Source organism: Electrophorus electricus, chromosome 1, assembly GCF_041902795.1.
Source record: "Electrophorus electricus isolate QZ-2024a chromosome 1, ASM4190279v1, whole genome shotgun sequence".
Classification (NCBI taxonomy): Eukaryota; Metazoa; Chordata; class Actinopteri; order Gymnotiformes; family Gymnotidae; genus Electrophorus; species Electrophorus electricus.
In genome coordinates, this window is record NC_137497.1 from 15,999,094 (window position 1) to 16,107,484 (window position 108,391).

Consider the following 108,391-nt stretch of genomic DNA (forward strand, 5'->3'; position numbering starts at 1 on the left):
GCTGCAGATGAGGGTACAAAGCCGGGAAGAAGCTATTGGAGAACTGGAGGAGAGGACAAAGGCTGAAAAACTGAAATTTGAAAATGAGAATTATAAGACTATGATCTTGGAGTATGAAGAGGAGGTTATTCGAATAAAGAAAGGAATTACCAGCACTAGAGAGGTATGACGTCCTATTAAACTCAGTAGATTAAGACTAATGTGGGTGCAACTTCTGTTGATTTTTTAGATAGCCATGGAACTGTCAAGTAGACTTGAAAACATAACAAGACCCATCCCATAAATCCCACCACAAAACTTGGAAATTTCGAGCCCACATTTAAAACTGAAAATGCAGTAAATTTATTGCCACGGAGTAGGATGGGAAGATGTATTGTACAGTAGAGTCCTGAAGGCATAGAAAATAATCTCAGTATTGTGTACCTCCACTCTCAGTTCCAGTCACATCTCAAAGAAACGATCAACTTTGTGGAGCTGGAGATCCAGGCCAAACTAGCCAATCTGGCCAAGATAAAGGCAATGATCGGCAACAAGCGGAGAGCTCTGGCAGGGGTAATGATAACTAAAGACAAGCTGCGTGCAGACAATCTGCGCCTGTGCCAGCGCTGCAGCCTGCTGAGAAACAAGAAGCTGCTCCAGGATTTTGAGAAGGTGAAGGATGCATGCGAGGACCTGCAGAGCCAACTAGACATTCTCAAGAGGCAGCATGAAAAGCTCTCTGTCAAGTGTAGCACAGTAAAGAGCAAGCTGAAGCAGAGCAGGCCACTGCGGCATTGTGTATAACACAGTTGAACACACACGTGTACACGTATATACACATACATGCTGTATGCTCTTTGTGCAGAACTAAAATAAAAACAGTACACTGTTATATTTGAAAATAGTGCTGTGCCTTTTATATTTGAAAGTTGACAAAATATCTGATATATGTGTGTTTGTGTGTGTCTGTCTGTTTGTGTATATGTTACTTTCCAGGGAATACAATTGTCTGTACATGTTTAAAAAATGTCAATATAAGAAGTCAGTATAACTTTGGGAAGGAAGACTATGTTCCAAACACAAGTCACTCGTTGTCTTCCAATGAATCAAATAAACACATCAGTATAATGGATTGTAATTGACATGGTTTGCCAGAATTGTACGTTTAGTATTCATGTTTGAAGAATTACATAACTTTTGCTCTCTTAGCCTTCATCTTTATTCAAGGCTTTATGACTTATCTTGGGATATGCATCAAACCTTACCAATGTACTGCTAGTCAGATTCTCTCCACCTAGTTCCACAGTTAAATTGTGCCATATTCTGACATCGTTGTGCGATTCAACTTTCATTATTAGGTTTTACATGTGTGATGTTTACAGCGTGTACTGTTTCTGATACACGTTGGCTTGATTTTCGTGTGGTTGAATGAGCAGATAAATTGATTAAAATCTAAAGGAAAAAACCTTGAACCGTGCAAGGTTTAGCAGGTTTAGCAAGTTGATATTTATGTAGAGATGGTACTTGTGGCATAATTATGATGTAATAAAGGGGCTGTGAAGTCACACAAGTTATCAGATTAATCACGCCTTTCACCATTCCCATAGTACTCATTTGCTTCGTTGCTGCTTATTGTAATTGGCTGAGGTCTGTTCCCCAAAAACTAAAAGGCTTATCGATCTTTAGAATTCACATCAAAAGACAAGAGGCGCCAGTAGATATGGAAAAGAGGAAAAGGGGCTGCACAAAGCTGCCACCAATAAGACCAAACCACAGTGCTCAGAAAGCAAACAACGTTCAGGTACGTGTATACACATTTTATTTAAATGCTGAAATGAAGGCGCATGTGTTTTTGAATCTTTAAATTATATGGGATACCTTAAAAATATTTGTACTGCTGCCTCAAGAAAGAAACAAATAGAAATACATTTTTAGTACATTTTAATAAAAAGTTGTTTGGCTATGATGGAAGGTTGTGTATGGTTATGTGTGCTTGTGTGTCAGTATGTAGATTCTTGTGTGAAAAATACCTTGTATACTTTGTTTAGGCTCTTGATGTGGGTGTGCACAGTCCAGAAACTAGAGACAGCACACATTTTGCTCCACTTGTTCTACCTCCAATCAATGGTAGCCATCCACTACCATTTCAGAGAAAAAAAGGTAAAGAACTATAAAGTCTATACATTCTAGAGAAAATTAAATGGCAATTAATTCCTGTTGGTTTTTAACACATGGTTTCATACGAAGAGTCGTAATATATTTTTAAACTGAGCCTTCTCATCTGAACATAGCTCAATTTCAAGATGGCAAAATCAGCTGTTGCCATCTGTTAATTAATAGAACTGGATGATTCTTTAGTATAACTCTGCCCCGTAAATTTAGGTTCATATGAGCAGCTGCAGAAGACTGGTCTGGATGGATGTCATGACAATGAAGCTTCCAAAGAGCAGCTGGAGATGGAGAGATATAATCTTGAAGCTGAGTATAAGGAACACCAAGCGCTTCTGCAGAGCCTCCTGTCAGAAAGGGATGAACTCTGCCAGTTGAACAGCGAGCAGCAGATGATAATAGCTGACTGGTTGGAAAGGGAAAACGTGCCAATGCCTGTGTGTACAAGGCGGAGTCGCCATGGCTACCAGGACCAGCTAAAAATTCTAGAGGACCTAAAGTTGCAGTGGCAGTGCAAATCTCAGCTCTACCAGCAGCAAGTTGAAGAACTCCGGCCCCAGTGCCAGGAGAAGAAGAAGCAGTGGGACTGTGAATATCAAGCCTTCATCATGATGATGCAAGAAGTACTCCTTGCGGCTCTCGCCCGGCGGCTGGGAAAGCGGGCAGCTCTTGTTGAGGTGAAACGGCTCCTTGCAGCTGAGCAGAAGACGGAGAATAAGCTCACTGCTGCAAAAATACGGAACCTTGCGCTGCAGATGAGGGTACAAAGCCGGGAAGAAGCTATTGGAGAACTGGAGGAGAGGACAAAGGCTGAAAAACTGAAATTTGAAAATGAGAATTATAAGACTATGATCTTGGAGTATGAAGAGGAGGTTATTCGAATAAAGAAAGGAATTACCAGCACTAGAGAGGTATGACGTCCTATTAAACTCAGTAGATTAAGACTAATGTGGGTGCAACTTCTGTTGATTTTTTAGATAGCCATGGAACTGTCAAGTAGACTTGAAAACATAACAAGACCCATCCCATAAATCCCACCACAAAACTTGGAAATTTCGAGCCCACATTTAAAACTGAAAATGCAGTAAATTTATTGCCACGGAGTAGGATGGGAAGATGTATTGTACAGTAGAGTCCTGAAGGCATAGAAAATAATCTCAGTATTGTGTACCTCCACTCTCAGTTCCAGTCACATCTCAAAGAAACGATCAACTTTGTGGAGCTGGAGATCCAGGCCAAACTAGCCAATCTGGCCAAGATAAAGGCAATGATCGGCAACAAGCGGAGAGCTCTGGCAGGGGTAATGATAACTAAAGACAAGCTGCGTGCAGACAATCTGCGCCTGTGCCAGCGCTGCAGCCTGCTGAGAAACAAGAAGCTGCTCCAGGATTTTGAGAAGGTGAAGGATGCATGCGAGGACCTGCAGAGCCAACTAGACATTCTCAAGAGGCAGCATGAAAAGCTCTCTGTCAAGTGTAGCACAGTAAAGAGCAAGCTGAAGCAGAGCAGGCCACTGCGGCATTGTGTATAACACAGTTGAACACACACGTGTACACGTATATACACATACATGCTGTATGCTCTTTGTGCAGAACTAAAATAAAAACAGTACACTGTTATATTTGAAAATAGTGCTGTGCCTTTTATATTTGAAAGTTGACAAAATATCTGATATATGTGTGTTTGTGTGTGTCTGTCTGTTTGTGTATATGTTACTTTCCAGGGAATACAATTGTCTGTACATGTTTAAAAAATGTCAATATAAGAAGTCAGTATAACTTTGGGAAGGAAGACTATATTCCAAACACAAGTCACTCGTTGTCTTCCAATGAATCAAATAAACACATCAGTATAATGGATTGTAATTGACATGGTTTGCCAGAATTGTACGTTTAGTATTCATGTTTGAAGAATTACATAACTTTTGCTCTCTTAGCCTTCATCTTTATTCAAGGCTTTATGACTTATCTTGGGATATGCATCAAACCTTACCAATGTACTGCTAGTCAGATTCTCTCCACCTAGTTCCACAGTTAAATTGTGCCATATTCTGACATCGTTGTGCGATTCAACTTTCATTATTAGGTTTTACATGTGTGATGTTTACAGCGTGTACTGTTTCTGATACACGTTGGCTTGATTTTCGTGTGGTTGAATGAGCAGATAAATTGATTAAAATCTAAAGGAAAAAACCTTGAACCGTGCAAGGTTTAGCAGGTTTAGCAAGTTGATATTTATGTAGAGATGGTACTTGTGGCATAATTATGATGTAATAAAGGGGCTGTGAAGTCACACAAGTTATCAGATTAATCACGCCTTTCACCATTCCCATAGTACTCATTTGCTTCGTTGCTGCTTATTGTAATTGGCTGAGGTCTGTTCCCCAAAAACTAAAAGGCTTATCGATCTTTAGAATTCACATCAAAAGACAAGAGGCGCCAGTAGATATGGAAAAGAGGAAAAGGGGCTGCACAAAGCTGCCACCAATAAGACCAAACCACAGTGCTCAGAAAGCAAACAACGTTCAGGTACGTGTATACACATTTTATTTAAATGCTGAAATGAAGGCGCATGTGTTTTTGAATCTTTAAATTATATGGGATACCTTAAAAATATTTGTACTGCTGCCTCAAGAAAGAAACAAATAGAAATACATTTTTAGTACATTTTAATAAAAAGTTGTTTGGCTATGATGGAAGGTTGTGTATGGTTATGTGTGCTTGTGTGTCAGTATGTAGATTCTTGTGTGAAAAATACCTTGTATACTTTGTTTAGGCTCTTGATGTGGGTGTGCACAGTCCAGAAACTAGAGACAGCACACATTTTGCTCCACTTGTTCTACCTCCAATCAATGGTAGCCATCCACTACCATTTCAGAGAAAAAAAGGTAAAGAACTATAAAGTCTATACATTCTAGAGAAAATTACATGGCAATTAATTCCTGTTGGTTTTTAACACATGGTTTCATACGAAGAGTCGTAATATATTTTTAAACTGAGCCTTCTCATCTGAACATAGCTCAATTTCAAGATGGCAAAATCAGCTGTTGCCATCTGTTAATTAATAGAACTGGATGATTCTTTAGTATAACTCTGCCCCGTAAATTTAGGTTCATATGAGCAGCTGCAGAAGACTGGTCTGGATGGATGTCATGACAATGAAGCTTCCAAAGAGCAGCTGGAGATGGAGAGATATAATCTTGAAGCTGAGTATAAGGAACACCAAGCGCTTCTGCAGAGCCTCCTGTCAGAAAGGGATGAACTCTGCCAGTTGAACAGCGAGCAGCAGATGATAATAGCTGACTGGTTGGAAAGGGAAAACGTGCCAATGCCTGTGTGTACAAGGCGGAGTCGCCATGGCTACCAGGACCAGCTAAAAATTCTAGAGGACCTAAAGTTGCAGTGGCAGTGCAAATCTCAGCTCTACCAGCAGCAAGTTGAAGAACTCCGGCCCCAGTGCCAGGAGAAGAAGAAGCAGTGGGACTGTGAATATCAAGCCTTCATCATGATGATGCAAGAAGTACTCCTTGCGGCTCTCGCCCGGCGGCTGGGAAAGCGGGCAGCTCTTGTTGAGGTGAAACGGCTCCTTGCAGCTGAGCAGAAGACGGAGAATAAGCTCACTGCTGCAAAAATACGGAACCTTGCGCTGCAGATGAGGGTACAAAGCCGGGAAGAAGCTATTGGAGAACTGGAGGAGAGGACAAAGGCTGAAAAACTGAAATTTGAAAATGAGAATTATAAGACTATGATCTTGGAGTATGAAGAGGAGGTTATTCGAATAAAGAAAGGAATTACCAGCACTAGAGAGGTATGACGTCCTATTAAACTCAGTAGATTAAGACTAATGTGGGTGCAACTTCTGTTGATTTTTTAGATAGCCATGGAACTGTCAAGTAGACTTGAAAACATAACAAGACCCATCCCATAAATCCCACCACAAAACTTGGAAATTTCGAGCCCACATTTAAAACTGAAAATGCAGTAAATTTATTGCCACGGAGTAGGATGGGAAGATGTATTGTACAGTAGAGTCCTGAAGGCATAGAAAATAATCTCAGTATTGTGTACCTCCACTCTCAGTTCCAGTCACATCTCAAAGAAACGATCAACTTTGTGGAGCTGGAGATCCAGGCCAAACTAGCCAATCTGGCCAAGATAAAGGCAATGATCGGCAACAAGCGGAAAGCTCTGGCAGGGGTAATGATAACTAAAGACAAGCTGCGTGCAGACAATCTGCGCCTGTGCCAGCGCTGCAGCCTGCTGAGAAACAAGAAGCTGCTCCAGGATTTTGAGAAGGTGAAGGATGCATGCGAGGACCTGCAGAGCCAACTAGACATTCTCAAGAGGCAGCATGAAAAGCTCTCTGTCAAGTGTAGCACAGTAAAGAGCAAGCTGAAGCAGAGCAGGCCACTGCGGCATTGTGTATAACACAGTTGAACACACACGTGTACACGTATATACACATACATGCTGTATGCTCTTTGTGCAGAACTAAAATAAAAACAGTACACTGTTATATTTGAAAATAGTGCTGTGCCTTTTATATTTGAAAGTTGACAAAATATCTGATATATGTGTGTTTGTGTGTGTCTGTCTGTTTGTGTATATGTTACTTTCCAGGGAATACAATTGTCTGTACATGTTTAAAAAATGTCAATATAAGAAGTCAGTATAACTTTGGGAAGGAAGACTATGTTCCAAACACAAGTCACTCGTTGTCTTCCAATGAATCAAATAAACACATCAGTATAATGGATTGTAATTGACATGGTTTGCCAGAATTGTACGTTTAGTATTCATGTTTGAAGAATTACATAACTTTTGCTCTCTTAGCCTTCATCTTTATTCAAGGCTTTATGACTTATCTTGGGATATGCATCAAACCTTACCAATGTACTGCTAGTCAGATTCTCTCCACCTAGTTCCACAGTTAAATTGTGCCATATTTTGACATCGTTGTGCGATTCAACTTTCATTATTAGGTTTTACATGTGTGATGTTTACAGCGTGTACTGTTTCTGATACACGTTGGCTTGATTTTCGTGTGGTTGAATGAGCAGATAAATTGATTAAAATCTAAAGGAAAAAACCTTGAACCGTGCAAGGTTTAGCAGGTTAAGCAAGTTGATATTTATGTAGAGATGGTACTTGTGGCATAATTATGATGTAATAAAGGGGCTGTGAAGTCACACAAGTTATCAGATTAATCACGCCTTTCACCATTCCCATAGTACTCATTTGCTTCGTTGCTACTTATTGTAATTGGCTGAGGTCTGTTCCCCAAAAACTAAAAGGCTTATCGATCTTTAGAATTCACATCAAAAGACAAGAGGCGCCAGTAGATATGGAAAAGAGGAAAAGGGGCTGCACAAAGCTGCCACCAATAAGACCAAACCACAGTGCTCAGAAAGCAAACAACGTTCAGGTACGTGTATACACATTTTATTTAAATGCTGAAATGAAGGCGCATGTGTTTTTGAATCTTTAAATTATATGGGATACCTTAAAAATATTTGTACTGCTGCCTCAAGAAAGAAACAAATAGAAATACATTTTTAGTACATTTTAATAAAAAGTTGTTTGGCTATGATGGAAGGTTGTGTATGGTTATGTGTGCTTGTGTGTCAGTATGTAGATTCTTGTGTGAAAAATACCTTGTATACTTTGTTTAGGCTCTTGATGTGGGTGTGCACAGTCCAGAAACTAGAGACAGCACACATTTTGCTCCACTTGTTCTACCTCCAATCAATGGTAGCCATCCACTACCATTTCAGAGAAAAAAAGGTAAAGAACTATAAAGTCTATACATTCTAGAGAAAATTACATGGCAATTAATTCCTGTTGGTTTTTAACACATGGTTTCATACGAAGAGTCGTAATATATTTTTAAACTGAGCCTTCTCATCTGAACATAGCTCAATTTCAAGATGGCAAAATCAGCTGTTGCCATCTGTTAATTAATAGAACTGGATGATTCTTTAGTATAACTCTGCCCCGTAAATTTAGGTTCATATGAGCAGCTGCAGAAGACTGGTCTGGATGGATGTCATGACAATGAAGCTTCCAAAGAGCAGCTGGAGATGGAGAGATATAATCTTGAAGCTGAGTATAAGGAACACCAAGCGCTTCTGCAGAGCCTCCTGTCAGAAAGGGATGAACTCTGCCAGTTGAACAGCGAGCAGCAGATGATAATAGCTGACTGGTTGGAAAGGGAAAACGTGCCAATGCCTGTGTGTACAAGGCGGAGTCGCCATGGCTACCAGGACCAGCTAAAAATTCTAGAGGACCTAAAGTTGCAGTGGCAGTGCAAATCTCAGCTCTACCAGCAGCAAGTTGAAGAACTCCGGCCCCAGTGCCAGGAGAAGAAGAAGCAGTGGGACTGTGAATATCAAGCCTTCATCATGATGATGCAAGAAGTACTCCTTGCGGCTCTCGCCCGGCGGCTGGGAAAGCGGGCAGCTCTTGTTGAGGTGAAACGGCTCCTTGCAGCTGAGCAGAAGACGGAGAATAAGCTCACTGCTGCAAAAATACGGAACCTTGCGCTGCAGATGAGGGTACAAAGCCGGGAAGAAGCTATTGGAGAACTGGAGGAGAGGACAAAGGCTGAAAAACTGAAATTTGAAAATGAGAATTATAAGACTATGATCTTGGAGTATGAAGAGGAGGTTATTCGAATAAAGAAAGGAATTACCAGCACTAGAGAGGTATGACGTCCTATTAAACTCAGTAGATTAAGACTAATGTGGGTGCAACTTCTGTTGATTTTTTAGATAGCCATGGAACTGTCAAGTAGACTTGAAAACATAACAAGACCCATCCCATAAATCCCACCACAAAACTTGGAAATTTCGAGCCCACATTTAAAACTGAAAATGCAGTAAATTTATTGCCACGGAGTAGGATGGGAAGATGTATTGTACAGTAGAGTCCTGAAGGCATAGAAAATAATCTCAGTATTGTGTACCTCCACTCTCAGTTCCAGTCACATCTCAAAGAAACGATCAACTTTGTGGAGCTGGAGATCCAGGCCAAACTAGCCAATCTGGCCAAGATAAAGGCAATGATCGGCAACAAGCGGAAAGCTCTGGCAGGGGTAATGATAACTAAAGACAAGCTGCGTGCAGACAATCTGCGCCTCTGCCAGCGCTGCAGCCTGCTGAGAAACAAGAAGCTGCTCCAGGATTTTGAGAAGGTGAAGGATGCATGCGAGGACCTGCAGAGCCAACTAGACATTCTCAAGAGGCAGCATGAAAAGCTCTCTGTCAAGTGTAGCACAGTAAAGAGCAAGCTGAAGCAGAGCAGGCCACTGCGGCATTGTGTATAACACAGTTGAACACACACGTGTACACGTATATACACATACATGCTGTATGCTCTTTGTGCAGAACTAAAATAAAAACAGTACACTGTTATATTTGAAAATAGTGCTGTGCCTTTTATATTTGAAAGTTGACAAAATATCTGATATATGTGTGTTTGTGTGTGTCTGTCTGTTTGTGTATATGTTACTTTCCAGGGAATACAATTGTCTGTACATGTTTAAAAAATGTCAATATAAGAAGTCAGTATAACTTTGGGAAGGAAGACTATGTTCCAAACACAAGTCACTCGTTGTCTTCCAATGAATCAAATAAACACATCAGTATAATGGATTGTAATTGACATGGTTTGCCAGAATTGTACGTTTAGTATTCATGTTTGAAGAATTACATAACTTTTGCTCTCTTAGCCTTCATCTTTATTCAAGGCTTTATGACTTATCTTGGGATATGCATCAAACCTTACCAATGTACTGCTAGTCAGATTCTCTCCACCTAGTTCCACAGTTAAATTGTGCCATATTCTGACATCGTTGTTCGATTCAACTTTCATTATTAGGTTTTACATGTGTGATGTTTACAGCGTGTACTGTTTCTGATACACGTTGGCTTGATTTTCGTGTGGTTGAATGAGCAGATAAATTGATTAAAATCTAAAGGAAAAAACCTTGAACCGTGCAAGGTTTAGCAGGTTTAGCAAGTTGATATTTATGTAGAGATGGTACTTGTGGCATAATTATGATGTAATAAAGGGGCTGTGAAGTCACACAAGTTATCAGATTAATCACGCCTTTCACCATTCCCATAGTACTCATTTGCTTCGTTGCTGCTTATTGTAATTGGCTGAGGTCTGTTCCCCAAAAACTAAAAGGCTTATCGATCTTTAGAATTCACATCAAAAGACAAGAGGCGCCAGTAGATATGGAAAAGAGGAAAAGGGGCTGCACAAAGCTGCCACCAATAAGACCAAACCACAGTGCTCAGAAAGCAAACAACGTTCAGGTACGTGTATACACATTTTATTTAAATGCTGAAATGAAGGCGCATGTGTTTTTGAATCTTTAAATTATATGGGATACCTTAAAAATATTTGTACTGCTGCCTCAAGAAAGAAACAAATAGAAATACATTTTTAGTACATTTTAATAAAAAGTTGTTTGGCTATGATGGAAGGTTGTGTATGGTTATGTGTGCTTGTGTGTCAGTATGTAGATTCTTGTGTGAAAAATACCTTGTATACTTTGTTTAGGCTCTTGATGTGGGTGTGCACAGTCCAGAAACTAGAGACAGCACACATTTTGCTCCACTTGTTCTACCTCCAATCAATGGTAGCCATCCACTACCATTTCAGAGAAAAAAAGGTAAAGAACTATAAAGTCTATACATTCTAGAGAAAATTACATGGCAATTAATTCCTGTTGGTTTTTAACACATGGTTTCATACGAAGAGTCGTAATATATTTTTAAACTGAGCCTTCTCATCTGAACATAGCTCAATTTCAAGATGGCAAAATCAGCTGTTGCCATCTGTTAATTAATAGAACTGGATGATTCTTTAGTATAACTCTGCCCCGTAAATTTAGGTTCATATGAGCAGCTGCAGAAGACTGGTCTGGATGGATGTCATGACAATGAAGCTTCCAAAGAGCAGCTGGAGATGGAGAGATATAATCTTGAAGCTGAGTATAAGGAACACCAAGCGCTTCTGCAGAGCCTCCTGTCAGAAAGGGATGAACTCTGCCAGTTGAACAGCGAGCAGCAGATGATAATAGCTGACTGGTTGGAAAGGGAAAACGTGCCAATGCCTGTGTGTACAAGGCGGAGTCGCCATGGCTACCAGGACCAGCTAAAAATTCTAGAGGACCTAAAGTTGCAGTGGCAGTGCAAATCTCAGCTCTACCAGCAGCAAGTTGAAGAACTCCGGCCCCAGTGCCAGGAGAAGAAGAAGCAGTGGGACTGTGAATATCAAGCCTTCATCATGATGATGCAAGAAGTACTCCTTGCGGCTCTCGCCCGGCGGCTGGGAAAGCGGGCAGCTCTTGTTGAGGTGAAACGGCTCCTTGCAGCTGAGCAGAAGACGGAGAATAAGCTCACTGCTGCAAAAATACGGAACCTTGCGCTGCAGATGAGGGTACAAAGCCGGGAAGAAGCTATTGGAGAACTGGAGGAGAGGACAAAGGCTGAAAAACTGAAATTTGAAAATGAGAATTATAAGACTATGATCTTGGAGTATGAAGAGGAGGTTATTCGAATAAAGAAAGGAATTACCAGCACTAGAGAGGTATGACGTCCTATTAAACTCAGTAGATTAAGACTAATGTGGGTGCAACTTCTGTTGATTTTTTAGATAGCCATGGAACTGTCAAGTAGACTTGAAAACATAACAAGACCCATCCCATAAATCCCACCACAAAACTTGGAAATTTCGAGCCCACATTTAAAACTGAAAATGCAGTAAATTTATTGCCACGGAGTAGGATGGGAAGATGTATTGTACAGTAGAGTCCTGAAGGCATAGAAAATAATCTCAGTATTGTGTACCTCCACTCTCAGTTCCAGTCACATCTCAAAGAAACGATCAACTTTGTGGAGCTGGAGATCCAGGCCAAACTAGCCAATCTGGCCAAGATAAAGGCAATGATCGGCAACAAGCGGAAAGCTCTGGCAGGGGTAATGATAACTAAAGACAAGCTGCGTGCAGACAATCTGCGCCTGTGCCAGCGCTGCAGCCTGCTGAGAAACAAGAAGCTGCTCCAGGATTTTGAGAAGGTGAAGGATGCATGCGAGGACCTGCAGAGCCAACTAGACATTCTCAAGAGGCAGCATGAAAAGCTCTCTGTCAAGTGTAGCACAGTAAAGAGCAAGCTGAAGCAGAGCAGGCCACTGCGGCATTGTGTATAACACAGTTGAACACACACGTGTACACGTATATACACATACATGCTGTATGCTCTTTGTGCAGAACTAAAATAAAAACAGTACACTGTTATATTTGAAAATAGTGCTGTGCCTTTTATATTTGAAAGTTGACAAAATATCTGATATATGTGTGTTTGTGTGTGTCTGTCTGTTTGTGTATATGTTACTTTCCAGGGAATACAATTGTCTGTACATGTTTAAAAAATGTCAATATAAGAAGTCAGTATAACTTTGGGAAGGAAGACTATGTTCCAAACACAAGTCACTCGTTGTCTTCCAATGAATCAAATAAACACATCAGTATAATGGATTGTAATTGACATGGTTTGCCAGAATTGTACGTTTAGTATTCATGTTTGAAGAATTACATAACTTTTGCTCTCTTAGCCTTCATCTTTATTCAAGGCTTTATGACTTATCTTGGGATATGCATCAAACCTTACCAATGTACTGCTAGTCAGATTCTCTCCACCTAGTTCCACAGTTAAATTGTGCCATATTCTGACATCGTTGTGCGATTCAACTTTCATTATTAGGTTTTACATGTGTGATGTTTACAGCGTGTACTGTTTCTGATACACGTTGGCTTGATTTTCGTGTGGTTGAATGAGCAGATAAATTGATTAAAATCTAAAGGAAAAAACCTTGAACCGTGCAAGGTTTAGCAGGTTTAGCAAGTTGATATTTATGTAGAGATGGTACTTGTGGCATAATTATGATGTAATAAAGGGGCTGTGAAGTCACACAAGTTATCAGATTAATCACGCCTTTCACCATTCCCATAGTACTCATTTGCTTCGTTGCTGCTTATTGTAATTGGCTGAGGTCTGTTCCCCAAAAACTAAAAGGCTTATCGATCTTTAGAATTCACATCAAAAGACAAGAGGCGCCAGTAGATATGGAAAAGAGAAAAAGGGGCTGCACAAAGCTGCCACCAATAAGACCAAACCACAGTGCTCAGAAAGCAAACAACGTTCAGGTACGTGTATACACATTTTATTTAAATGCTGAAATGAAGGCGCATGTGTTTTTGAATCTTTAAATTATATGGGATACCTTAAAAATATTTGTACTGCTGCCTCAAGAAAGAAACAAATAGAAATACATTTTTAGTACATTTTAATAAAAAGTTGTTTGGCTATGATGGAAGGTTGTGTATGGTTATGTGTGCTTGTGTGTCAGTATGTAGATTCTTGTGTGAAAAATACCTTGTATACTTTGTTTAGGCTCTTGATGTGGGTGTGCACAGTCCAGAAACTAGAGACAGCACACATTTTGCTCCACTTGTTCTACCTCCAATCAATGGCAGCCATCCACTACCATTTCAGAGAAAAAAAGGTAAAGAACTATAAAGTCTATACATTCTAGAGAAAATTACATGGCAATTAATTCCTGTTGGTTTTTAACACATGGTGTCATACGAAGAGTCGTAATATATTTTTAAACTGAGCCTTCTCATCTGAACATAGCTCAATTTCAAGATGGCAAAATCAGCTGTTGCCATCTGTTAATTAATAGAACTGGATGATTCTTTAGTATAACTCTGCCCCGTAAATTTAGGTTCATATGAGCAGCTGCAGAAGACTGGTCTGGATGGATGTCATGACAATGAAGCTTCCAAAGAGCAGCTGGAGATGGAGAGATATAATCTTGAAGCTGAGTATAAGGAACACCAAGCGCTTCTGCAGAGCCTCCTGTCAGAAAGGGATGAACTCTGCCAGTTGAACAGCGAGCAGCAGATGATAATAGCTGACTGGTTGGAAAGGGAAAACGTGCCAATGCCTGTGTGTACAAGGCGGAGTCGCCATGGCTACCAGGACCAGCTAAAAATTCTAGAGGACCTAAAGTTGCAGTGGCAGTGCAAATCACAGCTCTACCAGCAGCAAGTTGAAGAACTCCGGCCCCAGTGCCAGGAGAAGAAGAAGCAGTGGGACTGTGAATATCAAGCCTTCATCATGATGATGCAAGAAGTACTCCTTGCGGCTCTCGCCCGGCGGCTGGGAAAGCGGGCAGCTCTTGTTGAGGTGAAACGGCTCCTTGCAGCTGAGCAGAAGACGGAGAATAAGCTCACTGCTGCAAAAATACGGAACCTTGCGCTGCAGATGAGGGTACAAAGCCGGGAAGAAGCTATTGGAGAACTGGAGGAGAGGACAAAGGCTGAAAAACTGAAATTTGAAAATGAGAATTATAAGACTATGATCTTGGAGTATGAAGAGGAGGTTATTCGAATAAAGAAAGGAATTACCAGCACTAGAGAGGTATGACGTCCTATTAAACTCAGTAGATTAAGACTAATGTGGGTGCAACTTCTGTTGATTTTTTAGATAGCCATGGAACTGTCAAGTAGACTTGAAAACATAACAAGACCCATCCCATAAATCCCACCACAAAACTTGGAAATTTCGAGCCCACATTTAAAACTGAAAATGCAGTAAATTTATTGCCACGGAGTAGGATGGGAAGATGTATTGTACAGTAGAGTCCTGAAGGCATAGAAAATAATCTCAGTATTGTGTACCTCCACTCTCAGTTCCAGTCACATCTCAAAGAAACGATCAACTTTGTGGAGCTGGAGATCCAGGCCAAACTAGCCAATCTGGCCAAGATAAAGGCAATGATCGGCAACAAGCGGAAAGCTCTGGCAGGGGTAATGATAACTAAAGACAAGCTGCGTGCAGACAATCTGCGCCTGTGCCAGCGCTGCAGCCTGCTGAGAAACAAGAAGCTGCTCCAGGATTTTGAGAAGGTGAAGGATGCATGCGAGGACCTGCAGAGCCAACTAGACATTCTCAAGAGGCAGCATGAAAAGCTCTCTGTCAAGTGTAGCACAGTAAAGAGCAAGCTGAAGCAGAGCAGGCCACTGCGGCATTGTGTATAACACAGTTGAACACACACGTGTACACGTATATACACATACATGCTGTATGCTCTTTGTGCAGAACTAAAATAAAAACAGTACACTGTTATATTTGAAAATAGTGCTGTGCCTTTTATATTTGAAAGTTGACAAAATATCTGATATATGTGTGTTTGTGTGTGTCTGTCTGTTTGTGTATATGTTACTTTCCAGGGAATACAATTGTCTGTACATGTTTAAAAAATGTCAATATAAGAAGTCAGTATAACTTTGGGAAGGAAGACTATGTTCCAAACACAAGTCACTCGTTGTCTTCCAATGAATCAAATAAACACATCAGTATAATGGATTGTAATTGACATGGTTTGCCAGAATTGTACGTTTAGTATTCATGTTTGAAGAATTACATAACTTTTGCTCTCTTAGCCTTCATCTTTATTCAAGGCTTTATGACTTATCTTGGGATATGCATCAAACCTTACCAATGTACTGCTAGTCAGATTCTCTCCACCTAGTTCCACAGTTAAATTGTGCCATATTCTGACATCGTTGTGCGATTCAACTTTCATTATTAGGTTTTACATGTGTGATGTTTACAGCGTGTACTGTTTCTGATACACGTTGGCTTGATTTTCGTGTGGTTGAATGAGCAGATAAATTGATTAAAATCTAAAGGAAAAAACCTTGAACCGTGCAAGGTTTAGCAGGTTTAGCAAGTTGATATTTATGTAGAGATGGTACTTGTGGCATAATTATGATGTAATAAAGGGGCTGTGAAGTCACACAAGTTATCAGATTAATCACGCCTTTCACCATTCCCATAGTACTCATTTGCTTCGTTGCTGCTTATTGTAATTGGCTGAGGTCTGTTCCCCAAAAACTAAAAGGCTTATCGATCTTTAGAATTCACATCAAAAGACAAGAGGCGCCAGTAGATATGGAAAAGAGGAAAAGGGGCTGCACAAAGCTGCCACCAATAAGACCAAACCACAGTGCTCAGAAAGCAAACAACGTTCAGGTACGTGTATACACATTTTATTTAAATGCTGAAATGAAGGCGCATGTGTTTTTGAATCTTTAAATTATATGGGATACCTTAAAAATATTTGTACTGCTGCCTCAAGAAAGAAACAAATAGAAATACATTTTTAGTACATTTTAATAAAAAGTTGTTTGGCTATGATGGAAGGTTGTGTATGGTTATGTGTGCTTGTGTGTCAGTATGTAGATTCTTGTGTGAAAAATACCTTGTATACTTTGTTTAGGCTCTTGATGTGGGTGTGCACAGTCCAGAAACTAGAGACAGCACACATTTTGCTCCACTTGTTCTACCTCCAATCAATGGCAGCCATCCACTACCATTTCAGAGAAAAAAAGGTAAAGAACTATAAAGTCTATACATTCTAGAGAAAATTACATGGCAATTAATTCCTGTTGGTTTTTAACACATGGTTTCATACGAAGAGTCGTAATATATTTTTAAACTGAGCCTTCTCATCTGAACATAGCTCAATTTCAAGATGGCAAAATCAGCTGTTGCCATCTGTTAATTAATAGAACTGGATGATTCTTTAGTATAACTCTGCCCCGTAAATTTAGGTTCATATGAGCAGCTGCAGAAGACTGGTCTGGATGGATGTCATGACAGTGAAGCTTCCAAAGAGCAGCTGGAGATGGAGAGATATAATCTTGAAGCTGAGTATAAGGAACACCAAGCGCTTCTGCAGAGCCTCCTGTCAGAAAGGGATGAACTCTGCCAGTTGAACAGCGAGCAGCAGATGATAATAGCTGACTGGTTGGAAAGGGAAAACGTGCCAATGCCTGTGTGTACAAGGCGGAGTCGCCATGGCTACCAGGACCAGCTAAAAATTCTAGAGGACCTAAAGTTGCAGTGGCAGTGCAAATCACAGCTCTACCAGCAGCAAGTTGAAGAACTCCGGCCCCAGTGCCAGGAGAAGAAGAAGCAGTGGGACTGTGAATATCAAGCCTTCATCATGATGATGCAAGAAGTACTCCTTGCGGCTCTCGCCCGGCGGCTGGGAAAGCGGGCAGCTCTTGTTGAGGTGAAACGGCTCCTTGCAGCTGAGCAGAAGACGGAGAATAAGCTCACTGCTGCAAAAATACGGAACCTTGCGCTGCAGATGAGGGTACAAAGCCGGGAAGAAGCTATTGGAGAACTGGAGGAGAGGACAAAGGCTGAAAAACTGAAATTTGAAAATGAGAATTATAAGACTATGATCTTGGAGTATGAAGAGGAGGTTATTCGAATAAAGAAAGGAATTACCAGCACTAGAGAGGTATGACGTCCTATTAAACTCAGTAGATTAAGACTAATGTGGGTGCAACTTCTGTTGATTTTTTAGATAGCCATGGAACTGTCAAGTAGACTTGAAAACATAACAAGACCCATCCCATAAATCCCACCACAAAACTTGGAAATTTCGAGCCCACATTTAAAACTGAAAATGCAGTAAATTTATTGCCACGGAGTAGGATGGGAAGATGTATTGTACAGTAGAGTCCTGAAGGCATAGAAAATAATCTCAGTATTGTGTACCTCCACTCTCAGTTCCAGTCACATCTCAAAGAAACGATCAACTTTGTGGAGCTGGAGATCCAGGCCAAACTAGCCAATCTGGCCAAGATAAAGGCAATGATCGGCAACAAGCGGAAAGCTCTGGCAGGGGTAATGATAACTAAAGACAAGCTGCGTGCAGACAATCTGCGCCTGTGCCAGCGCTGCAGCCTGCTGAGAAACAAGAAGCTGCTCCAGGATTTTGAGAAGGTGAAGGATGCATGCGAGGACCTGCAGAGCCAACTAGACATTCTCAAGAGGCAGCATGAAAAGCTCTCTGTCAAGTGTAGCACAGTAAAGAGCAAGCTGAAGCAGAGCAGGCCACTGCGGCATTGTGTATAACACAGTTGAACACACACGTGTACACGTATATACACATACATGCTGTATGCTCTTTGTGCAGAACTAAAATAAAAACAGTACACTGTTATATTTGAAAATAGTGCTGTGCCTTTTATATTTGAAAGTTGACAAAATATCTGATATATGTGTGTTTGTGTGTGTCTGTCTGTTTGTGTATATGTTACTTTCCAGGGAATACAATTGTCTGTACATGTTTAAAAAATGTCAATATAAGAAGTCAGTATAACTTTGGGAAGGAAGACTATGTTCCAAACACAAGTCACTCGTTGTCTTCCAATGAATCAAATAAACACATCAGTATAATGGATTGTAATTGACATGGTTTGCCAGAATTGTACGTTTAGTATTCATGTTTGAAGAATTACATAACTTTTGCTCTCTTAGCCTTCATCTTTATTCAAGGCTTTATGACTTATCTTGGGATATGCATCAAACCTTACCAATGTACTGCTAGTCAGATTCTCTCCACCTAGTTCCACAGTTAAATTGTGCCATATTCTGACATCGTTGTGCGATTCAACTTTCATTATTAGGTTTTACATGTGTGATGTTTACAGCGTGTACTGTTTCTGATACACGTTGGCTTGATTTTCGTGTGGTTGAATGAGCAGATAAATTGATTAAAATCTAAAGGAAAAAACCTTGAACCGTGCAAGGTTTAGCAGGTTTAGCAAGTTGATATTTATGTAGAGATGGTACTTGTGGCATAATTATGATGTAATAAAGGGGCTGTGAAGTCACACAAGTTATCAGATTAATCACGCCTTTCACCATTCCCATAGTACTCATTTGCTTCGTTGCTGCTTATTGTAATTGGCTGAGGTCTGTTCCCCAAAAACTAAAAGGCTTATCGATCTTTAGAATTCACATCAAAAGACAAGAGGCGCCAGTAGATATGGAAAAGAGGAAAAGGGGCTGCACAAAGCTGCCACCAATAAGACCAAACCACAGTGCTCAGAAAGCAAACAACGTTCAGGTACGTGTATACACATTTTATTTAAATGCTGAAATGAAGGCGCATGTGTTTTTGAATCTTTAAATTATATGGGATACCTTAAAAATATTTGTACTGCTGCCTCAAGAAAGAAACAAATAGAAATACATTTTTAGTACATTTTAATAAAAAGTTGTTTGGCTATGATGGAAGGTTGTGTATGGTTATGTGTGCTTGTGTGTCAGTATGTAGATTCTTGTGTGAAAAATACCTTGTATACTTTGTTTAGGCTCTTGATGTGGGTGTGCACAGTCCAGAAACTAGAGACAGCACACATTTTGCTCCACTTGTTCTACCTCCAATCAATGGCAGCCATCCACTACCATTTCAGAGAAAAAAAGGTAAAGAACTATAAAGTCTATACATTCTAGAGAAAATTACATGGCAATTAATTCCTGTTGGTTTTTAACACATGGTTTCATACGAAGAGTCGTAATATATTTTTAAACTGAGCCTTCTCATCTGAACATAGCTCAATTTCAAGATGGCAAAATCAGCTGTTGCCATCTGTTAATTAATAGAACTGGATGATTCTTTAGTATAACTCTGCCCCGTAAATTTAGGTTCATATGAGCAGCTGCAGAAGACTGGTCTGGATGGATGTCATGACAGTGAAGCTTCCAAAGAGCAGCTGGAGATGGAGAGATATAATCTTGAAGCTGAGTATAAGGAACACCAAGCGCTTCTGCAGAGCCTCCTGTCAGAAAGGGATGAACTCTGCCAGTTGAACAGCGAGCAGCAGATGATAATAGCTGACTGGTTGGAAAGGGAAAACGTGCCAATGCCTGTGTGTACAAGGCGGAGTCGCCATGGCTACCAGGACCAGCTAAAAATTCTAGAGGACCTAAAGTTGCAGTGGCAGTGCAAATCACAGCTCTACCAGCAGCAAGTTGAAGAACTCCGGCCCCAGTGCCAGGAGAAGAAGAAGCAGTGGGACTGTGAATATCAAGCCTTCATCATGATGATGCAAGAAGTACTCCTTGCGGCTCTCGCCCGGCGGCTGGGAAAGCGGGCAGCTCTTGTTGAGGTGAAACGGCTCCTTGCAGCTGAGCAGAAGACGGAGAATAAGCTCACTGCTGCAAAAATACGGAACCTTGCGCTGCAGATGAGGGTACAAAGCCGGGAAGAAGCTATTGGAGAACTGGAGGAGAGGACAAAGGCTGAAAAACTGAAATTTGAAAATGAGAATTATAAGACTATGATCTTGGAGTATGAAGAGGAGGTTATTCGAATAAAGAAAGGAATTACCAGCACTAGAGAGGTATGACGTCCTATTAAACTCAGTAGATTAAGACTAATGTGGGTGCAACTTCTGTTGATTTTTTAGATAGCCATGGAACTGTCAAGTAGACTTGAAAACATAACAAGACCCATCCCATAAATCCCACCACAAAACTTGGAAATTTCGAGCCCACATTTAAAACTGAAAATGCAGTAAATTTATTGCCACGGAGTAGGATGGGAAGATGTATTGTACAGTAGAGTCCTGAAGGCATAGAAAATAATCTCAGTATTGTGTACCTCCACTCTCAGTTCCAGTCACATCTCAAAGAAACGATCAACTTTGTGGAGCTGGAGATCCAGGCCAAACTAGCCAATCTGGCCAAGATAAAGGCAATGATCGGCAACAAGCGGAAAGCTCTGGCAGGGGTAATGATAACTAAAGACAAGCTGCGTGCAGACAATCTGCGCCTGTGCCAGCGCTGCAGCCTGCTGAGAAACAAGAAGCTGCTCCAGGATTTTGAGAAGGTGAAGGATGCATGCGAGGACCTGCAGAGCCAACTAGACATTCTCAAGAGGCAGCATGAAAAGCTCTCTGTCAAGTGTAGCACAGTAAAGAGCAAGCTGAAGCAGAGCAGGCCACTGCGGCATTGTGTATAACACAGTTGAACACACACGTGTACACGTATATACACATACATGCTGTATGCTCTTTGTGCAGAACTAAAATAAAAACAGTACACTGTTATATTTGAAAAAAGTGCTGTGCCTTTTATATTTGAAAGTTGACAAAATATCTGATATATGTGTGTTTGTGTGTGTCTGTCTGTTTGTGTATATGTTACTTTCCAGGGAATACAATTGTCTGTACATGTTTAAAAAATGTCAATATAAGAAGTCAGTATAACTTTGGGAAGGAAGACTATGTTCCAAACACAAGTCACTCGTTGTCTTCCAATGAATCAAATAAACACATCAGTATAATGGATTGTAATTGACATGGTTTGCCAGAATTGTACGTTTAGTATTCATGTTTGAAGAATTACATAACTTTTGCTCTCTTAGCCTTCATCTTTATTCAAGGCTTTATGACTTATCTTGGGATATGCATCAAACCTTACCAATGTACTGCTAGTCAGATTCTCTCCACCTAGTTCCACAGTTAAATTGTGCCATATTCTGACATCGTTGTGCGATTCAACTTTCATTATTAGGTTTTACATGTGTGATGTTTACAGCGTGTACTGTTTCTGATACACGTTGGCTTGATTTTCGTGTGGTTGAATGAGCAGATAAATTGATTAAAATCTAAAGGAAAAAACCTTGAACCGTGCAAGGTTTAGCAGGTTTAGCAAGTTGATATTTATGTAGAGATGGTACTTGTGGCATAATTATGATGTAATAAAGGGGCTGTGAAGTCACACAAGTTATCAGATTAATCACGCCTTTCACCATTCCCATAGTACTCATTTGCTTCGTTGCTGCTTATTGTAATTGGCTGAGGTCTGTTCCCCAAAAACTAAAAGGCTTATCGATCTTTAGAATTCACATCAAAAGACAAGAGGCGCCAGTAGATATGGAAAAGAGGAAAAGGGGCTGCACAAAGCTGCCACCAATAAGACCAAACCACAGTGCTCAGAAAGCAAACAACGTTCAGGTACGTGTATACACATTTTATTTAAATGCTGAAATGAAGGCGCATGTGTTTTTGAATCTTTAAATTATATGGGATACCTTAAAAATATTTGTACTGCTGCCTCAAGAAAGAAACAAATAGAAATACATTTTTAGTACATTTTAATAAAAAGTTGTTTGGCTATGATGGAAGGTTGTGTATGGTTATGTGTGCTTGTGTGTCAGTATGTAGATTCTTGTGTGAAAAATACCTTGTATACTTTGTTTAGGCTCTTGATGTGGGTGTGCACAGTCCAGAAACTAGAGACAGCACACATTTTGCTCCACTTGTTCTACCTCCAATCAATGGCAGCCATCCACTACCATTTCAGAGAAAAAAAGGTAAAGAACTATAAAGTCTATACATTCTAGAGAAAATTACATGGCAATTAATTCCTGTTGGTTTTTAACACATGGTTTCATACGAAGAGTCGTAATATATTTTTAAACTGAGCCTTCTCATCTGAACATAGCTCAATTTCAAGATGGCAAAATCAGCTGTTGCCATCTGTTAATTAATAGAACTGGATGATTCTTTAGTATAACTCTGCCCCGTAAATTTAGGTTCATATGAGCAGCTGCAGAAGACTGGTCTGGATGGATGTCATGACAATGAAGCTTCCAAAGAGCAGCTGGAGATGGAGAGATATAATCTTGAAGCTGAGTATAAGGAACACCAAGCGCTTCTGCAGAGCCTCCTGTCAGAAAGGGATGAACTCTGCCAGTTGAACAGCGAGCAGCAGATGATAATAGCTGACTGGTTGGAAAGGGAAAACGTGCCAATGCCTGTGTGTACAAGGCGGAGTCGCCATGGCTACCAGGACCAGCTAAAAATTCTAGAGGACCTAAAGTTGCAGTGGCAGTGCAAATCTCAGCTCTACCAGCAGCAAGTTGAAGAACTCCGGCCCCAGTGCCAGGAGAAGAAGAAGCAGTGGGACTGTGAATATCAAGCCTTCATCATGATGATGCAAGAAGTACTCCTTGCGGCTCTCGCCCGGCGGCTGGGAAAGCGGGCAGCTCTTGTTGAGGTGAAACGGCTCCTTGCAGCTGAGCAGAAGACGGAGAATAAGCTCACTGCTGCAAAAATACGGAACCTTGCGCTGCAGATGAGGGTACAAAGCCGGGAAGAAGCTATTGGAGAACTGGAGGAGAGGACAAAGGCTGAAAAACTGAAATTTGAAAATGAGAATTATAAGACTATGATCTTGGAGTATGAAGAGGAGGTTATTCGAATAAAGAAAGGAATTACCAGCACTAGAGAGGTATGACGTCCTATTAAACTCAGTAGATTAAGACTAATGTGGGTGCAACTTCTGTTGATTTTTTAGATAGCCATGGAACTGTCAAGTAGACTTGAAAACATAACAAGACCCATCCCATAAATCCCACCACAAAACTTGGAAATTTCGAGCCCACATTTAAAACTGAAAATGCAGTAAATTTATTGCCACGGAGTAGGATGGGAAGATGTATTGTACAGTAGAGTCCTGAAGGCATAGAAAATAATCTCAGTATTGTGTACCTCCACTCTCAGTTCCAGTCACATCTCAAAGAAACGATCAACTTTGTGGAGCTGGAGATCCAGGCCAAACTAGCCAATCTGGCCAAGATAAAGGCAATGATCGGCAACAAGCGGAAAGCTCTGGCAGGGGTAATGATAACTAAAGACAAGCTGCGTGCAGACAATCTGCGCCTGTGCCAGCGCTGCAGCCTGCTGAGAAACAAGAAGCTGCTCCAGGATTTTGAGAAGGTGAAGGATGCATGCGAGGACCTGCAGAGCCAACTAGACATTCTCAAGAGGCAGCATGAAAAGCTCTCTGTCAAGTGTAGCACAGTAAAGAGCAAGCTGAAGCAGAGCAGGCCACTGCGGCATTGTGTATAACACAGTTGAACACACACGTGTACACGTATATACACATACATGCTGTATGCTCTTTGTGCAGAACTAAAATAAAAACAGTACACTGTTATATTTGAAAATAGTGCTGTGCCTTTTATATTTGAAAGTTGACAAAATATCTGATATATGTGTGTTTGTGTGTGTCTGTCTGTTTGTGTATATGTTACTTTCCAGGGAATACAATTGTCTGTACATGTTTAAAAAATGTCAATATAAGAAGTCAGTATAACTTTGGGAAGGAAGACTATGTTCCAAACACAAGTCACTCGTTGTCTTCCAATGAATCAAATAAACACATCAGTATAATGGATTGTAATTGACATGGTTTGCCAGAATTGTACGTTTAGTATTCATGTTTGAAGAATTACATAACTTTTGCTCTCTTAGCCTTCATCTTTATTCAAGGCTTTATGACTTATCTTGGGATATGCATCAAACCTTACCAATGTACTGCTAGTCAGATTCTCTCCACCTAGTTCCACAGTTAAATTGTGCCATATTCTGACATCGTTGTGCGATTCAACTTTCATTATTAGGTTTTACATGTGTGATGTTTACAGCGTGTACTGTTTCTGATACACGTTGGCTTGATTTTCGTATGGTTGAATGAGCAGATAAATTGATTAAAATCTAAAGGAAAAAACCTTGAACCGTGCAAGGTTTAGCAGGTTTAGCAAGTTGATATTTATGTAGAGATGGTACTTGTGGCATAATTATGATGTAATAAAGGGGCTGTGAAGTCACACAAGTTATCAGATTAATCACGCCTTTCACCATTCCCATAGTACTCATTTGCTTCGTTGCTGCTTATTGTAATTGGCTGAGGTCTGTTCCCCAAAAACTAAAAGGCTTATCGATCTTTAGAATTCACATCAAAAGACAAGAGGCGCCAGTAGATATGGAAAAGAGGAAAAGGGGCTGCACAAAGCTGCCACCAATAAGACCAAACCACAGTGCTCAGAAAGCAAACAACGTTCAGGTACGTGTATACACATTTTATTTAAATGCTGAAATGAAGGCGCATGTGTTTTTGAATCTTTAAATTATATGGGATACCTTAAAAATATTTGTACTGCTGCCTCAAGAAAGAAACAAATAGAAATACATTTTTAGTACATTTTAATAAAAAGTTGTTTGGCTATGATGGAAGGTTGTGTATGGTTATGTGTGCTTGTGTGTCAGTATGTAGATTCTTGTGTGAAAAATACCTTGTATACTTTGTTTAGGCTCTTGATGTGGGTGTGCACAGTCCAGAAACTAGAGACAGCACACATTTTGCTCCACTTGTTCTACCTCCAATCAATGGCAGCCATCCACTACCATTTCAGAGAAAAAAAGGTAAAGAACTATAAAGTCTATACATTCTAGAGAAAATTACATGGCAATTAATTCCTGTTGGTTTTTAACACATGGTTTCATACGAAGAGTCGTAATATATTTTTAAACTGAGCCTTCTCATCTGAACATAGCTCAATTTCAAGATGGCAAAATCAGCTGTTGCCATCTGTTAATTAATAGAACTGGATGATTCTTTAGTATAACTCTGCCCCGTAAATTTAGGTTCATATGAGCAGCTGCAGAAGACTGGTCTGGATGGATGTCATGACAATGAAGCTTCCAAAGAGCAGCTGGAGATGGAGAGATATAATCTTGAAGCTGAGTATAAGGAACACCAAGCGCTTCTGCAGAGCCTCCTGTCAGAAAGGGATGAACTCTGCCAGTTGAACAGCGAGCAGCAGATGATAATAGCTGACTGGTTGGAAAGGGAAAACGTGCCAATGCCTGTGTGTACAAGGCGGAGTCGCCATGGCTACCAGGACCAGCTAAAAATTCTAGAGGACCTAAAGTTGCAGTGGCAGTGCAAATCACAGCTCTACCAGCAGCAAGTTGAAGAACTCCGGCCCCAGTGCCAGGAGAAGAAGAAGCAGTGGGACTGTGAATATCAAGCCTTCATCATGATGATGCAAGAAGTACTCCTTGCGGCTCTCGCCCGGCGGCTGGGAAAGCGGGCAGCTCTTGTTGAGGTGAAACGGCTCCTTGCAGCTGAGCAGAAGACGGAGAATAAGCTCACTGCTGCAAAAATACGGAACCTTGCGCTGCAGATGAGGGTACAAAGCCGGGAAGAAGCTATTGGAGAACTGGAGGAGAGGACAAAGGCTGAAAAACTGAAATTTGAAAATGAGAATTATAAGACTATGATCTTGGAGTATGAAGAGGAGGTTATTCGAATAAAGAAAGGAATTACCAGCACTAGAGAGGTATGACGTCCTATTAAACTCAGTAGATTAAGACTAATGTGGGTGCAACTTCTGTTGATTTTTTAGATAGCCATGGAACTGTCAAGTAGACTTGAAAACATAACAAGACCCATCCCATAAATCCCACCACAAAACTTGGAAATTTCGAGCCCACATTTAAAACTGAAAATGCAGTAAATTTATTGCCACGGAGTAGGATGGGAAGATGTATTGTACAGTAGAGTCCTGAAGGCATAGAAAATAATCTCAGTATTGTGTACCTCCACTCTCAGTTCCAGTCACATCTCAAAGAAACGATCAACTTTGTGGAGCTGGAGATCCAGGCCAAACTAGCCAATCTGGCCAAGATAAAGGCAATGATCGGCAACAAGCGGAAAGCTCTGGCAGGGGTAATGATAACTAAAGACAAGCTGCGTGCAGACAATCTGCGCCTGTGCCAGCGCTGCAGCCTGCTGAGAAACAAGAAGCTGCTCCAGGATTTTGAGAAGGTGAAGGATGCATGCGAGGACCTGCAGAGCCAACTAGACATTCTCAAGAGGCAGCATGAAAAGCTCTCTGTCAAGTGTAGCACAGTAAAGAGCAAGCTGAAGCAGAGCAGGCCACTGCGGCATTGTGTATAACACAGTTGAACACACACGTGTACACGTATATACACATACATGCTGTATGCTCTTTGTGCAGAACTAAAATAAAAACAGTACACTGTTATATTTGAAAATAGTGCTGTGCCTTTTATATTTGAAAGTTGACAAAATATCTGATATATGTGTGTTTGTGTGTGTCTGTCTGTTTGTGTATATGTTACTTTCCAGGGAATACAATTGTCTGTACATGTTTAAAAAATGTCAATATAAGAAGTCAGTATAACTTTGGGAAGGAAGACTATGTTCCAAACACAAGTCACTCGTTGTCTTCCAATGAATCAAATAAACACATCAGTATAATGGATTGTAATTGACATGGTTTGCCAGAATTGTACGTTTAGTATTCATGTTTGAAGAATTACATAACTTTTGCTCTCTTAGCCTTCATCTTTATTCAAGGCTTTATGACTTATCTTGGGATATGCATCAAACCTTACCAATGTACTGCTAGTCAGATTCTCTCCACCTAGTTCCACAGTTAAATTGTGCCATATTCTGACATCGTTGTGCGATTCAACTTTCATTATTAGGTTTTACATGTGTGATGTTTACAGCGTGTACTGTTTCTGATACACGTTGGCTTGATTTTCGTGTGGTTGAATGAGCAGATAAATTGATTAAAATCTAAAGGAAAAAACCTTGAACCGTGCAAGGTTTAGCAGGTTTAGCAAGTTGATATTTATGTAGAGATGGTACTTGTGGCATAATTATGATGTAATAAAGGGGCTGTGAAGTCACACAAGTTATCAGATTAATCACGCCTTTCACCATTCCCATAGTACTCATTTGCTTCGTTGCTGCTTATTGTAATTGGCTGAGGTCTGTTCCCCAAAAACTAAAAGGCTTATCGATCTTTAGAATTCACATCAAAAGACAAGAGGCGCCAGTAGATATGGAAAAGAGGAAAAGGGGCTGCACAAAGCTGCCACCAATAAGACCAAACCACAGTGCTCAGAAAGCAAACAACGTTCAGGTACGTGTATACACATTTTATTTAAATGCTGAAATGAAGGCGCATGTGTTTTTGAATCTTTAAATTATATGGGATACCTTAAAAATATTTGTACTGCTGCCTCAAGAAAGAAACAAATAGAAATACATTTTTAGTACATTTTAATAAAAAGTTGTTTGGCTATGATGGAAGGTTGTGTATGGTTATGTGTGCTTGTGTGTCACTATGTAGATTCTTGTGTGAAAAATACCTTGTATACTTTGTTTAGGCTCTTGATGTGGGTGTGCACAGTCCAGAAACTAGAGACAGCACACATTTTGCTCCACTTGTTCTACCTCCAATCAATGGCAGCCATCCACTACCATTTCAGAGAAAAAAAGGTAAAGAACTATAAAGTCTATACATTCTAGAGAAAATTACATGGCAATTAATTCCTGTTGGTTTTTAACACATGGTTTCATACGAAGAGTCGTAATATATTTTTAAACTGAGCCTTCTCATCTGAACATAGCTCAATTTCAAGATGGCAAAATCAGCTGTTGCCATCTGTTAATTAATAGAACTGGATGATTCTTTAGTATAACTCTGCCCCGTAAATTTAGGTTCATATGAGCAGCTGCAGAAGACTGGTCTGGATGGATGTCATGACAATGAAGCTTCCAAAGAGCAGCTGGAGATGGAGAGATATAATCTTGAAGCTGAGTATAAGGAACACCAAGCGCTTCTGCAGAGCCTCCTGTCAGAAAGGGATGAACTCTGCCAGTTGAACAGCGAGCAGCAGATGATAATAGCTGACTGGTTGGAAAGGGAAAACGTGCCAATGCCTGTGTGTACAAGGCGGAGTCGCCATGGCTACCAGGACCAGCTAAAAATTCTAGAGGACCTAAAGTTGCAGTGGCAGTGCAAATCACAGCTCTACCAGCAGCAAGTTGAAGAACTCCGGCCCCAGTGCCAGGAGAAGAAGAAGCAGTGGGACTGTGAATATCAAGCCTTCATCATGATGATGCAAGAAGTACTCCTTGCGGCTCTCGCCCGGCGGCTGGGAAAGCGGGCAGCTCTTGTTGAGGTGAAGCGGCTCCTTGCAGCTGAGCAGAAGACGGAGAATAAGCTCACTGCTGCAAAAATACGGAACCTTGCGCTGCAGATGAGGGTACAAAGCCGGGAAGAAGCTATTGGAGAACTGGAGGAGAGGACAAAGGCTGAAAAACTGAAATTTGAAAATGAGAATTATAAGACTATGATCTTGGAGTATGAAGAGGAGGTTATTCGAATAAAGAAAGGAATTACCAGCACTAGAGAGGTATGACGTCCTATTAAACTCAGTAGATTAAGACTAATGTGGGTGCAACTTCTGTTGATTTTTTAGATAGCCATGGAACTGTCAAGTAGACTTGAAAACATAACAAGACCCATCCCATAAATCCCACCACAAAACTTGGACATTTCGAGCCCACATTTAAAACTGAAAATGCAGTAAATTTATTGCCACGGAGTAGGATGGGAAGATGTATTGTACAGTAGAGTCCTGAAGGCATAGAAAATAATCTCAGTATTGTGTACCTCCACTCTCAGTTCCAGTCACATCTCAAAGAAACGATCAACTTTGTGGAGCTGGAGATCCAGGCCAAACTAGCCAATCTGGCCAAGATAAAGGCAATGATCGGCAACAAGCGGAAAGCTCTGGCAGGGGTAATGATAACTAAAGACAAGCTGCGTGCAGACAATCTGCGCCTGTGCCAGCGCTGCAGCCTGCTGAGAAACAAGAAGCTGCTCCAGGATTTTGAGAAGGTGAAGGATGCATGCGAGGACCTGCAGAGCCAACTAGACATTCTCAAGAGGCAGCATGAAAAGCTCTCTGTCAAGTGTAGCACAGTAAAGAGCAAGCTGAAGCAGAGCAGGCCACTGCGGCATTGTGTATAACACAGTTGAACACACACGTGTACACGTATATACACATACATGCTGTATGCTCTTTGTGCAGAGCTAAAATAAAAACAGTACACTGTTAGATTTGAAAATAGTGCTGTGCCTTTTATATTTGAAAGTTGACAAAATATCTGATATATGTGTTTGTGTGTGTGTGTGTGTCTGTCTGTGTGTGTATATGCTACTTTCCAGGGAATAAAATTGTCTGTACATGTTTACAAAATGTCAGTATAAGAAGTCAGTATAACTTTGGGAAGGAAGACTATGTTCCAAACACAAGCCACTCGTTGTCTTCCAGTGAATCAAATAAACACATCAGTATAATTGATTGTAATTGACATGGTTTGCCAGAATTATACATTTAGTATTCATGTTTGAAGAATTACATAACTTTTGCTCTTTAGCCTTCATCTTTATTCAATGCTTTATGACTTATCTTGGGATATGCATCAAACCTTACCAATGTACTGCTAGTCAGATTCTCTCCACCTAGTTCCACAGTTAAATTGTGCCAGATTCTGACATCGTTGTGCGATTCAACACAGCTGGCATGTACACTATTATAGCTGTAATTAAGGGAGCCACGCTAAAGACCACAAATTACTGAAGAAAATATAACTTACATTTAAGGAGAGAGACTCAGAGCTGAGTCCTACTGAGAGAGCAGCTCCGTGACTTCTTCATCCAAAAGTTCAGTAGACAGGCGGATCCCAAAGTTACAATCATCTACGTTATGCTAATTTTTGCTGATATGCCTTCAAAACCATCCCCACTCTAACCAATTTCTTTGGGTTTGCCAGTAACACTAGTTGACCATAGCATAAAAATAATGTTTTGTTCTGTCCTATTTGTTGATATTTCAAACTGAATAGTAAGAAAAGGCAATACACAGTGACCAATAAGCAATAAAAAGTTAATGAAAAGCTACAGACACACTGTTAAATGGGCTGACCCAGATATTTATCACCAGAGACCTAGAGCCCTAAACACTTGCCCAAGTCATTGTTTTGACTTATCTGGGTCCTAATCAGATGATTCATACTATAGCTAAGCAATTTGACCCAGGAGTACATTTCACTGTGCATCATTTTTAAAACCATGACAAAAACAATACAGTTTTCCATCTATGTCACCAGCCCAGCACACAGCCAGTCTCATCGATGGAGCTTTCATAACTTAGAAAGGACCAGCTCAATAACCGCTTGGTGCTAGATGCTATACACACATGGTGCACTGTCTGAACTGGACCTAGAGTAGGAAATGAAAAGTAATTAGCTAGTAATAGTAAAAGCATGGACTGAGAGATTTATTGAGTCCATTCTCTCTCTCGTTCCATCTCTCTCTATCTCTCTCTCTCTGAGGCATTTTCATTATTTATCACCTAGCTAACAAATCTGCAGAAACACCTGAAGGCATCTGAGTTCAGCTTGATAAAGAAAATGTTTTTAACCCAACAAGAACCAAATCTGTTTACTGAAATCTTGAAGCTCATTTTCTTAAAGAGCAGGGTCCAGCACTGATCTGTAGGTTGCAGACCACATCTCTACCAGCTCCATTCCTGAGTCACATGCTGTCAAAAAGATAGCTCCTGCTATCACTGCAATGAGCAGGGTGCTCCAAGTTGAATGTATATAGAGGCAGCATTGTGCTTTTTGAAGAGTACTGGGTCATGCAGCAGTGACATGAGAGCCTCTCTCTCGTTCTCTTTCTGTCTTTTTTCAGTTTGTTGGAGGTCCAATATGGCAGTGTCACTGTCCATGGTGCTCAGTGATGTCAGTGGAAACACTGATTGAAATAGCCTACAAGTTGGTACTATTCTTTATCTGAACATGGTGATTACAATTTATAAAATGTCACCTTCACTTTCAATTGGTTTTTGCAACTACCCTCTCAGCCCTCTGGTGATTCCATCTGTTTCTTTATATCACCTGCAAAGAATTACATGTTGATGTACTAAGAGAACAAGTCATTAGAAACCAGCTCTATGGACAATCACTTCCTAGAAAAATGTAAACCAAACAATTTCCATGTTCAAAAAAGTATGGGGAGTTAGAGTATAGCATGCATCATCCACAAGTTACACAAGTTATGTTTTAAATACTGACCACATTAACAGTAACAAGCAGAGCATATCATGTGCAAGCTCTTATCATGTTCATATAAATGGCCCACCATGCCTTCTACATGCACACTGCCTCCCCCACATAGGCCAAAGGTCTGTAAAAATCTAATAAGAATGATGTATACGATATGCAATATTATAAATATGTATCCTTAAAAATACTTATAGGTAATGCTTGAAAAAATATGTGGCACCGAAGCAGCATATACCTTTTGTACTAAATTATAATACTTTCTAATAGCCATTGTAAGAAATGTTCATTTAAGAACACTGAATAAATTATCTCTAAGTCCTCATAGTGATCACAAATATAGATGCTCTGAGGAAAAAAGTCTCTGTACCTGTCCTGGGCTCTAGGATAAGCAGTTAAAAACTTTGGCTTCATCAGGGTTTTTAGTAACCAATCCAGAAACCTCTCTTCATGCTTCTAAATTATTTTGCATGTCAAAAAATACAAAACAAAACCAGCAGTAAAAAGTTATCCTGACCATGGCATGTCAGTCCCACAAAGAAGCATTTGCAGTGCTAGTTCACATCATATACGACTCATTCTTAAAGAGGGCTTAGTATTAATAAACTATGGCTTCTGATATTGATGCTGTGGACCTCTGAAGAGGGAAGCATACTTCACAGCTTACAGCCCTTCCTTCAGAGGCAGCCATTTTGGTCTTCAGCTTGGCAGCATACTGGTGTGCTGTTGAGCTGCCCTCCTGTGTTGGCTTGATTGTAACACCCTCTTTATTTTTTAGAGCAGAGTGAAGGAAAATAGAAAGTTATCCTGTTTTCTCCCTCAGGAATGCTTTGCTAGCCAGGAGATGACAAAAAGCCCTCCCTTGAGCAATGCTAATGGTTGTCACACTGCTCAGCCGAGATCTGTTCTAGGTTGTCTTGCCGGTAGGGGCCACTAAGTTCCTCTGGACGACGCAGCTTCCCTGGTAGAATAAAACATCAGGTGCTTTTTCTGATGTTATCCTCCAGTTGTTTGCGACTCTTGTTTGGGATTGAATGGTTCACTAAAGCCTTGTGGTGTGTAAATCGGTTTCTGCATCTACTTGGTGCAAACCCAGTGCAGGCCTAACGTTAAATTGAATACTGCTTGCTGCAAGCCAGTGTGAAATTGGTTTTGAAGATTGTGTTCAGACTCTGTTCTGATCGTGGCCATGTTCAGCTCACAAGCATAACATGCTGCACTCGAATGCTCACTTCAGCTTCTGAGTCCTCCTTGAACCCATGAGCCACTCCTCACTGCACTGAGGAGCCTCTGAGTACAAACTTTCTCATCTTCACTTCTGCAGACCTCTAAAATGGCTAGTGACAGGAAAGATTAATGTTATATAAAAGTTATACAAGTGAGTTTTATAATATTTTGCTGGGCAGGAAATTGTTATAGTTTCCAAATTTTGTCTTAACAGTTACTCTTCATGCTTATCTTTATGATCTAGTTGGAATCTTGCTAGTTAACTAGATAGGTTAGCTAGCAAGACATTTGGACAGATTCAAATCCTTGTTTTTCACTGGAAATTCATTAATTCAGCCACAGCACAAACACATCAACCAAAATTAAACATTGTCAATGTGCCACATTTTTGTTGTGGCTTAACACTAATGTGTGTTGTCACTTAATGATGTCTTCTCTAATTTCATAATTTTTGCTTTGCAGTTGCTGTTGTGTTGTGAATCTGGGCAGCTGTTCAAAGAGTAGGATGAGGCTTAGAGGTTTTCAAGATTCTTTATTGTTGTTTTGTTGAATTACAAAATAGCTGAACAATTTCTCTAAAGTTGCTGCTCGTTTCCTTTTACCCCACAACCCATCTGTTGAACAGAAACAACAAAGTCCAGCAACTCACTTGTGGCAAGTCCAGACACTCTGACACAGTTCTCTGGTGGGGCTTTATTTCATCCATTTACTTCTTTCACTTTTTCCCCTGACATCTTGAATGCAGACAGACTTCCTGCTTTATTTAGATACTCATTCCATTGAGCAACCTTCAGGTCTGTGCAAACAATCAGAGGGAAGCAATGTCCAGCAGCAGGATAATCAACATGAGAAAGGTTCAGGAATCTCCAGGACAAATATTCCATCTTATAAAACAGCATGTTACTTTGAGGAAGAGTTAAAATGTTTTTATTTTATACTCTGTAATGCTGAAGCAAAAAAATCTCAAAAATGGAGATCTTCTTTAATTTATAAGATGGAAGGGGGTTGGGCTCATAGATTAATTTATGGGCCAACACAAGCCGAATGTCACAGAATGCTCGCCTGTCACGAGTCAAGTGGTTTGGCCCGCCGCGTGCAGTGGGGGGATCTTGTATGTTTGTTTTGTAGCCACGCTTCCATGGTTGGCACACACCTGCACAGGGTTTACTGTCTACTTAAACCCCTGTCAGTGTGTGCACCGTTGTTGGTCATTGTCTCTAGCTTAGTCTCTTGAGTCTCTTGTGTAAAAAATACCCATTGCAAGTAACGTCTGTGTTTGTTTTCACTGTTTCCGTATTATGTGTAGATCGTTAGTGTTAAATGTTTAATAATGTTCACTGTTATAGTTGTATGTGATTGCCACTTGTGTTTTCTGTGTTTAATGTTAATAAATGTTTCACAAAGTCAAGGGAGTCTGTGTGTCCTGGCCCATGCCTTACGGCGCTCAGGCCAGCAGCAACATTACAGAATGACAAACCACCACAGGACGCTTACTCCCTTGGCAAATGACGGACTTCCTAGCAGGAGGTGTGTGAGTTAATGTCTAAATGTAACATTCATAACCATTTTTGTATACCTTGTGTTAATGTTAAAAATTGTTAGTGCTAAGTGTCTCTATGTTCACTGTTTGTGTTACACGGGAGTGCCACTATAATCTTTACGTTTTATGTAAATAAATGTTTGTCCACGTTGAGAGAGTCTGTGCATCCTGCTCTACGCCCTTCGGCACTCGGGCCAACGCATTACAGAATGACCAACCACCACAGGACGGCAGGTCCTTCGGCTAAAGACAGACTTCCTAGCGGGAGATGCGTAGGCACCCCCGCCCTGCTGCCTGGATCCCAGAAGATTGGGGAAAGGACCGTGACTGGTGTCTGTGTCCACCCCGGAAGTGGAGGGGAACACCCCCAAGAATTTCTTGAGAGGGGGCTAGGGGGGGCCTTGAGCCTGGGCCGAGGAAGACCGAAATGCACCACAACAACCAGAAAGAGGGCGGTTGGGTGGACCCGTCGGGATCTCCAGTGGGCAGAGCTGAAGCCTGTGTCCCTTTCCTTCAGCGGAGTCAGCAGCGAGACTGGAGGGGTCTGCCCAACGCCCCGGAGGCAAACCGCCGCTGGGATGCTCCTAGAGTGGCAGGCGAGTGGAGGACCGTTGGGGGAGGTAGCACGTCTGGAACCGGGGCGGACGTGCACCCCCGCATGTCCATTGAGGCCACGGACACGTACAAGGTGCCTGCGCAGACAGCGGGCACCATGCCACAGCGCCTTATATGTTTGTGTGTGGGCGCTATTGTTTGTTTGTGTTTACAACTTTTGTACACCTACAGGCGTAACGTTGTTGGGGGCGTACCGGACTGCCCTGACAGAGACAGAGCTTGCCTTTCTGCCAGGCAGCTGCTTGTGTGTACATGTACACGGTGTCCTGAGACTCGTGTTCACTGGAAGAATGCGTCAGAAGCCACGCCCCTTGGGAGGGGGTTCTGTAACAGAACGCTCGCCTCTCGCAAGTCACATGGTTTGGCCCGCCACGTGCAGCGAGTGGATCTTTGTTTGTATCCACACCTGCACACACCTGCGCCTTGTTTGTCTTTGTGTATTTAAACCTGCATCAGTGTGTGCAGTGTTGTTGGTCATTGTTGATGTAGCGTGTTGTTCATGAGTTTATGTCTAAATGCAACATTCATAACCATGTTTGTCTAGCTTGTGTTAATGTTAAAAATTGTTAGTGTTAAGTGTCTCTATGTTCACTGTTTGTGTTATATGGGAGTGCCACTATAGTCTTTATGTTTTATGTCCACGTCGAGAGAGTCTGCGCATCCTGCTCCACACCCTTCTGCACTCGGGCCAATGCGTTACACTGAGAAGACACAGAATCTCTATACTACCTTATGTTTTATGTTATTAATATGTCTAATTCAATGCTAAACCTCTTTTTCCTGTAAACACTCTTTTTATTACCGTTTCAACAGTATGAAACAAACTAGTCTTTTTTTCTGTTTTGTTTAGCTTCACTTTTTGTTACTCAGTTGGCTAAAACTCAACAAAGGGAAGGATGATTGTGACCCAGTCTGAAAGATGGTCAGAGATAAAAAAAAAAGGGCTGATATATCAGTCCAAAATTGGGCTTATGTAATGCTTAGACATCCACGGTCAAATTGTTTTCAACTTGATGTTGTATTATGTGTTTGTTTTCTGCTACAGAAGAAGCTGACAGATTTGGCCAGTGCAGTGCAGAGAGAAACTCAAACGGATCCACCTGTCACTACAGAGGACTTTCATATTGTGGTTGGTAGTGTTTCTAGCTATGAGATATGGTTTTGGTTACACTGAAGCATAGTAATATTAAAGCTTGTTAAAGTATATAATATTTCCCATTTCCCATTCTGGCCTTATACTAGTAGCTACTTAAAAATATTAACACACAAGTAGATTATATTTCTCCTATAATTAGATGATGAGTCTTACACATAAAAAGCATGTAAAATGTGTCTTTTATGTATATGGTGTAACATGCATATTTTATATGTAAGATCATTTCAAAAACACTAAGATAGTACAAGAACATGTGGATACTGAGTCAGTGAGTTAGTTCAAGTTCAAGTTCGGTTTATTTGTCACATACATAGTCATACACAGTACAACACGCAGTGAAATGGTGGAGAGTGCTCTGTCCAAACTGAGGAAGAGAACCAGGGGTGCATAGAGAAAAAAATATATATACAGATAAATATATATTCTATGTATGTACAAAAATATATTAACAATGTATGTACAATATATGTATATTATGATTATATACACAATGTACAATGTATATGGTTGAGTATATATGTACACAATCTAGAGAATGTACAGATCCATTGTATAGTACCATATCTACAGTTGTTGTAACAGGTTAATTGAGTATAAATCTAAATCTATATATACAGATGTACAGATATACAGTCATGTTACGTGGTGGTGGTGGTGGTCCCCACAGTTTATCAGTTTCCCTGATTCAGGGCCCGAATGGCCTGTGGGAAGAAGCTCCTCTTCAGTCTCTCTGTTTTGGTCTTCAGGGAGCGGAAGCGCCTCCCTGACCTCAACAGAGAGAAGAGTCTATTGTTGGGATGGGTGGGGTCCTTCACAATTTTCCTGGCCTTGGTTTGGCACCGCTTGTAGTAGGTGGTCTGCAGGTCAGGAAGTTCCGAGTGAGTGATGCGCTCTGCTGAACGCACTACCCTTTGGAGTGCTTGTCTGTCCTGCTTGGTGCCATTTCCAAACCAGACTGTGATGTTCCCCGTGAGGATGCTCTCAATAGTGCAGGTGTAGAAGTTCCGCAGTACCTTGGAGGGCAGTCTGAAGTCCCTTAGGCGTCTGAGGTGGTAAAGACGCTGACGAGCCTTCTTTGCCAAGTAGCTGGTATGGCGGGACCAGGACAGGTCCTGCGAGATGTGAACACCAAGGTACCTGAAACTATCTAATCTCTCCACCGTGGTTCCACTGATCCTCACAGGTTGGTAGTGCCGCTCCTGCTTCTTGCTGCAATCCACAATCAGCTCCTTTGTCTTACTGACGTTTAGGAGGAGATTATTTTCCTGGCACCAGTTTTCCAGGTGTTTAATCTCCTCCAGGTAGGCCCTCTCGTCGTTGTCCAAGATCAGACCCATGACAACGGTGTCATCAGCAAACTTGACAATGGTGTTAGAGCTGGAAGTGGCTGTGCAGTCGTAGGTGTACAGTGAGTAGAGCAGGGGGCTTAGGACACAACCCTGAGGAGCTCCAATGCTGAGGGTAAGGGTGGATGAGGCGCAGTTGCCCACCCGTACTGATTGTGGTCTGTCTGTTAGGAAGTTGGAGATCCAGTCGCACAGGGATGTATGCAGTCCTAGATCTCCCAACTTAGTAGTGAGTAGGGAGGGAATGATAGTGTTAAATGCTGAACTGTAGTCGACAAATAGCATTTTAACATAATTTCCCCTCCCTTCGTCCAGGTGAGTCAGTGTAGTGTGGAGCAGATGTGCAATCGCATCGTCAGTGGAGCGGTTGTGGCGGTATGCAAACTGCAGTGGGTCCGTGGAGGCTGGCAGTGAAGATGTGATGAAGTCTCTAACTAGCTTTTCAAAGCACTTCATCACGACTGATGTGAGGGCGACAGGGCGGTAGGCAATGAGGTCGGAGGGTCGAGGTTTCTTCGGGACGGGGACGATGGTGGACCGCTTGAAGCTGGACGGGACAATACCGAGCGTCAGGGAGAGATTGAAGATGTCGGTGAATACCGGGGCTAGCTGATCTGCGCAGGCTTTGAGGACCCTCCCGCAGATACCGTCTGGTCCCATCGCCTTCCTGGTATTCACCCTTTTAAACACTCTCCTCACGTCACTCTCCGTGATGATGAGAGGGCGCTGTTCTATGGTGGGCCCCGCGCATGTGCCATTGGCTGCGCCGATAGTGCCATTTGCACTAGCGCCGTTAGCATTGGCGCTGTTAGCACTAGCGCCTTTAGCATTGGCGCTGTTAGCACTAGCGCTGCTAGATGTAGCCTCGAAGCGAGCAAAGAATGTATTCAGCTCGTTCGCCAGAGACTCATCCGCACTCATCAGCCCAGAGGGTGGGCTCCTGTAGTCCGTGATCATCCGTAGTCCCTGCCACAGGGATCTAGAGCCACTCTGCTGGAACTGTGTCTCTAGTTTCCTCCCGTAGCGCCGCTTCACCTCCCTCACTGCCCTGCGCACTCCGTATGCTGCAGACTTGTACTCGTCCATGTTCCCGCTGATGAACCCCGCATTGTAGGCAGCAGTTCGAGAGTTCAGAGCCTCGCGGATGGTTCTGTCCACCCAGGGCTTCTGGTTGGAAAACTTCTTGATGGTGATTCTTGGGATCGTGTCGTCCACCAGTTTCCCAATAAATCCTACTACTGCCTCCGTAAACTCGCTGACATCATCAGTGCTGCGCCGGAACATGTCCCAGTCCGTGTCATCCAGAGCGTCCTGCAGAGCGGCCACCGATTGGTCTGTCCAGCGCGCGACCTCCCTCTGAACCGGAGCTTCCCGTTTCAGCCGTTGTTTATATTTTGGTAGGAGGAAGATGGCGGCGTGGTCCGACTTACCAAACGGTGGATGAGCTAGTGCCTTGTAACTGTCCTTGTATGGGGTGTAGCAGTGGTCTAGTGTCCTATTTCCCCTGGTGGGGAAGGTTACGTGCTGGTAAAGGTTGGGCACCGCACGCTTGAGGTTAGCGCTGTTGAAATCCCCAACCACAATAAGTGCAGCGTCCCGGTGCCGTGCCTGAAACTGTGTGAGAGCCTCATAAAGTTCCCACAGTGCAGTGTCCATGTTAGCCTGAGGTGGGATGTACACGGTGTTGATAATGACTGAAGTGAACTCCCGAGGAAGGTAGAAAGGACGAAGTTTGAGGGCGAGCAGCTCCAGGTTGGGTGAGCAGGAGCAGGCGAGAGTAACAACGTTGGCATTGTTGCACCAGCTGTTGTTTACCATCACACACACTCCGCCGCCTCTCGACTTCCCCGAATCTGCCGTCCTGTCCATGCGGTGAACCGAGAAGAACTCGGCCGGCTGGATAGCGTGGTTTGGTACCGCTGGGTTCAGCCACGACTCGGTGAAGCAGAGGAGATTGCAATCCCGAATGTCCCTCTGGAACTTTATTCTGGCCCGGAGGTCGTCTAGCTTGTTATCCAGAGACTGGACGTTGGCTAGCAGGATGCTGGGTAAGGGAGCTCGGTGTGCCTGAGCCCTCAGCCTGTTCCTGACGCCGGCTCGCTTCCCTCGCGGCCTTTTCCTCGCGCCGCGTCTTCTGTTTTCCCTCAGGATCTCCGTCGGCCATCTTGGGTCCGGGGTTACAGACGGCTTGAGGTGAGTGCTATGTAGATTAAGAGAAATAAGGGCGTCTCTGCTGTACGAGATACGGGCTGCGGAGAAGTCAGGGGTAGCGGGAAGAGCGAAAAGAACGAAAAAGATAGCGAAAAGAGCGAAAAAAGTGCCAGGTGTGGACGGAGCAGTCGTGACGGCAGCCGACCTCACCGGCGCCATCTTTCTCACTGTGTATGACTATGTATCTGACGAATAAACCGAACTTGAAACTTGAAACTTGAATATGGTATAAACACAGACAGAGAGGGAGATATAGTATAAACACACACACATGGAGATATTGTATACACACACACACACAGAGGGAGATATGGTATAAACACACACACACAGGGATATTTGATAATTATAACAAGACAAGACTTGTTCTTCTACTCTTGTGATGTAATGGGACTGAAATGTGCTCATACTGGTTTGATTCCTTCTAAAGAGAAAAACGTGCAGCTAGATTATTGTTCAGACAGAAACTGAGAGTGTGTGTACAGGTGGACTCCAGTGAAGAAACAGAGAGTGTGTGTACAGGTGTACAGGTAAAAACTCAGATTGACTGTCTCTTGTTCAGTTAATTAATACAGATGTCACTGATGTTGCAATTATGTTCAAATGTATTATTGAACTACTGAATACATTAGTTCTAAAGTACAGTCTGAAGTTCTGTAGATCACATAAGAGTTAAACACAGCACAGTGCCTCTTGAAACTGTCCCATTCATGGTGATAAAGAGAGGCTTGATCATTTGTGGAGAGAGTCATGGTCAGATGATTCGTAGGGCTGGTGAAGAGAGTCACAGTAACTTTTCTTCATCACAATCCTGCCCATTGTAGCCAACATTCAATAGTTACCACACAGGAATCTGGTTTGTTTCACAGAGTCAACCAGTAGTTGTAGGAACAGCTGATGGGTGTTTTTGGTGCTTGAGAAATGTTATCCAACTTGTTCTGTTTTTACCTCTTAAATGCTCACTGAGTCGAGAATCGAAGGGTGAAGTTTCAATGACCAAATAAGATTTGATTCCACTTATTAGCACAATCAACCATTTACATTTCAGATACATTTCAGTTCAGTTTTGTGCTAATGTTCAAATTATTTCAGGATGTTAAAGGTGTGCACTGTTTAAATGTAATGACGTGTAAACTGCAACAGACAGATAAGTTGAGAGAGAACTCCAGAAAACTTATACACCTTACAGCAGTTTGATTTGATCAGTTTCTCTTGTGTTGTTTTTAGAATACAAGAAACAGACTTGTATCTATTTATTAAGGTCCTTTTCGTGATCATTAAACATTGGGGATGTTTTGTCTTCTTGGGGAATTATTTTCTTTTAAGAGTACAATAGTTGGTGGAACAATTGGTCCTTAATGGGTATCACGGCTGTGAGGATCAGCTCAACCTCGTCAGGTGCAGTATTTAACGTTTTTTTCTAGGGACATGTAGAGTTGCTTTGACATCTTTATCTCACTCCTCACTGTGACGCTGCTAAAACTGAGACTTTAATTTTGAGTTATTTGGATACTTTTCCCCTGATGTGTTCGGTCTTGATTTGCTGTATATTTTATGTTCAGCCATATGTGTGTGGCTGCAATTATTATTAGCAACTCCACATTTAAGCTTATAAAAAAAAAAAAAACAACATCCATGACAACATTTTTCAAAATGTATAAAGGTATAATAAAAGGTGTAATAAAATATGAAGTTTTAGAATTTATTCTCATGAATACATTATACAGACTAACAGTATAGTAGCTGTTAAAGGAGTAAAGCAATGTGTGGTCTGCTGGACAATGATACCAGTAGAATCTTACATGCACTGATAGTCATATATTTTTTAAGAATCTGACTTTGCCCTTAACACTTGAACTAAATGTAGATTCAGTTATTAATATTTAACATGTTCAGGTAAAGTTACTGTATGCAGATTTATTAATGAAAATTTCTGACTTTAAATCACACTTATCTTCCCTCCATTTGATCTGAACGTAAAACCTGAGCAGAACGTTGGTAGAAAGCTGGTCAATACGCAGTTAGATAACTCGCCACAAGATGGCACTAATGTAACATGTGATTACAAGTGTCAAATAAATGTGGGAGTATATGTAGAACACTATATCTAAGAGCTCCAGAAGAAGGGAAATAGTGTCATCAACCAGAAACACTCACACTGCAGTGACATCAGGTTCATTATAATCAGTGTTTCAGTGTCCTACTCCTACTATTGAGGGATGAACCGTTGACAGGGAGCAGAGAGCAGCATCTCCAGTGTCCAGCTGTGTGTGTGTGAAGAAGAACAACTCCATGATGAAGCATTGAAACTCCAGCAGTGGAGGAGGAACCTCTGACCCAAAGTGAGGAGCTTTCCATCAGCACTTAATCTGAGGAAACAGGAAGAGGGAATATTCAGGATAAATGAGATGTAGTAAAGGATGTAATTACTCAACACTTACCGCATCTTCATTAGGGTAAAGACAGCAGAGTCTCCAGCACCCAGCTGTGTGTCTATAAAGAGTGACTGGTCCATGATGAACCCTCCTGAATTCAGCAGTGGACCTGTGCCCTCTGACCCAAAGTGACTGACACATTACAGACTCAGACATTATTGTAGGTTTGGAAGGATGGAGGGGTTCTTTTCTGTCAGTAATGTAAGGTCTACTCCATTTTTACAATTTTAAGATCATTTGTTAGGTGTGTTAATGATGATCAATGAGTTATGATGACAGTCACTGATTCCAGTTATACAACACCTCCTTTTAATGACAACATATATATATATAGTGGGCAAATTAAAAGAGTTAAGTTCTCTGAGAATGAGTTCTCTCATTAAGTGATATGTGTACCTTTCCATAACTAATAGGGAAACAGAACACAGTGAGGTGTTATTAGCCACTCAGCTGGGGTTGTGTAACCTGCCCTCTGCAGTACACACCAGAGGAGGGTGAGGTGCCATATGGTATATGGTGTGTCTGTATTATGTATTATGACCTGTTATGCCTGTGTTGATTAAGATGTTAATAGGAAATATCATAATAATGTCACAGTTACATTCTACTCACCTTTAGCCCCACCCACCTCTAGCTCCACCCCCATCTGCAGTGTGTACCACTCAGCATGCATCTTTCACTTTAACTTTGTATCAGTCTGTTCCTCATTAATGTCCAGTTCTCCATCACTATCCAAGTTCATTTATTCCAGTGCAAATGTCTGTTAATATTTTCATTAGTACTTAAATTTTTCTCCTGATTTTCATTTTGACTTGATGTGAATTATTTTCACTGTTTTTATCATCACCAGCTGCCTGTCTTTGAAGAGTAACAACTCTATGTTTGATGCTCCTGGATTCAGAGGTGGATCAGTTCTGACTGACCCCAGGTGAGACAGTGATGTAGATGTAGTGCTAATAGACTCTGACTAAGTCAATAAATATTCAGTAGGAGAGACATTAACACTGACTGTAAGACAATAAATATGATCTCACTAAGAGCGAAACTGACTGTAAGTCAGTAAATATCATCTCACTAAGAGAGACACTGACTGTAAGTAAATATGATCTCAGTCACAAAGACACATACTGATTGTAAGACAGCAAATATCTCACTAAGAGAGACATTAACACTGACTGTATGACAATAAATATGATCTCACTAAGAGAGACACTGACATTGACTGTAAGGCACCTGAAGGAATAAAATGAAATGCTTTAGTCTTGTAAACACCTACTGTTAATACCTCTATATCACCACTAAATGTCATCTTATACCTACCCAGAGCTTACATGATTCCTACTGTTAATACCTCTATATTGACATTAAATGTCATCTTATACATACCCAGAGCTTACATGTCTCCTCACCTTGAGACCTTGAGGAATCTTCATCTATCTAAGTGGGTGCCAGTGGAGAGGTTTCTGCAGATTCATGTGTCTATGGTGTCTGTATTTTGTCTGGGTCAGAACAGACGTGTTTCTTTGAAATGTGTTTGTGACTTGATAGAATAAAGCACTGTCTTCTCTGGGCTGTTTGTCCCTGAACTACATTCCTAAGAGAGGATAAGAATGATTATATTTTTTGATCATATTCTAATATTAAATAATACACATTATTTGATCAGTCCATAAATATAAAATATATTCTAATTTTTCTAATACTAATTTTCTCATTTTTGATGATTGTGTAGTCTTATTATTAACATCATTACTGTATGAGGTTACTGACTGTTGGTGTATATATGCTCTCAGTCTGACTGTACTACACAGTGTTATGATGTGTGTGTATTTCTCCATCTCTTCCTGTCTCGTATTCTATTATTACTTATCCATGTATGCCTGTATTTTTCCATTACTGATGAATCTCTTCTCTTCCTCTCATCCTCCTTTTCTCCTTTGTCTCTGTTAGCAGGGGGAGGGATGACCTCCTCCAGGTGTCCAGGTGTGGAGTGCATGATGATGATCTCCTCCAGGTGTCCAGGTGTGGAGTGTGTGAGCAGGTTCTGACAGATCCTGTCTCCATCACCTGTGGACACAAGCTCTGTAGACAGTGTATCAGCAGCTTCTGGCACCAGTCTGCTCCATCAGAAGACTTTGCCTGTACCCAGTGCAGAAAGAGATCCAGAACCGGTCCTGTTTTATACCCACACAAAGACATGGAAGAGTCCATACAGCAGGACCCTCAGACACCAGTGGACGATGTCCTGCACATAGTCTTACACACACACAAAACCAGCATGAAGAACAAGTATGAGAGTTTATTTGAGGGACTCAAATCACAAGAGAATAAAACTCTCCTGAACAGGGTTTACACACAACTGTACATCATAGAGGGAGAGAGTGAAGGAGTGAATGAAGAACATGAGGTTTTGCAGATGGAGAAAACACTCAGGAAACAACTGGTACAAGACACTCCAATCCACTGCTCAGACATCTTTAAACCTGTACAAGGTCCTGAAGTAGACGTGGAGGAAGTGAATAACAGAGCTGTGATGGCTGAAGACACACAGAACCAAAAGAAGATAAAGGCCCAGAAGTGCCAAAGCTCAAAATTGTGCTGACTAAAGGCATTGCAAGCATTAGGAAAAGTGTTTCTGTGCAGAAGTTCATTCTGGACTGGGCTGAGGGAAAAGCAAATCAGGATGTAGATTTCATGTTTGTGCTTCCATTCCAGGAACTGAATCTGATTAAATGTGACCAGTACAGCCTGCATAGACTCCTATGTGACTTCCACCCTGAGATAAAAGACCTTGACCCAAAGATACATGATGTGAGCAAAGTTGTGTTCATCTTTGATGGCCTGGATGAAAGCAGAACTCAACTGAACGTTTCCCAGTGTACTAAAGTATCTGACATAAGCATGACATCATCAGTGGGTGTGCTGATGTCAAACCTCATCAAAGGGGAGCTGCTTCCCTCTGCTCTTATCTGGATAACCTCCCGACCAGCAGCAGCCAATCAAATTCCTCCTCAGTACATCAACCGTGGGACAGAAATACAGGGATTCACTGACCCACAGAAGGAGGAGTACTTCAGTAAGAGAATCAGTGACCAAGACCAAGCTGAGAAAATCATCTCACACATAAAGACAGCAAAGAGTCTCCACATCATGTGTCATATGCCAGTCTTCTGTTGGATCTCAGCCACTGTGCTTCAGGAAATATTAAAACAAACTCATACAGAAATCCCCAAAACTCTGACTGAGATGTACATACAATCCCTGCACACACAGATAAACATGAAGAATGAGAAATATGAGGGGGAAAAGGAAAGAGATCAAAAGAAACATCTAGAATCCAACAGATCCATGATTCTGAAACTGGCTAAACTGGTTTTCAACATCTGATGAAGGGGAACATGTTGTTCTATGAAGAGGACCTGAGAGACTGTGGAATTGATGTCACTGAGGCCTCTGTGTACTCTGGGATCTGCACTCAGATCTTTAGGGAGGAAACTGTGCTTTACCAAAGGAAGGTCTACTGCTTTGTACATCTGAGCTTTCAGGAGTTCCTGGCTGCTCTCTATGTGTTTCACTGCTTTATCAGCAATAACATAACAGCACTGCAGGATTTTCAGCTACAGTCCAGTTGCAGATCTGAGAATGTTTCTCTCCATGAGCTGCTGATCATAGTAGTGGATAAAGCCTTAAAGAGTCAGAATGGACACCTGGACCTTTTCCTCCGTTTCTTGCTGGAGTCCAATCAGAGACTTCTACAAAGCCTACTGACACACACACACAGCAGCCCGGAGAGCATCACGGACACAGTCCAGTACATCAAAGATCAAATACAAACAGAGGACCTGCCCCATGAGAGATCCATCAACCTGTTCCTCTGTCTGTCTGAAATGAAAGACCAGTCTCTCGCCAGAGAGTTTCAGGACTATGTACAATCAGAGAAACACTCAGGAGAGACGCTCTGGACAGTGTTCAGCACTAGCCTACATTCTGACCTCAGAGGAGGTGCTGGATGAGTTGGACTTAAAGAAATACAACACATCAGAGGAGGGATACAGGAGACTGATCCCAGCTGCTACAAACTGTGGGAAGGCTCTGTGAGTGTTTAACTATTATTTATTTAATAATTTCTATTAGTAATTGAGTACTGATGGCTAAATCTGTCATTCAGTCTCATGAAAGAAGCCTCATAGCTTTAGAGTTGATACCCTGGATCAGGTGTTCCCAGACCTTTTTTATTTGGTGTCCCTCCATATTGTCCAGTATTCCCTCAACTCTCTCACTCCACAACACACCACAAGGTGGCAAAATAGAACCAGCAAAAGCATTTGATGTATTTTAATATGAAAATATCCCTTAGTTTTTAAATATTTTAAATACATTTTTTTTTTACATTTTTGTCTCTTCCCTCTTTCTGTCAGTGTAGCCCAGAATGTGATTCACTTATATATATATATATATATATATATATATATATATATATATATATATATATATATATATATATATATATATATATTGGGAGGTATGTGGCTGTGAATTAAAACTAGTCTTAATGAATGTTAATGGGAGGTATGTGACTATGCATAAACAGTCAAGGTTCTCACTATTTTCTAGAGATCATTTTCCAGGACTTTTCCAGGACATGATGATCTAGCTGGTATGACAGACAGGGATCTGTTCATACACTAATTTGTTCCTCTCTGTAATGATTGTCAGTCCCATCTGCCTTGGTGCAGGAGAAGGCTTTGACTGGCAGCAGATGTAATTTTTGCAGTCAGCGAGCAGATGGGTTTCCACTTGTGTATGCAGATACACTTTCACTTTCACTTGTATTAAATGCAATCAAGATCCATCTCTGACCACTTCTGACTGTGGTTTGATGATCTGATTACAGTGGGTCTTGGTTGTTTATGCCTTTAATTTCATGTGGTAGAGGGCAGTCCGAATGTGATGTGATCAATACGTTCTGTCACTATATCTTAGTTATCTCATAATTTTAACTGTTACTTTAGTTTTAATTCCTTGTATGCAGTCACATCACTTTTCTAATAATCTATGTGTTGTGTAGTAATACTTTTATAAATTACCCAAGATTTGTTGACTCATTAATTAATATTATAGATCTAATTATTGTGAGGCCCGAGTTTCTCTTTAACAAACTTGCTCCAGGCTCTTTCAGACATTGATTAGTTCTGTCTAGTTCTAGTTCTTTGTAGCTCTTTTTTATTGATTTTATTTATATAACAAAAAGTGAATAATAGGTAATAATACGTATTAGAGATTAATTTAATTAACTGTGTGTTTTTTAATTCAATATCTCTGATACTAGTTTGTTTAGACTGACTTGCTTGTTTTCTTGTTTTCTTTCTCAAGCTGTTCAAACCATTTCTGTGAAATTTGATTTCTCAGACCCTGTTTAAATTTGCTTTTATCTGTGTTTGCAGACTACATAACTGTAATCTCGACACAGATTTGTGTAAAGCTCTATTTTCCACTTTGGCATCATTAAATTCCCCCCTGAGAGAACTGTTTATCAATATCAGCAACCAAAAGATGAAGAAATGAAGCTGCTTTCTGATGGGTTGAAGAGTTCACATTGTAAACTGGAGATACTCAGGTGAGCACAATGTAAACTGGAGATACTCAGGTGAGCACAATGTAAACTAGAAATGCTCAGGTGAGCATAATGTAAACTGGAGATGCTCAGGTAAGACACTGTAAACTGGAGATACTCAGGTGATCACAATGTAAACTGGAGATACTCATGTAAGACACTGTAAACTGGAGATACTCAGGTGAGACACTGTAAAGTGGAGATACTCAGGTAAGCTTTCTGTCAGTTCTTTCCGGAATGTAAAATAATATTTTACAAACAAAAACCTGAAGGAATATTTTATAAAGGTAATTTTAAAAAAATACTGTAGTAAGAGGCCAATTGTTTAACTTAATTTGAACTCAAAATATTGGAACTTAATTAGGCTAAATAATAAAAATTAAGGTGTTGTAACAAGGTTAGAAGCAATTAGCAATTACAAGGCAGTTATCTTTATAGGTTCAATTATACAAATGTAAAATCTAGGCTGGGTGAAGTTAATACATTGGACAAGTGCAATGTTGGTGTTTGAAATTAAACATGAAGAATGTAGAAGCAACATAAACTGGGCTTGAACTGGCAACCTTCTGATCAAGTCAAGTTCCTTAACCATAGAGCATCGAGTTTTTTCATAATTATTTTTTCATTTGTTTTGTCTGCAAATTTTCCTGTCTTTCACTATTTATTTTTTATCACTTGATTGTTTAGTCTACAGAAATTATACATGTATGCAATTCATGTAAAAAAATAGCAATTAATGAATAATTATTGTTAACAGAATGTTGTTTGTTATTTCTATGTGCCTTAATTTCACACAGTTTTAATACTAAACTTATTTTCTCTGTCTTTGCAGTCTTACAGGCTATAATCTCACAGCATACAGCAGCAAAAGTCCCTCCTCTGTTGTGACATCAGCAAAGTCCTTCCTGAGAGATCTGCACCTCAGCAATTGTGACACTCAGGAATCAGGAGTGGAGCAGCTGTCTGCTGCACTGAAGAGTTCACACTGTAAACTGGAGATTCTCAGGTGGAATTTCTGTGAATTTATTACTGAATTCAAAGTTAAGAAAAGATGGAATAGTGATGCATGATGGGATAGTGATGTATGATAGGATAGAGATGCAATATGGGACAGTGATGCGTGTTGAGATAGTGAAGCATGATGGGATAGTGTCATATGATGGGATAGTGATGCATGATGGTACAGTGATGTGTGATGGGATAGTGAAGCATGATGGGATAGTGATGTATGTTGGGATAGTGAAGTCAACTGTGCCCTGGATGAATGTCCGTATTATCTCAATTTCAATAAATGAGTCTTAAAGTACTATAATGAATGAATTAATTTACCATTTTCTTCATTGTTTAAGGGTAGAGTTTTCTGCAGTTCTCCTTTCTTGTGAATAATTATAAAGTAAAATAATGGTCTCTAAATAAATATAACAAACAGCGATGTTGAAAATGAAACATAAAGTCTTAGAGTACAACTGAAGAACAGTTAAACATGAATCACAAAACAGTTTTACATTCCAACTGGAGAACAGTTAAGTTGCCTTCTAAAACATTCTTCCGGTATAGGATAAGTTCAGATTTTGTCATAGAAAATTCAATTACTATCAAAATTGTGTGACATGTTAAGTGTTAGTGAAGTTCTTTAATTGTGTACTCACTTCTTTGTGTAAAAACACGCGTTCAGTTCCTTCGTAAGCAACTCCAAAATATGCAAGCCTTTGGTTAATTCAAAATGCACGTTACTGACACAAAAGTGTTCCTGAATAGAGCATTAGTCCCCCCTTATTGATTTCTATTGGCCATTGCAGTGCCATTGTCTTGGAGTGACAGCAATTCTCACCTATGTGTGAAGGGGGAAGGGGAGGGGGTGGTGACTATCACCAGGTGTTTCCAAGTGTTTCTAGGGTAAGCGGCATGATTGGCAGCTGTTTCATCAAATAAAGGAGGGTTAGAAAACATAGACCCCTCATTTGCCTTATTTAGTCATCCCTTTAAAGCGCAAAACAGTCTTAGATTACAACTGGAGAACAGTTAAACATAAAGCACAAAACAGTCTTAGACTACAACTGGAGAACAGCTAAACATAAAGCACAAAACAGTCTTAGACTACAACTGGAGAACAGCTAAACATAAAGCACAAAACAGTCTTAGACTACAACTGGAGAACAGCTAAACATAAAGAATAAAACAGTCTTACACTTCAACAAGAGATCAGTGGCAGGTCTGCACACTTCTGTTGCTATGGAAACAAAAAGACTACCAATGATTATTACAAATTGTTTAATTACATTGGGAATAATTACATCAAGAAGAATTTTTTAATCATGAAAACGTTAAAAAATATTTAAAATATATATGTATTTAAAAACCTTCCAGACAAAAAAGTTTACAGTTTCATGGTTTTTAATTGCAAACTTTTCTTTACTCTACTGTTTGCTACGTGCAAACACATTTTCCTCTTTCTCCCTCCTTTCTGCAGACTGTCTTACTGTTTGGTCACAGAGGAAGGCTGTTCTTCTCTGGCTTCAGCTCTGAGGTCAAACCCCTCTCAGCTGAAAGAACTGGACCTGACATACAACCACCCAGGAGAGTCAGGAGTGAAGCTGCTCTCTGCTAGACTGGAGGATCCCCACTGAACACTGGACACACTCAGATATGTACAAATCCCCTGTCCTTGATCTGATCTGATAATAAACAGTGTGCTCTCAAATACAACCTGCTCTCAGGTGTGTGTGTGTGTGTGTGTGTGCTGGATGTTCTTATATACTAAAGGCTATAATCATCTGTTGCTCATTTATATGTGGAAGGACTCCCTGTATCATTCTCCTACTGTATGTAGCTTTGTGTGTGTGTGTGTGTGTGTGTGTGGGTGTGGGTGTGTGTGTGTGTGTGTGGTGTTTTTGACCTACTGAATGTATGTGTGATATTACTCCCTGTAATTACACAGATAATACTGGTAAGACATCACATAGAAAATACATGTAACACATGACATGGACAATACGTGTAAAGGTGTAAAAAAAGAAAAAGAAACAGAGAAAAATTTAAAAACAGCAGAAATGGATAAATAATGAAAACTAATACACAGTTCAGTCCACATAAATCACTGTGGTTCAAACTGTGTGAATGGTTTTGAAACAGTGAATCCAGAATTGTTAACGTTAATGTTTGTTAACAACTGTAAAAATCTGTAAAAGCAGTCATATCAAATCGTTACCACGTGTGTTCAGGTTAATGTGTTAATACTGATGTACAGTAGCTGCAGTATAACATAACTTCTGGCCCCAATAAACACCTTCATCCCTTTAATTGCAAATTTTGAAATTAACTTTCAGTCTATGATTTAAATATTTTCTTTACACAGAGTGAGAGAGATATAGTGCTAATATCTTAAAGTATTCAAACTTTTAAAATAGTAATAATAGTAATAATAATAATAATAATAACCTTTATTGAAATCAGAGAGCAGAATTTTCAAGTTAAATTCTTAGATTTGATGTTAAATTCTAAGCAATTATTATTTGTGTGTGTGTGTGTGTGTGTGTGTGTGTGTGAGAGAGAGAGAGAGAGAGAGAGAGAGATACATAGAGAGAGACCATTCTGTATGTGAGAGAGAGAGAGACAGAAGAAAATAAATAACAAGGAAAAAATTAGATAAGTACATAAAGGTGTTCATAAACTGGGCAATATAGTGTGCGTGTGTGTGCGCACGCAGTGTGTGTGTGTGTGTGTGTGTGTGTGTGTGTGTGTGTGTGTGTGAGAGAGAGAGAGAGAGAGAGAGAGAGAGAGGTATCTGTGTGTGTGTGTGTGTGCATAAGAGAGAGAGAAAGAGAGACAAAGAGACAGAACTATTATCTGTGTGTGTCAGTGTGAGACAGAGAGAAATAAATAGATGTTTTAGAATTTAAAACTGCTATCTGTGTGTGTGTGTGTGTGTGTGTGTGTGTGTGTGTGTGTGTGTGTGTGTGTATGTGTGTGTGTGTGCGTGCGCGCGCATGTGTGTGTGTGTGTGTGTGTGTTTAGGGTGGAACATGCAGGGAAGATCAGAATCAAACCAGGACTAAGAAAATGTAAGAAGTAAATGTACACACACACACACACACACACACACACACATACACACACACACACAGACACACACACACACACACACACACACACACACATACACACACACAGTATTTGTGATCTCTCCTCTAATGTCTCTTCTTGTGTGCAGATGTGTGTGATGTCACACTGGACCCAAACACAGCACACACACGTCTCTCTCTGTCTGAGGGGAACAGAAAGGTGACGCGTGTGTGGGAGCAGCAGCAGTCGTATCCTGATCATCCAGAGAGATTTGATGACCGTGTGCAGGTTGTGTGTAGAGAGAGTCTGACTGGACGCTGTTACTGGGAGGTTGAGTGGAGTGGGAGGGCTGTTATATCAGTGACATATAAAGGAATCAGGAGGAAAGGAGGCAGTGATGACTGTGTGTTTGGACGTAATGTAAAGTCCTGGAGTCTGAGCTGCTCTGATAACAGTTACTCTGTCTGGCACAATAATAAGAGAACTGCCATCTCTGCCCCCTCCAGCTCCAACAGAGTAGGAGTGTATCTGGACTAGCCCGCCGGCACTCTGTCCTTCTACAGCGTCTCCTCACACACACACACACTCACACACTTACACACACTCCACTCCACATTCACTGAGCCCCTCTATGCAGGGTTTAGGGCTTATTCTGACTCCTCAATGTGTGTGTGTGAGCTAGAATAGCCTCCTGTGTCCTGGAGGAACATCTGAGTCTGCAGGGAAACACACACTCCTCTACACACAAAACTTGTGGATATCATAATACACACATGCTTGCTGAGTATAAAACACACACACACAAACACACATACACATACACAGACAATGATAAATACTGCAGTCTTTCATTTTTATATCTTTCCTGTCTCTCTCTCTCTCTCTCTCTCTCTCTCTCACACACACACACACACACACACACACACACACACACACACACACACACACACATATATGATAAACAGAATCGTTACACTATGGTCTGTTCTATAGTTCATTAGACTCTCTGAGATCACAATCTCTGTTTTACCTTCACAGTAGTTCAGTTGTTTGTTCTCTCTCACTCTTTAACTCACTTTCCCTGTGTCTCACGCCACTGTGCAAGCGCATGCACACACACTACACAGAACTGTTGTATTATTGAATATTATTTGTATTTTTATGTCTCTCTCTGTCACACTCAAACCACACATACACACACAGACATAGTTTAGAGCATTTAAGAATTCTGAAAATTCATGTTTACCAGTTAAAGTATTTTATTGTGTGTATTTCTATCTGTATTTCTCTGTCTCTGTCTACGTGTCTCTCTGACTCACAAACATACATGTGTGTGTGTGTGTGTGTGTGTGTGTGTGTGTGTGAAAATAAACCGGGTCCACATGCTTTATTTGGGATATGCTTAGATAAACAGACCTCAACTAAGACCAAGACCTCAAACTATGACACTCAGTCCACGCTGTTTACATGATCCTAGCATTCATAGTCAAACTAATACTGAACCACTGATGTGCATGTAAACATAGTTACTGATACTACGCACACCCCCCTCCCCAACATAGTAATTCTAGGCAACATTAAAATCACAGTAACCACACTTACCTTCCACAGTAACTGTGTATGTCTGAATAATCTCTTCATGCTTAGTGTCTCTGATGCTGTAAACTCCACTATCAGATGGTGTGGTTCCTCTCAGCTCCACAGCAGAGATGAGCGACACTCTCCGAGTGTATTCAGGTTTACACTTCAGTGAGTGTCCAGCCACTGTGCAGATCTGTCCACTAGAGGGAGCAGATGCACCTGTGCTGTTATAAATCACCTCCACTGACTCTTATATGAGCAAATCCAGCACTAGTGGTTCAACAGGCTTAATCTGAACTGAAGAATTCCAGGCTGTGGAAAAAAACTTCAGTGTAATATATAACTGATTTGACCATGTAACCTCAGAACTGCAAATCTGATATAAACATTTAAACATTACATACAAGCTCCTTCTGTTCCCCACATATCTGATGTTTGTGAAGTTTTCTATGTTCTACTTTATTTACCACAGATAAATAAAGTTCTGTCTGTCTACATTAATAATGGTTTAGTAACAATAACTATATAATCCATTAAGACACTTACCCTCTATCCGCAGACTTACATCACAGATGTCTTGACCTCTACAGGTGCAGGTGTACCAGGTCCTCTTAGTGTAATCAGCATCAGTGATGGTGAGGAGCTCCCTTTAGGTACTGATCATGGGACATGTGAAATCTCTCCTCTGACTGGCAGGATGTTTGCTTACACTGAGCCAGAATATAATGTAGTATATGATATAAAGTCCATGTGAGCAGACCAGAACACGTCTGAGTGCAGGGGAGAGTAGCAGCATCATGAAGATTCACCTTTACTGTAGGAAAAGAGCCTGAGAGACACATTATGAAAAGAGAGTTTAAAACGTTACAGTGGTGCTTGAAAGTTTAGGAACTCTTTACAAGTTTCTATATTTCGGCATATATTTGAACTAAAACTTCAACAGATTGTCAAACAAGTCCTGAAAGTAAATAAAGAGAAACAAATCAAACTAATTAAACCAAATATTAGACCCAATATCAGTCTATAATAATATTATTTATAGAGGAAAATGACCCAATATTAGTCTATAATAATATTATTTATAGAGAAAAAAGACCCAATATTAGTCTATAATAACATTATTTATAGAGGAAAATGACCCAATGTTAGTCTATAATAATATTATTTATAGAGGAAAATGACCCAATGTTTCATATCAAGGAAATAAATATCAACTTTTAAACAATATTTATTATTTAGAATGTTATGTATTTGATCTGTCATATTCATGCATGATACAGCATATGTATCTATATATAATATATAATATATAATTATACATATATAATACACCCCACACTAAATAATCTCCTACACAACTGAGCGACCAGGTACAATAGTCCGGTTAACACACCAAAATCAAAGATGAAATTCTGATGACCTAAGAGAACCTGTTTTGACCATTTACCTGCTATGACTGTCAGCAGCTGTAACAGCAAAACACAGTGACATCTGCTGCAGGACAGCATGACTGAGGAGACAAAAGAGAACCCAGTCAGTACTGTACAGAGGAGACAAGAGAACCCAGTCAGTACTGTACAGAGGAGACAGGAGAACCCAGTCAGTACTGTACAGAGGAGACAGGAGAACCCAGTCAGTACTTTACAGAGACTGGAGAACCCACTCAGTACTGTACAGAGGAGACAGGAGAACCCAGTCAGTACTGTACAGAAGAGACAGGAGAACCCAGTCAGTACTGTACAGAGGAGACAGGAGAACCCAGTCAGTACTGAACAGAGGGGACAGGAGAACCCAGTCAGTACTATACAGAGGAGACAAAGTCCTGCCTGCCAGTATGTTGTATAGGGTCAATTGTCTAATTTCCAGCATTCATGCTGTATTAGATATTTTTGGGAACAATAAAGTACTAATCAGATGGGATTAATTTTCTAGACGTGTCCGTAAAGTAATTTTACCACGAGACCGCTAATGTTTATGACTGATTCGCACACAGGATCAGAAACCTCAGTATGAATTACACAGTCAGTGGCTACTGGATTTATGTATTACGGTCTCCAAAAACATCCACGTGTGATATGTAGCTTCCGCTGGTCGCAACCACAGAATATTTTTCACCCATCTTCTGTATAGAATGTTTGGATTTAATAAAACCGTTTACAGTAATAATGACTTGGTTTTGAACATTAGAAGGTCACATACATTGTAACTGTGAGCGGTAAGGAGGCGGACTCGTGCGGAGAAGAGCGAGATTTATTAGGGGCAAATCCAGAGTCGTAGTCGTTAGGATAGTCCAGTGTCAGTTTACCAACACGGAGAGCACGGGGAGACATGATCAAACTAACAAAACACACGAAGGCAAACAGGGGAAGCAGGCTATTACAAAGGCTAGGAAACACGAAGGAGTTCAAACTTACATACATGTATTCATACGCAACAAACCTAACAATGAACAGCAAAACCCAGGCCATCAGACAGGGTTTAAACACATGAATTTACCCAGGAAAGAAACGAGGGACAGATGAGGAAAACCAAACGAGGAGCGGAGAAAACGAATCTACGGAATGGAAATAAAACACACAAGACCGGGAAAACACGGATCATGGAAACTGGGAGGGACTAACCATGTCATAAGTGTAGAGGAATTTACTTAAAACTTCCACCATCTGGAAGTCATTTTGCTTCTCGAGCGCTTACGCACCAAAATTCTGATATTTAATCCCTGGCAATTCGCCCAGGATTACAAAAAAACTAAGGTTACTGCCGTAGGAAAAGGGTGCGAGAATATTTAATGACACGGACGTCTGCAATAGGTAAAAATGACTGATATGGCGGGACGAAAATCACTGAGAAATGTCACAAACAATTACATTACTGCACTTCCCCATGTCAAATGAATCCTGTCCGAATAATCTTAACACATATGAAATTCTGAAACCTGGTTTTGGGGACCGACCGCCCTGCACAGTTTCCCACCTGATCCAGCTCAATAAAGACTTGAAACCGTCCACCAGTTGATGCACTGTTACCAGCCTTAAATGTACATGACAAATGTGGTAATAAACCTGAAATAGTTTTTCTTTGCGCTGATAAACTGTTCATGGCAACATGTTGAATCAATCAGTCTGTAACGCATCTATAAAACAGGAGCACCTATAAAAGTAGAAAGTTACCGTTACAGTTACAAAGTGGCAGTTTTCACACCTGGTAGTGCAGTGGGAGGCCAACACACCTGCTGTAGAAGAAAATTACAAAATAAAAGCCACAGCAGGTCTGTGGATTTAAGACCAGTGAAAAAGTGATGGACCAGCGAGGAAGATGGCGGTGAGGAAGAGGAGGTGGACAATGAGGCCATGATGAAGCTGGACAAGCATCTGGTGGCTCTGTTCAGTCAGCAGAAGAGGAAAGGTCAGGACCGTCAGGAGGAGAAGGAGCGTGTGAGGAGGGAGAGGACGCTCGTGAAGGACTTCAGGATTAAAGTGGGTCGCTCCTACACACCAGGACAGAGGCAGACTTGGAGGACTCATCTCTCCTCTGGAGCTAACTGTGTGTGTGTGTGTGTGTGCGTGTGTGTGTGTGTGTGTATGTGTATGTGTGTGTGTGTGTACATGCAAGTGTGTGTGTGTGTGTGTGTGTGTGTGTGTATCTCTCTCTCTCAGTGCTGCACTCTATCTGGTTAAAGTGTTGAGGGTTGTGGTAAAGGAAATGGATGCAGCACACACTCCTGCCACACACACATTCCAACATCCACACACTATGTGTGTGTGTGTGTGTGTGTGTGTGTGTGTGTGTGTGTGTGTGTGTAGGTCCTGAATCTGCTGGAGTTGTTCCTGTCTAAGCTCCAGTGGTCTGGTTATGTGTCTGGTGGAGCCTCTCCTGACCGTAAAAGAGAAGGTCATGAGTTCAGAGGCTGTGCAGCAGGAGCAGGACTTCCTGCCCAGGTACGTCAGACTGTGGGACACACACACACACACACACACACACACACACACACATCTATAGGGATTGTACCAGTCACTAGGACAACATGCTGAGTGTGTGTGTGTGTGTGTGTGTGTGTTTGACAGGGACCAGCAGTGTCGTGGGAAACACTAATGCAGAGAGGTAGAGGGGTGAGAGGCAGAGTTTCATGAGATGCTGGAGCGTCTGATTGGCCGAGCACAGAAGCTACAGGACAAGGTGAGACTTCTTCAGGTGAGACGGGAGCTCACAGGACACAGGTTGGACACACTGTTCTGGGATACACTGCCCACACCAATGATGCTTACCATAAAAACTATTGAAGACTCAAGGAAATAGGAACATGTTTCAGAAATGTGTTTCATATCGTCTTATAAAGTTCCTGGTTTAGTTGAATTATACTTTATGACATTTAGTTAATGCTACTTTGTTATATGTTTGGATGGTTGTGATTCATACTCTCTCTCTCTCTCTCTCTCTCTCTCTCTCTCTCTCTCTCTCTCTCTCTCTCTCTCCCTCTCTCTCTCTCTCATTCTCACTCTCACTCTCGGATGGACCTGTGTAGACCAGTGCACACCAACCCTGCTCCTGGAGATCTGTGTCCCAGCAGAGTTTAGCCCTACCTCCCACTTCTTGAGATCTATTACCATGGACTGTTAGCCCCGCCCCTGCTCCTGGAGTTCTTCCATTGAGATCTCCAGTTGAAGCAGCAGGGTTGATGATCACTGGTGTTATAATGATCCGTCAGGGACTAAGGCCTGGGGTCCAAACCTGGCTCTGTGTAGAGGGCTAAATAAAGTGCAGTTATACGGAATATATGTACCGCCATCACCTCAGCCATTTGAAGTGTGTTTTATCTGAGTAGAAATATACATCATTCGTATAATTAACACCTCTTTGTAAAAACAAAATTTGTCATTAAAGATATTTTATTGTGAAGATAAATGTAACAGTTAATTGTTAGTAAGACACTGATTTGTGAAAACCTTGTTACATATACATGAGACATGTTATAATGTGATTGTACCCAAAACACCTCACAGTACTGAGACACGTTATAATCTGAGTGTACCCAAATCACCAAGAGATGATCAGGACAGAGTTGTGTTGTCAATCCCTTTTTATTAAGTCAGTCAACAGGAGTAGCGCAGATGAAAATATGTGTTTAGTAGTGGTTTGTAAACGTGATATGGTAGTCTATGGAGGAGTAGTGACGTGTTTCTGTACCTGCCACTTTAAGAGTTATTTTTAGATGGAAAAATGTGAATACTTAAGTTGGGCGTGATGAGATGGGTTTTCTTATACAGTAAAATAAATTTCCTCTAGTACAGTGGTGATTTGGGTTTTCAGATCTAGAATCCTAACATAACTCTCTTTTGTATCTAACAACGTCTTATGAGTGTGTTGTGAGACGTGTCTAAACGAAGCTTTATTTTCTTTTCACTCAGTGTACTGAAGTAGCGTATTAGACTAGTAGGCTACGAGTTACAACATCCCAAAAGAAAGAAGATAACCTGCTTATACTGCAGTTGTCAAGACTGTTACTTTATCATTTACTATATCCATCCAGAGAGAGAGAGTGTGAGTGTCAATGGTCATTTTAGATGGATAACGTCCTGGGTCTCTGAGGCTCAGAGTGAGTGTATCTAGCCCGTCGAGGGATAGTGTGTTAAAGATACTACACCATCTCAGATTGAGAGGGATACGCGCGGTTAAAATATTTCACGGTAAGTTCATTCTATTTGTTAAAATGCGATGTCGGTGTAGTTTGAACAGCGTGTTTTGTAAGTACATAATTCTGTGTTTAAATCGTAGGTCCACCCAAATTAAATTGATTAAATGTAAAGATTAAAATCCTGATGAAGTTAACTAAACTAAAATAACGGTCAGTTGGCTAACGCTCAATACGATCGCACAGTTATATTCAAGAAATAATTTAACGGGGTCAGATATACGTTGTCAATTATTGTAAACGTCGTTAAATGGTGTCACTTTAAACTCCTCTTGCCTAAACATAAAGTTGCTGCTCTAACGTCTGTTTTTTATAGTTAATTTTCTGTTCAGTTTCAGCCGTTTTTTAGTGTTGTCCAAATCCTCAGTGGACAGTTCAGATTCCCTGTATAGTTAATTATCTGTATTATTAACTATAGTTTGGGATGGGACGGTCAGTACTGACTTTTCTACGGTTGTTTGGAGTTTCTGAAGCGCATCGTTTTGAAACACTGATCCGAAGTGTGACTCAAAGCGGCCATGTCACGTGACCACGGCTAAACGAAGCTTGTGTTTCTACAGGTGTCATACAGAACCTGCCACTCCTGTCTTTGACTGACAGTGACAAACAAACCTGATCACACATCTGATCATATGTGCTCTCTGTATAGGTTTAGTTTCACTTTCATGTTTTAGTGTATTTCTCCTCTGGTAATACTGTTTCATATCAGCTGTAATCCTTTGTCTTTTAGGGAGGTTAAATCAGTAATTTAAATGTTAGTGAAGGCCACTGCATTCTTTGTTTATCAAGTGATTGTATGCGTTTAGAGATTTGCCGCTAGTACCAATTACAATTTGCCCAAGTACCAGTTATATTGATCGTAGTATAGACATTACAATCGACTGTAAAAGGCTTTTCTGTGTACTTTGCATGTTGTCATTTAAAAACAACATTGACATTTAAAGTAATATCCATATTTGTGCTTGATCTCATAACATTATTAACCTATTCTCTACTTCACAGTTCTGTAACATCAAGTCCATGCCTGTTATTACACCTTTGATCTCAGTATGGCTTTGTGCTCTGGCCAACACACCAGGTTGAACACATTATAAAGCCAACCAGTGCCAGTCATCCCAGTTCCCTACAGTAGTCTACTACAGTTTTGAAAACTCAAAACACAACTGCTTCGAACATCTCAGTGTTTTACAAGCCTCGCTTTTCCCACCACCACCTATAGTGTACTGTAAATGTAGTGAACAACTGATGTACACTGATTAAGGACAAAGATACCACACCTATGGTGTACTGTAAATGTAGTGAACAACTGATGTACACTGATTAAGGACAAAGATACCACACCTATGGTGTACTGTAAATGTAGTGAACAACTGATGTACACTGATTAAGGACAAAGATACCACACCTATGGTGTACTGTAAATGTAGTGAACTACTGATGTACACTGATTAAGGGCATATAACAGACATGTTGTCAGGTTCAATATCACCAGTATTTCAGCAGAACCCAAAAATAACAGTGACAGAATGTTATTGCAACAAGAAACAGAATAAACGAATCTTGTGCGGAAGAAATAAACATTACAGGATTTTCCTCTGTAGTTTTTTATTGATAAAATGGGAACGTGGACATAGCTATAGAGCTGACTATTATTAAAGTTACAACATAACAAACTATAAATCATCACTAAAGTGTCTTACTTATATGTTGTGAATGCATCGCTGGTCTACTTTATGTTGCAGATCATTTCTGTGATGAAAGGTCACAGTCTTATATTTTTAACACAGACTAGTGTTGATAGATTCTGTCTGTTGTCTCACTAACATACCCTATGTAGTGCTCTATATAGACCCGTCTATGTGGTGGAATGTCAGTGAGTGAGTGAATGAGTAGATCATTATAGACACAACCTGGGTTTATATTTGACTCACATTGATTCAGTGTTGATTCACTCTGTGTGTATGAACTGTTGACAGGGAGCAGAGAGCAGCATCTCCAGTGTCCAGCTTATGATGGAGCCTCATAACTCCAGCAGTGGAGGAGGAACCTCTGACCCAAAGTGAGGAGTTTTCCATCAGCACTTAATCTGAGGAAACAGGAAGAGGGAATATTCAGGATAAATAAAATGTAGTGAATGATGTAATTACTCAATACTTTCCTCATCTTCATCAGGGTAAAGAGAGCAGAGTCTCCAGCTCCCAGCTGTGTGTCTATGAAGAGTGAGTCATCTCCAGCACCCAGCTGTGTGTCTATGAAGAGTGACTGCTCCATGGATCCTCCTCCTGTGTTCGGTAGTGGACCTGTGCCCTCAGTCCAACGGTGAGTGACATATTACATACTCAGATTCTTTCATAGGTGGGGTGGATGTGTTCCTCCCAGTGTGTGAGGGAATGAAGTTCACCCAATATTACAATAATAATACTCCAGTTTGTGGTATGTTTGTGTTGCTGAAGGATCGGTGTGGTGTGGTGTGTGTGTGTGTGTGTGTGTGTGTGTGTGTGTATGTGCGCGTGCTTGTACATGTGGTACATTTGTGTTGTGAAGGACAGGTGTGATGTGTGTGGTATGTTTGTATTGCTGAAGGACAGATTTGATATGTGTGGTATATTTGTGTTGCTAAAGGGTAGGTGTGGTGTGTGTGTGTGTGTGTGTGTGTGTGTGTGGTATGTTTGTGTAGTTGCTGAATGACAGGTTGTGTGTGTGTGGTATGTTTGTGTAGTTGCTGAACGGCAGGTTGTGTGTGTGTGTGTGGTGTGTGTTGTGTTTTTGTAGTTGCTGAAGGACAGGTTGTGTGTATGTGTGTGTGTGTGTGTGTGTGCGCATGTGGACCTTAAAGACAGGTGTGGTGTGTGTGTGTGTGTGTTTGTGTGTGTGTGGTATGTTTGTGTGCATGTGTGGTATGTTTGTGTTTCTGAAGGATAGGTGTGTGTGTGTGTATGTGTGTATGTGTGTGTGTGTGTGTGGACCTTAAGGACAGGTGTGGTGTGTGGTGTGTTTTTGTAGTTGCTGAAGGACAGGTCTGTGTGTGTGTGTGTGTGTGTGTGTGTGTGTGTGTGTGTGTGTGCGCGTGCGCATGTGTGGTATGTTTGTGTTGCTAAAGGGCAGGTGTGGTGTGTATGTGTGTGTGTGTGTGTGTGTAGTTGCTGAAGTGCAGGTACCAGGTGGAGTTGATTGGGTAATAATGTTGTGGCTGTAATTGGTTGTTCCCTAATGTGATTTTTTTTCACTATTCAATATCATCAGGAGATGGAGTGAGAGAGCAGCAACTCCAGCACCCAGCTGTGTGTCTGTGAAGAGTGAATCATCTCCAGCACCCAGCTGTGTGTCTATGAAGAGTGACCGGTCCATAGATTATCCTCCCGCATTCAACAGTGGACCTGTGACCTCTGTCCAATGGTGAGTGACACATTACATACTCAGATTCTTTCATAAGTGGGGTGGATTTGTTCCTCCAATATTACAATAATAATACCCCAGTTTGTGGTATGTTTGTGTTGCTGAAGGATCGATGTGTGTGTGTGTGTGGTGGGGGGGTACATTTGAGGACCTGAAGGACAGGTGTTGTGTGTGTGCATATGTTTGTATTGCTGAAGGGAAGGTGTGGTATGTGTGTGTGTGTGGTATGTTTGTGTAGTTGGTGAACGACAGGTGGTGTGTGTGTGTGTGTGTGTGTTATGTTTGTTTAGTGAAGGCCGTGTGTGTGTGTGTGTGTGTGTGTGTGGACCTTAAGGACGTGTGTGGTGTGTTTTTGTTGTTGCTGAAGGACAGGTCTGTGTGTGCGTGTGTGGTACGTTTGTGTTACTGAAGGATAGGTGTGATGTGTGTGTGTGTGTGTGTGTGTGTGTGTGGTGTGTGTTTTTGTAGTTGCTGAAGGACAGGTGTGATGTGTGTTTGTGTGTGGTATGTTTGTGTTACTGAAGGACAGGTGTGATGTGTGTGGTATGTTTGTATTGCTGAAGGACTTGTGTGTGTGGTACATTTGTGTAGTGAAGGACAGATGTGATGTGTGGTACATTTGTGTTTCTGAAGGACGTGTGTGTGTGCGTGTGGTTTGTTTGTTGTTGAAGGAGGTGTGTGTGGTATATTTGTGTACTTGCTGAAGGACAGGTGTGTAGTACGTTTGTGTTGCTGAAGGATGTGTGTGTGTGGTATATTTGTGTAGTTGCTGAAGGACAGGCGTTGGGTCCATCTAGGAGGGCCTGCTTACCTGAACAGGTGGGACAGTCCAGTTCTGTGATAGTGACACTGTAATAAAGTAATAGTGGTGGTTCTGGTGTCATTAGTAATGGTGGGACAGTCCAGTTCTGTGATACTGACACTATAGTAAAGTAATAGTGGTGGTTCTGGTCTCATTCATTTTAGAAACTGTTACATGCAGGTGGATGAGATATCAGGATACAATTGCTGAGGACATTTATTAGGCCTCAGGAATCACTGTCATAACAGGAAGAACCATACAGGACACAGACAGACTGGGGTAACAAATACTCACACAGGACACAGACAGACTGGGGTAATAAAGAACCACACAGGACACAGACAGACTGGAGTAACAAAAAACCATACAGGACACAGACAGACTGGGGTAATAAAGAACCACACAGGACACAGACCGACTGCGGTAGTGAAGAACCACACAGGACACAGACAGATTGGGGTAATAAAGAACCACACAGGACACAGACAGACTGGGGTAATAAAGATTCATACAGGACACAGACAGACTGGGGTAATAAAGAACCATACAGGACACAGACAGACTGGGGTAATAAAGAACCATAGAGGACGCAGACATTGTGTGTGTGGTGTGTTTTTGCAGTTTCTGAAGGACAGGTGTTTCTAATTAATGTCGAGTGAGTGCAGGTACCAGGTGGAGTTGATTGGGTAAAAATGTTGAGGGGGTAATTGGTTATTCCCTAATGTGATTTTTTTTTTTTACTCCCACTCAGCACTTAATGTGAATTAATTTCTCTATTCAATGTCATCAGGAGGTGGAGGCACAGCACAGCAATTCCAGTACCCAGCTGTGTGTCTATGAAGAGTGACCAGTCCATGGAGCCTCCTCCTAACTTCAGTAGTGGGCCTGTGACCTCAGTCCTACGGTGAATGACACATTACAAACTCAGATTCTTTCATAAGTGGGTTGGATTTGTTCTTCTCCAATATTTGAGTGACCTGCCCTTCCCCCACCCCAAATATGACACTAATACCCCAGTAAACAATATCACCATTCTACAGGTCAAACTAATAAGAGGGGTTCACCACAGGTGTGTTTTAGTTTTAGGAGAAAAGGAGAGAGAGATTCAGCATCATCTACCCACACACACATTCTCCAACTCTCTCTTTCTTGTAACGTGAGGCTTGCAATACCAGCAAGCTGCCACCAGAGGGAGGCCATGAGCTGGGAGTTAATCAGTGCTCATTAGTCTGATCTCCCACAAGTGGCCCCACCCCCATATAACTACTTCACTAAGGACTCTATGAAGCCTTGGTGTGTGGGTATTTTTTCAAGTGGAAAGTTCCCAACAAGTCTCCTGTCGTCTTTCTTCATTCATGTCTGTGTTGTCTTGTTTCTTCTGGGGAGAGTCCCTCTCCATCAGTTGTTTATTAGGAGGAGAAATGTCCTGTAGCAGGACGTGTCCCTGTGTGTTTGTTGTCTGGCCCTTCATTGCTGAACTCTTTTGTTTATTCATACTGTTGAAGAGTAAATACACCTGTTATGTCTCCACCAAGCACTCCCATCACTCCCTTTTTCCCAGTAGTGTAGCAGGTAGAGCATTTTGGTCAATTGCAGAGGACATTGACTAGGCCTCAGGATTCACTGTCATAACAGGAAGAACCACACAGTACACAGACAGACTGGTGCAATAAAGAACCACACAGGGCACAGCCAGACTGGGGTAACAGAGACATTGCAGAAAGTGGAATTTTAGCTATTATCCCATATCAGTCAACTCCAGCCAGGTGTGTAACTTTATAGAGGATTCTGTGGTACTGGAGACCCCCAGCCATACCACACAGTGACAGAGGGAAGGAACATTCCTTCACCTTTCTAACCACAAAGATGGTACAGCCTCAGTGACACAATCTGCAAAAATAATTTCACATCTCCTTCTGCTCAAAACCATCACAAAAGTCAAAAAATGTTTTTAGAGAAATGGTTTCTAAAGATCAAATCAAACATCTGTGTCATATATGTGGGCAGTTTTCAGCTTTATAAGAGAAGCTAATTTTGTAAATGCCAAACTGAAAGATTATTGGACACAGTATGGAACAAATCACAAGTGATGAAAGATGAGTTAAATTGGCTTAGAAAAGTTAAAGCTTTAATTGTTACTAAGGAAAGTTGTTAGTGGTTCATGGTCTGAGCAGTGTGCAGTGGTGTGACTGACACCCCTCACCTCCTGACTCTCTCTTTGTCTGATTTGATGTCTGATGTGTGACTGATTGCCAATACAGTGGCACATAGATTCTGCACCAGAGCAACATGGAAATAAACTAAAGGTGTTATAATACTGTAAACAGGTTTCATGATGTGTATCATACAAACATATAATATTTACAGTATTCAGAAATGATCCACAGCTGATCTAAGACCTGTGTTGGTTTTGTAGCACCACAGCAGGGTCAGTAAGATAAAGAACAGGACCAAACTCAGTCCCACAGCCAAACCAACCAGGCTAAGAGAGGAGGAATCACCAGCTGATCTCATGGGAACTGAAAAAAGCACACAAATCACAATATTTGTTACATGTTTGATCTGTTCCCTCTTTTAAAATGGTTGTTAAACATTTAAATTCACTGCTTGCTGACCTCTGACTGAGACCCAGCTGTGTGGTGACTCTCCTTGCTCTGGGTGTTTACAGTAGTAGATGCCCTCATCTGACTTTTAGACAGTATGGATAGTCATTTCTCCTGCAGTCTGGGTCTGGATGAGCGATCCATCTTTATATAAATCAGCTGTGAGGTGTAATGTGATAGTGGGGTGAAGTAAACAGTGTAGAGTCAGAGGATCTCCCTCAGTCACAGGATGGACAAAACTCTCCAGAATCACACCACCATCTAGACCACAGAAAACACTTTATTCATCTGTTACAGAGAGAAGGATTCCAGCATGAACGCTGAGTATTACATAACAGGTTTGGGACACAGAATATAAATACAATACACCCAATCTTTGGAGAGTAGAATAATGTCAAACACACAAACACAGTTTACCCAGAACTGTTAAATTAACAGCTTTCTATATTAACCCTCACCCTGGTTTCTGGTCAGTATCTGATAGTGTCCACCATGGGTGCAGCCTGTCAGGGTGCTTCACCTCTGATTATCCTGCCTGCTGCCCCACAGCTGCTCTGTTAAACCTCTCTCTCTCTCTCTTTCTGTCTGTCTGTCTGTTCTGTTGCCCCCTGTTCTGTGTGGATGGGGTAAATATAACTGGTTGTGTTTGTCATTTCCCAGTATCTGGTGAAGCACCATTCACATAAACATTATTCTACATCACCAGAGTGAGGGCCAGGGGAAGGTTCTCTGGTTATTCTGCTCTACTGTCAGTATGGTGTTTGGGTTGAAGCCATGTATCACATCATCATCAGCATCATGTACACAACCATGAATTTCACTTGGATTCATGTTTATAAACTGTAGATTATCCATTAAAGTCTTTGTTTTGTTTGTCCACAGTGACCAGAAGAAGCCTGTAAACATTTCTAAAGAAAAGCTGGAGTCAGTGTTCAAGGTGTGTAAGTGTGTGTGTGTGTGTGAGTGTGAGTGTGAGTGTGTGTGTGAGTGTGTGTGTGTGTGTGTGTGTGTGTGTGTGTGTGTGTGTGTGTGTGTGTGTGTGTGTGTGTGTGTGTGAGGAGGGAAGGGTCTTTATCATTAGAGTGTGTGTGGATCACAGATCATGATGAGACTCTGTGGTTTACTGGTTCATGTTTTACTTTAATGGCTTTTTTTGTAATTTAACTGATAATGAACAAAACTCACTTCACAAACTATTATAACTTTATAAAATTAACTAATATTTAAACTTTAAGATACAGCCCAGTTAATGTGATGCTTATGTTCTTTTATAAACCATAATGTCCACATGACCCCACAATCCCACTCAGTTCAGTCCTCTCTTCTGTTTAATTGATTATTATGTATTAAAAAGATCCATATATAACACTAGTTTCACTGATATTGTTTATTCAGGAGCTGGAGGACAAAATCATCTCTCTGCTGAAGAATGAGTTGAAGAGATTTAAGAATCTACTGAGCTCAGATTACCCAGCATGCACTGAGAGACAGGTGGAGGATGAGGAGGATCACAGCAGTGTCAGAGAGGGGACACTGACGATCACACTGCACGTCCTGAGGAAGATGAACCAGAAAGACCTCGCTAACACACTACTGACCAGTAAGAGTTCTGGGTCATGACATTATCACATTTAGCAGGTGCTTTTATTGAAGAAAAAAAAAAGAGTACAATTCAAGCAGTTGAGGGTTAAGGCAGTGGCAACAGTGGCAACTTTGTAGTGGTGGGGCTTGAACTGACAACCTTCTGATTGTTAGTACAGTACATTAACTGCTGGACTATGTGTCATGTGTTTGCAGAATGCTGACCTTTTGAGGATACATTGTTATTCTTTAGGGCTGAGATTTAATTTGACCAGTGAAATTTGACCACAAATCACTGGCAGATGTTGATCTTTTTTTTTTTCTATGTCCACATGCACCCCCCACCCCTCCAAGTATCAGAGTATATGTTCATGAATGAATCATATGAGAGTTTGGATACAATCACCATCAAGTTTACTCACAAGTGGAATAGTTCAAGTGGTCAGACACCAGTGTTCAGACCTCAAACCAGCCCATCTAACCATAAACTCAACCCAAAACCTAGTCCTAACTCTTACCCTGGCCCTAATCCTGACTCAAACCCTATCCGAAATCCAGTTAAAATCCAGTTGTCAACTTCATGTCTATGACATCTTGTTGAGTATGTATTATTCCTGTTATGTGTTCTCAAGTTCACACCTGCAGATATGAGCTTTGATACTTCAAATAAAGTGAAAAGATACTGAATTCAACAGATTATAAACAGATTTTATTTAAAGAGTTAATTAAAACACCACTGAATTAATTAATCTACTGAATGTCTTCAGATGCTTCACTTCTGTTACATCACTGATGTATTACTGAGGGTCTTTTTAGCGTTTATTTAATGTTAAAAGCATCAATTAAAAGAAAGTGTCACTTTATTCTCTGGAACTGAGATTAGAACACAGGTCCTATCTCACAGATCACATTAGAACACAGGTCCTTTCTCACAGATCACATTAGAACACAGGTCCTATCCATTTATAACAATCTGTTCATCTCTTTTCCTGTAACTCCTGTAATGAGTCTTTTATGAATGAACCTGAATCTAAAAGAGATTAGCATGTGTTCTGTTGTCTTCCTCTTTTATCAGAACTGGCCCCTGCTTGCCACAGAAAGCTCAAATCCAAACTGAGGGACAAATGTCAGAAGATTCATGAAGGAATCTCACAGCAGGGAACCACAGCACTTCTGAATGAGATCTACACAGAGCTCTACATCACAGAGGGAGGGAGTGGAGAGGTCAATAATGAGCATGAGGTGAGACAGATTGAGACAGCATCCAGGAGAACAGCAACACAGGAGACATCCATCAAATGCAGTGACATCTTTAGACCCTTACCAGGACAAGACAAAGCCCTCAGAACTGTGCTGACTAAAGGAGTGGCTGGAATTGGCAAAACGGTCTCTGTGCAGAAGTTCATACTGGACTGGTCTGAAGGAAACATAAATCAGGATGTTCTCTTCATATTCCCACTTCCTTTTAGGGAGCTGAATTTGCTGAAGGAGAAAAAGTTCAGTCTGGTGGAGCTTCTTCATCGCTTTTTCCCAGAAACATGTGAATTAAAACCTAAACATTATACAAGCTACAAAATTCTGTTCATCTTTGATGGTCTGGATGAGTGTAGACTTCCTCTAGATTTCCAGAACAATGAGACATTGTGGGATGTAACAGAGTCGACCTCAACGGATGTGTTGCTGACAAACCTCATCAAGGGGAATCTGCTTCCCTCTGCTCTCCTATGGATAACCTCTCGACCAGCAGCAGCCAATCAGATCCCTCCTGAGTGTGTTGACCAGGTAACAGAGGTAAGAGGGTTCAGTGAACCACAGAAAGAGGAGTATTTCAGGAAGAGAATCAGTGATCAGGTCCTGGCCAATAGAATCATCACACACATGAAGTCATCAAAAAGCCTCTACATCATGTGCCACATTCCAGTCTTCTGTTGCATTGCAGCCACTGTTCTAGAGAGAATGTTGGGTGAAGCAGAGAGTGGAGAGATCCCCAAGACCCTGACTCAGATGTTCACACACTTCCTGATCTTTCAGCTCAGACACAAGGACCAAAAGTATGGAGGAAGTATGAAAGGACAAAAAAGGACTCACACAAATCACATGAAAAAACATGTTTTGGCACTGGGAAAACTGGCTTTCCAACAGCTAGAAAAAGGCAACCTGATCTTCTATGAGGAAGACCTGAGAAACAGTGGCATTGATGTCAGAGAAATGACAGTGTATTCAGGAATGTGCACTCAGATCTTCAGAGAGGAGTTTGAGCTACAGCTGGGGAAGGCGTTCAGCTTTGTTCATCTGAGTGTTCAGGAGTTTCTGGCTGCTTTATATGTGTTTATTTCCTTCATCTCCACCAACACCAATTTGCTGCAACAGAAACACGCTGGATTTTTCAGTATTTTCAAAACCCCAATATCTGTCTTCCTCAACAGTGCAGTGGACAAGGCCTTACAGAGTCAAAATGGACACCTGGACCTTTTCCTCCGCTTCCTTCTGGGTCTCTCACTGGAGTCCAATCAGACTCTTTTGCAAGGCCTACTGACACAGACAGGAAACAGCTCTCCCAGCAAAGAGGAAACAGTCAAGTACATCAAGGAGAAAATCAGTGAGAATCCCTCTACAGAGAAATCCATCAATCTGTTCCACTGTCTGAATGAACTGAATGATCATTCTCTAGTGCAGGAAGTTCAAACATACCTGAACAGAGGAGCTAACCATCATAGAGCCAGACTGTCTCCTGCTCAGTGGTCAGCTCTGGTGTTTGTGTTGCTGAACTCTGAAGAGGAGCTGGATGAGTTTGACCTGAGGAAATATGACCCATCAGAGGAATGTCTACTGAGACTGCTGCCAGTGGTCAAAGCATCCAGAAAAGCCATGTGAGTATTTTCATTTAGAGATGAACAGTGGGTGTAGCAGGCAGTGGATGTTCTTGACTCAGAAGGTCTTCTATGAAAAATGAAAAGGAGTGTGAGAGAGAACATTAGAGAGAGAGCAGGATAGAGAGATCCTACATTAAAGCACATGTAGGTGATTGAAGGCTCCAACACCAGGTGCTTAAGTTAAACCATAAAGTTGTGGAACATTGGAATGTAGTAACATTGTCCAGTGATTCAATTTAGTCCAGTGATTCATTAGTCTAAATGTATTAATGATGGTTAAATGATATTTGATGTCATGGATAGTTGTGTGTCTCTGTGTCGAGAATGGTCCTACATTTAAAACAGTGGCCAACAGTGTTTATAGTTCACTCTTAGTAAAACAGCCAGAGAAAATGTGCTGCAGTGTAACATACAGAAGTGTTCAAGTACAAACTATCAGTGTGTACACGTGCATGCGCACACACATACACACCACACCACACCACCCAGTGTAACATACAAAAGGGTTCAAATATGAACTATCAGTTCAGCTTTCTGATCAACATTACAGTTCAATCAATACTGACCAATACAGAGAAAAGTGTACAAGGATGAGCATGACCAATGTATACACATGCGCGCACATACACACGCACACACACATATATATACTGATGGCAGTTTTCAAACTTTATCACAGGTTTTCTTTAGAGCAGATGATGATGACTGGGCACATTATAAAGGTGTAGGTGTTAATATGACTTCATCTGAAACACTATATAAAGGTGTAGGTGTTAATATGACTTCATCTGAAACATTTTCATTGTTTAAATATTTTACCAAGGCAATTTGTCATAATTTAGTTGTAAATAGGTTTAAGTCAAAATAAACTAACATCATTAACAGCAACTGATTCCACTACTACACCTTCAGCTCTGTGTGTACTTGACTTTTAATTAGAAGGTTGCTGGTTCAAGCCCCGCCACTGCTGGGCCCCTGAGAAAGGCCCTTAACCATCAATTGCTCAAGTTGTACTCAGTCAGAATTGCAAGATGCTTTGGATAAAAGCGTCAGCTAAATGCTATAAATGTAAAATGATCAGTGTAGCATGCAGTGACGTTCACAGCTCTGTATGATCAGTGTAACATGCAGTCACATTCACAGCTCTGTGTGATCAGTGTAACATGCAGTGACGTTCACAGCTCTGTGTGATCAGTGTAGCATGCAGTCACATTCACAGTTCTGTGTGATCAGTGTAACATGCAGTGACGTTCACAGCTCTGTGTGATCAGTGTAACATGCCACTCACCTAAAACTGTAGCAGGCTACTACTGTTGCTCACATATAGTGGGACCAATATCTCAGAACACTAGTGAAAATGATTGTTTTGTATTTCTCTCAGGTTTAATACAATGCTTTTCTTTACAAATCATATCATCAGCATAATTTGAGTGAACAGTTGAAAGTTTTTTCTTGAATTTCAGAAAGTATTAATATTTGGCTCTACTCAAATGCATGTAAGCACAGTTGTAAAACTGACCGTATCAGTTCTTTTGTACAAAAAGTCAGATGTGCTTGAGTCCTCACACAAGCAGTGCAGGAGAAGTGAGTCAGTTCTGATCCAACTGAAACATGTGAACTGTCCTCTTCTCCCCAGTATTTTACTGCACACATACAGTCCATGAAGGACAAACTCCAGGGACACATTTCATGTCAACAGCAGACATGAGATAGTTGCCTTTCTGATGACTGATGGGTTCTGCCTCACACACACCTGATGGACTGATGGGTTCTACCTCACACACACCTGACTGATAGGGTCTGCCTCACACACATGTGACTGACTGATGGGGTCTGCCTCACACACACCTGACTGACTGATGGGGTCTGCCTCACAAACACTTGACTGACTGATGGGTTCTGCCTCACACACACCTGATGGACTGATGGGTTCTACCTCACACACACCTGACTGATGGGGTCTGCCTCACACACATGTGACTGACTGAGGGGGTCTGCCTCACACACACCTGACTGACTGATGGGGTCCCTGACTCAGGTATTGAGCCTCCAGGATTCTCGGTGCACCACACAGACAGAACTCAGGACCTCACTGGGAAAAGCAAAGGCAGAGGAGAATGTTTCATGATCAGTGACTCAGTGTGAGCACAGGAATGTAAACACTAGTAAAAGATTCTGCTCTCTGCATTCTGTCCATTCCTCCATAATCACTAATGCAGTGTTCATCCCACCATCATTAGTACTGCAGTGTTCATACACTAATATTCACTACTGCAATGTTCATTCCTCCATAATCATACTACAGTGTTCATTACTCCATAGTCACTACTGCAGTGTTTATTTCTTCATGATAAATACTACAGTGATTATTCCTCCATAATCACTACTGCAATGTTCATTCCTCCCATAATCACTATTGCAGTATTTATTCCTCCATAATAAATACTACAGTGGTTATTCCTCTAAAATCAATACTGTGGTGTTTATCCCTCCAAAATCACTACTGCGGTGTTCATTCCTCCATAGTCACTACTGCAGTGTTTATTTCTCCATAATAAATACTACAGTGAATATTCCTCCATAATCACTACTCTGCGTGTCTTCCAACAATATTTTCTGTTTGTACATTAGTGTATTTGTATTTGTGTAACATTGAATGAGATCTGTGTTGTTCTGTTTCCTGTTATGGTGTTAGGGATGGGATATTTTGATATTTGGACTCTGATTATGGTAACTGCCATTCACTGACTTATGAACCAACCATCCATTATTTGGTCACCTGTCTTAGGTTGCTAATGAATGTTATTTGTCATGTCTTTGTCTATTTTGTCTTTGATGAAGACACAGTAGTGTTGAAATGTTGCTGTGTTTGTAAAATTAAAAGGCTGAAAATGTATCAGTGTGTTCCAGACCTTTCAAGCTCTTCTTAAAATTTTTATTAGCAGTTCAGCTCTTTTAATTCATCATCCTCTCACTGAACTACATTATTTACTGTATTTACTCATTTACAGACTATCTGGCTGTGGTCTCACAGAAGAGTCTTGCAAATCCCTCACATCAGTTCTACAAACAGAAAACTCACTGAGAGAGCTGGAGATGAATAATAATTACCTGCAGAATTCAGGAGTGGAGCAGCTCTGTGCTGGACTGAAGAGTTCACACTGTAAACTGGAGATTCTCAGGTGAGTTTCTGTGACTATTTTTGAATGTAAATAAAGAGGCATTTTAAAAAGGTCAGTGTCAACTCCCTTATAGTACAGTATTAAACAAACATTGCCAGGTAAAGCAATGCAAGGAAATTTACACTTTTATATTATAAAGTTCTCTTCTTCAAATATTTCTAAATATAGTTTTCTGTTGAAACTTCGCTGCATTTCTTTAAATGACCACACTGTGGAGACAAAGAGTTACATTTGTGATGCATGGGCAGATATTCAAGTCTAGAATTGAAATATAACATTGTAAAGAGAAGACACAGATGAGTCCTTGTCCACATGTACAGGTGTATTTATTACAATGCTGCTTCAACTAGGCGCTTTGGCATTTTGTCCACAAGCTGCATTTTTGGTCACCTGAGAGGAGAAATTTTGCAAAATGTCTTACAGGATGAATATATTCTGAAACTCCAACAACAGTGTTTTAAAATGAAGTGTTCTAATGTAAGATTTTCACTGAGTGATTTTAACTAGTTTATGTATGGAAACACTGTAAACATCAGTCATTCTAATCTCTCTGCAAATAAAAGCCCTTAAAATCTTAATTAAAAATTTTAGAGCTGAACCATTGAGGTTTTGGACACATTACAGGACACTTTTACAAGCACACATGATTCCCTTGTGTTTTTGGGTGGGAGACCCTGTTCTCATTATGATCTACACGGTGTGTTCAACACATGTTGAGATGAGCTGAACTGACAGCCATGCTGGAGGAAAGAACGCAACAAGTTAATATTCATTCAATAGAACTGAAAAGTTTATTGGTTATTCCTTAAGATAAATCTGTGATCTCTCTCCACAGGTGTTTTTATGAAACATGTAGCTGGCTAATATTAGTAACCTTAAGCTTGCCAAGTTACAGTATATTTGTTGGTTACTACTCCTAGATACCTCACGCTAACATCATATTAGCTTGACTTAGGAGTGAATGTTGGCTGCTAATTTTTTCATCAAGCCAAAGACATCAAACAAAAATAAAAACAGTGATGGTAGAAGACGTTGAGTCAGCAGAGAGAGAAACTGAGCTGACAGCTGACAGTAAACTCTGTCAGTGAGTAGTGAGGAACAATGTTCAGCACTGGACGAGTGAACCTGTGGACTTAATTACAAGAGAGAAAGAAAGACACACAAGACACAGTAATCAGTAATCAGGAGATTAGGAGCAGAGAAGGAGTGAAGTGTGTGTGTGTGTGTGTGTGTGTGTGTGTGTGTGTGTGTGTGTGTGTGTGTGTGTGTGTGTGTGTGTGTGTGTGTGTGTGGCATGCTGGGTGCCTGATGTCTTTTAACAAAGCTAATGAGGCTAATGTTAGCTTCCTTAAATCTAAGGAACTGGCTAGAATATAAAAAACTTCTGCTTGTTCGTTTACAGTTAGTATAGAGAGACAGAAAATAACCAGGATGAAGAGAAAGAGTAATGCTATTGCCATGGCAACCTTCTTTAGTAAGAAGACAGCAGGAGAGAGAAAAGACAGAAGAACTTGATGGTGAAAGTATCCAGGAGGAGGACATGGAAGAGAGTGGACACAGCAGACAGAGACAGAGGAGCCAGCTGTGTCCACTCTCACTGTAGCCCCACAGGTCTGCTGTAGTGTCAGCTGTGTCCACTCTCACTGTAGCCCCACAGCTCTGCTGTAGTGTCAGCTGTATCCACTCTCACTGTAGCCCCACAGGTCTGCTGTAGTGTCAGCTGTGTCCACTCTCACTGTAGCTCCACAGGTCTGCTGTAGTGTCAGCTGTATACACTCTCACTGTAGCCCCACAGGTCTGCTGTAGTGTCAGCTGTGTCCACTCTCACTGTAGCTCCACAGGTCTGCTGTAGTGTCAGCTGTGTCCACTCTCACTGTAGCCCCACAGGTCTGCTGTAGTGTCAGCTGTGTTCACTCTCACTGTAGCCCCACAGGTCTGCTGTAGTGTCAGCTGTGTCCACTCTCACTGTAGCCCCGCAGGTCTGCTGTAATGTCGGCTATGTCCACTCTCACTGTAGCCCCACAGGTTTGCTGTAGTGTCAGCTGTGTCCACACTCACTGTAGCTCCACAGGTCTGCTGTAGTGTCAGCTGTGTCCACTCTCACTGTAGCCCCACAGGTCTGCTGTAGTGTCAGCTGTGTCCACTCTCACTGTAGCCCCACAGCTCTGCTGTAGTGTCAGCTGTGTCCACTCTCACTGTAGCCCCACAGGTCTGCTGTAGTGTCAGCTGTGTCCACTCTCACTGTAGCCCCACAGGTCTGCTATAGTGTCAGCTGTGTCCACTCTCACTGTAGCCCCACAGCTCTGCTGACTTGTTTAGTTGTTGTTTTTTTGTGTGTTAATGTAAATGGTTGATTTTAGTGAATAAATTAGTTGTGTGAAGTAGCGATATTGTGTGTGTATGTGTGTGTGTATGTGTGTGTGTGTGTGTGTGTGTGTGTGTGTGTGTGGTGCATAGCATATGTGGTGTTTTGTAATTACATCAGAACTTTAGATCAGATATTTCTGCACCCATAATTCACCATTTGATACTACATAATTCAGGTACACATAGAAATATAACCACATGTAGAATTATAATCACTTGTAGAATTATAACCAAATGTAGCAATATAACTACATGTAGAAATATAACCACACATAGAATTATAACCACAAGTAGAATTTTTGGAATCTTGAAATGCAACCTTTTTCGAGGGGATGAATCAAAGAATGGAAGATGCTTATAAATGACAAAATATTAATTGCTGGACAGAAATGAAACCTTTCTCAGGTAATAATATTTATGTTTATGTAACTCACACCCTTGATTTATTGGTGATGATTCATTCAAATTGTAATCTTATGGGTTAATTAATGATTCCCTGACTGACCTCATGACCTGAATGTCATAATCTGATAAGGAATTAAACAGTATGTAGTTTATTATACACTATAATCGTGGTTTTACCACTATATTAACTTGTGTACCCTGAAATTCCTCTGTGCTGTAAGGCCATTTTAATGTGTCACCACAAGATGTTCACTGGTCCCATCTGTCCCTCCAATAAATATGTTCTGCAGGCCTCAACTGGACATTTGGTGCTAAAATTATTTGCCAGCCAGTAAACCAGAGCTCACACTGTTTAGTTCAGGACAAATATAACTACTGTTTGAAATCTTATTTATAATACAGATTGAGACAAGTATGTTTCATTTACTGTTTATAATGCTTCACCTCAATTGAAACGTGTGTGTGTGTGTGTGTGTGAGTGTGTGAGTGTGTGTGAGAGAGAGAGAGAGAGAGAGAGAGAGAGAGAGAGAGAAAGAGAACTATTATCTGTCTGTGACCACCACTGATAGAATGTGCTCCTCACTGGACCCTCACTGATAGAATGTGCTCCTCGTCTTTGTGCTTCCTCCATACAGGAGAACAAACACTGACCACAGAAAATACTTAAAACCACAAGATGTCTGGAGGGCTCAGAAGTTCAGAAACAAGAGGGAAGGTGTTTTGCAGGGAAATTATATAAAATACAAATAGTGGCAGATTCAAGGCACTGTTCTGTTAAAAAACAAAACAAGGAAAAATGTGTAAAAATCTTTTATTTAATGCATTGTTCTTAGCAACACTCTAATACAATGGTCATGCAACAGTTTTAATATGTTACACATTAATATGTGTCCAGGCTACATCCCACACATTATAGTAACATGGCCATCTTTCACAAATTATGAAGAAAATCATCAGTAAAGGTGTTTGATAAATGGTAAAGGAGTGTTGGAGGCAGCCATCTTCAGCTGCTGGTTAATTCAGCTGCAGATGATTAGAGAGAGATGCCAACCTTTATACATCTCTGTTATGTGCCAGTATAGGGGGAGAGACCACAACAGACACTTTATTCTGAGCACAAACCACTATTACTAAAAAGTGATAGAGATCTACAGACATGCCATCTGACTCTATGGGGACTATAAGCCACAATAAAACCCAAACCCAACACTTACTCCACCCCAAACTTGTGTTCATTAAACATAAACCAGAGGAGAGAAAAGAAAATACAGTAGTAGATTTAACAAGCTCAAATCCACTCAGTGAATGTACAGTAATCTACACCCACGATATTTTATGTTGATACACACAGACACACAATAGACTACACTACCCAACAGTGGCACAATGACCTGGGGGAATTGTACTAGGACAGAGCCAACTCTGGAAACTGAAGGTACAAATCTGTGTTCTATTAGCATCCCTGTATTCAGTCTGTCTATTAAATCTTATCAGGCTGCAGTTATGGAGTGTTTGTAGTTTCACTGTAACTGTAGTGTGGTAGCAGCAGGGTGTGTGTAGGGCACCAGAATGGTCAGAAACAGTATAACACCATTATATGTAGTGAAGATAATGTTCCTAATATTTTCTCAACTAAAACTGGGAGCACACGAAACAGCAGAAAACAGTTTGGTCTAGAAATACAGTAATAACCTTGTGATTGTTGCCCTTGTGTCTATGTTGACGTATTAAAAATGTCAAAACGTACAATAAAAACACCACAAATTCTTAAAATTTTACCATTTGAAAAAAATAAAGGTAGTAATAACATGAATATCCAAGAAGCACTTGTATCCAGCAGTAACAGAAATATGAGTGACAGTAATTTTATCCAATCACATATGTGGTAGGACGGGCCGTGCCAGCAGACTATTGAATGACGTCATTACAGTGGCCAATAGCATCAGGGGAGCTGTTTTAACTTACTGAGGTGAAAGGAACTGTAGTGGATCATGAAAATGACAGAAAATCTCACAAACTGGAATTGGAGGATATTTGCTGCTATGGTGATTTCCAAGAGAAAAGGAAAATACCTGAAAGGGACAGACAAAAAGTAAAAGTAGATGGAATAAGACAGACAGACAAAGCCTGTATGAGTTTTTCACTCAATCTCTGATCGTCATTCATGGCTAACAGCTAACTAGGTAATGTTAGCAAAGAAAATCTAACTGTTGATTTGTTTGGTGTGTTTACTGTTCAGCACAGATATCTAATCAGCTAACAGTCTCAACAATTTGACCAAACCGTCAATACACAAGATTGGAAGTCTTGTCGTTGCAACAATCAAGCTAAAGTCTTTTGGAGAAATGCGGTTGGATCTTCACGTAGTTGAGAGCAGGAGGGAGGATGGTGAGGGTGTGACGAGAGATTTGACGGGGATGTGATTTATAACATCTGGTGTTCATGAAGTACAGCTGTGTATTAATCAGTCAGGTCCCCTACATCAGTTTAAACACATTTAAACGTGGTTACTAGGTTACAGGTGTTCACTAGGCTACAACCACGGTCAAGTCATTCGCGCTTTTAAAATTATATGCGCCTGTATTCGCGATTTTACGGTATTTCGCTGCTCACCGCAATCTAACGCTCCCTAAGCAAAGAGAAACAAACGTAAGTATTTTTAAGAGCTTTGATGTACATGCCCTTTTACTACATTTAAAATTACAAAATACAGTTTACTTGATTGAACTAGTTTAATTGCATGATTAGATTAAACACAATTGGTAATATATTTACACAGCTTAATAAGCATTGTGGAAACTGCTTTTTCTACATCATGCTTCTCAGAAGTTTATTCTAGAGCTTGACTGCCAGCTGAAACAGGGGTTATCACTAGTGAAATGTGGCAAATGTGCAGGGCAGGGGAACTCCGGGGCTGAAATATTCCACTGCCAATTAAGTGGTGGCCCTTGGATATCACCAGATCAAGTTTGAAAAGATTCTACTGCACCAGTTTTTAATAAATCTATATTGAAGTCTTTCTATTTGTAATGATGTTTTCATTCCCATTTAATTCAGAGAAAGTATGATTACATATTTTTCTGAATTTTAACATAATGTAAAAACAGTTCCACTACCACATGTGAGTAGGAGCCCTTGACTATTAGCAGAGTAAGTTTGGACACATTTCACTGTACAATGTCTTCATAAATCCATATTAAAGTCAAACTACCTTTAGGCGAAATAATGCACTAATTTTGTTTAAACTGAATTTGGATATGTATTTCTCAGGAATTTCCCATAATGCCAAGAAAGTTATACTACCACATTAGAGTATGAGCCCTTGGCTATTAGCAGAGTAAGTTTGGACAGATTTCACTACTATTTTTTCAAAAAGCCATATTAAATTCGTACTACCTTTCAGGCGAATTTGTATTCATTTCGGAAAAGGCTGAATATGGATATTTGTTTCTCAGTTATTTCTCATAATGCCAGAACATGTCCACTTACCACATATGAGTAGTGTACCCTGGCTATCAGCACAGTAAGTTTAGACAAATTTCACTGTATTTTTTCATAAACCCCTATTAAAATCATACATTTAGGTGAATTCATGTACTCATTTCATTCAGGTTGATTTTGGATATTTATTTCTCTGAAATGTCCCATGAAGCCAAGACAGTTCCATGACCACATAAGTGTACATTTAAGTTTACGCCATTTGGCAAACGCTCTGGTCCAGAGTGACTTACAAAGGTGCTTTGTCATTTTCTCATAGAACAGATCCTAGCCAGTAAAGTAGGTTAGAGTGCAAGATACCAATGAACTAGAATACTGTTGAAATACAGGGATCAGTGCTAATGCCTAGAAGTGCAAAATACATAAAAGCTCTATAACAGACAATCAGTGCAATAAACAATAAGTACTACAGTTAGTCAACACAGGAGCAGTCAACATCAGAGTAATAAACAATAAGTATTAGAGTTGGTCAACATAGGAGCAGTCAACATCAGAGTAGTAAACAACACCCTGCAATAAGTACTAGAGTTTCAGTTAGTCAACATAGGAGCAGGATCAGTGGTCATTTAAATATTCCACAAACAGATGGGTCTTCAGTCAGCGTTTGAAGACTGCAAGGGACTCTGCTGTCTGGACAGCACACGGAAGTTTAATAATCCCATATTAAAGTCATACTACCATTAAGTGAATTCATGTACTCATTTACAATATGCTAATTTTGGATATCTATATCTCAGAAATTTCCCATAATGCAAAACAATTCCACTATACTATATACTATGGAGTATGTTGTAACATCTGTTGTATCTACTGTAGAGTATGTTGTAATATTTGTTGTATCTACTGTAGACTATATTGTAATGTCTGTTGTATCTACTGTAGAGTATATTGTAATGTCTGTTGTATCTACTATATGGTATATTGTGATATCTGTTGTATCTACTGTAGGATATATTGTAATGTCTGTTGTGTCTACTTGCAGTCTAGCTACCTGTAGTCTTGGGGAAAACACTTGTGAAAATCTGGCATCAGATTTGCAACTGCCAAACTCCCTCCTGAGGGAACTGGACCTTAATAACAATGACCTGAACAATTCAGGAGTGGAGGAGCTCTCTGCTGGACTGAAGAGTTCACACTGTAAACTGGAGTTACTCAGGAGAGATTTGTTATAGTCAATAAATATTCTTCTTGTATCTAAAAATAAGATGAGCTTTCTAGTGAAATTCACTGGGAATAATAATTTGGCTACATCTTTGTGCTAGAATTCAATTTCTCTACTAATAGAGCAGGAATCATCTTCTTGCTAAAGAAAAGACTCCTAGATCAAAGGACTGTTGTTTATACCTGTTTTAATGGCATAAACAACCCCCCCAACACACATATATAAGTATGCATCGCTTTGGATTCTTTGACTTTATCTCTGCATTATCATTGGTCCTGTCTCTATATTAAAAATGTTATTAAACAGCTTTCTCTGATTCACAGGTCCAGAAATGTGACAGTGTTATTACTCCTGGTATCAGAGCCAGATGTAGAATTCTGCCAAGATTTTACTGGCATCATCTCATACAGTCTGACATGTAACAGTCTTATAAGACCACTGAAATCACACAGTGTAAGTCCAGCTTTAGGGTTCTTCTGATGTAGGTTAATAGTGCACTAGAGTTCTGAAGGGCTGAATAAAAATAAGAGCTAAAATAAACAGACAGCAGCTATCTGGAGAAGAGTGAAAAAAGCCATCCGCCATGGAGGACGCCATCTTGGAGATGAGAGTGGAGGAACCTCCAACTACAGTTACCAGCCTCTCTAGCTGCCCCACGCAGGCTGGTCTGAAAATGCATCTCACTCTCTGTCTCTATACCTGTTTCTCTCCTTTCTGCAGACTGTCTGGTTGTTTGGTCACAGGGGAAGGCTGTTCTTCTCTGGCTTCAGCTCTGAGGTCAAACCCCTCCCACCTGAAAGAACTGGACCTGACGTACAACCACCCAGAAGAGTCAGGAGTGAAGCTGCTCTCTGCTAGACTGGAGGATCCCAACTGCAGACTGGACACTCTCAGGTATGGAACGTTAGTGTGTGCATGTGTATGTGGGTTTGTTTGTGTGTGCTTACATGTATATGTGTGTGTGTGTGTGTGTGTTTCTGAAAGAGTGAGAATGAGAAAATAATGAAAACTGAGTCTTCCATTCCTGAGTAGTGCAGTTCCCAAATCATACTGTGGTGGCTGGTGAGTTCACTCTCCATCATTCTCCTGTAGGAACTGCTGAGTTTTAGTTGACATGCTACATTTCCTCAGCCTCCTCAGGAAGTACAGATGCTGTTCTGTCAGGAGTTTATAAACTTTGTTCCATTTTTTGAGGTTAGTTGTAATTAATTTAAGAACCACAGGGTGTCAGTAGCAGTGAGTCAGTTCATGTGTGTAGCGATCGTAGAGTGAGAGAGAACAACTCCAAGAGTTCTAGTTATTATAGTTATTATATCCGTGCTAATGCAGTTGCGTCTGCATACATCTCATACCTTTTGAAAACATCGTCGTTGTGTGTAGTTTATTGTATTGTTATTTGTAATCACAGATCATTATTTGGTGGATAATTTATTCTCTGTGAAGTTTGGTGCATTGTTTGTTGTGTATATTGGTACGTGTTGTGGCCGGTGTGTTGCTGATTGTCTTTCATGTGATTCAGTTTCACGTTTCCTCCTGATGTCAATAAAACTGTGAACAAGAGCTGAACATTTTCAGAGTTCTGATGTCAGGAGAGTGTTAACCTGCAGATCATGCTGTGTATCGTACATAAACAGAGGACACAGCAGATACTGTTGGGATTTCTTTATGATGTGGTGTTTGTTGTAGGTCCAGGTGAGGTCCTCACTGATGTGGGGTGTGTGTTGTAGGTCTAGGTGAGGTCCTCACTGATGTGGTGTGTGTGTGTGTGTGTGTGTGTGTGTGTGTGTGTGTGTGTGTGTGTGTGTGTGTGTGTGTGTGTGTGTGTGTGTGTGTGTGTGTGTGTGTTGTAAGATCAGGTGAGGTCCTCACTGATGTGATGTGTGTGTGTGTTGTGGGTCCAGGTGAGGTCCTCACTGATGTGGTGTATGTGTTGTGGGTCCAGGTGAGGTCCTCACTGATGTTGTGTGTGTTGTAGGTCCAGGTGAGGTCCTCACTGATGTGGGGTGTGTGTGTTGTAGGTCCAGGTGAGGTCCTCACTGATGTGGTGTGTGTTGTAGGACCAGGTGAGGTCTTCACTAATGTGCTGTGTGTTGTAGGTGCAGGTGAGGTCCTCACTGATGCGATGTGTGTTGTAGGACCAGGTGAGGTCCTCACTGATGTGAACTCCAGGAGGTTGAAGGAGTTCACCCTCTCCACCTCCATCTCTCCTGTCTGTAGTGGTGTCTGCTGCTGCTTCTCCTTCCTCCTTGGGTCAATAATCATCTTCTTGGTCTTGTCTGCATTCATGGAGAGATTGTTGTCATGACACCATGTCACCATGTCTGTCAACTCCCTCCTGTATGCTGTCTCATCCAGTGATCAGTCAAACCAGTTTGATGATGCTGGTGTTATACTGGGCGGCCACACAGTCCTGGGGGTCCCAGTGTTCTCAGTCCTTGTGCTGGATGTACACTGCCAGTTCTGACTGACTGATTCTGTCTGTTAGAAAGTTCAGCCCCCATTTACAGAAGGAGGGTGTGAGTCCAATGGTGAGGAGTGTTTGTCAGTTTGGTTGGGGTGACTGTTGAATGCTGAGCTGTAACAGTACTGGAACATAACTGTCCATGTCCTCCAGATGTGTGAGACCCGTGTGGATGTCAGTGCTGACAGTGTCCTCAGTGCACTGGTTCTGACGCTCTGTAAACTGGTGGGGGGTCCTCTGGCCAATAATGGACATTACAGTAGTAAGAATATAGACCATAAGGAGCAGAATAAGTAGTGAGATGGAGAAAAATAAATAAAGAAAAATGGAACAATAAGCAATTCATGTCTAGTGTGGTTTTCTAGAAGTCCTAGTCTGGTCCCGACGGTGTGCACATGACCAAAGCTCTTCCTGTATGAGATCGTCCATGAAGGGCAGTGGAGAAGTAGCTGTGTGGGGTGGAGGTGTGGTGGGCTACAGCAGGGGGCATTAGGGGTTGGTGGGAGGAGCCATGGCAGCTGAGAAAGTAACATCACGACATCAGGGGCTGGTGAACCTCAGCAGACAGAGAGACTAGATTATTAGACATGTCCAGGTAGAGGGTATGTAAATTAGGGAACTATGATGTGCAAAGATGGACTCTGGCAGATGTAGTTATGGCAGCACAGTTAAAAGGAAGCACAGGCATGATCAACACTCCGCCGCTCTCAGCCAACAAACTAGAGAGACAAAAGAGAGGTGAAGTGACAGCATCATCACATCCCAGTTTACGAGAACTCTCAATGCCCATGAACCCCCAGATCTACACCTTTACCTAAGATGGGAAGTAGTTAATAATAAGTAGATATGTTTGCAGCCTTAAATCTTGAAAATCTCAAACATTTACAGTAAGGTTATTCCATAATGTGGGAGATTTGTAGGAAAAGGCTCTGTAGATCTTTGTTTCAGATAGAGAGAAATGTATGCCTGTGTGTGTGTGTGAGAGAGAGAGAGAGAGAGAGAGAGAGAGAGAGACAGAACTATTATCTGTGTGTGAGAGAGAGAGACAGACAGACAGAACTATTATCTGTGTGAGACAGAGAGAGAGACAGAACTATTATCTGTGTGTGAGAGAGAGAGAGACAGAACTATTATCTGTGTGAGAGAGACAGAACTATTATCTGTGTGAGACAGAGAGAGAGAGAGAGACAGAACTATTATCTGTGTGTGAGACAGAGAGACAGAACTATTATCTGTGTGTGAGACAGAGAGAGAGACAGAACTATTGTGTGTGTGAGAGACAAAACTATTATCTGTGTGTGTGAGACAGAGAGAGAGAACGATTGTCTGTGAGACAGAAAGATCTATTATCTGTCTGTGAGACAGAGAGAGAGACAGAACCACTATGTGTGTGAGAGAGAGAGAACTATTATCTGTGTGTGAGAAAGAACTATTATCTGTATGAGACCGAGAGAGAAAGAGACAGAAGCACTATATGTGTGTGTGTGTGTGTGTGTGAGAGAGAGAGCGAGAGCCAGAACTATTATCCGTGAGAGAGAGAGAGAGAGACAGACAGACAGACAGAACTATTATCTGTGTGTGAGACAGAGAGAGAGACAGAACTATTATCTGTGTGTGAGAGAGAGAGAGACAACTATTATCTGTGTGAGAGAGAGAGACAGAACTATTATCTGTGTGTGAGACAGAGAGAGTGACAGAACTATTATCTGTGTGTGTGTGAGACAAAACTATTATCTGTGTGTGAGAGAGACAGAACTATTATCTGTGTGTGTGAGACAGAGAGAGAGAATGATTATCTGTGTGAGACAGAGAGAGAGACAGAACCACTATGTGTGTGAGAGAGAGAACGATTATCTGTCTGTGAGACAGAGAGAAAGATCTATTATCTGTCTGTGAGACAGAACCACTATGTGTGTGAGAGAGAGAGAACTATTATCTGTGTGAAAGAGAAAGAGAGAGAAAGAACTATTATCTGTATGAGACCGAGAGAGAAAGAGACAGAAGCACTATCTGTGTGTGTGTGTGAGAGAGCCAGAACTATTATCTGTGAGAGAGAGAGAGACAGAACTATTATCTGTGAGAGAGAGAGAGAGACAGACAGACAGAACTATTATCTGTGTGTGAGACAGAGAGAGAGACAGAACTATTATCTGTGTGTGAGAGAGAGAGACACAACTATTATCTGTGTGAGAGAGAAAGACAGAACTATTATCTGTGTGTGAGACAGAGAGAGACAGAACTATTATCTGTGTGTGTGTGAGAGACAAAACTATTATCTGTGTGTGTGAGAGAGACAGAACTATTATCTGTGTGTGTGACAGAGAGAGAACGATTATCTGTCTGTGAGACAGAGAGAGAGACAGAACCACTATGTGTGTGAGAGAGAGAACGATTATCTGTCTGTGAGACAGAGAGAAAGATCTATTATCTGTCTGTGAGACAGAACCACTATGTGTGTGAGAGAGAGAGAACTATTATCTGTGTGAAAGAGAAAGAGAGAGAAAGAACTATTATCTGTATGAGACCGAGAAAGAGACAGAAGCACTATCTGTGTGTGTGTGTGTGTGAGAGAGAGCCAGAACTATTATCTGTGAGAGAGAGAGAGACAGAACTATTATCTGTGTGTGAGACAGAACTATTATCTGTGTGTGAGACAGAGAGAGAGACAGAACTATTATCTGTGTGTGTGTGAGAGAGACAGAACTATTATCTGTGTGAGACAGAGAGACAGAACCACTATGTGTGTGAGAGAGAGAGAGAACTATTATCTGTGTGTGAAAGAGAAAGAGAAAGACAGAACTATTATCTGTGTGTGACAGAGAGAGACAGAACTGTTGTGTGTGTGAGAGAGAGACAGAACTATTATGTGTGAGAGAGAGACAGAACTATTATGTGTGTGTGAGACAGAGAGAGAGAGAGAGACAGAACCACTATCTGTGTGTGTGAGAAAGACACAGAACTATTATCTCTGTCTGTGAGACAGAGGGAGAGAGAGACAGAACTATTGTGTGTATGTGAAAGAGAGAGAGAGAGAGAGAGAGAACTATTATCTGTGTGTGAGAGAGAGAGAGCGACAGAACTATTATCTGTCTGTGAGACAGAGAGACAGAACCACTATATGTGAGAGAGAGAACTATTATCTGTGTGTGAGAGAGAGAGACAGAACTATTATCTCTATGAGACCAAGAGAGAAAGAGACAGAAGCACTATCTGTGTGTGTGAGAGAGAGCCAGAACTATTATCTGTGAGAGACAGAGAGAAAGAGAGAGACAGACAGACAGAACTATTATCTGTGTGACAGAAAGAGACAGAACTGTTATGTGTGTGTGAGAAAGAGAGAGACAGAACTATTATCTGTGTGTGTGAGACAGAGAGAGACAGAACTATTATTTTTGTGAGAGACGGAGAGAGAGCGAGAGAGAGACAGACAGACAGAACTATTATCTGTGTGACAAAGAGAGAGACAGAACTATTATCTGTGTGTGAGACAGAGAGAGAGACAGAACTATTATTTGTGTGAGAGACGGAGAGAGAGAGAGAAACAGAACCACTGTGTGTGTGAGAGAGAAAGACACAGAACTATTATCTCTGTCTGTGAGACAGAGGGAGAGAGAGAGAGAGAGAGAGAGAGAGAGAGATAGACAGAACTATTATCTGTGTAAGAGAGAGAGCGACAGAACTATTATCTGTGTGTGTGAGACAGAGAGAGACAAAACTATTATCTGTGTGTGAGACAGAGAGAACTATTATCTGTGTGTGTGAGAGAGAGAGAGAGAGAGAGAGAGAGAGAGAGAACTATTATCTGTGTGTGAGAGCGATGGAGAGACAGAACTATTATCTGTGTGTGAGACAGAGAGAGAGAGAGAGAGAGAGAGAGAGAACTATTATCTGTGTGTGTGTGTGTGTGTGTGTGTGTGTGTGTGTGTGTGTGTGTGTGTTTCTTTAGGATGGAGCATGCAGGGGAGATCAGAATCAAACCAGGACTAAGAAAATGTAAGAAGTAAATGTAATGTACACACACACACACACACACACACACACACACACACAGTATTTGTGATCTCTCCTATAATGTGTCTTCTTGTGTGCAGATGTGTGTGATCTCACACTGGACCCAAACACAGCACACACACGTCTCTCTCTGTCTGAGGGGAACAGAAAGGTGACGCGTGTGGAGGAGCAGCAGCAGTCGTATCCTGATCATCCAGAGAGATTTGATGTCTGTCATCAGGTTCTGTGTAGAGAGAGTCTGACTGGACTCTGTTACTGGGAGGTTGAGTGGAGTGGGGGAGGGGCTGATATATCAGTGACATATAAAGGAATCAGGAGGAAAGGACACAGTGGTGACTGTTGGTTTGGATGGAATGTAAAGTCCTGGAGTCTGAACTGCTCTGATAACAGTTACTCTGTCTGGCACAATAATAAGAAAACTGCCATCTCTGCCCCCCCCTCCAGCTCCAACAGAGTAGGAGTGTATCTGGACTGGCCCGCCGGCACTCTGTCCTTCTACAGCGTCTCCTCTCACACACTCACACACTTACACACACTCCACTCCACATTCACTGAGCCCCTCTATGCAGGGTTTGGGGTTTGGGGTTCTGACTCCTCAGTGTGTGTGTGTGAGCTAGAATAGCCTCCTGTGTCCTGGAGGAACACCTGAGTCTGCAGGCAAACACACAACTGGTGAACATCATAATACACACATGCCTGCTGAGTATAAAATACACACACACACACACACACAGATGATGGTAAATGAAAAACTGCAGTCTTTCATTTTTTTATTTCTTTCCTCTCTCTCTTACACACACACACACACACACTACAAGTCTCTTACACAAACGTATGCACACACACACACACACCACACCTCTATCTCTCTCACACATACACACACACTACAAGTCTCTTCCACAAACGTATGCGCACACAACACTCAAACACACACACACACCTTTCTCTCTCTCACTCACACACACACACACATACACACACACACAAAATACCACAAAATACACTTGTATCTTTCTCTCACACACATACACACACACACACACACCTCTCACACACTTTACTTCTTTCACACATACATGCTACACATCTGTCATACACTCTATACCTCTCACTCTTTCACACACACACACACACACACTAAACCTCATACTCTCTCACACACACTCTCTCTCACACTCACACACAATAAATGATGCTCCAATAAAGGACTGAGATGCAGTTGATTTCTGTACATAAATATACATAAATACTGTTCTACAAGTTTCACATGCTGTGGAATCATAACCTCACTGTGTTAAACTCTGTACAAATCTACACATTAAAGGTGGAAATCTTTGGAAACTGAAAGGTTTTTCATTCTGTTTTCTAAGTGTTGGAGTGATACAGATGTTGTACACAGTATGAGTGAAATGTATTATGATAGTTACTCTCCACCACAGTGTGTTCATATGGACTCTTGTGTTTGAGATGCACATATGCTATGTATGTATGTGTGTGTATATGTATATATATATATATATATATATATATATATGTGTGTGTGTGTGTGTGTGTGTGTGTGTGTGTGTGTAATACGGTTGATCTCGAGTTGTGAAGCACCACTTCGGACGCGCATGCAAGCTAACTGGGTGTGTTTAATCATCCATTTTAATGTCATCTAGCCAGACAGTGAGACACTCTGTATTTTACACATAAATGACCGAGACGAGCGACCGATTTAGCGAGCTAGCTCGGTCGGTCGTGCCTGCTAATTTCGCCCATTAAATCTTTTACAATTCTTGACGTACGTAGACGGGGAATAAAAGCCAGGTAAAGAACCAGAGCGTAAAACCTACCGAAAACGGATCGAAGGGCTAAACTTCAGACAACAGGAGAAACCGGCTGTGCTGATCTCCACTGTAATCCGGAGACAGTCAGCTGGTGTTCGGCACCTTTACCAGTCGCGCTAGTTTCCTAGCTAGTTGGCTAACGTACGACAGCTTTCTTTCAGAGTAATCTAACAAAGCGGATGTGTTCAGATTCCACTCATACTGAATAAAATGTACTAAAGGTCATAAAGACGGTGAACTACCATGGCGTTGTTCAAGCATAACCCACTAATGCTAGTATTCAAGAAAACTACTGAAAACACATCTGCTAATGTTGATTTCTAGCTAACGCTAGTTTAGCTGCACTGTAGCTACAGTACAGTACAGCATTGATCTGTTCCAGCCTCTCCATCTGTATTTCTCTCCAGTGTCTTGGCTGTTTTGTTTTGTTTTTTGATGATTTTTGCCCTGGTTTTCTCTCTGAACTGTGAACTCTCTTCTTCTTTGTGTACTGTGAGGACGAGCGTCAGGTGCTGTGCTGATCTCTACTGTCATCCGACTCCAAACACACCTGTACCGGCGTCTCCTCATTAGAGGCGCAGACCTGAATGAACTCCAACGTCCACGAACGCTCCACCTTTACTGTTGATGGTTTATATGAAATTCACAAAGAGCTGTTTGTCCAGAAAATATGAATGTGTCTGCTGAATATACGCATACACAATATATAAAAATATTTGGATGTATTACTCATTGCATTGTTAAGTTTAAAATCTTGTACACTCGATGAGAATCTGGAATGCCATAAATTCCACTATAACAAATGTAAAGGGGACACATCCGGTTTTAATTGGACCAAAATGCCGAAGAAATTGAGGAAGTTGATGGAGGGCAAAAAATAAAAAAGGAAACATTTAAAATGTATAAAGTGGCTGCAAAATAAGAAAGTACTACAAAGAGATTAAACGCGATCTTTGTCATCATAAAATGAAACTACACAACAGCAACTGCTGGGACTGATGTGAATGGTAGGCTAACGAGCTTACTTAGATGTTTTAGTGTAACTTTAATTTACAACGTATAGGTGGGAGCAGCTAACACACGCAGGCTTATATGTCTTACTTTATACAACAAGTGTGGACTGAGTGGCCATTTGACCTGTAATCAAACAGATTTTTGTTCAGCACATCTAGATACTTTCTGCAGTGTGGAAATACTTTAATGGTGCAACCGCAAACATCCATGTGTAACAAGCAGGTTAATTGGTTTTATTCAAATCAAGTAAATTGTTTGATTAAAAGAAGCAAAATAACCAGAGCAGTTCACATGACCAAATTAACTTAATTAACAAATAAACTTTACAATTTTACTGAGTACATTCAATATCTTACTAAGTGTTAAATCCATTTATTCAGTTATTTAATCAATTTAGCACCATTATGTCCCTTCAGGTTTTCTCAAGTTTCTTGTCAAAATTGTCTAAGAAAGTGAGAGAGGCTTGTGTGGTGGCGATGGAAGAACTCAGAAGAAGGAAAGGAGGATGCAGACAGTTCACTGTCATAGATGAGAGTAACTTCAGGCATAGAAGAAATGCAGGTGCATCTTTTATGTGGGTATAGAATTTTGTATAGTCTTAATAATGTATAATGGACATACAAGTCTTCATGCTTCATATCTGTAATTTTTTCATCTTGTTAATAGTTCTTAATTAATGTAATAATGCTTTACTTTTTATGTTACACGGTATGGAAGAGGGCGGATGGCCGGGCGTTGTAGAGGAGGCAGTGGGTCTCTGGGATGCTGGGTGAAAATGCTGTCCACACTAAACAAAGACAGCCAGTTCTTCACCTAGTTCAGAGAAGGTCCAGAAGGGAACTAGTGCCACTTATCATTCAGCATGTAAGGAGGCGATCCACAATCCTCAGTGGTGAGTGGCGTGTCTACCGGCAGGCTCTGTCTCAGCTTGGCTACAGACATTACACAGTTAACCACAGTATATCATACATGGATGCTCCTACAGGGGCTCACACGCAGAATATAAGGAGGGCCTGGAGAATATACAAGGAAACTGTTTGGAGGCTTAGAGGTAACCGGAGAGAGGAGCTGGTAAAGGATCACTGGACAGTAATAGAAATGTATGAACGGCTAGCAAAAAAACACAATAATGGTCCTCTAGGACGATTCATTCATGATCTTGGAAAACTCCATGAATAAGAACTCCTACTATGCATATTTATTAACAAGCACATTAGTCTGAAGACATCAAGTCTTTTTTTTAATGTGTGTTTTATAAAATATTACCAAGTAATTTATACATTTCTTAAAAGACAACTTCAAATGATAAGTTTATTTGAAAGTGTGTCGTTTATAAATGGCCTACAGACATTTATAGATATTCGTGTATATTGAATAGTTTTCACCTTAGCAGCTGTAAAATGCTACAGATAATTTCTATATGACAAGTAATTTAGAAACTACAGCTGCTGTTTGTTACTGTTTAACAAATAATTTGTATGACTACACTTTTTAATTATTTTAACAGATTCACAAAGACTCTTAGGAGCCAGGATTAATAAAGCTGTCATTTTAATAATATATTAACTAATGGTGCATATCCTCTGAATTCCTGAATTGGTCACCATTAATTCTGAAATTGTAACATACATATTTACATTAACATTTAAGGTGTTTAGCAGACTCTCTTATCCAGAGTGACTTTGTTGTGCATAACACAATAGCATATTTCATAAATGCAATTAAAACTTTTTTATTTTTTAATAAGATTTAATAAGTGCAAAACTAATGTTCAGGTAAGTGCATCTTCAGTCGGCGTATGAAGACAATGAGGGACTCTGGTGTTCAGACAACCAGAGAAACTTCACCACCTGCAGGGCTACAACAAGGAGTCGTGATGCTTGTCTTCCAGGCCTCTTAAAGGATGGAGGTTAAGCAGGTTGCACCTGAAGCTCCACTCCACTGGTCCACTTGTTATTCTAGGAAAAACGACCTGCCACCTAAAGCCCCTGGAGCCCCAACTCCAAACCCTACACACAGTAACCTAACAACATTCTGAACATTTACTTTAACTAAATGCAGTTCCATTGTTCCTGCATGTATGCAATGGCACAATTCATTATCTAATAAAGAATAACGCTTAAAAACCCAATTAAGCATAACATCTGACTTCCTGATCTGTTCATGATCAGATAATTATGAAGTGAGAGCTTAGATACATCTTATAAATGATCACTAATATATTAATTCATGATGAATAACACTAACTCATTAGTTCATGATTAGTTCATTATGAATCACAAGCATATAAATGCTCTATAAACTATCGTTATTATAAAGTGTTAGCCTTAAATGCTTCATGCCCTGTCCATTCCTTCTTCTCTGACCTGTCTCCCAGATGCAGGGACCAACTAACTCTTGCTTTCTTCAAACATAGACTGGACTCATTTATTTGTGGAGTATTTTAAGATTATTTGTTTGTACAGTATTTAAAGAGTACTTATTTGTGGAGTATTTAAGAATATTTATTTATGGACTATTTTAAGAGCATTTATTTGTAGAGTATTTTAATCCTGCACATATGGAAATATCATTGCAATGGTCCACTAGTAAAGACACACGGATACACTCCTAGTGGATACAAAAGAAAAGGTATTTATGGGCTCTCAGTAGTCCAGTGCAAACAAAAAGCCATATCCAATAAAAAACAAACAAAAATATTCAAAAAAAGGAAAATGCAGTATTTACAAGTATTTACAAGTTCAAGGGGAAAAAATCCAGCAATCATAAATTCTCCAACATCAATCAACTTCAAAACACAACTCTAGTGAATTTTCCCTTAGAAACATATATAAGGAAACATCACCACAGGAAATTATGTGACATCACTTCCTTTCTTTGGGAAGGAAAATTCCCCATAAAAGTCCCCTTCAACACAGGCTACAGTTTCTTTTCACTCCAAAACAACGTGGAAGCTTCTCCACAAAAATAATCACAGGTAAGTTAGTTTTTCTCTTGATCTACTTTGTTTTACCTACTTAGTTAAAATAAACAAACTTTCCTGGCAAGATAAACATTAAACTTAAACTCCAGAAACAAAATTATAAGAACAATATTTAATCTCAAATATTTACAGTACCTTTCTCTAATGAGCGTGGGGAATCATACGTGACATCCCTCCGCCCAACACAAAACAACCCATGTTGAGTTTCATGATAAAGTCCTCAGGAACGGCTGTGGAAAAAAACTGTACTGATACATTGGTCTGGACTCAACCCATGTATCACTCATTCAAGACTCTGAAATTGGCCTTGTGTTCTGCTCTAGCACTTGGCCTACCAAACTATAATCTGACCTTCCACCTTTACGTTTATGAAAATGGCTCCACAGCCATGGGCGTCCTGGCCCAGGAGCACGGTGGCAGTTATCGCCCTGTGGCCTACCTTTCCAAACCTTTTGATTCGGTCGTTCAAGGCATGCCAGCCTGCTTACGCGCCGTGGCTGCCTCTGCCCTGCTGGTCACTGATGTAGAGAAATTGGCACTGTCTCATCCAATGGTTCTTCACACTTCACATCAAGTTATTACTATTCTGAATAACATTCAAACACAGCACATGACAGCACAGCAACGTTCAGGCCTTGAGGCCATCCTCTGTGCCACTCGGAACTTAACCATTAAATCACACATGACCCTGCGCTCACCTGCTAGTCTGTTCCAATCATTTTTGACATCGCTAAATCATTCTGCTGTGCCCCATGACTGCATGGAGGTTATCCATGAGTCCTCTAGCATGCGTTCTGAACTTTCTAGCACGCTGCTGGAGGGCAACTATCACATTTTTGTAGATGGCTCATGTTTTAAACCGTCTGACTTTGAATTTGTCTGTGGTTATTCTGTCTGATTTCTGCCTAACCTCTTGGGAGGCTCACTCTCTCCTTTACAGGTCTTCTCAAGCAGCTGAACTAATGGCATTGACCAGGGCCTGCCATCTATTCCAGGATCAGTTTGTCACCATATACACTGACTCCTGTTATGCGTTTGGGGTTGTTCATGACTTGGGTAAGATTTGGCACTCCAGGAGGTTCCGCAGCTCAGACGGTAAACTCATATCTAATCCAGGACTAGTCTCTGCACTTTTGTCTGCATGTACACTACCAGCTCGGCTGGCTATCGTAAAGGTCAAGGGTCATGACACAACCTCTGAATCTGAGCACAAGGTGGTCAGCAGTGTTGTGAGATCAGAATGATGCCCAGTGCCACCACCAAATTGTCACCATTTGAGGTAATTTATGGTAGACTATTTACCACCCCATGTGCCAGAGGTAACCCAGGTGTTTCTCTTTGAGGTGACATGGACATGATCCTGGTTGACTACACCAAAATGTTGATTGAGAAATTGAACAGTCCTCAGGCACCCAACACAACGTTTCTGCTACACATTTGACTCCTGCAGATTAGCTGACAAACAGTTGCAGATATTCTTTTTAGCGTTATTACCTCAAAGTTTGAGAGTGGCGGGAGTGTAGCTCAGTGCTAGAGTGCATGCTTTGCATGTCAGAGGTCCTTGGTTCCATACTCAGCACCTCCAGCCTAGTTGACTGATCTTTAGAACAGCTGCATGTGCCTTAGAATTTAGATATATCCCCTCTAGAAGGGGTTCATTTTGGAAGCGTATGCAGCTGTGCTTTACGCTGATGCTATCGATAGTGCACGATCAGCTTCCAATGACAGTTACTCATGAGTCAGAAGGCTGTCAATATTTTAGTAACTTCCAACCTTTTCAAGGCTTTTCTACTGTCAGACTTAAGGTGCAAGCTCATGCATTGTTAAAGACCAGTTCATGACTTGCTTCTAAGGCATGATGGCCAAGTGGCAAGGTGTTAGTTTTGTAAACCAAAGCCCACAGTTTCAATCCCTGTTTGTGCCTTTCAGAAGATTGTATTCATCTGAGAGCTTCAACTTTGTTCATGGAAGCCAGACAAAGATGTGCTGAGGGTAAACATGTTTCTCCAAATCTCAGGCTCTTTTCTTTCTTGTTTTCCCCTCATGCTCTCTCTCCTTAGGGAAATAGTTCAGGGACACATACTCTTGTATAAAGGCTTTTCGCCAGATACTTATGACACAACATCCACCACTCTTCTAGCTCACCGCAAGCAGTAAAACACACACCACTTTGAGCCGCTCCAGTCGTATATCCTTCTTTGTTTTTGTTGTGAATGCCACCATAGCATCAACGACTGGTGCAGTTGATCCAGTTTGGGTTAAAGATGATGGGTGTATCACATGAGCTTCATAAACCAGATGTTTCGACTCAAACAAACTGCACCTTGTTTAGTCCATTAATAAAACAAGATGTGGTCTTAGACTGGCAAACTCTTGACTGCATGGGCCTTAAAGTCTTGCCATGGTCCTCATCCTAGAATGGAGGTCCATACAGAGATCCATAATAGCTGATGCTTTGTGGATCATTCCTGCCAGACTGCTGACTAGTGGAGTTGATGACAGATCTTACACTGGAGCTCTGCATTTGAGACAGGGGCAGTCAGGGCAGTTTGCAATGTATCATTACAGTGTACTGGTGAATAGAGGGCTTAGATCAGTGTAGGGGTGAATAGAGGTCTTAAATCAGTGTAGGGGTGAATAGAGGGCTTAGATCAGTGTAGGGGTGAATAGAGGGCTTAGCTCAGTGTAGGGGTGAATAGAGGGCTTAGCTCAGTGTAGGGGTGAATAGAGGGCTTAGATCAGTGTAGGGGTGAATAGAGGGCTTAGATCAGTGTAGGGGTGAATAGAGGGCTTAGATCGGTGTAGGGGTGAATAGAGGGCTTAGATCAGTGTAGGGGTGAATAGAGGGCTTAGATCAGTGTAGGGGTGAATAGAGGGCTTAGAACAGTGTAGGGGTGAATAGAGGGCTTAGATCAGTGTACTGTGTGACACTCGTCTGTCCTCTGTAACAGCTGACCCTGATGCTTGGATTGGCTGGAATGGCCAAGTACTCTCTCAGTCAGCCAGGTGGGGTGGAAGGGCAGGGGGCAGAGGCCACAAGGTACAGGTGGAGAACGGGAGGTGCAGGTGGTGGAGGGCAGTGTTACCAAAGGCCAGCATGCAAGAGTGAGAGTGAGAGAATGTGACATTGAGAGAGACAGATAGAGAGAGAGAGAGAGAATGTGTGAGAGAGAGTGTGTGTGTGTGTGTGTGAGAGAGACAGAGAGAAAAAACACACATACACACACACACACACACACACCTGATAGTTAGGCAGATAGACATGACCGAAGAGTGAAAGGTTCATTCAGCCAATGCAAATGATCTGCATTAAATACTTAATTAAATCTATGTATTAACAATTTACTATTTGCCATACAGTAGACAGCTCTGCCTTGAGATCTGAAGTAAATTTATTTTTTTATTTAATATAGAATATAACATGAAAAATAAATTCTGCTTGAAATTTTTTTTTCTTTTCTACCACTGTCAGTGTTATAACACTACCACCTGTTAGTAGATCGACTCAGTCTGGTTTTGTAGATTAATTCCTTTTTCACTTTATCAGATGTCTAAATGACAGAAAAAATACATATACCCTCTGACAGCAGGTGAGTGTAAACAAGTGATGTTAACACAAACAACTCCACCAACAAACAAATATGTACAAGACAAGCCTTATAGGTGCGAAGAAACACAGAGGACCAAGGAGTGGAAGTGATCGAGATGAAAATACTTTTGATGAAAAAAAATTTCAGGAATCGCTACATTGCAGCTGTACCTAGAACAGTTTTATTGTTTTAGGATGGTTTGCACAGTTTTGGGGAGTTTTTTTGTTCTTTTTGTTTTGTTTTCTTGTTGATAGAAACATCTGACTAGGGTTACACAAGGCAGTATGAACAGCAGGGTTCTTACATGTGTTTCTTGAACTTCCTGGGAGTCCCATAAGGATGCAAGAATTCCCTGAACACGGATGTGATGATTTAAATGAAAGAGGAATCATTTTGATCATTTTTTTAAATCTAAATGAAGTTAGCGTAAGTTCCAGTGGGATGACAGGCCTGTTGAAAGTCTTCCTTAGAAAAGGAAACGCCTCAGTGCACTTGGAAAACCTGTCTACAATCACTAGCACGTACTTCAACTGACCACAAGGTGGAATGTGCATAAAGTCTATCTGTAGACACTGAAAGGAATATTCTTGAGCCAGTAAGCCATCATATTTGGCTTGTGTTTTACCCTGGTTGCTTCTGGTACAGGTTAAACAGCAATCTAGGAGGAGTTTTACAGTGAGACGTTTTGCAGGGATACAAAACTGTTTTTGAATGCTAGCCGTCACTCCCCCTTTGTGCAATATGTGAAATCCCATGAAAATGGCGCACAAGAAATGGCAAAATAGATTTAGGAAGGGTGACACCTAATCAACCCAGTGAGAGCAGTCTTGTTGTGTACCCTGAGTTTGTAAGAAACGCAGATTGATATTATTCGGCACAAAGCAATGAGAAAACATGGCGATAGCTTCACACATCGAGGATATAGCGTATGGGCATGAGGGGGCATTAACAGCTGCCCAACGTGGGATCTCATCTGCTGAAGCATTGCCAGTGGCCGTGTCAGACTCAGAGGTTGAGTCATGACCCTTGACCGTTACGATAGCCAGCCAAGCTGGTAGTGTACATGCAGACAAAATTTCAGACACTAGTCCTGGATTAGAAATGGGCTTAGCTTCCAAGATACGGAACCCCCGGAGCACAAATTTTTTAAAAAACCTCACAAATTTCCCAAAAAACCTCACAATAAATGATGCTAAAGGACTGTTGAGCTGCAGTTGATTTCTGATTTCTGATACACACTGTTCTACAAGTTATACATGCTGTGGAATCATAACTCGCTGTGTTGAAGTCTCTGTACAAATCTACACATTAAAGTTGGAAATCTTTGGAAACTGGGAAAGATTTTTCATTCTGTTTTCTGTGTGGTGGAGTGATACAGGTGCAGATGTATACAGTATGAGTGTAATGTCTTGTGATAGTTACCCTCCACCACAGTGTGTTCATATGGACTGTATATTTCTGTATATTTTAACTAAGTAGGTAAAACAAGTCTATTAAAAAAAAAAACTTACTTTTGATTTTTTTTGTGGAGAGTCTTCCATGTTGTCTTTGAAGGGGAGCTTTATGGGGAATTGTCCTGCTTAAAGACAGGAGGTGACATCACCCAATTTCCTGTTTTTCCTTGTATTAGTTTCCAATGGAAATTTCAAGAGTGGAGTTTTGATGTTGACTTATTTTGGAGAATTTATGATTGCTGGATTTCTTTTATTGAACTTGTAACTTGTAAATACTAAAGTCTCTTTTTTTGAAAATTTTGTTTGTTTTTGTAGTGATGGCCAGATGAATCCTTCAAGCTTTCCATCCAATTGGTTCAAAAAAAGGTTTATATCTCAAGGCTTCATGTGCACACAAACCCCCCTGCTGGCTAAACCTTTATTGTCATTTCAACTATTTGTGATGGATCTCTTGGCTGTTTTGCACCAGTGTCAGCATGGGAATAGGCACTGCCAACAATAGAAATAAAAACAACTTAATATGATTTTGTGCAGTTCATTCATTCATCTAATCCGTTTTTGATGTGTAGGTGATGGTTTTGGAGGTCTACTAGTGTCAAAAAACAGGTTGATTTTAGTCAATGTTTAAATAAACCAAATAGGACATGAGATATTTATGTTGAGATGTTTTTAAGACTGTTGCAGTGTTTTTCCAAAGATGGGACAATGGTTATGCTTACGAATTCTGTGGTGACTTCATTCACTTTTATTAAGAAATAATATTTTTTCCACTGTGCTTGGACTCAGTTGGTTTCTCGTTCTGGAAATAACCTCAATGGTTTGGAGGAAACACTTTCACATGGTACTGAGAAAGCAGGGGTGCACAAGTATCTCACAGCAAGCCTGTGGAGATTTGGATATATGCACCTCTGCCTCTCCCAGTACTGGAGGGGATCCTGTGTTCTGCTGATGTTCGGTTCTGCCAGGTCTGCACTTCAACTGTGGCATCAGCAGTGACATTGTGAGTTCTTCTGGCCTCCATGAACGTGGCATCAAAATGACACCACAGTTTGTTTCCTGAGAAGCAAAACCAGATAATATGAATGAGATCATAACTCTGAAATTGACTTTAAACCAATGCAAAAATACTAACCAGGTATTTCAGCTACAGCATCCTGTGATGTTGAAGCTGCAGCTGGGGTTGAATGTGACTGTCTAGACCCTATTACATTGGCAGATTCAAAGGTGAGTTGTTTTATTCCTTCATCTGCCTTTTTTGGATAAAGGATCCAAGTGATTTGTATCTTGGGTCTAGCAGCGGTCCCAGCGATATAATGCTCATGCTGTGTGGAGCTTTTCCCTAATGAGCCTGATGAGGTCTCTCCTAGTTCACTAGCTACTGGGACCGTTGCCTTTGCTGCCTCTTCCTGGAGCATCTTTTCCACCATTTTCAATAATAGCACCACTTTGCAGCCAGATACCTTTTTCTCCTCTGAGAGCACCACAGTGGCCTTGTGAAAAGGAGACAGTATAGACAGGAGCTCACAAACATTATTTTACTCATCAGAGGTCAGCGCAGGAATAGCAGTTTGTAAGCCTGCCAGTGCTTACAGGCTCCCTGAGTTCTACTAATCGCTCCAGCATTTGAAAGCTGCTGTACCACCTTGTTTCAACCTCCTGAATCAGTTTCTTTTTTGGTTTTCCCATATGCTCTTGAACAAGGTCCAGCTTCCCCTTTAACGATAAAAACCTAAACGTTACATATGTAGCAATATAACACAATGTGTAAACAAATGTGAAAATAATTTTATGAACTTAAATAGTTAATTAACTTAAATAAAACTAAAATAGCCCACCAGCTTCCTTGCCTTTGTATGAATGGCAGATAGCTCTTGTTTTTGTTATGCATTCTATGACCCTGGACTACTCTCACTACGACTCTGGATTTGCCCCTAATAAATTTCGCTCTCCTACGCACATGCAACCGCCTCATTATCACTCACCGTTACAATAACCTGAACAATAAGGGGAACTCTTAAATAAAACATGTTGACAAATGGCAACTAAACTATTTAAACTATTTAAAAGATGTTACAGATTGCCTGTTTTTCCATGACTTGACAAAAGTATTTACAGTTGCATTAAATTACATCACAGGATCTCATAGTGTGTGTGTGTGTGTGTGTGTGTGTATTTAAACATACAGAGTTATAATTATATGTGTATGCACGAGATTGGTCACGGTGACGGGATCTAGAATGATTGTGGGATTGGGGCAGTTCAGCTCCAGTTCCTGACAGAAAGATCACAACAGCATCACTGCACAAGATCTTAACAAGTAGGTATGCATAATGTTTCAGCAGTTACCATAGTAACCACTTCTACAGATTTGTGTCTGTGTCCTCTAGTGAGCTCAGCATCAGGAAGTAACTATTACAGTGATGGAGAACTGTTTAGAAATCAAACTAAAACAAATCTGGATCTTGTAGAGAGATATTGTTGTAAATGTAGAATAGAAACATACTCAGCGTTCAAAGTGAATGAACCAGTGGAGAGAATGAGCCACACAAAGGGGGGGGGTGTACACAACAACAACAACCACCACCACCCTGATCACCACCTGTGCTCCGTCATAACTATGATCACTGCTGAAGCTCCAGTCTGTCATATTAACACACAGCATAATTACTGCACCATCACTGACTACATTTACATATTAACACACAGCATAATTACTATACCATCACTGACTACATTTACATATTAACACACAGCATAATTACTGCACCATCACTGACTACATTTACATATTAACACACAGCATAATTACTGCACCATCACTGACTACATTTACATATTATCACACAGCATAATTACTATACCATCACTGACTACATTTACATATTAACACACAGTATAATTACTGCACCATCACTGACTACATTTACATATTAACACACAGCATAATTACTGCACCATCACTGACTACATTTACATATTAACACACAGCATAATTACTGTACCATCACTGACTACATTTACATATTAACACACAGCATAGTTACTGCACCATCACTGACTACATTTACATATTAACACACATCATAATTACTGCACCATCACTGACTACATTTACATATTAACACACAGCATAATTACTGCACCATCACTGACTACATTTACATATTAACACACATCATAATTACTACAGTGAACAGTAATATTGAGGGTGAAGTATTTGTTGATTTATTGGAGGTCGTATGTAGAGGGATTGAGCTTCAGGAGCAGACAAGGCCAAACAAAAAAAAAACATAAGCCACACTAGAAATAAAAATTATTATTAGTTAGTTACATTTATTTAGTGCCTTTCTCAAACTCAAGGACGCTTTACAGGCAGAAATCAGCTTTTACACTCACATCACTCACAGACAGATGAGAAGCAGCAGCCCTTTTGTAAACAGCATACGAAGACATTTACACATTAACGGGAACTACACAAACCATCGTTACTGCTACAGGGCCAGGAGTTAACACACACATAGCGACAATGACCAACAAAGGGACACACACGGACAGGGTATAAATAGACACATTGAAACTTAACAATAAACCCTGTGTATGTAATCCCGAAGTGGCGTGGTTACAAAACATTTATTCACAGTACGTGTGGATCCCCCTGCACGCGGCGGGCCTCACCACGTGACTTATGGGGGAGTAGCAGTCTGTGACAATAACGCTCACAGAAATCAAGTATACGCATGAAAAACTGTAAACAATTTTACCGTTTCTCCTTCAAACAACAAGAATAAAGGAAATAAATATATACAGTACTTATACATACACATATATCATATACACATTCCTTTCCCCACAGGGCTACATGTAGATAATGTTTATTAGTCTGTTTTATGGTGGTGTGTAAGTGTGTCTAAAGGACAGCTTAGTTTCCTGATCTAATTAGTTGTGTGTTCATGATTAGGCAGATCTGGCTATAAGGTTTTTGTTAACTAGAATGAATGAAGTTTCATTACTGAATCTATTTCAGCACCCAGTAATGTTTGTGGTTCACAGTGGTCATTTATATTTCATCTGTTTAACTCTCTCTTACATGACAATCACATATAAACAGTTAAAAACTGAGTGGCAGTGTGGAATGGGTGTTGAATACAGTGGTAACCACAGAACTGTTCAGTAAATGACCTGTACAAATGTAAGTGAGCGGTAAGGAGACGGACGCAAGTGTGGAGAAGAGCGAGATTTATTACGCGCAAATCCAAAATCAGAGTCATTGTAGCAGTCCAGGGTGATAGAGCCAACACGGAGAGTACGTGGATACATGAGCAAACAAACAAAACACACAAAGGCAAACAGGTGAAGCAGGCTATAACAAAGACTAGGAAAAACGAAGGCTAGCATAAACACGAAGGCACGGAGTACAAACTTAAATACATGCATATACGGGCTTTCAAAAACATTCACCAAACACAATGAAGCCTAACAACCACCATGAACACGCAAATGCCATGAACAACCAAGACAAAGGCACGAAGACAGTGTTTAAATACATGAACTAAACGAGGGACAGGTGTGGAAAATCAAACGAGGGGCGGAGAAAACGAAACTACGGAATGGAACTAAAATACACAAGATGGAAAACATGGAACACAGAAGCTGGGAGGGACTAACGGTGACAACATGTTGCTATGGTAATTGGGTTTCTTTTTTTGGAGGGGAATTTATTGGTGTAGAATCATAGCTGAGGAATGGATCCTAGACCTCCGTACGAGACCTCACCATGTCAGTTGTTTATCATGAAGCACAGGGTGAAGTAGTGGTCGACCGATTCATTGGCTAATTTCAGATCACAAATAATGCAAAGAAAACAAGTTCATATTCATTTATAAACAACACAGTACTAATATTTCAACTTAGGATGAAATCAATATTTGGTGGAGTAACACTGATTTTTAATCACAGCTTTCATGCGTCTTGTCATACTTTCCAGCACTCTTTCAAATTGCTGTTAGGTAAATTTACGCCACTCCTGGCAAAGAAATTCCAGGGGTTTGGCTTTATTTGATGGCTTGTGACCATCCATATTCCTCTTGATCACATTCCAGAGGTTTTCAATGGGGTTCAGGTCTGGAGATTGGGCATTTCCTTTCAAATGCCATCAGACCCACTTGCTTTTTTTTGGTTTTAAGAATAGAAATTTGATTTCTAAGTTCCTGCTCAGTAATGGGTGAGTCCAAGGGATTCTAGAAGTCTTTTATTGGTAGTTCTAATATATTAAATTTTTCAGTTATATGCTTTTGTTCAGGTCTTGCATTTTTGAATAATTGATTGTAAAGAGATTTAATATGTGTTATCCATATGTCACTGTTTTGAAAAGCCAATTCTTCTGATTTAGAACATTCTTTATTAAGAGTGTTCAAGAAATGTGTCTAAAAATGTTTTCATTTCTTGAGAGCTGATTGCTTTCTGGAACTCCTCTGTGCTGTTTTGGGCCCATCTGTATCGTATTAAACAGCTTACTGGTCAGTGTGGGTGCAGCACTGCTAGTCTCTGTCCTATTAATGAACACAGTGATTTGGCTTTGATCAGACAGAGGGGTTAGTAGCTTTACAGTGAATGTACTGAGAGAGAAAAAATCTAAATCTGTTATCATGTAATCCACCGTATTGCCAAGAGGTGAGCAAAAGGTGGATCTTCCCAAAGAGTCCCCTCATAACCTACTGTTGACAATGTACAGACCCAGATTTGGACAGAGGTGCAGGAGGTCTTTTCCATTCCTGTTTACCTGTGCATCAGAATGATATCAGGAAATAAATGTTTCCTTGTATTAACAGCCCTGTGGACCTCGAGAAATGTGTACTTTGAAAATGATCAGAACATTCTTGGAAAATACAAAACATGCAAAAGGGGTTCGGGTGGAAGAGGACTTTCCAGATCTGGCAGGTTTTATACAGTCTTTTCAGTGTTTGAGAAGCAATTTATAGGAGGAAGGTTTTACTGATCTAAACCTGCAACTTAACGATGAAGGTAAGAAGACTGCTTAATTTTTGTGTCACTTTTTTGTTTAGATTTAATGTTCATTTTCAAAATGAGTGTGTGCGGTGTGGCAACACTTAATGGGTCCAGGGATGTGAATAAAAGAACACAGTTTTTCAGTTAATCAAATTTAAAGGAAATGATGTAGATTTTGCTCAAGTAACTCATAGTGATAGACAGAATGAAGCAGACTGGCCGAGAGAGTGAGAAGGTAAAGCCTTCCTTAGTTACAACAGCACCATGTCTGGGGGCGTGGCTGTGTCATGTCAGGGGGCGTGGCTGTGTCATGTATGGGGGCGTGGCTCTGCCCCTTACCAACAGCTGGGTTCCACAATTTGTAGTGGAGGATATTGAGGCTCTTAAATTAAAAAAAACAAAAACTAGCCGACCTGCTTGGGGTAAAGGCACAGGGGGCCCTGGTGTGTTCTCCTTTTCAGAACGTGACACAGATGTACTCTCTGTCCAAGTTTTTCTTTGGTTTAGAGCATAAACATGGTCAGAGCAGATGGATACATGCCTTGAAGTCTGGTACTGTACTCTCAGATCCTGTGGAGATTCGTAGAAGAGCAGCACAGTTTTAAACTAGGCTGTATACCAGCGAATATAGATCATACCAAGAGTTGGAAAACATTTTCTTAGATGTTTCTACTCAGGTAGAAGAAGAGGCTGTATTGGGTCTCAAGGGGCCACTGTCCCTGGTGGAGTTGCAGGTTCCCCTTCAGAGCATGGAGGGTGGGAAAGCCCCAGGTATTGATGGACTACCAGTGGAGTTTTACAAATCCTTCTGGTCTGTGGGTGGAGAGGATGTGCTGAACGATGAACAACAGTCTCACAAAAGAAAGCACTCTTTATTTGTGGGTATAATGACACACAGAAGAAGAAAGCACAATGTCAACTTCTGAATTTAATAAGTCGGCAGTGTGGCTCAGTAGGAAGTGTTTGAGGGTCAGAGTGACAGTAGTATTGTAAAGGTGGTGAAGAGTCGTATAATGTTAGATTTTAAGTTTTATTCTGCTATGAATGATATGACTACTTTTGAAAATATTTGGGGTTACAGTGATGTTTTGTGAAAGATGAGGGAGTGGTTTTTGGTGTTTCTTTAAATTTTCTTTTTCCTTTTTGAAATTGTATGGTGTGTTTGAATGTGCTTGTATATAATTGTTTAATAAAGTTTATTGAGAAATCTGAAAATTTCTCTCTGTCCTTCTCCATCTGGGTCCACATGGAGCTCTCTCTCTCCTCTTCTTCATCTTGAGTTCAGGTTTCCAAGCTGCTCTCTCTCTCTCTCTCTCTCTCTCTCTCTCTCTCTCTCTCTCTCTCGCTCTCTCTTTCACTCTGTCTCTGTCTCCCCCTTCTCCATCTGGAGTCCAGGTCTCGGAGAGAGAGAGAGAGAGAGAGAGAGAGACTCCAGATTGAGGGAGAGACAGAGGGAGAGAAAGAGGGATGGGTGCACAGGCACCCAGACTCCGCATGGAAAGAGGAACATGTAGAGAGAGAGATGGAGGGCTGCACAGCGACCCAGACTCCAGATGGAGTGAGAGAGAGAGAGAGAAATAGAGGGAGAAAGAGAAAGAGGGTGAGCCGCATGGGGACCCAAACTCCAGATGGAAAGAGAGAGAGAAAGAGAGAGAGAGAGAGAGAGAGAGAGAGAGAGAGAGATAGAGAGAGAGAGAGAGAGAGAGAGAGAGAGAGAGAGAGAGAGAGAGAGAAATGAGAGGGAGGGCCGCACGGGACTATGGATGTAGGGAGAGAGAGGGAGGGGACCAGGACTCCAGATGGAGAAGGAGAGACTCTCTCCCTCCATTCAGAGTCTGTCACAGTGTGGCCCTCCCTCCCTCTCTCTCTCTCTCTCTCTCTCTCTCTCTCTCTCTCTCTCTCTCTCTCTCTCTCCCTCTCTCTCTCTCTCTCTCTCTCTCTCTCTCAACATTATAACCGTTTACAATATTAGTAACAACAACAATAATAATAGAACTACAACAATACACCCAATACCAATAATAATAATAATAATAACAGTAACAACAACAATAACAATAACAACAACAATAAGAATGTCTCTGTGTCTCTGGTATCTGACTTGGTCACTCACTGTCCCTCAGACTGTGGCAGGAGTGAACGTACAGCGCTGCCAGTATGCTGAACTCTTTATATTCACCAACAACATACAGCAGCTTCTCCTCATCAGGGAGATTTTTAAACTCAGGGAATACGTGGCTAATTTTCTTAAAGAATTTAGTTCTAATCTGTCCAAATGTTGTACATTCATTCAGAAAGTGCAGCTTTGTCTGGGTCTTATAGTCCTGGCACTGCTGACACAGTCTCTGCTCTTCAGGTAAACAGGACTGTTTATGTCTGCTGATCTCTATGGCCAGGCGGTGGTCACTGAGTCTGTACTTGGTCAGGGTGGACCTCAGTTTTGGATCAGACAGTGTTCTTAGGTAATCTGCCACGCTGTACCTTTGATTTAGGGCCAGAAAGCATTTTGATTGAGTTTCCCAATAAGTGATGTTGTTTTGTAATTCTGGTGATTCTGATTGGGTTTGCTGTTATTTTCTGGTCCTGAGCATGTGTAGTGTTAGTGTGTGTTAATGCTGAACTGTATTTCCGGACCAGCTGAGTGAGGTGACTGTTCTCTTTGCTCAGCTCTTGGTACTCCAGACCTTTAGAATGATACGTTTGGCTCGCTGTGTTGTAAATGTGTCCAGAATTTAATTGCCCTTGTTTCTGTCTTTATTATAGATCTCTGCCCAGCTCTGCCCCGTGTGCTTAGTTTGTGGTGTACCTGTGCACCTTTAATGATGTTGCTCCTTAAGAATACAATCATTAGGGACAAAAAATTAGTACCTTGGTATAATGAGCACATTCACAATTTAAATCAAAACACTCTCCTCACATGATGCAGAAAAGACGGTCCATGCATTTATTACATCAAGATTGGACTACTGTAATGCAGTAATATCTGGCGGTAACATTAAGCACTCCAAGTGGATACAAAAGAAAAAGGTTTTTATTGGCTCCCAGTGTTCCAGTGCAAAAGAAAAACCACATCCCATCAAAAACATACAAAAATGTTCAAAAAAGGAAGGTTTAGCATTTACAAGAATAAAAGTCCAACAATCATAAATTCTCCAATATCAGTCAACTTCAAACATTTTCCCTTAGAAACTTAAATATGGAAAAACAGCAAATTAGGTGATGTCACTTCCTGTCTTTGGGCAGGCATATTCCCCATAAAAGTCCCCTTTAACACACTATGGTTTCTTTTCCCTCCAAAACAACATGGAAGTCTCTCCACAAAAATAATCACAGGTAAGTTATTTTTCTCTTACCCACTTCAATCAAATATACAGACTTTCCTGGCTAGATAAACATTATACTTAAACTCTAGTAACATATTATAAGAACAATATTTCATCTCAAATACTTACAATAAATTTCTATAATACATTTCACTCCTACTGTGTACATCTGTATCTGTGTCACTCCAACAATCAGAAAAAAGAATGAAAAACCTTTCAGTTTCCAAAGATTTCCACATTTAATGTGTAGATTTCTACAAAGAGTTTAACAATGAGGTTATGATTCCACAGCATGTGTAACTTGTAGAACAGTATTTGTCATATGTACAGAAATCAACTGCAGCTCAGTCCTTTATTGGAGCATCATTTATTGTGTGTGTGTGAGAGAGGGAGAGGTTTAGAGTTTCTGTGTGAGTGGTTTTGTGTGTGTGTGTATGTGTGTGTGTGTGAAAGAGAGTGAGAGGTATAGAGTGTATGACAGAGAGAGATGTGTAGCGTGTATCTGTGAGAAAGAAGTGTAGTGTGTGAGA

General features: G+C 40.9%; 2 protein-coding genes, 2 long non-coding RNA genes and 1 pseudogene across 7 annotated transcripts; 3 read left to right on the top strand and 2 right to left on the bottom strand.

The window, feature by feature from the left end:
• Positions 1-36,657: 36,657 nt before the first annotated feature.
• Positions 36,658-44,625, bottom strand: LOC145643321 (uncharacterized). The gene is made up of 5 exons (XM_081722094.1): positions 44,604-44,625; positions 44,270-44,439; positions 43,759-43,809; positions 38,578-39,340; positions 36,658-38,547 (listed from the first exon to the last, which is right to left on the bottom strand). The coding sequence occupies exons 1-5, from the start codon at positions 44,623-44,625 to the stop codon at positions 37,052-37,054; spliced, it is 2,502 nt and encodes an 833-aa protein (XP_081578220.1). The 3' UTR covers positions 36,658-37,051.
• Positions 44,626-44,644: 19 nt separating this feature from the next.
• LOC118241369 (protein NLRC3-like) lies at positions 44,645-46,628 on the top strand (annotated as a pseudogene).
• Positions 46,629-48,931: 2,303 nt separating this feature from the next.
• LOC145643346 (uncharacterized) lies at positions 48,932-52,333 on the top strand. Its single transcript, XR_014123036.1, has 3 exons — positions 48,932-48,992; positions 50,457-52,047; positions 52,197-52,333. It is a non-coding gene; the product is annotated as an uncharacterized LOC145643346 (long non-coding RNA).
• A 957-nt stretch (positions 52,334-53,290) lies between these two features.
• On the bottom strand, positions 53,291-57,094 carry LOC145657394 (uncharacterized). Of its 2 annotated transcripts, none has more exons than XR_014123032.1 (4): positions 56,859-57,094; positions 55,077-55,139; positions 54,176-54,458; positions 53,291-53,829 (listed from the first exon to the last, which is right to left on the bottom strand). It is a non-coding gene; the product is annotated as an uncharacterized LOC145657394 (long non-coding RNA). The 2 variants fall into 2 exon arrangements; XR_014123031.1 differs by lacking the exon at positions 56,859-57,094 and adding an exon at positions 56,126-56,172.
• Positions 57,095-58,885: 1,791 nt separating this feature from the next.
• LOC145657291 (NLR family CARD domain-containing protein 3-like) lies at positions 58,886-89,023 on the top strand. Of its 3 annotated transcripts, XM_081711707.1 has the most exons (12): positions 58,886-59,313; positions 61,295-61,377; positions 61,491-61,637; positions 62,562-62,714; positions 64,307-64,420; positions 67,002-67,056; positions 67,515-67,719; positions 68,776-70,570; positions 73,585-73,755; positions 81,908-82,081; positions 87,595-87,641; positions 87,740-89,023. In XM_081711707.1, the coding sequence occupies exons 2-12, from the start codon at positions 61,328-61,330 to the stop codon at positions 88,279-88,281; spliced, it is 3,453 nt and encodes a 1,150-aa protein (XP_081567833.1). In that variant the 5' UTR covers positions 58,886-59,313; positions 61,295-61,327; the 3' UTR covers positions 88,282-89,023. The 3 variants fall into 3 exon arrangements, with proteins under 3 accessions (XP_081567833.1, XP_081567834.1, XP_081567835.1); XM_081711708.1 differs by lacking the exon at positions 61,295-61,377; XM_081711709.1 differs by lacking the exons at positions 81,908-82,081; positions 87,595-87,641; positions 87,740-89,023 and adding an exon at positions 77,163-79,546.
• Positions 89,024-108,391: the final 19,368 nt, after the last annotated feature.

Coding starts and splice junctions, on each gene's coding strand:
- LOC145657291 (XM_081711707.1), top strand. CDS start 61,328: ATGATGGAGCCTCATAACTCCAGCAGTGGAGGAGGAACCTCTGACCCA. Junction 67,720..68,775: donor CGCTAACACACTACTGACCA/GTAAGAGTTCTG, acceptor CTCTTTTATCAG/AACTGGCCCCTGCTTGCCAC. Junction 82,082..87,594: donor TGCAGACTGGACACTCTCAG/GTATGGAACGTT, acceptor GTGTTTCTTTAG/GATGGAGCATGCAGGGGAGA.
- LOC145643321 (XM_081722094.1), bottom strand. CDS start 44,625: ATGTGCAGGACATCGTCCACTG. Junction 43,810..44,269: donor GGAAGAGAAGAGATTCATCA/GTAATGGAAAAA, acceptor GCACCCACTTAG/ATAGATGAAGATTCCTCAAG. Junction 38,548..38,577: donor CTTCGAGGCTACATCTAGCA/GCGCTAGTGCTA, acceptor CCAATGCTAAAG/GCGCTAGTGCTAACAGCGCC.